General features: G+C 37.6%; 1 protein-coding gene across 1 annotated transcript; it reads left to right on the top strand.

Annotated features, from left to right (window-relative positions):
- Positions 1-12,301: 12,301 nt before the first annotated feature.
- KCTD8 (potassium channel tetramerization domain containing 8) lies at positions 12,302-105,221 on the top strand. Its single transcript, XM_082281292.1, has 2 exons — positions 12,302-13,187; positions 103,957-105,221. Exons 1-2 carry the CDS (start codon positions 12,344-12,346, stop codon positions 104,415-104,417), a joined length of 1,305 nt encoding a protein of 434 aa, XP_082137418.1. The 5' UTR covers positions 12,302-12,343; the 3' UTR covers positions 104,418-105,221.
- The last annotated feature ends 38,958 nt before the right edge of the window (positions 105,222-144,179 follow it).

Consider the following 144,179-nt stretch of genomic DNA (forward strand, 5'->3'; position numbering starts at 1 on the left):
GGAAAGCTAGGTTTTCACTCAATTTCTTTGCTTTTTAAGTTTCTAAGATATAAATTTCTGTTCTGTTGATCTAATTTGCTGCATCCTCCTTTTCTGTTTCCACACAGTTATTCGTATAGATCAGTGCAATACAAGGGTGCTTTCTTCCAAGGTGACTTCCATGCTATTGAAAGCAATCACTTTCTTCCCTAGAAATATGCCTCCAAATGATCAGGTAGTCTCAATCAACTATTTAGGAAGTTTTACTACCCATCAGTATGAAAATATATTGGTGTACTGCTCTGTTAGGAATATATCTGGTCCAACACATAATTTATTACCTCTCAACAGTAAGCTCTGGCTAATGTCCATTCAGTTGTATGTCCTGAGCCCATTATCATCACTGAACTAATATAGGTAACACTAAACATAACCATAAGAAAACTAAACTGGAAAGCTATCAAGGGGAAAAAAGGTATTTTGTTTCTATCTCTTTTCAAGTAAAACAGTTTAAAGATGTTTATCCTTTGGATATAATTGTTAAAATGTTGTGTTATGTGCTCCTAGGTAGGACACTCTCAACTACAGATAATATGAATTTAGCACTGTCATCAAATTTTCTTTTAATGCAGTAAAACTTCTTGGATGGCAGCCAGCCTCTTTACCTCATACAAAACCAGCCTTTATGATTACCTAAGTAGTAGAAATCTAATTATATGTTACAACATAGTTCCTAAAAGATGAGTAAACTGGCTGAGAATGCACCCTCCACACATGCAAAGTTTGGTCCCACTCATTGCTTGTTTGACATTACTGATGAAAATGTGCTTTTTCTCCCAGAGATAAACATGGTCCCAAATTCTACTATGATTTACATGCAATGCAGACTCTCTGGGCTAAATTGTTAGAATATGCTCCTTTACCATATTGTGCCTTAGAAAACTCCCTTTTTCTATCATACATCTTAGAAATAAGATATATTTCACTTTGGAAAGGTGACATTGCTCTTGTGCATGCCAGCAGAACCTGTCCTCAGCTAGGCAGATACAAATTAAACCAAGAAAAAGCATGTAAGTATTCATGTAGGTCACTATTCATGTAGGTCACAGTCTGAAAAAATAATACACAAAATTGTACTGAAATTTTTTCCTGCTTCCATCCCCAATTCAGTTACTGCAACAGAACTGAGGGCCTTACTCAATAATTTTTCATTATAAAAAGCTCTTTTTCATTATAAAAATAATATTTCATTATAAATTTTTTCTTATAAAAAGCTTTATAATTTTTCATTATAAAAGTAGGTGACTGTTGTGAGGAAGACAGGTCTTATATTCAGCTAAGGTGGTAGTTTCAAGCTTTTTTCATTAGCATAGGTCTTATATTTAGCTAAGATGGTGATTTCAACTTCTTTTGACTAGCATCACCTGCAAGGCGTTATGTCCTAATATTTAGTAAACTTCAACCTCAAAGCAGTAATTTTGCTGTGTTGACCCCAGGAGCTGACAGGCTGTCAATGACAGGTCTAAGATGCATTTGCAACATACAAAAAGAATAAAAAAAAAATAAATAAAGTATTAAAAAAAAAAAAAAAAGGCTTCAGAAATATTATCCTTCAAATCCCAGTTTCCAGCAGATGGAAAAATGAGCCACACCTATGTTTCATGATTTATAACACAAAGTGTGCTTCATAAAACTGGAATCAATGTTAAGACAACATTTATCAGTCAAATCCAAAATTAGTTGGCCATGTTCTTAATTCTGTGTTAATCCTTTATTAGTGCTTGTGTTTATATTACATTTATTACCTGCTTGAAGCACTAAGTACCTTTAGTATGTTCAATAATTGAAATATTTTTGTATTCCCTAGTACCTCAAGCCATTGGATTTTAATTATTAGTTCCTGAAACACATTGGTTTGATGCTTAATAGGACTCATCTCAGTTTCACCTCAGTTTTTTCTTTTAATTTCATGTTTATGCTTGACATCTTCCATGCTTCCTTTCTCCGTATCTGTGGGATTTGTCACTTTCAGCAGTACTTGTGCTAAAAGTATTTTGAAACTTATGATGTAGAAAAATAGTGGCTGTGTTTTATCTCCACATATATACTACCAGCTTCATTTCTTCCACTTGAGTCTCTCAAATCTATGACTAGGTTAAGAAAACCTCTCATTACTCCTACAGCTCTCTTGACCTTTCCATACGCCTTTTAATTTACTCAGTCATTTCACACTTGAGCTCTTGTTTTGGGAGAAGGCAAAACACAGCATATTGGTGTAACTAGTTTATTCTCTGAGACCAATTCAGAATCAACACTGAATGACACTGCAGCCTTAGGAATGACCAGGTCACAATTCTTTTTCACTCAAGTAACAAGCAAGTCAATGACAGTATGAAATCCAGCCATGGGAGAGCACGCATAAGGGAATGTTTTGACTCCTCTCTGCCTTTTCTCACAGTATGGATTGGACCAGCTGGAAAGAAACTCCAAACTTTTCCTTTCCACATTGAATTTTCTGGCTCATTTAAGTTGGTATTACAACTTTTTTTTACCCTTCTCCTTTGCCCCAAAATAAAAAGGGATGAAGTAGTCTCATTCCTGATGGCTGCTGCTCATAGGGAAGGCACAGGTTTCCCATTTCACAGACTTTTCATTTCACATTGCTGCTGGTTTCATCTAATCTGTGTCTATTATTTTTAATAGCCCACTTAATGTAATCTTCAAGCCAGATTTAAGTTGTGCCCATAATATTCTACTTCTCCTCATATGACTAGCTCTTTCACTCTCCTATCTACTTGGTTAAACATCTTTCCATTTTTATATATTCATTTTAACAACCTTTTATTACTGAGATTACATTATTGTGTATTAATGTCTATAACTTCCCCATTAATCTGTCATATAGCACATTTCCATCACAAAAAACCCACCCAAACCCTTGCCAACATTTACTCTTTCTGTTTTCATCCTCTCTATGTACGTATTTGTTAGAGAGTCCACATTCAGGTAAGACTTCAGTTTGCGTGAATAGGGTCAGCTGACTATAAGATGTTCTTTTAACATTACAATACCCAAAAAAATGAGTTACTGATGCACTCAGATAATTTCTAGAAGTCTTTCCTCCCCATTCAATATATAAAATCAAAGGGGTCAGCAGCTATTGAAAGAGTCTCATAAGAGACAGGGAAGTTGAATCATATAGAATTGCTTGGGCAGGAAGAGGCGTTAAAGATCATCTAGTTCCTCATAAATCTGTCAAGGTCCCTTCCCTCCAGCGTGTCAACTGCACCACTCATCTTGGTGCTGTCAGCGAACTTGCTGAGGGTGCACTCAGTCCCACTGTCCATGTGTCCAACAAAGATGTTAGGCAGTGCTAGTCCCAATGCTGACTCTGTAGGAACACCACACATCACTGGTTTCCACTTGGACTTTGAGCCTTTTATTGTAACTCCTTGAGCACAACCATCCAACCAATTCCTAATCAGTCAAGTGGTCCATCCATCAAATCCACATATCTCCAGTTTAAAGACAGGAATGTCGTGCAGGGCAGTGTCAAATGCTTTGCACAAGTCCAGGCAGACAATGCCAGTTGCTCTTTCCTTATCCACCAACACTGTTACCCTGTTGTAGGAGGCCATCAGCTTTGTCAGGAGCAATTTGCCTTTTTGCCCATGTTGGCTGTGACCAATCACCTCACTATTTTCCAAGTGCCTTAGCACAGTTTCCAGGAGGATATGCTCCATGATCTTGTGTGGCAAGAGGGAGTGTCACACTCTCTGTCAACAATGAGATGGAGTGCATGGAGCTCCACCTGGGAGTGCATGAGGAGCCAGACAAAAACTTATGGGTCAGGATGAAATAAAGGGCAGGGGCAGGTAACTTCATAGTGGGAATCTGCTACAGGCTGCCTGGGCCAAGATATCGACACAGGCAAAGTGTGTAAGCAAGGACAGGTAGCCTTGGAGGGATACAGAGAGACTGTCCTACCAGCCAGTGATGAGGTTAGGAAAGCTAATGCCCTGACAAAATTAACTGTGACCAGGGACATCAAGGCCAACAAGAAAAGTTTCTATATGTATGTCAGTGATAAAAGTAAGACTAGAGACCCATCACTACAATGATGCATCTTAGTCACTGTTCCAGCCCTGGCAGTTCTTCCCTATTCTTACATCCAGGACAGCATCACCCCAGGCTGGTCCTTCCAGCACCTCTGTCATTCCTGACACCCTTCAGAAAACTCCCCAATGCCCTTTCCTCCGCAGCAAGGGCCAGGAGAATCAGTGCCAGTGACCAGAAACTCGGCTGTGCCAGGAACGCTGTAGTTCTGTATTCACATATGGTGCTCTAGTTCAAACGGAGAAACCAGGAATATGAGACAGTACTAGCAGATCAAATATATTATTTCATTATTTCCTAGAAACATCTTGAAACAAATTAAGGCTGCTTGATAGAGGCTGTTGTTTGGTTCATGTTTTTCTCTTTTTTTGTCCTTTTGACTCTAGCAATAAAGCATGAGGGTCAGAAATCCCCTCTTCTGAAACTGACCTCCTTCCTGTCTCCAGCATAAATGTATCTGGGATCAGTTTCAACTTATTTGGCATTGGGCCAGCCTGGCCATTCAGGATTTCAAAACTCATACCGTAGTCATGTACAGTAATTGTACTCCTCTCAGCTTTCATTTTGTGAGACCAAGTATGCCAAGCTTCTGTGGGCTTGACTTTTTTCCTTTTAAGATGTATCTTTTAAAAAATCTGTCAATTACAACACAGAACAGTTACAAACTATCAACATGACAGTAAGGGAAAATAATGAGGTACAGTATTTGAACCAAAATGTCTTTAACTGTATTATGTGCTTGTTTTTTGTCTATTTTCCTAACTTTATTTTATTGTCTTCTAAAGTGAGGGAGACAGACTCCTCTAAATCCTTTTAGGCTGCCACCACTCTGAATTTTACTTTATTATTCTTTTCCTTATGGCTTAACATTATTTTGATAGTGATAACAATTTTGTTGGCTGCAAAATCAAATGCACATTGTTATTAGTACTACTGACTTTTTCATTCTCATGTGTTAATTTACTGTGCTATTCTTTGGAGCTTTGTCACTTCCATACCTTTTTCTTTTAAAGCTATCATTAATTTATCATTATAACACATTCTGCAGCTTTCTTTTGTGAATGCAGTCCCCTGCTTGACAAAGAAACTCTATCTTTGTATTCTGATTTGGTTTTACAAGGGAATATCAGGAAGAAAATATCAAGTACACAAAGAAAGAAGAAAAATATATGGAAATTACAAACAAATAATCATATTTCATTATGCTATTTTGTCTCTTGCAAATTACATGAGTAGATAGTAAGCTCTAAAGCATTATGAATTATTGTTTTATGCTTTATAGAAATATTATTTTATACTACAGAAACAGCAGTATAACTGACACAGAAGCAAAGACTTAGTATAATCTCTGATTCTGCATTGCATGTGAATACTTTTACATTAATCAGTACTCTCATCATAAGCAATAGGGCTCTTCAGATATTGCAAAAATGTTTATATGTCCAGTGCCAAAGTAATACCTCCTGTTTAGGCACTTCAGTCATATAAATTTTGTGAATCAGGATAGGTTTTTGAATATTCTGTTATAAATCTGGCCTTAAGTGTTTTGCAGAATCAGAGCCATGCCTGACATGTCTTCTTTTTTCACTTAGCCAACAGACATTGACATATAATAGGGCAAGTTAGGATATTACCAGAATATGACTTTTCTTGGTTCTGTGCATTTAGAAACTCAAGCATAATCTTAAGATGGAAGAGTATTGTGTATTGTATTTTCTTTGAAATTTTCTCCCTTAATGAAGAAGGAAAAGATTGTTATGATCATCTGTTCCAAACTTAGATAACCTAGAGCAAACAGGAAAAATCTATACTGAGTTTAGAGAAGCCATAATTTGCACTACTGTAGGGAGTTCCTGAAATAAACACTCTGCATTCATTTCTGTGTGCTAGACTGCAGATACATACCCACTCAGACACTAAGTGCCTACTTGTCAGAACTCCTGAGCACTGCAAACACAAGCTGAAACCAAAAGGAGCTGTGACTGTGTAGACCCTATCAAAATACAGGAAAATAAAAATCTTTATTCATATAACAGTTAGACTGTAGCTGCTCCTGCACAAGTGTGTACCACTGCACCTATGTCCTATCAGTACCTGAAGTTTCTGTATTTCATTCAACTTAGGTTCACAAAGAAGTGGCAGCGAGAGAATATGAGATTCTCTGTTCTGATGGCAGCAAAAAGGTGTGTAATTGCATAAAAACTGTTGCTATAGCAAGTGACTGTATTATATGTCTTCATACTGAGGAGCCAAGTATTTATGAAATATGGCCTGACTTCCCTATAAGGAAACCATATGATACCACATATATATATGTTTGTTCTGTCAAGCTGTTCATTTTAGCAGGCTCTGGTAAATTGCTGCTTGAGAATAAGAAAGAAATGAGCAGCTGAGCAGAACATCAATAAGCAGTACTTCTACGGAAATGACTTCACATTGATCAACATTTAAAAGATTTTTTTTTAAAAAGATAAATGAATGAAGAAGGAAAAAAATAGTACATTGAAATGCTAAATACAGCCTACACTGAGAAAAGTGAGAAAAATGTCATTGTCATACTTGGAATACACTTGCATAACTGTTCAGGCTATTAGGCCTAATTAATAGCAAGTGAACAGGTTCTTGCAATGGGGGTGTTTATAGGCAGAATATGTTAAATGTAGAGTTTGAGACAATGAAGTTAGAATTTAGTCAGATTTAGGCTAGTGTAAATTTACATAGAAGACACATTTCTGTTCTGAAAAGGAACTATGAACTAAGTACTTTTGCAATGCTAATTCTGAATGCTAATCTTAATGATGAAAAATAAATTGTGCACGTTTCATGGAATAAATCCAATAATATAAACAATCAAACTATTATCATGTATGTTTGGGTAAAAAAATACAATTGAAATATTCTAACAAAGCTGGACTGGTTTATATTTCCCAAGGTTGTTCTTTCTTTTGGCTTCACTTTGGTATTGTTAGCACAGTGTAGGGAATACTCCAAACTGCTACAGTATGAAAGCACATGCATCATTTTAACTTTCATAAGTGAAAAGTGACTCTGGACCCAAAGAACTTGTCAGGTAAAGCTAAAGCAGCTGTTGTCATGAATAATTCAAACAAATCACTTCAGCCACAGTATGACAGAGCTGACTTCACAGTGGTAATCTCTGTAAATACTGTCAGAAAACAGATACATTAACTATTAGTGACTGAAACTTCCAGTCCTTGGGAAGAAAAAGTTGCTAAATTCTTTCTTGATTAACCTGGCTATCAAAACTTCTCACCAGGCCTTTTTTTCCCTTGAGAATGCATCATTTTTAAAACCTTAAAAACTACCTGCTATGTTTCAAATGCAACTTAAATTAGCATGAATTACTATGGACTGTAAAGAAAGTTCCCAAATTCCCAGAATCAAGCCTGCAGGCTAGTTTCTTCAGATTTAAGTCCCAGTACTGCAACTAAATAACTTATAGTCCTAACCTTAATGTATACAATACTGTTTAGGTCCTGAATGTACAAACTCCCACAGCACATTTACACATCTGAGTGCTTCTGTTTAACTCTGAGAATTAACTGTATAAATACAAACATTTCTAAATTCTTGTAGGACAGAATTCCAATCATTTTGGAATAATGAAATGTTACATATAAATACATCTAAGGTTTAAAAAGGATGAATTTTAGGACTGGAAGGAAAATGTGGCAAATGAGCAAATAAGGAACCAATGTAACATATATTTTGAAGTGTTGACTGGTAGGTGGATGGAAAATGGACAAGCTCAAAGTCTTTAGAAAAATCAGTACTTTGGAATGATGCTTTGTTGCCAGGAGAGAATAAGATGTAAAGGAAACAGTAAGATCTAACAGGAAATTATTATTATTTATAATTACAGTAAGTTCTTAATAGGAAAATATTAATAACTGTGAAAATGACAGAAATGGCAACCAAAAGGAAAGAAGTAATTGTGGCCAAGACTTCTAGGCTTACTGAGCCAGAGTACAGCAGCGTTGGAAATATGCTTCTGCTGGCAGTTTGTCACACTCTTGTCTACAATTTTTTTATCATTTTTTGCACTGATGACTGTTTGAAAGACAACATAATGATCTTAAATGCTTACTAGGTGATTTCTGTAATTATTGCAGACCTGCTCATAGTAATCATCTGGAACTTCTTTTGCATCATGAACTACTCTTCCTGCCTGATCCTGCAATTCAGGACAAAGGACGAAGTCCCTTTGACTTCACTGGGAGCCTAACAGAAGAATGTTCTCCTTAGCAAAAAAGTTCACCTAATTTATTCCCTTGCTGGGACTACAAGATTTTTTATAATTCTCTCTCTAAGGGAGTTTTTCTTCTTTTACTACATGATATCCTCTATTTGGTTGTTCATTTTCATAGTTAAATAAGACTGTTTTTTACAATTTAATTTGAATAGTGGTTATGTATCCTTCATTTCATGTTATCCAATCACCTTGTATTGTATTAGTGAATGATTTTTCTTTTTTTTTTAAATCATACTCAAGTGTGTCTTTAAAACAAGTGTCTTTTGAAGAAAACTCTCACCTCTCTCCTTCTTAGAAATGCTGTTTTATTTAAGGACTTTACCAAATACAGTTTCACAAGATTAGTGTAGCATTTTTTATATGTAAAAAAGTTACCTTTAACTGTGTAAGTCAGTTCAAAACCTGACTGAGCAATAAGCCAAGTAAATGTATTAATTCCGGATATCCTAATTTCCATTTCAGAACTGTCTGAGCAGCAGTAAATGCATACTTTTATCTACATGAATGTTTCATTAGAATGACCTGGTTGATCTACATGATGTGGTCCAGATGATCTTCCTGACCCTCTGTTCTGTTGTTTCCCCCTCTCTCAGCATGATCCTCTCAGGTAAGTTGTGATTTGTCATGCAGACTGGTCAAACCAGCACACCAACTGACTCCAGGGCAGAAAGGACTACAGTGAAAAGAAGTTTTTCCTCTGAGGAACTTGTCCTGACTGTGCCCCTCCAGGCTACTTCCAAAAGGGTTGTTGTTGTTGCTGCCTGCTGCTTGCACCAGTATGCCTACCTGGGGGAACTCCAGCTGACATGAATTCTTCAGCCTTATCTCAAAACACTCCTAACAGAGCAGGAAACAGACCATGACAGATTTTCACCTGCATCTTTTCTTTTCTTTTCTTTTCTTTTCTTTTCTTTTCTTTTCTTTTCTTTTCTTTTCTTTTCTTTTCTTTTCTTTTCTTTTCTTTTCTTTTCTTTTCTCTTTAGAAACTATTACATATCTGAAGCTTAAGGATATTTACTTATGTACTTTAAGATTTACTTTTTTCCATTGTACTGCCCTTAGACTTCACTCAAATAGCACTGTAGGATGCTGCTGCAATACACAATGTAAACCTGGAAGATGGTTCCTACTCCACAGAGCACAAATAAGTTCTCTCTATCCATTCTCACAAAAAATTACCTTTGGAGTTTATATGGGCTGTTTTCATCAACTCAGACAAAGACATTGTTGGGCCTAGCATATTCACAGAGAAAACCATGAGGTGACCAAATAACAGGCACCATACAGGAGCTTAGCACGGAAGTGACTGTAAGCATTTGGTATAAGGATTTTTCAAGTGTCACAGTGGCTGCTGAGCCTAGGAAGAATGTAGCACATATTCTCCCTTCTTTCACTGATAATTCTGAGAAGAAACTTCTTACTTCCATAAGTAATACATTAATACTATTTTTATGCATGACTTCTATGCAAAGTGACAAACTCTGGTAACTCTGTGTGGCAAATGATCTCACCCTATCTTGTCAAACTATGTATCCTTAAATTACACATCCTTGCAAACACAAGTCATGGGAGAGAATGTTTAAGATACAGCTCTGCTCCAGCTGTGGGCTTCCGGAGGGGAGAAAGAAATGCAATTATCCTCTTTCTAATGGCGCCACACTGGCCATAGGAACAGCTCAGTGGTGCTCATCAGTGTGGTGCTGCAGTGTCATAGCCATGCAATGCTCTGACATGAGTTGTCTTAGACATGGGTAAAATATTATTCTATATTACACAGAAGAGAGTGGACATGAAATCTGTCCTCTTAGAAATCAGCAGAAACATTTCATCTGAGTTCTCAGGAGAAACAATATCCCCTACAGAAATGAATAAGACAATGACAACTGTCTCCTCTCATATCCCAATGAATTAAACTACAGAAACATACAGCAACATTGTCAATAAACAATGATGTCCTGCCTTCTTGCCCAGCAGTTTGAATGTTTTTTCTGGCCTTTAAGACCATTTCAAAGAAAATAAACAAGGAAAGAGACAAAATATTACTTGGTTTCTTACAGTTATCTCTTTTGTCAAAACTAATAACTGGTTTCAGTAAGTGGTTAAGTGGTCAAGGAGGGGCACTGCAGAAATCTTTCCTGAAATCTTTCCTGCACATTTGTTTGCATGACCCTTAACTTCCACAAAATTCTTACGTTTGAAGCACAACACATCTAGTTTTCTAGGAGTCTTTTCTCAGTCTGGCCAACACTCTCAACCCAGTGGGTGGGGGGTGGATGTGCCTCCCCTACCACTAGCCATGTAAGAGCTAAAGGACTTCTCTCTAAACACAGATTTAGGGTTAGTCTATAGCAAATGGAGTGAGGAAAGTAGCACCATGGACAGATCCCTTCTACCCTGAAAGAGTTACCACAGACAGGTCCGTTTAAGTGCTGTAGATATGTGTATGTTACTGCTTTAAACAGAGAAGTCTTCACTACTGGTTTAAAGACCTTGACCAAGCTTTGCATGACTGGTCATCTTGATCACAGCACACCAGTGAGGAAGTGACAGACTGCAGCTATCCACCTGCGAACTGATGACTTTTACCCCCAGGCCTGAAGTCACCCTTGCTTAAATGAAGAACAAGTTGGGCTCCTGCCTATGTGGCATAATTAATGGTTGTTAACATTTAAAGGATTATAAAAAAACAAAGCTAAAATGTTCCCATGTATGAACTACCCAGCTTAACAGTCACGCTTAGACCTGGCACTGGTAGTCAGAGAAATGCAGTCAGGTTTAGACCTTGGTTTTCACTGGCAAATGCAATTGTACATCTCTCAGCCAATGCATGATCACAAATCTGGGCTCTAATATATTCCAGCAGCACAGCCTGCAAATACATGCATCAGAAATCTGGATGCAGGTGAGCTGTGGCTCTCGCTAGAAACAAATAAATAAAAACTAAAAACTCTACTGCTTAAATAGAGTACAAATTGAGGTGCTTCACAGCCAAGAATCCAGACACTAATGTGTTCCAAATCAGTGTCTGTCATCTGGATCCTAAAGGCAGCTGACTTTTTTTCTGCTCTGAATCACCCCAATTCCATAGTCAAGATAGAGAACATGTTTAGCTTCTCTGAAAATCAAGATCCCAGTGTGCCCTGCCACTGTAAAGCCTCACAACATCAAATACAGCATTTGTGTCCCACCAGGACCCATTACATTTGTGCCACCAACACAGCTGAACGCTGGTTTCTTCTGTGCCCTCAATCAAAAGTCCTCTTCACTCATATTAAAGGCATGCTGATAGAAAGAAGGGGGGAAATGCTGTCATATGCATCCTGCTGGATGCTACTCTTGGAAGGACGACCATCATTCTAGCACTGCAAGTGTCGACCGGAGCGACAGTGTAAGAGAGGCAGAGGCATTTGGGGGAGGCTGGGAGATTTTCATGGGGGGGAAAAAAATAATTTCAAACCGAAGCCAGTCAGCCAAAGCGAGGGGAGGAGCCGGGCAGGGGCTTGGCTCTTCCCTGGGCCGAGCCTGGCAGCGCGGCAGCGCTTTGCCAAGTGGCAGCCGGCTCCGGCGGCCGCTCGGCCCCGAGGCCAGCGCGGCTGCGGGCCCCGCGCCCCGCCGGGCGGAGCAGGCAGGGCCGGGGGGCGCTCGGGTCGGGTCGCGCCGGGCCGGGCCAGCCCAGAGCCCAGCCCAGCCCAGCCCGTCCCGCCGCCGGGGCAGCGAGGGGCCGCCCGGGCCGGGGTCCTGCCGCCCGCTGCCGCGCCGGAGGGCGGCGGAGCAGCGGCTCCGTCCAGGCGCTTCCGGGCGCGCCGGGCGGCGGGGGAAGCAGGAGAAGGAGGAGAAGAAGGAGGAGGAGGAGGAGGGGGAGGAGGAGGAGGAGGAGGAGGAGGAGGAGGAGGGAGGGAGGGAGGGAAGGAGGGGTGGAGGGAGGCCGGCTTTTTTAGGAGGGAGACCCTCCTTCGCGGCCGCCCGCTCGCAGCCATGGCTTTGAAGGAGGCGGGCGGCAGCATCCTGCCCATCAGCGATATGGTATCGGGGCCGTCGGGCTCGCCGTTCCCCGAGGTGGTGGAGCTGAATGTGGGGGGCCAGGTGTACGTGACGAGGCACTCCACGCTGCTCAGCGTCCCGGACAGCACGCTGGCCACCATGTTCTCCCCGTGCCGGGGCGGCCCGGCAGCGGCCCGGCAGCTGCCCAGGGACAGCCGGGCTCGCTTCTTCATCGACCGCGACGGCTTCCTCTTCAGGTACGTGCTGGATTACCTGCGGGACAAGCAGCTGGCGCTGCCCGAGCACTTCCCCGAGAAGGAACGGCTCCTGCGGGAGGCCGAGTACTTCCAGCTGGGCGACCTGGTGAAGCTGCTGTCGCCCAAGGTCACCAAGCAGAGCTCGCTCAACGACGAGGGCTGCCAGAGCGACCTGGAGGATAGCAACTCGCAGGGCAGCAGCGACCGGCTTCAGCGGGCGGCGCTGGACAAGCGCTCGGGCTTCCTCACCGTGGGCTACCGCGGCTCCTACACCACGGTGCGGGACAACCAGGCGGACGCCAAGTTCCGCCGCGTCGCCCGCATCATGGTGTGCGGTAGGATCGCCCTGGCCAAGGAGGTCTTCGGAGAGACCCTCAACGAGAGCCGTGACCCCGACCGGCCCCCCGAGAAGTACACCTCCCGCTTTTACCTCAAATTCACCTATCTGGAACAAGCCTTCGACCGGCTCTCCGAGGCGGGCTTCCACATGGTGGCTTGCAACTCCACCGGCACCGCCGCCTTCATCAACCAGTACAGGGATGACAAGATCTGGAGCAGCTACACCGAATACATCTTCTACAGTAAGTGCTGCCCGCGCCCCGGTGTCGTCCCCCTCGTCCCCGTCCCCGGCGGGTGCATGGCGGTGTACCCTTAAGTACAGCCGCAACCCTCAGCCCTTGCTGTCCCAAAGCAACATGTAGCTGGAGAGAGTTGGGGGCTGCCCCCTTTCCCCTCACTCCGCTCTGGCACCGCCATAGTTCAAATTTCATTTTGCGCGTTGTGGGGGAGGGACAGGACTGCCTAAAATGCCCCGTCCGGAGCTCGGCGTGGGAGTATTTCTCCACACACACTCCGTGGGGCAGCCTGGGCTGCTCCCGCCTTTCAGTGCCGAGGGGAGAGCCAGCCCCCATGTGTCGGGGTGTCCCGGCGAAAGTGTCGCTGGTTACGGATCGGGGGGCTGCGGTCCCGGGGGGTGTCCCTGCCCCGCTGGGCGGGCGCGGTGCGCGGTGCGGGGCGGGCGCGGCTCCGGCTCCGGCGCGGAGGGTCGCGGTGCTCCCCGCTAGCGAGGCGGCGCAGAGATCCCCGAGCAAGGAAGGGCTTTAATATTTTATCGCTGCGTTTCCTTCAAGTGAGCGCACTGCGCCTGGGCACGGTCCCCGTGAGGGAAGGGGCAGCGAGGGCACAGCCAACTTCCCAAGGAGCAAGAAAGAGTCTGGCTCCAAGGCGGACGAAAATTGGAAAAGAGAAAATAAACCACTCCGTAGCCAGTACACAGCTCCTAAGCAACTTCACTGGTCGGCTGTGGGTAGCCTTAAAGGTTTCGGGTCACTCGCAGATAGGAAAACCGAGCGATGACGAATGAGTTTCAATCTGGCAAAGTATGTAGTGCTATGTAGGGCACTGGCTGAGCAGCGGGTTCGGGTCATGAAAACGCAGCTGGATGGAGAACACCATCCCCTGGCAGAGATTTGTCTTTGAAAGGCAGAGGCAGCCTTAAACATTACAGATGTGTTTGAGAGTCGAGCAAGCCGCTGGAAGAGAGAGGTGTTCTGTATTCACTTCTTTCTTCTCCTGCCTCTGTGCGGTCTCGAGCTCCCTGAGCAGAGAAGGGATGAACTGGCAGAGCATCTGCCTGCCTCTGTGGTGAGGTGGGAGATGCAGCCTCTAACTAACTTCACTAGTAAGGCAGCTCAACAGAAGCAACCTGTTTGCCCAGCAAAACTGAACTTAGGCACGGTGTTTAATAGAGGAGGGAAAGATGAATGGTTTTCTACTGGGAGGAGAAATTCATTAGTTTACGTTGATGTGTATTGTATAGGTGGTGACTGCCCTTTGCTGAGCAGACTTGAGTACTCAGATCAATCTTTGAAACTGGATTAAAACAGTTTTTGAAGATACATTGCATAACTTATCACTGGTCATATTTCAATAGGATATGTGGAAACTGATCTCTAGAGGAGCTTCACATTCTCCTGGATGGAATTCTATCAAGTATTTTACATAATTATGAAACCTTCTTTCTCAGAAAATTTGGCATACTTATTTTCTAAATAGTAAAAATTCCTTATTGAAATAGTATGTACTGTTTGCTTAGAAATAGATTTGAAAGTGCATAATTTTTTCTGTGCATTTGTGATGCTCATAATGTTTTGGTTATTTTTTTGTGTGTATGTTGTGATGAGGTTGCTGTATAGAACAGTCCTCTAATTCACATCAGTGTTGTGAATTAATCCCCAGTGTAATACCACTGATTTATGTGGAATAATGCCAGGGAGGAACTAGATGTTGTATGTCATGGTTTTTGTTTTGGTTTTTAGTCTTCAAGCTTCTGATGTTGTGAAAAGTAAAACAGTTAGCTAATTATTTAAATTGATACAGTTAACTAAAATTTATGATTTTGTTTAATTTTTTGGGTGAGGTTTTGTTTTGTTTTACTTCTGAATGCAAAAAAGTGGCTAAGATAAAAGTAGGCTGAAAACACGTAAAGCATATTTTCATTTTGGTTGCTTGTTATGCATTTAGAAACCTTTTCATATAATGACTTTATACATTGTTGTATGATCAGATACGTTTCTCTGAAATATAGCAAGATGGAAACAACACTTAAGAAATCACCGAAATGGGAACAGAAACATGTGAAACAGTGCCTGAAGTAAATGCTTTAGTTTTTTTGTTGTCTTTTTTTTAGTCTGACTAGATGTCCAATTGATGGAGACTGTTGATCAAATAACACTTTGTTATAATAATAATTATAATATGCCCTGGATGGATTGTGTGTGTGCTGTTGCCTTGCCTGACAGCTGCACAAGAATCCAGCAAAGGGAGAGCAAACCTTCAAAGCCTTAATGCTCTGCACCAGGAGTGGGAAGAGGGATCAGGGCTGGTGGTTGTAGGCTCTCCAACAGCATTAGCAAGGGCCGTGTTCCTTCCTTGCTCACAAGCAGAGCTTAATACACAAAGAAAAGAGCAGTTGCTTTTCAATTTATTCCTTGCCAAATGTCCCATGAACCCCAAAAAGGAAGCAGTTTTAGATGGGAAGTTGCTGATTTCAAGAGCTCATGTCCAACCCAGCGCTGTGTCTTACAGGCAAAAAAATATCAAGACAAAAGACTTTAGGGAGCCTATTCCAGTTTTGGACAGTGCCTGAGACTTAATTTGGTGCTATCAAAGAAGAAACCTAGTTTTATATCCCACTGGGAAAAGCTATACCTGCATTTGCATTTGTTATTCACAGCATGAGCATCTGCAACCAACAGCAACTGTATTAAAATCCATAGCAGTGACATAAACTTCTTTTTCACCGTTTCTCCTGAGGACTGTGGACAATTCTGTTTCCTAGTAATGGTAGATAGGAAAATGATTGGAAACATACATGAGGATATATTCATTCTGTCCATTTTCTTAGGTCATAAGTAGTTGAATGAGTTTCTCCCCAGGAGCTACTAAAGAAAGACAAAGGTTAATCTGTGGCTTGTGAAATATATTTCAGGTCTGTTTCTAGGATCTTTCAAAATCTGGTAGGTTTTTTGAGTTGAAATAATTATCACTTTTCTAAAAAAATGTAAATTACTTTATATTCTTAAACATTCTGGAAGATCAAATTCACCTGGAATACTGCATACGTATTTAACTCATTTGTGAGCTGCTTAATATCTAGGGATGGATGAGTTGTTGCAGACTAATTCTGATTGGAGAACCAGAGGTTGTTTGAAACTGCTTACCAGGAAATAATGCTTCAGCCTTTGGCAACGTGTCATGACAAATACAAAACCAGACTTTCCTTCTTAGTATGTATACATCCTATAAAAGAAATATTAAGTTCTCTGCCCCCAGTAGGGCTATTGAGCTATCATGTATGCAATGACAGATTAATTTGTCTACACATTTGTCTATTTGTCTACATGGCCAGAATTTAGCCTGTACCTTACACTGGTGGCTTAGACCTGAAAAGTGCTCATAGACTTGTTACACATGTCCATTAAAAATCCTGTCTCTGTCTCTTAATGGTCAGTTAAAGGAGTAAACTTCTATGTGGTAGTGAAAAGGCTCTATCAGAGAGTACCACAAACTTTTTTCTTTTTGTTTTTGTTTTTGGTGGTTTTTTTTTTTTTTTTGGCTCCATGCTATTAACACTCTCACCTTAGTACACGAGGATGACTTGGTTAGTGTAACATGAAATAAGTTTGCAATTTGGGAAGGATGCTCAAACTCCTCTGCTGCTTAGTTTCTCACTGCCATAGAGGATTAATTAATTACCTGTTGATATACAATAGGTTATGGCCTTCACAAAAGTTCCTTTTAACTGGAGACAGGAGACCTTGCTTCTTCCTGTGGCTGCAAGCATTGTAACATGTCTTCTGTTAGCTGACGTCTTGGAGAGAAAAGGGTGAAATTTACATGTTTAATGTTTTTTGGGGGATTTTTTTTTTGGTGGTTCATGGTATCTCTCAGTACTGTTGTGTAATGCAAGACTGCCTGTGCATGCTATCACTAGATTTTTTCTTCTGTAGAATCTAATTGGTCCTAATGGATTTTACATTTAACATCTGCTATGCAATGTGACTTAGGGGTGTTGAGAGTATTGTGCTCAACTGAAAGCTTACTGTGCTGAACTGACATCTTTATTATAAGAAGAATACAGTAATATTTCCTGAAAACTTTGACATGCTTTCTTATGTTGACACTCCTGTTTCACCTATGACAGTTTCTGTTTTCCTTTTCTCTTGTTTTTGTTTTGTCACAGGTGACATTAGCATGGATTTATGGTGCTTATTTTCCACTTGAAATCACAGCACTCTGGGATTATATTGGATGCTGTGGAAATTGTCATAATCAAGTGATAATAATTTTGTAATCAGATAGGGAATAAGCAGTTGGAAACAATGAAGTTTTAGGAGACAATATGGTATTTTGACAAAACAAAACCCCAAACTCAAACAAAATGATACCAGCAATCCCCCCAAAAAACCCCACCCAACAACAACAATGAAACCTAACCAACATTGTTTGTGTCACTGCATGTAAAATACTTTGAGGTGTTAGTTGCTCTGTAAGTGCCAAATCCAGTTCAGTACCCTACTGGGATAGTGAGGGGTTGGGGGGTCAGCAGATAACCCTAAACTGCTCTTTCGAGGGTAGAGTGGTGTGAGAGCCATCCTGCAAGTGGTTACTGTGACCGTGTCAAGCTGTTCTCCATGAATGGCTGCATCTTTCGTAGAGTTTTTAATATGTGGAGTGTATCTGTGCTATATTTTTTAATCTGGATTAAATATATGTAAGACATTGAGGAGAAAAAGGAGACCAAGATAAAAAAGAGAAGGGTATTACTTCTCCATGACACATGGAGATAAATTTGGACAATTTACTTTGAACCTGAACTAGTGCCTCAAAGAGTACAGGTGGGGCAGGATGATGTGAAGGATTAAATCAGTATCACAAGCACTGTGTAGAAAAGCTTCAGACTTCTAACAGTATCACAATCTAGAAATGTTGTTTCTGACAGGACTATTGAGCTAAGTCCTTTAAAGAGATATTTTGTTGGCAGTCCTTTGGCTTTGGAAAACTGATGCAGAAATTTAGGATATTCTTTCTTATGATTCCAGCTCAACTCTTAATGCAGCTTAAAAATAAATAAATAATAGACTGCTCCTTATCTTGTCATTCTTCCAAAATATATGTTCCTGAATGCAAAGGGACGAATCAAAGCGTGCAGTCATAATTACTAATATGAGAATATTATTCTTATGCTGCCACTTGATATAACCTGTGATAATCTAGTCTATTGAAACTGGTATTCTGATGTTAGTCATCATTTCAACCAATATACTTTATTTCAGGATTATTTTAAAATATGAGATTAAAAAGAACTTTGAAAAAATTTGACTTTTTAATAAATAATGAAAATAACCTGCATTCCTCTAAAGCTGGTATTAAGACACTGCTGCAGTGAAAAACTATGCCAGGAACCTCTTGATTTTTTTACACTTCAATCAAAATAAGCATAACTCAATACAATGATTTGTGATCACATTTTATCAATTGTCTCCAGTTTCTGGTCTTACTACAGTAAAATCATATTTTAAGAGCCTTTTTAATATTTAGAGCTGAGTGTTGAAAATTTTGTGTGGGATTTTAAAAATATAATCAGAGATTAACTAAGAAAATCAACTATCCTGGATATTATATACTAGGATCAATGCCAGATAAGGAATAAGAATTGATGGAAGCAGCTCTTATTTCTGATGTCAGGAAATGGAAACACATTGGTTTTGATACTATCCCAGACTGGTACTTCTTGTGGATTACTTGGGGAAAAAAGTGACAGTGTTAGAAAAGCTGACTTTGCTGGATCTGTAGTATTTTGCAGGAAAACCGCTCCTTGGTGTCAGATCATTTCATAGATTTTCAAGGATTTATGACAGTAGTTGCAGGGAGATGTTTATTTTTCCACAGTAAGATGAGCAAATCATATTTTATTTTTTCTTTAGTGTCAACATGAAATTCTAGTTATCCACTGTTCAAGCACAGAAGTTATGCATACAAAAGCTTTCCTTTGAATATTGTTCCAGGCAGATGATTTAAAATTAAAATATTACTGCTAATAAAACATATTTTGCAATATGTTTGCTCTCTCACTATGATATGGCTGGTATTTCACTATGGCTGGTCTTCTCCTTTGTTGCATATACCGCATTCATTATACTCTGGTGAGAATTTGTGTGGCAAACAAAAATTCACAAAGATTTGCACCAAGAGGGAGTTTATTGATTGTCACATTATCCCATTTCCTGCCATAGTTCCACATTTTAACACAGGTCTCCAGAAAAAACTCCTCAGGCAGTTCTCTTGGAGGTCAAAAACAAGATTCTGTGGGTGTGAGGAGAGAAGAGGCACAGGAGAGGCTCTTCCTCGTCCACCTGAACACCAGCATGGCCTGGACAACGCGGCCAGAAGCAATCAGTCATCTTCTGGTGTGTTCCCAGTTTAAGGGCAAGCTCCGAATACCCAGATGGGTCGAGAAGGAAAGTGCACAGGGTGGTGTGCATCCATCTCGCCCCACTGGGGTCCTGAGCAGCTCGAGGCTGCTGTGGTGCTTAGTGGAGCTTGCAGCCAGCTCAGCATTGCCCTACATTGTCTCAGCAGCTCGGCAGATCCTGGGTGTCACACACTGCAGGAGAGGCGAATGGCGCAGCTCTGCTCTGCATTTGCTCTCAGATTTTTCTTCAGATTTTCTGTCTGCAGTTTTGGAGTACTTTACTGCTAGGGTCATGTAAGAAGTCTGTAACAGAGTTAAGCTGGCCAGGGTCATGTTTGCATGGCTTTTTCACACTCCAGACTGGTTATTTGGTTGGCGGTTATTTGACTATGATTGAAGAAAGTTGGAGGCACAATACCAGCTAAGATCCTAACCCAACAAACTGATGTTATTTTCATACCTAAGGATGATTTTCTTTCATTTCTCCTTACAAGACCTTTATTTCTTAAAGCGTGTGGAGTACTAATGCCAGTCAAATCATAGCTCTTTTATAAAATGAGCCACTGGAAGTCCAGTGGAAAATTCTTAAAAAAAATTACTAGGCAAATTTCATTTTGCTTTAGCAAATCAAATGCTTCATGATGGATTTCCTGGGGAGGTTGTTCACTCCAGCTTGATCAAACTGCATGTTCTTTTTCAGAAGAAGTAATTTATACTCTACTTAAAATTCATAATTTTATAATATAAACGTTAGGAGAAAAAAGTGCTATGTGTAAAATATTATCAGCAGAGATGAAGTACTTTCATTTAAAATCAAATGTATTATTTTTATTTTTTATTTTTAAGCCAATAACGGCCATTGTAAATTTAGCTTTTACCTCACATAAATTCAAGAATATTCAGTGAATTAATTCCTTTTTCTTTTGTTTTCTTTGACCTAAATGGGACTAATCATGTATATAAGGACTAACAGTGTGTGAAACTCAGAATCAAGTTCCATTCAAAATTGCAACTTCAGTGGGACTGAAGCAACAAGTAGTCTTGTGCTAGTCCCTCACATAAAAGTGAAATTCAAACTACATGAGTGGTTATTTGGTTTCATAACTGTTTTTAATACACAAAATCCTGTCAAGAGTTAAGCAGTGATGAGTTGTAATTTTTATGGCAACTTTAGAAACTAATGCCATTCTATTTTGGTTGCATTTTATCAGATTGTAGTAGCTAAACTTGTCATGTTTGTTACATTTTGACAGTGTAGCTTCAGAAGACATACTTAAATTAAAGAGTGCATCTTGCTGCAAGGTGCAACTCCATTCATATCATCACATCTCTAAATATTTTGGGAACTTCACCAGTAAAAACCACAGTGGTGTTAATGAGCTTCACGTTTCTAGCAACAGGCATTGAATACAATGCTTTAAAAACTTTTGTTCAAATATTATTTCTTTGTGAAATTACTTATATCTTGTCTTTCCCAGAGTTGCACAAAAGAGGAGATATGGCTTCAAAGATATGGTACACAGTGTTTGCCCATTCTTTGTGCTATGAGGTCTGCCTGGCCTTAAGCAGTGTGAAGACTGCTCTCAGTTACCACTGGTGCAATGATTCCTTCATCAATATCTTGCAGCTGAGAGTAGCTAGGTCAAAATGTAGTTGTGCCCTTTCTCATTGCTCCCAATATGCCTGAACCCTGTAGCAGAGGCTCTGAGCAAAAGAGGTGCAGGGACAGGGGCTGCTGCCTCTGGGGACTGCCACTGCCTCTGGGTTGGCTTTGTACTGCTCCAGTCACATACCCTGTACCTGACCTGTTTGCTGTCCCAATGACATGCACTTAGCAAATAAAGAAAACTAGAACAGCTTGTAGAATAAAAAATAATAGTACCTCCTTTTGAAGGGAATGGTACAACACTTTTTAAAAAAAATGCTGTGAATAACTCAGTCGAGAGGCAACAATTCAATTACAAGTGCACTTACATGTGGCAACCAGTGCACTGAAATAGGTATTCTGTGCACCTCTTCAGGGGTAGAAGGTGTGGGCTGGGAAACTGAGGAGAAAAATCAACATCATCATTGACTTTTACAAATGAAAGTAAATATTCCAAGTTTTCCCCTAGCATACATTCAGTTGTATTGTATTTAATATTTACAGAGATGTTCTCTTTACATTAGCAGAAAGATATTATTCAGAAACTAAATCAGTCAGTATATTTTATTTTTTAGATAAGCAAACAACAATAACCTTCAGATGCATTTGTATCTTTTCTCTTTCATCCTTGCTGGGTTTTACTCTTTAGTATTAACAAATATTCCCAAAGAGAGAAGTGTTAGTGCTCAGGGACTCCTGTCACATTTTGTTGTAAACATTCTGCTGCAACTTAAGTTAATAGTGAAATTGTTCTATATTTTATTGAGTGTAGATGTATAGAGGTTTTTTTAAGTATTACAACTCTGTCACTGTATTCCACAGAAGTTATTAAAAGTGTACTATCATTCCAAAAGCTTTGTATCAGTGAATATTTTATATATGTCACAGGGATCTGTGAAACTCATTTTATTTAATGATAGGAGCAAAAAGGCCCAGAATTGCATATATTCATGATTACAAAAATAATTTTTCTGCAAAAGGGTTACCTTCATAACCTCTTACTAACAGTTTAATTAAATTAGATTCCCCCTCTTTTGTTACTCAAATCATCTTTAAAACCACCATACCTGCAAAACTATGACAGCAATGACAAATGTTCATTTTGTGTATACAGAAGTGTTATTCTTTAACTCTCTCGTTCTTATTCTAAGCTTTTTCATTCTCATTGAAACTCATGAATACAAAATAATATGAAAATCAACTACAGAAGGGCTGGAAGGCAGATAAAATATATCAGTAAAATTGAGTGCCAACAATTTAATCAGTGTAATGTGTAGATAATACAGTAGAGAAAGATTAAAACTAAACAACACTTTTTGCTAGTTTTTCTTAGTAAACACATTTTCTTTCCCTTTCTTCTCACAGCCACCCTTTTATAGGCAGTCACTTCTCAGTATTGTCCTTTTCAGACAGCTGTTACTATTTCTGTTGTTAATGCCTGCTGTGGCTTTTGAGCAGATCTGAAACAAAGCAGAGGCATGGCTACTCTTGCCTTTCCATCTATTTTTGTCTCTTTCTAGTGTTTGGTAATAAAAATATCACTCATTCTGTCCTTCTAAAAATACCATTACACAGCTTTATAGAAGTGTGATCAATATTGCTGAAGCCACATGGACTTCAGGGAGAAAAAAGCAAGAACAAAATAATTTAGCTATTTATGATGCAAGATAGAATGTGACTGTTGTTAAAGCAAGGTTGTTTTTGTCCTCTTTCGATTTCAGAATTTTGGCATCAAATCCCACACCTGCCTTTCTGCCTGACTTACCCATTTGAAGTACCCCTTCTTTGGAGCAGGAATTTGCAGAATCTGTATGTGTAGTTAAGCCTTATCATATTTAAAGTGTGAAACAAAACTCTTTAAGGAATGGAGCTAAGACCACTGTAATTAGCAATCCTGCTTGGAATTTTTACTTTCCCAGGACCCACAGACTTTAATTTTCTCTGTTACCAATCCCTCAGAAAGCTGTGCTTGTTCCCCTATCTTAATGTTGTCATAGCTTGCAAACATAAATTTCTCATCTTCACACTGTCAATTTGTTTCTGGGGATGCAGGAAATGAATATAACCTCTCCAAATCTTATAGACAGAGATAGACACAGTCTCTGTGGTTTTGTACCCCACAAAACATATGGAGCAGCAGATAATGATATCCTTTGGCTTCAAAATAACCCTGTAATTCTTTAGGATAGAAGGGACGAACTTTTCAGAAATGCTTGTTATTTAGATATTTGAAGATTATTGGAATTTTTGAAGTTTTACCTCATAACCTGCTAAGTTTATGTCTTCATATGACTTTTAGCTGTCTAGTAGTTCAGCCTCCAGTCATAACAACACTCACATTTTTATTCCTCTACTTTCAGTATTTATTTTTCCACCTGTAGCTGGAGTAGTTTGGTGTCTAAATTGGTGGAATTATGCCCCTAAGTAATTGCATCTGTGATCACATTTGATTACAGGAAGCAGAATGTGCTTGTGGCAGAGGAGATTAGGTTAAATGCTGTCTGTCTAATCAGATCCCCAGTGACTGTCTTCTGGCAGCATTTCCTTCCTAAATCCCATTTCTAGGGATGCCATGAATAAAAGCTGCATGGCCTGTGCAAGTCCATGTCTTCAGAAGATGGTTTTGCTTTTCTGATTTGAGGGGTCTGACATGGACTTAGGAGCAAGGCTGAACACTGGTCACCCTAGCCAAAAGCATGTGTGGGGCTCATGGTGCTTTTGGGTGGGCTTGGCAAGGTGGGTGTAAGGCCATGGGGAACTGGAAAGTGTCCGTGCCTAGGCGTCTGCCATCCCAAGTGGGACATCTGGAATGGCTTCTGGGCGGGTTGGGGAAACCCAGTGGGTCTGTCAGGGCTCATGCAGCCCTGGGGTGTCCCTGGGGGCCATGTCTGCACTCTGTGAATACCGGCAAATAAGCCAAGAGCTGCATCCTCCAAGGACCTCTGGCCAGGCACCATAATCACAGGTCTGCTTCAGTGCCAGAGCAGTGAGTCAGGGTGGGGTATTATACAATTTCAAAAACTTGTTACAGTGGAAAACACACAAGAAATAACTCCTTGAGTTATTTTTATGCAGGAAAACCAAAGGGATCTTGGTCAAAGGCACCAGTAAGACCAGTGTTGCATCTAACTAATATTTATGCAGTGGTATGGCACACTGTTTCTGTTCCTGCAACCATGCTGCTGAAGCAGCTTAAATTCTATAGTAACCTCAAACTTAATATAGTTAATCTAAATATTCTTTATTTTTCTGCAAAGTATGGAAGGACAAAAGCAGCTGTTATAAGAAATCGGTAATCTGGGATAAAAAAAAGGAAAAAATTATTTGCTTTTTAGACTATGGCAAAATGTTTCATTTGTAATTAATATTAATGATGTAGGCAAGACTTTTTCTATTGTCACATATGATGCATAAAGGTATGAAGGAACCTGGGGTGGTTGCTTAGCTGCATTTTCTGAACACAGTAAAAATATTCTGAACTTTGAGAAGATATCCTTTGTTTTTTGAAGATATTTTAATACATGATTTTGGAATCAGGATTATCCTTTGTCATCATAGTGAGATTACTAGCAAAAATAGTTAACCTTTTTAATGAACCATATAATGAATCACATTTGAGAATAATATGAGACAAATGACCTCCAAATCAACGCTTTCAATCTTGAATGTATTTTCAGAAAATCCAGTCAAGTTCACTGAAAATTTCCATCTGCACTTTGAGAACTAGGCAAGCAGCAGGGATAGACAAATTTGAATTTAGACTGCTGGTTTGGAAAATTTAGTTTTTCTTATCACCTCTGTGACTGGCAGTAAACATCACTTATTTCTTTCCTTCCTTATCCTGTGGTTATAGCGTAGGTATAGCAATCCAGAAATTGACATTTACCGAAGTTCACCTTGATTTCTAGCAATGGTTAGCTCTCATTCATTAATTTGCTTAATTAAGTCAGTTTGTAACAGTGAAAGCAATACTAGTAAAAGCTATTTACTCTATTATCAAGCAGTCATATAGCACGAGTGTTGCAAATTACGAGATCATTCCTGCTGGTCCAGAGCATGTTGCCATAATTTCTCTACAAAAAGGTATATGGTTTTAGACTGTGGATCAGGAAATTAGGAGTGTTAAATGTTACATGTGGTAGGCACATAACACTCAGTTTTCAAGCTTCTTAATAGACTTAAAAGTTCCTTGATAAATGGCAAAACATTTCCTCCATCATGGCAGTCAGGTGTTGGAACAGGCTGTGCAGTGATGCTGTGCATGTTGCATCCTTTGAGGCTTTCAGGACTTGTCTGGATCAAGCCCTGCTAACCTCATAAGTGACCGTGCTTTTGAGCAGGAGGTTGGACTACTCCTAAGTTATCCCGTGGTTCTCCTCTCTGATGTGATTTACATTGGCATTGGCTATTTGAAAACACTTCTCAGGAAAGGAGAAGTGAACTGCAGCAGGTCAATTAAGTAGATGCTAGAAAGCTATAAATTCTGATTATTCTCAAAGTCAAAAACTTCAAAGCTTTAGCTTTATGTTGTCTTTTCACTTACATCTGTGTGTCCTATCAGAATGGAAACAATTGCTTCAGGATAAAGTTTCTTATAGGATCTTCTGGCCCAAATTCAAAACCACAGAATGTTAATTAGGTCACAGTTAAGAAAGTACCTGAAAAAAATAATCAAACTGCATGTTGAATAGCGCTGTGGTTGTTGGTCACACATTGCTTGAAGAAAGGACTCTCACAAATTTAGCAAATCACCACTGTTTAAACCTTTAATCATTTTTATTGTCATTCTTCAGAGAGATTCTGGTGCTATCTCTCACAAAGGTGGCAGACTGCCTTGGATTTCTTTGGGTTTCTCTCCATTTTGATGGTTTTAATCAGTGTTGAGTCCCCTTATTGTGACATATTTTTTGCTGCTGTTTTTCAGCCTCTGTATTTGTCCCCTAGCATAGCTTGAATCAGTTTATGTAGCAACTGCAAAAATGCTGAAGAGGATTATTTTGTTAGCCTGGAAAACTTTAAAAAAAAAAAAAATAAAGGAAATATGAACAATACAGAGTTACTTGTTAGAAATGCATTGCTGAATGGATGCATAGCATGAATACAAGCTAGTAAATTATTAGAATATTTCAACAGTTTGAATTTTTTCCTTCTTGAAATTTTAATGTAAGAATAGAACATGAGGCACTAGTAACTAGGATTATAAAAAAAAATGTTGGATATTCCTCTTCCTTTTCCCCCATTACTGAAGAGATTGGTGAAGTGATGTAGCTGGAGGTTCTTTGTGCTGTTAAAAATTCCCTTATGTCAACAAACAAAAACAGAAGTATTGCTTGCTTTGACTGACACCTCGTAGATAAATATAGATACATGGTCATAGAGAAGCAGCATAATAAAAAGATCTTAAGTGAGTTCTTTTCTCAGTTGTAGGTTGTCAAACACTTTAATATGAATGAAATTGTGTCAGTTATGCCTAGTAATATGTTTCCTTCTCAAAAGTTATTCTTCTAGGTGGGACATATGTTGTTAAGGTATAGTGTATTGCCATCACTATTTATTTTGATGGAGGGATTGGGCAGATTGGTACAGATGCTCTTGTTACGAGCTCACCTACATCCACTTAGAGAACATTTGGATGTCTTGATGGCATCAGCTAGTCTGTCCCTCTATGTCCACATTAAATATAAGTCAAAACTTAGGTGACACGATATTTAAAGCTCTTTGGCTTGGCTGTGTTTTGCTTGGTGGAGATGGCTTCCCTAGAGAGGCGACGAAGGGATGCTGAGGAACAGCAGCCACAGGGTTTCAGTGTGTCTCTTCTCCTCTTCCTGACTGCTGCAGTGGCCTCTAAGCAGTGGCTTGTGGAGCTTGCTCCCTCAGGGATTTTCATGGGCAGCCTCATTACTTCAGGACTTCTCAGGTTCATCTTTCATCTTTTAATTAGTCTCTTACATTTGCTTACGTCTGCATGATGAGCTACAAACTTTTCATCACAATCTTGAGCACCAGATAACTGCTTTATATTTCTAAAGTTAAAGTCTGAAACTCATACATGATCATGTGAATCAGTAGCCTAGTGTGTACTGTGCTACGTTTCACTATCTTTTTAGTGCCCTCTTTCCACTCTTACTTGTAGACTAACATTGGAACTATGATAGTAATGCAGCAATAAAGTATTCCCAGATATTTTCTTAAATCTAAGATATCAATCTTAAATCTATGCATCACATATAAATCTCTCTGTATGTAACAGTTTAAATATTTAAAGAAAAGACCACTAGATTGTGATATCCTGGCTAAATATTGTAACTAAGTTATATTATGGGGGCTTAGGAGATATATAACTAAGTTCTTTGTGGAAAGTATAATGTTATATATGTTATTATATAATGTTATTGACAGGCTGAATAATTGGCAGGATACCTTATTTCTTTTTACAACCTGCATGAAATAGAAGGTGTTACCAGTATAACTCAGAATCACATTGGCATATGATATATAATTGTTGTCAATTTGTAGATTTTACAAAAGTTAAATTAATACCTCCTTGATCCGTGGTGAGTATTAGAATGTTTTTAGTGTTGCAATGTCTGTTTTGCTGTATGGCTTGCTATATGAAAGAATTCCTAAATTATTTTATACAAACTTGTGTTGTGTGAACTTTCAGTCATTGATAGAGCTTGTATTCTAAAGAGGGTTTTGTTCAGGATGATACAGAAGATCTGCACCAGCCAAACATAAAACCGTCTTGCTACAGTTCTGGAAAGAAGTAGACAATAGTGTTAACTCAAGTGTTTAAAATTCTTGATCATCACAGTGGTAATATAGAGATAACAACAAGTTGTAGAAATATTAAATAATACATAGGTGTATATAATCACTGGTCTTTATGAAGGCTCTGCAACTTTTGCAAATTTATCCTATCTATGCTCCATTGGCTCATGTCATGTGTACTTAACTTCATCTGTACAAAGCTGGTCCAAGTGAAACAGGTCAAATCCTTTGCATGTTCACTGAACAATTGTAGGTAATTTCACAGGACACAAAACAGAGGAAACTGGGGCTGCATGGACAGGAATGTTTGGAAGGCAAGAGAAAATCTTCAGCTAGTACACAAAGGGGCAAAATCCAGAAATTTCTGATTTTCTGGTCTTGCAGATTGCCATGTTGCAATGATTTCCATATAATGTGATTTAGAGGATCAAGTCTTGAAACTGTAAATTTGCAGTAAAATATGTGGCCATTAAGAAAAAGCTCTTTTTTACCAAGAGATTCCTACCACTAAATACTGTAGAATTTTAGTTTCACAGAGTTACACCAAATGAGGCTACTGGGACTAAGGGCTCTGCTGGGTTTGTCTGACATGACACAGAACCATCTAATGGAATCCATGGCAGCCTATCAGGTTTTCCTTAAAAGGGAGGGATTATGTGATTTTCTGTAAAGTGAAATGATGAATGTTGTGAATATCATGTGTGGGTATTCAAAATTGATGGAAGCCAATAGAATTTCATCTGCCTTTTTGTAAATGCTCTTTATCTGTTGTTGTTTTTTTTTTTTTTTCCTTTCTTTGTTATATTGATTTTCCACACTAGATGGCAGTGCCTTAGCACTAGTGCATGACAGGGGAATTGATTTAACTTATCCGGGGGGCGGGGGGGGGAAGGGAATCCTTCTGTTTCATGTTTCCTTCTACATACATTGCTTAAAGAATTGCAGGTGGGAGACTGGATTTTGATGAGCCACATATGGATGGGCAAAGAAAAATGCATTTTTTTCCCCTTTTTCTTTGTACAAATGGAAGTCTATTCAAGCTGATTGAACCAGGCTTGCATTGGCTGGATGTGAGATGAACTGGGGCTGTCTTTCAGTGCTGTCCCCAAGGAACTGCATTCATAGAAACTTCAAGTGAAAAGCTGTATTGAGTTAGAGCTGAGAGTGCAGCCAGACTTTGAGCAGATTGCCTCACAGTTTTGAGCCATATGTTGTCTATACTGAGAAGTCAGTGAGAGAAAACACAGCTTCCTTCTCTTTCCAAGAAAACCAAGTGCTGGAGAGCTGGGAGGTGCTGGGGTGCACTTAGATATTGCTGGTTTAGTGCTGGAATACAGCTGGGGCTCATACATCCACCTATGAGCTGGGAAGCAATCCTGGATTGCATGTGAGTTGAAAGACTGGAAGTTTGCTGACTTGAAGTATTTTAACTAAAAGGTCTGTGGAATGAGGACTGAGGGGAGACCATGATTAGAAACAAATGGGCTCTGGAGGAGTAAATGTGGCAGTAATAGGTGAAAGCTAAAAGCTGGAAGTTTGTAGTTCGAGTTCAACTTAAAATTAGGAAACAATGTTCAATATTTCTGGATGAGGTCCTTGTAAACAGAGGGTTATTAAAACAAGCAGGTGTCTCTGTTGTTCATATTTGCAACCTTCTTGAAAGAAAACCTTCAGTTAATCCTCTGAAAGGAGGAGACAGGAGTTTTTAAAACAATAAATACCAATTGATTCTGCAGTGAAGACGAAAGAAATAGACATGTCATTATTGGGAGAAATTAAATACCTTAAAGTACAAGTAATAGTAGGGAAAAAAAGAAAGAGACCTGACATAAGATTGATTGACTGTATGAGAAATAGCTGAAAGAAAGAAAGTATAAAAGCACCTGGAAAAAACCTCAAAAAATCAGAAAGTCGAGAGTCATCAAAGACATTTTCTCTTCGTAAAATTTATCAAGAGTATTCTCATTGTGTGGTTTGTTCAAAAATAAGATGGTTTCAAGTTTCAGTCCAACTTATACTTCACAAATGTAAATTTGATGCAATACCTTCACTTTTTCCATTGGAGTTCAACGTTTAAGAATCTGTAAGGCTCTGTCTTGAGGCTGGGAAGCATACTGCCATGAATACATTTTCTTAAAGAAAATTTAACTTAACTTGGTGTCTCCTGGGACCTCGCTGCATGCAGCTTCTGCCTTATTTATTCAGTTTTTTTTTTGCTACATCCCTCCTGAATGAGCTGGATAAAACCAAATTGAAATTCAGGAAAACAAATTTTCCCTTACTTTTTTACTGGATCTGCCATAGCAGCTGAAATTTCATTAATACTGCTGGAAGGAGGGCAGGCCAAATAAATGTTTATCTGTCTTCTACTGCAGCATTCACAGAAACGGAGTATTTTTTCAAAATATGCTGCAATTTGCTGTCATTTTTTACATGTCACAGCACGTGATAGTCCTTTATAATTTATTACATAACTCTGCCAGAGAAGAAGATGCAGATGGCTTACTATTAAAATGCAATTCAAATTATATTTGATAGTACTGCTTAGACAAGTCCTTACTAGTTAGGGGAAGCAACAAATGGTTCTAAGTTGGAATTCGGTGCTGGAAAAGGAGCATCAGTCTTGGGGCAGTTATGTGGGAGGTAGAAGTTGCCAGTTCTTTAAATCAGAGAGAACAAATAATTGAGTGCAGACTTCCCACCTCCGAGATGAGTTTTCTAATTGCCAGGTTAGATTGTCAAGGGATGTACCTATTCATTTTGCAACACTAATTTTTTTTCTTTCTGAACTTGAATATAAATATCTTCCCTTAGAGATTTTCGTAAAACGGAAACTTGCCTTCCAATTATGCTTCTTCACATCAATGGAAAGAATGACACAGAGTTATTTGAGAAAAAGTTATTTATATGGACAGTATTGCACAGCAATTTGAACTTGGGGATGTTACTTGTTGATTGTTTTTGTGTTCGGTTGTGGTTTGGTTCTCTTTCATCTGGTGGTGGATGGTAAAAACATCATTTTCCCTTGGTACAAGGAGTTTCAGTGTTGCAGAGCACGCAGTTTTCCAGACTGGATTATAGAGAGTATTCAGAGATAGGGAAGCCTACTGGATACCTGTAGCCATTCTGTAGCCATTTTCCCTTTTTTTTAATCAGCCATGCCCAGCACTTTGCAAAACTAGAGGAACCCCTTTTTTTTTTGTTCATGCAGCCTGAGAGAAGTTCACTATTAATAGAAGATTCTTATCTTGCTCATGTGTTCTGATTGAATCTGAAGAACAAATGAATGCCAGGGTACTTCAAACCACCCAAATGATTTTTCTTTACTCATATACATGATTTAATTGAGAGCAGGAGGTTTGTCTTCAAGAATTGGATTTTGTAAGCATAAGGATTACCCTTGTTTGTTAAATGTAAACACCTCTAATTCAAACTTCTATTCCCTAAAAAAAACCATTGTGCTCTTCTAGATTGTTTTCTTGGCTTTACTCTGGCTGTGTTCCTGAAAAACACACCCAAACAAAATGCCAAGTCTGTCCAGTTTTGATAATCTAGCGTTCATGAAGTAAACATTCAGGGTGTTACCTTTAGCTAGTGCTGCTTATGGGTTTGTACTGCTGCCTCCCCTCCCCACTATTTTGTTGGCCTCCTGATTCTAAAAATGTATCTTCACCACAGGGACAAGAGAGCTGCCGCTCTTGCCAAGTTAATGTTAGCACTCCTCATTGCAGCTTTTATGCCAACCTCTTGGTCAAGTTCTGTAGCTTGCACTTGAATTACTCCAACCATTGCCTGGAAGATATCCTTCTGACTCACTGTACTTTGGAAAAGCATCTTAATCATAAATTCAATCTTGAATGGCTTTTCTTGTCAGATATTCTTGCAAAATACTCATTAAGTACTCCACTGTCTTCCTGATTTTGCCTCCTCTCCCTTACTTGGATATATATGGCTTCTTTTCTTCTCTTGCCATCACAGAACAATTTGCATTGGAAGTGACCTTAATGGGCAGGGACACCTTTCACTAGACCAGATTGCTCTAAGTCCCATCCAGTCTGGTCTTGAACACCTCCAGTGGTGGGGCATCCACAGCTTCTCTGGGCAGCCTGTTCCAGTGCCTCACCATCCACACAGTGAAAAAATTCTTCTCAGTATCTCCCTCTTTTAGTTTAAAGCCATTCCCCCCAATCCTATCACTACATGTTCTTGTAGAAAGTCCCTCTCCAGCTTTCCTGCTTGAAGTGCTAGAAGGTTCTCCCTGGAGCCTTCTCTTCTCCAGGCTGAACAACCCCAACTTTCTCAGCTTGTCCTCCCAGGAGAGGTGCTCCAGCCCTGTGACCAACTTGGTTCTGGGATTGTTCCAACAGGCAGTAAGGCCACTAAAACCTCACTTGATGAGACACTTAAAAGGGCTTACTTTTCTTTAAGTACTCTTGAGTTAGACTCATGGGAGAAACACCAACAGGATATTCTCAAGAGGTCAAAACAACAACAAAAAATACCCTTTACTGGAAACTTAGAAAATCAGTCTTTTGACCAACATTCAATCAGCTTAAAGCATTCCACAGAGCATTAGATTAGCCCATTCAATTTAGCAAACTCCATGCCCATCTGACTTTAAATTTCTCAAAATGTTACTCAAAATACTGAGAATGTTCTCAAAACATTTCTCAAAATGTTACTCAAAATACTGAGAGGAACAATTTAGAAGAAGAAAGACAGAAAAGATACAAAAAAGAACAAACATTACTACTACTGCTGGTTCCAGTGGTGTTCAGCTGATAGAAATTCCAAGAGGAAGAAGGGTCAAGATGTACTTGCCTCATGTCCTGCATTAAATACCATTTGGCTTTCCTGTGCCCCACCCCCAGGTGGGACTTCTGGTCATCTGGCCACTTACAAGCTGGGTTAGGGGCTCCAGAGGTGGGGAGTCGAGCATTGCCTTGCTGGGCCAGTGATTGGCAGCCACTGCTGGGTGGGGATACAGGCTCTAGGGAAGGGGGGTGTAGAGTAGGGCTTTGCCTTAGCAAAGGCAAGGCCTAACCTGCTCCTTTCCCTCACACAGACACAGATATGGACACATGCACACACCTGAAATGTTTTGAGCCAATAATCTCCTCGAGTCTCTCACACAGGCCCACATCCTTCTCATGCTCAGAGGTTTATACATTAATTCATTATGCTTTCCATTGTGATGCTGTTTTTCTTTTACATTTGTGGGGTTTTTGTGTACATTTTGGTGGTTTTGTTAGTGTTAATTAAAAAATCTGTTTCCTCATACAATTTCTTCTAACTGGAATACATTGTTCTACCAGCAGTTGAAGACTGTGTACTCATGTGGGATTTTCGCATTGAGTCCACTCTATCACATTTTATTTCATTTATAGCAAAGTTAAAACCTTTAGAAGACATCAGCTTTGGTTGTTTCTTAATTGTCTTTTTTTTCTCATTTCCATCATGCCATGCATATGGAAAATAGCTAGTTCCCTTGTTGGCATTCTTTAACTGTTACTTCCTATTCCTTAACTGTTACTTCCTTAGTTACACGCTGTTGTAACTAAATGCAAGTTCTTTATTGTAACTAAATGCAAGAGATTGGTATTTTCTTTATAGAAGGCTATGCTTCCTTCTTTTTCTTTCAATTCATAGTTGGTTTTTTTTTAAATAGGGGCTGAATTATGTAATTTCACTGTTTATGCTTTCGTAATTTACTGATTTATGAGTAAAATTCTGCAGCATACTCAAAACCATTTACTACTCTTGTTGGCTGCTGTAGATACAAATCCTCAGTCCAGCTAAAAAAACTGAGTTGTTTGCTAGAGAGAAGGTTCAGATGCAAATGCAGAAGTGCAAAACTTCTGCTATAGTCTGCAGAGCTCTGTGACTGTTCTGCTAGGGGATCTACAACAATAGCCAGACTAGCAGTTTTCAAGCTGTCATTTCAACTGCCCTAGGTTGTTCTTAGTCAGTACACTTGGTTGGCAGCTTGTGCAGGTCCCTTGCTGATGGATAAGGACAGTTTCTCATTGGATGTAGCCACTTTTCTAAAAAATTTAAAAGGGAGTTTATGGGCAGCAAGATGCCTTGTGGTGTCCAAGTTCCCACTAACCCAGCTCTCTGGTGAATGTTTTCCTGCTGTACAGGCAGATGCCTGCATCAGCTACATCAAGGCAAGTATTTGGCCCTCCAGTTTCCCATAAGTGCTGTGGCTACTATTGAAATCTATGTGTAGGGGTCTTTTTTGGTTATTTAGCAAATGCCTGTTTACTTCAGATGTAGAGCAGTTGTGTCACTTTTTTAATTGAAGACCTGAGGATTGACATGACATACTACTCAAAGGTTGGTGCATGTGTTAAATTGTGGCTGCCCTTGCAGTGCACAAGTAATAAAGCTTTATGCATTTTTATTTTTTAAGACAGACACACATATGAAAAATAGGCAAATGATTAAATAACAGCTAATAAGATGTTGGAATCTCTATTTTGGTCCTTTTTTTTGTTGTTTTTTTGCAGTTTTTAAACTTTCTGCCTCATTTCAGAAATTCACCAGAATTTATGTAAGTGTAGTGTCTAATGATAAGAGCAAAGGTACTGAGGTAGATGTCCTTCCCACTGTTAGAGGCAATAACTTACAAAACAGAAATGTAATAATATCTGTGCTAATATTGCTACATCATTGTGTAGTGAGTTTTCTTATCTTTTAAAAAGTTTCTAAGAAATGAAAGGGAAGATGGCCAATTTTACTCAACTTGAAAGTTATTCTATTAAAAGAATTTTAAAAGCTATCCTAAAAATTAAATATCCATTGGCTATTTCTGTTACTCGTACTGTATCCTGTGGACTTGGTTTTCCAGTTTTAGGTGTGTAATTTTAGCATTGCCTCATTGTCATTTTAGCTTTGTGAAATTTTATATTGAAGTGAGTGTTTATGGAAAATACGCTTCTCTACAAAGATGACAAGAGAATCATGAAGCATTAAAATTCAAGAGGAGTTGTCTGAGGGGGAAGGGAACATCATATTCAATCATGCTATTTCTTAAGAAGTCAACAACAAAAGACACAGGATATTTAGCTAAAATTATCACAGCAGTGTATACAGACAGAAGGCAAAAACAGATCTGGCATTTTAATTTAAATATCCAAAATGGCTGGTCCTGTGGAATTTGGTTACCACTATTAAAATTATTCCTTTTCTTCCTTTGGAAGCTTGTTACAGTTTGGGATGGTGAATGTTGGCATTGGCTGTGCAGTTCCCCACTTCTCCATTTCTGTCATTTAGATACAGTGGGTAACCTGGGGTGGTGCTGTTTCTCCTGGCACTGGGATGGGCAAAGCAACCTGGTGTCCAAGGAGGGGATGTGAGATACTTCCTGGAGACAAAAAGTCAGGGCAGACATAGAAGGTGGAAAACAAGAGCAGGGCCAGGTGAGAGAAAGTGTGTTCATTTTCTAAATGGCTAAGAATTATTTCATTGATCAGCAGTTGATACAAAACCCAGAACACAGTGGAGTGACAAGTACATTCCTGTTGGACTTTGATGGACCTGCCTAATATTTATCATTTGGGGTCTTAGTGTACTCAGTTTCCTCTTTGACATTCAAAATATCAGTGGAATTAAATATTGTAAAATGAAATATCCACCCTAAAGCATTCTCTTCCATTAGCTCTAATCTATACCTTTTAGTACCAGTCACTATTTATTTACTGTATCAGAGAGAACAATTAAAAATCTTAAAAACAGTGAGAAGATTTGTTCGACACAATGAAGAGACAAAATCCCAATTTCTGCATGTTTTTGCCAAATCACATTATAGATTTCCCTTCATTCTTAAACCATATATCATGTATTTTTCCTCTTTTTCGTTTGCATTTTAAAAATCATTTAAGCTGGGGATGGTGTTAATTTTTATTTGAAGCATTTGCCAAAAATCCTTAGGCACGGGTTGCTGGATTTGTACTCTGAGTAAGTAAATCTCTTTTCCCTGTCTAGAGGGTGGAACTTCTTTCTCAGTATGATGGTTTTTAGGAAAATAAATAATGAATGTTACCTCACTCCTCCTTCCAGCTCACAAAAGATTTTGAATCTTCCTGGAAGACTTGCCTCAGTGGTGGATTTGGCAGTGTCAGGTTAACTTCATGATCTTAAAGGTCTTTTCCAACCTAAATAATCAAGTGTTTTTATGACATTGTTTGATTTTCTAGCAAATGAAAATGTGTGAAAAGAAAAAGGAAGAAAAAAAAAGAACTGCTTATTAAGTTTCCATAGTAACATGTATAGAATATTTGCAAAAGTTTGATTTTATTACATGCTTCTGTTGTCTGGTATGAATAGATCAGTCTGGCATAATGAATTTTGCTTCACATTTTACTGGGTTCTGACTCGTCATAGCAATATAGGCAGCAGTCAGTGTGACATGCAGATGAAGGCAATTTAACTTCTCTTTGTCACAGTTTTATTCATCTACTGTATTTATTTAATGGAAGAGCCTAGTGAAGAAAGCTGCAACCTTTAGCTTCATGTTGTTACAGTTCTCTTATGAAAAACATAGAATAATATGTAAGGTTTGAAAACCTATTTCTTTACCTTAACTATTGGTGTTTTATAGCTTTGTGTTTCAAAATTGCTAATATTTGTTGCCCATTTGGTGATGTAAGGATGCTCCTTATTCTGTTCTCTGAAAGTGCAATGGGGCTGGTCTCTGGAGCTGGTACAATTCCTGCAAATACATCAGTGAGCCACAAACCCACACATTCATGATTGCTTGAGTAGCTCTGCTGAGAAGGACTATGAATGATTAGCTCCAAATGAGGTCTGCCAGGGAATCAGTCTCAGTCTGATTGATTTTTTACTTTAAAGAGTATGTAAATTAATGGGATACCGTAATAATTTTATTTCTGTGAGCTAAAATAAAATTGATCATATCATTATAATGTGGTCTGCAAAGATCAGAGATTCTCAGGTCTTTCTAGTGCGGCTGTGTGGGAGTGGAGTGATAGATACTCTTATCACAGGATAGGTCTTCCTTTCTGCAGGTTAGCAGTGAATCTTACTTTTATATATAATACTGCATCTCCTTTTATAGGGAAACAATAAATTATCATACAGAATTGGATGACGTGGATTATTTCCTCTCTCAATCCTCATTTAGGAAAACATTCCGTATCTTAAGACGAAGATAAAATAACAGATGTCCTCTAGTAACCCATTGAGAGACCTTTAGCTTTGTCTTTTACTGTTCTCTCTGTGTAACTTCCAGCTTTACTAGGTGGCTTGTAGGGAAGTAGGATGCAAGTGTGGGAGCGATGTTCTAGATGCTAAAGAGCTAATATTTTGCATTAGTAAGTAAATGTACATCATCCTATATCAATTTAAATGTGTATCTGCATGAATTTAAGAACTACCACTTTGTTCCCTATCACTACTTTTGTTGGTTAGAAAAGACTTTAAAATGTCCAGCCTTTGCTTTAGTCAGAGTCAATTTATTCTTTTTAAGTGCTGCTACTGCTTCTGTTTACATAGGTCTTCTTCCACTAAAAGAACAATCAGATATTTTATGTGTTTTGTTTTGCTAGGATGCACAAGATACGATTTTGTCATGTGCTACTATTTGATTCCTCTGATCTGCAGTAGATTTATTTCTGCATCTGATTCTGTTTAACTGTTCATTTTCTGAAGACAGAATTGTTTAGATTACATTTAATGAGTTTTTATTGCTGCTATGGCTTTTACACGTTTTAGGATAATATTCATTATTTTCACAAAGCCAAGTCATTCAGACATTATTTAACCTGATTAAGATAGTCATATCTTTCACATGCCTTGTCTTCTTCAGATGAAAAATTTCTTGTCATTAGTGCAGCAATCAGTTTACTTGGTAGTAGCATTACATTTTACCCCATTACATTTCACACTACTTTGATTCTTTCATGATCTTCTGGTCCTACATTACTGACTTGTCTGAACCCTCTGTTGTTGGGAAGGTTTTTATTGATCTCTTCTGTTTCTGGGTGTTTTTTCTTGTTTATAAGCTACTGTGTCTTTTTACCATCATGTTGTAACCATGCTGCAGCCCTCACAACCTAGAGAATACAGGACAGTGTGGCCAGAATAAATACAAGGCTGCTCTCTATTTTTTTTTTTTTTTTAAATATAAAATTCACAGAATCACAGCATCATTTAAGTTGTAAAAGACCTCCAAGATCTTTGAATCTAACCTTTGACTGACCACTACTTTATTAACTAGACCATGACACTAAGTGCCACATCCAGTCATTTCTTGAACACCTGCAGGGATGGTAACTCCACCATGTCCATGGGCAGTCCATTCCAATCCAATTTTTGTGAAGAAATTTCTCCTGATGTCCAAACTGAACCTCCCCTGGCTCAGCTTGAGGCCATGTCGTCTCATTCTGTTGCTGTCTGCGTGGGAGACCAGTTGCCACCTGGCTACAACCTCCTTTCAGGCAGTTGTAGCGAGCAATAAAAAAAGCCTCCTTTTCTCCAGGCCAAAGAACCCCAGCTCCCTCAGCTCACAAGCCTTGTGCTCCTGACCATTCCCCAGCTCCACTGCCCTTCTCTGGACTCTCTGTAGCACCTCAGTGTCCTTCTTGTACTGAGGGGCCCAGAACTGGACACAGGATTTGAGGTGTGGACTCACCAATGCCAAGTATAGCAGGACAGTCACTGCCCTGGTCCTGCTGGCCACACTGTTGCTGACACAGGCCAGGTGCCATTGGCCTTCTTGGCCACCTGGGCACAGCTGGCTCATGTTGAGCTGCTGTCACCAGCATCCCCAGGTCCTTTCCTGGCAAGTAGCTTTCCAGCCACTCTGCCCCAGCCTGTAGCACTGCAGGGGGTTGCTATGACCCGTGTGCAGGACCCAGCACTTCCCTTCCTATAAACTATTTTTTTAACACATGGTTTCAGTGGCTACTTGACTGGGGTAGTCCAGATACTTTTTCATATTGCTTTAGATCCACTGTTGTTTGTCATACTGTGCAGATGTTTTGACAGTCAGTCTTCATTGGGGATTTTTTTCATTATTTTTATAAGAACGTGAACCTGTATTTGCTAAAAAAATATAGGTTTAGTGTTGGGGAACACATTTAAGAATAAATTTTGGACATCATATATGTACGTGTGTGCGTGTGTGCGCAGGTATACATATATATATATCTGATCTCAACACCTAAGATTACAAAAGAAATTTGGGAAGAAGGAGTCTGTGAAAGGCAACAGAAAGTCACTGACTGATGTTTTTTGGTTGTGCAGCAAAACATCAATATGTTATAACACATAGGCTCTACTTTTGGTGTTGTGTTTATTCTGTCAGCGTATAACACTGACAGGTGGGACAACTGACATTCTCATTAATCTCACTTTATTTTATGTAGAATTAAAAGGAAATGTAGATAAGAGCTGCTGACTGTGGGATTTCAGAAGATTCTTTTTGACTGTTCTGGTGCATAAACTGCTGAGCACTCTGTAGTTATAAAATCTCCTTGCTCTTTGAAATTGCCAAAGCTACTATAGGAACAATGTAAGACACTTAGAAAAAAATCAAAAAACCCCAAACAACTAAATACTATAAAAGAAAATTCCTTACAATGTGATTGTCATAAACATCAAACGCAAAACAAATATTTTTCAAATTTTGAGTGCAGTTTTGTTTTTCCGTGGGAAACATAGTTTTCTACTTTGTTTTTTTTTCATTAGACCAAACCCCTCAAGTGTTAACAGAAGGTACAAGAAACCATGATGAATGCCAGAATGAACTGTGGGTAAGATTAAGCTGAGAATAAGGAACAGCAGAACACTTACTGTCATTTATCACAACTTCCTAATTGGCAGTTATGTTAGTTATGGAAATCTTATGTTAAGTATAGTTTTGTGGGGGTTTTTTTCGAGATAATTCCTTGGTTGTACAATTTGGAATAATCTCTTAACTGAGCACAGTGTCCTACTATGCATCTGTGTTATATTTGATTTTTTGAGTCTGTTACCAAATAATGTGTTTTTTGTCAAAAAGAAAGCCTCTTGTCTTTGTGCATACCAAAAGGTGTCGAATGGTTATGTTGGGATTAGTGGTGCTCAAAGTGGAAGAGATAGCTGTGTCAGGCTTTTGCCCTTTTCTAGTCAAAACAGTGGTTTTTGTGTTCTAAGACTCTAGAAAGTGCTTAATAATGTCACTGATACTTTTTTTTTAATAGGCATCTCTTTTTTTTTTTTTTTTTAAAAAAAAAAAGGTTGGATTATAGAATCATAGAATAGTTTGGGTTGGAAAGGATCTTTTAAATGACATCTGCTCCAACCCACTTGCAATGAGCAGGGACATCTTCAACCAAATCAGGTTACTCAGAGCCTGTCCAACCAGACCTTGAGTGTTTCCAGGGAACTGAGCATCTACCACCTCTCTGGGCAACCTCTTCCAGTGTTTCACCACCCTCATTGTAAAAAAACCTCTTTCTTATATCTAATCTAATTTGACCCTTCTTCTGTGTAAAACAATTACACCCTGTCCTATCAAAACAGGCCCTCCTTAAAGTTTATCTACGACGCCATAATAAATCATGTAGTTTGACTTGAAATCTCAATATAACCTGAACACAGACGCAAGGGTTTCCCCAGGTATTTGGGTTTTTTCAATTTTTAGATGCTTATTTTTCTATTATTGGTAACTAAGAGTCTTTAATCATACCATTAAAATGTGGCTTGAATAATTTGTAATATTCATGCTTTTCATGATTTAATATTTGCTGCTCTGTGGATTATTTTGTCCCTTTGCTTAATATGAAATTACTTTAATTATATCTTGAACTCTACTTGTTCCTCTTACTTGGTGCTAAAGATATCCATTAGAAAGGGATGCTACAATTCTGACAAAAATTAAGCAACAAATTTGATACCTGCTGTGAGTGTTCAGAGAACTGCTCCCAGCTGTGATATTAATATTGCATTGTTTATCAGGAAGGTAACTTGCAGAGTTATTTCAAGTTAAAGGCCAGGGTTATCTCCCACTGAGATAACAGCAGCATATTTCTTTGTACAAAATTATTGGTCTAATTATGTTTTTAACTGTGCTTTTAACTATGGTAGCCATATAGCTACATGTATTAGGGTTAAAATGACCCTAAATTTTCCTGGATTGAAAATATATTTTTAAGTTTTTACATAGTAGCCTGTTGCCTTGGTTTTGGATATTGTTGTTACTGAAAGTACTGAATATTACTTTAATGTTGTGATTCAGGAAAATTAACTGCATAGAATTCTTGAACATTTGAATGCTTTAAAAGCAAAGTATGCTTTTTTGGTGGATTAAAGAATGGTACTAATTATATTATTTTTTAAACATTAGAAATTTTAAGGGGAAGTTATAAATTTAGCATGTGTTAGAGGGAAGTGAGCACTCTAGGTTGTAGTCTGTCAGAATTCTAAATTTCCCAGGAGTAAATAAAAACAACAGTAAAAGAATATTTAGTCAAATTGGCAGAAACTTCAGCAGCAGTCTTCAGTCATATTGTGTGTTTTCATAGTGGCTCCCAAAGTTTGTAGCAAAAATGTTTCGAGACCCTTTGACTGAAGCTAAACAGGTAGGCTGACAGCAGCATCTGTCACCAGAGGCAATGGTATGAGAAGGTAAAAGCCAGCAATGTCTTATTGCTCTTGGTGAGTATTAGTAATGATATTTTCAGACATGTTTAGTCTCTCACAGTTGAAGATTTTAATGCACTTTAAATATATAATTTAGTGCTCATGTCATCTCCAGAACGTGTGGGATTACCATTTCCTTTAAATAAAGTGTAATAATGCAATCAGAGAATAAAATACAAATCTGCAAGGCATTTTTAAGGGCTACACTAAGCATGTGAGAAACTGGAAACTGTACTGCTTTTCAGAATCAAAACACAGATGAGGAATTACATGAATAAATTTAAGTGTTTGAAATAGAAAGAAAAGGAAAGAAGAAAAATACTTTCAGTCTTTTCAGTGCAAATTAGTTCTCCATTCTGAGCTTATGTAAAAAATCAAAAACTAACAGTAGCGAGATGACAGGCTAAAGCAACATCCATAATACTGGGTAAAGTCATTATGAGAAGTGTTATCTCAGCTGAATAAGCAGCTAATGCACTGAAGATTTCGAGCATTTGAACCTCATTCAGTAAACAGCATATGGCAAGACATAACTTCCCTTTGCTTGCTGTAGCCACTGTTACAGGTGACGTGTTTAACAAATGGACTCAGCTCATCCAGATACAGTCAACTCTTGATTATCCAAGGATAAACCTTTCACACTCAGGGTTCAGTGTGCCGTTGATGCAGAGACACCAGAGCTGGCTCTGCATGAGCTGGTTTCATTTCAGGAGGAGTGCAGGCATGCCCAGGCTGAGTGCACAATGTGTTCTTGGCTGCTTGCCGGGTGCCAGCTGGGGGATTTCCCCGCTCCACACTCATCAGCAACACTGACCTCTCCCCACTGCACCGTTGCAGTGTGTTCTTATGACCAAGTTTTACATTTGTCTTGTGTCATATGTGAGCTTAAGTTATCCAGGTTATCCAGCCCCTTCAGAGTCTGAGAGTGTATAATGAGGACCTGATGGTTGCCTGCTGTTTTCTCTTTACATTTTTTATGTACCAATATTCCTACCAAAAGTAGGAATGAAATAAAAAATGCTAATTTCAAAGTTATAACTTACATGTGACTTCAAAATTAGGCTTGCTGCTGTGTTTTAGTAATAGAATTCATTTTCTCTTCTGGAGTCAAAAAGACATTCCTACTACTATTTACTTAGACCTTTTTTTGCCTTGGGCTTTTGGTACACAGTGAATTTAAAGCATTCCTGCAATGTAGTTCTTCTGCACAAAATTCATGACTGTCCACTTCAAAACTTTGAGCGGAATAGATGCACTCTGAAATAAATAGGAAGTAGTGTGAGATTTAAATTTCATATGGTTTTATTTCAGCTCTTTTTCACAACAAGTATTAAGTTCCATTTTATGGTATTTCCACATCTATATTCAGGATTTAAAAATTCTCATCAGTTGTTTTCAGTGCTTCACCATAACATGACATGCATTTTGGAGTGCCAATTGTACACCTACATTCAAATATGTAATTTTTGGCTGTGAACTATATTTATTTCTAACAGAAGGCGTCATTGGCACTGTCAGACCAATTGATTCTCAACCACAAGATCCAGTCTGTGTCTTGTGAGTTGGCTTTCTATTTATAGATTATAATAGAAACAATCATTTGGGAGCAGTCTAATGGAAATCTATTTATGAGAGGCACTTATGTTGCTATTAAATGAAATTGTATATTTTACCAATAGTATGTAGGTTTTGAACTACCTTTTTTCTAAGGCAAACACTTCAAATGCTTAGCATGAGCATTTATGTTTGAGTTATAGTACAGCATGTAAGATCTAACCAACTTTATCTAAAAAGCTTTTGATTACTTTCATGATGGAAAGTGTGTCAAAACAATGCACAGGATGACTTCACCTACCAGGTTAAAGCTTTGGAGTCATTGATACTCTTTCTGTGAAACATCTATAACAGAATTCTTGGTCAATCAAAGACATGATATCTCTAATCATACGATGCCATTTGTTTCATCAATACCATCAACTGCCTCATGGAGAAATATGAAAGTGTAGTATTACAATCAGTGAAATCATGTGAAGTACATATCTGAAAGGTTAAAATCTACATTTTCACTATTTCTTCCAGGGAGTAGCTGAGCAAGGAAAAAAAAAAAGACTGAGCATTTTGAAAAGTAATCTTTTCCTCTGGCCTTTCGTTCTTCACAATATGCTAAAATGATAGCTGCTTTTGAAATACCAAGCACATTTTTCTTTGAAAGATTTCCAACTTTTTCATCTAATATGTAATATCAAGCTCCTGTTGAAATGGAAATGAGCTGGTATCAGTATTTTTGCTTATTAGTCCACCTGTACTTCAACCCACCTGCATATGTCCCTCTGGAATTGGCTATAATATGCAAGCTGGTCATTTTGTTACAAGGCCAGGGCATTTTCTTATTAATTTATGTAACTGTGCTTGTGATATATTCCCAAAGGCTTTTAAAAGCCTTCCTCTGTGTCTTTGAGCCAAATGGAAAATGTAATACTTCCAGAAAAATTTCAAAAGCTTTGATGTTGCTAATAGCACCATAGGTAGGATTTGTTTTTGAAACATACAGCAATAAAGATAAGTAGGTGTTTCATATTTAAATCTTCAGTTTTCAAGATTCCTCATTAGCAGCACACAACCACCAATAAAGTTTCTGCCCTTATAATGAACTATTTGTCTTTGATTTCCTAGATATTTCAGTCACAATCTTTAGCAAATTACTATATATAAAAAAGAGAATTGAGTGAAGATACAGATACTTCTGTTGTGAGAGCACTTCCCTGGTAATTCTTACTCATACAACTGCTCAGATTTTAGTCTTCTGACTGCTTCACAGCAGAATGTGCTCTGCTCATTTTTCCCATGCTACTTTAGGCTGTTGCAGTTGTGACCTATTTTCACACTTGTTTCAAGCAACTTTGGCATAAATAATAAGTTCACTTTGGCTATGTGTTCACAAAGATTGTCTCTTGCTGAGTAGGACTGAGTTGTTGAATCATCATCCTTCCCAGGGACAACCAGCTGCCTTTTATCTATGCCCATTTATTTAGTCTGCCTTTTCTCTTCCAGCCCTATTTACAGTCTGTCAGCATTAGTGACTACTCTTCTAGCTTCAGCCTTTCCATTCCCATGTGTTGCTGGTAAAAATTATTTTGCTATGTTTTGCACCTTCCTGTGCTCTTCCCTCCTGTTGAGATCAATTTCCAAGCACTGTCCTCAACAGTACCCATCCAGCATGAGTATTTGCAACTTTTTGTTGTCTGTATACATCTCTATGTCGTAAGATGGAAAATGAGATGTCTAAGATGCAATTAAACGCCACACAAGCTAAGTGCTACATTTGATCATTATGCAGCTGCTTCAGACCAGGCCAGACAGGCTAATTTCACTGTACACAAGATGTACTTGAGAGACCAAGGCATCCATCTCGAGTAATACCTCATCCTTTAGGAGCACCAAAATGCAGAAGCCGCTACGAGCCTGTAAAGTGGGCACAAAACACATGGAAAGCAAGGGTGCAGCTCTCTGTCTCAGCAATTATGTAGTGAGGGTTGGGCTGTGTTCTCACTGATAAAGCTTCACCTTACAGACACTGCCCTAGCAGACTGGTGAGCTCCACGGCACGAAGATGTCACCAGAAGTGTACAAAACATGGCCAAGCTGATAGGAATAGGAGAAACAGAAAGAGGAGGACAGAGAAAGAGGAGGGACAAGGCAGGGTTGGAATAAGAGCTCTAAGGACCATGAACCATTTTCCCAGTCTTTAGAAGCAGCCCATATAGAATTAATGGAGATATAAATTTTACCAAAAGCTGCCAACAGTGGCAAACCTTCCAAACAATACTTTTGTTCCTTATTTCTTGTACTCACTCTCTGTACTCATATCTTCACCTTTAGTTGCAACTCCTCAAGCCTGCTACAGGGTTCTGCACAGATGACTTGATTTGTGATTGCTGTTTCCGTCTACTTAGGCGTGCAATAATCCTCTGTCTGCCAACAGCTGGTGAAGAGGCATGCATTCAACTCTGCTCATCCCTCCCGGCTCTGAAACTATATGGGGCTGAAAACTGTATTTCTCACCAGAGCATGTTTGGCAGAGGCCCCTTACTGAAAGAAAAGCATGTGGAACTAGGAAGAGACAACATTCTCTCCATCCTTGCTTCAAGTATTCCCACACTCGACACAAATACAGAAGAAGAAGGATACAAATCATCTGGACAGTGTTTCATTCCTCTAACTCAAATTATGTGCAGAAATAAAGTTTCCTAAAATTCTTGCCCTGTGCTCCCAGATTCTTTGAAACTTGCAGTGCGCATGCTGATTGGTTTCCTGCAGTAGTGAGAATAAAACCTCCCCATCTCTAGCCTGTCCCTCTTAGCCAGGACCTTGTCCATTGATGACAGAGTGTCTCCGCAGCAGATCCATAGAGCTGTTTTACTAGAGCAGCTTGATGGTTAACCCACATGCAGTGAAGCTCAAATATCTACACAGGGTAATTCCATGCTCTCCACCACTACTGCAATTACCAATTACTCACAGCATAAAAAAATATACATACCAGATATGTATAACTTCGCTTTTCCTGCCTCTACTGCCTGGTCTATCTATGAGGTTTTTATTACCTCCCTACAAGCTGTGTAAACTTTCATTTTATTCACCAAAATTGTAGTCTCTGTTGTAAATACACATTTTTTCTCTTTTTATGAAATACTCATCTCTTCAACATGCACATCTGCAATACATCTACCTCCCTCAGCTGGGCAAGTTTTCTGGGAGTCTGCAAGTCCCCCTGTACTGCAAGCACAGCAGCACTGTGTCTTTCTTGAGTAACAAGAATAAGGAGAGTTGGGCTGTGAATCAGGACTGCTTGGTGGTGGAATAAAATCCCACACATTCAAGAGACGTAGGTGCAGTCTGTGTTCTCGTACTGCTGCTCAGAGATTGTCTTTGCCCAGCTGTGGATGTGACCTGCTACTTGTCAGGGATCTGACAAGTCTCGTTGGCTGGTCTCCCTTGGCAGTTCTTTGTAAGGCACTTTTAACTGTCTGCATCATTTATTCAGCCTGATCATTTGATGGTGTTAGCTTAAATGAGTGAGATTCCTAGCAAAGTCCTCAGATTCATTAGAAATGACGGTCTGTTGCTGGATATGACAGGACCTGGTAACTCATTAGTCACACCAGACAAAGAGCAGAAATTGCTGCAGTAGTTGTTTGTGATCTTGACTCATTTCAAGTAAGAGTCTGCCACAGTCTGGGTGTTCTTTTTTGAAAAACACGGAAGCATCAATAAAGATTCGAAACAACAGTTTCTTGGATAGCATCTCACGTGTCACACAGAGTAATCAGTGAGTGATTCACTCATTTAATACTTTCCCCTGCATATGCCTTGAAATGCAGAATTTTTGGGGTATGCTGTAACATGGCTAATGTTGCTCAACAACCGTCTCTTCAAGAATATGGTGACATGATTTTTCTTCCAAATAATTTTTCAAACAGTTTTTTTCTCTTAATATTCAGGAAGAACCTGTTCTGGTGGTGGCTATGTGGTGGTCATTTCTAGGACTTGACTAGCCAAGGAGGGAAATGCATATCCAGACTTGCTACAGGGGGAATGGCAAAATCCTGCAGCATTTTGCAGTGACAAACACAAGGATGGTGATTGAAGCACTGCACAGAGGAAGTGCTGAACCACAACATGTGGTTGAAGGAATGGCCAATGTTGCAGCATTCAGAGATTCCTCGGACCTCAGCAGTGGAGACAGAAGTACCTTTATCAGCTTGCTGAATTTGTGGAACTGAAATATCCAGTCAATGACAGAGGATGTAGGCAGAAATGTCTCAACAGAAAACTGGCTATGATTTCATCTTATATCTTCTTCCATACATCAGGTTCAATAAGTGCCTATAATGGCAAACATGGCCAGTTGAAAGAACAGCATGTTTTGTTTTGGGAACAATCTCTCTTGTTTCAAAATTATTCTTGAATTCAGAGAATTCTGAAATCAAATTCCATGATGCATAAGCACTTACATTGAGTTGCTCAATGCATCTCAGGTGTGCTGATCCAATTTCCAAGCACTCTATTTCAGTTACTGGAGCAGCTCTTTATGCTATGAGTGCTTGCTGCATGTTCTCAGGACGACTGCTGTTTCCTTGTCCAAGGACCAGTGCCACACTCCTGCTGGTTCTGCTCATTCTTCTGCAGGATTACACACTTCCTATCAGAGCCCCAGAGCTGTCTGTGGAGTAGGACATGTCTTGGTGAAGAAGCAAGCAGCAAACAAGCGTGACTTCTGGTGGTTTGTAGTATGGACAAAGTTGCCTTCACAGGGAGGAGCTGTGTGTGATAGAGTGTCTTCATGGGCCAGAAACAATATTTTGCAGATGCAGTAATGGCGTCTTACCTGGATGTTTATACCCCATATAATTTATGCATACATAAATTTTTCTGCCTCCTGCTTTCATTTCCATGATTGTGTAGGAGTCTGGTGTCTTTTTCAGAGAGAAAATCAGCAAGTCCAACATGACCACTATTGCTGTTGCCTCTTTCTTTGCATTTGTCAATATCAAGATTTTTGTTAAGCTTGCTTTCTTTATTCATTGCATCTCTTTAGAAACCAAACTGACAGCCTGACATGGCAAGTGCTGACTTAGATTGTCATTTGCTCTTCAATTACCTTGTTGCCGGCTATCAGCCTGTCTGTTTTTATGACCATATGTAATTTCTTTGCAGTTTTGGCATTTCTGGCACTGAAGAGAGAGATTGTTTGCAATAGATAAATTGGCTGCTTACTAATTGCCTCTTGTAATTCTTGAAACTTTACAATATGTTTATAAATTAATGAAAAAACATTAATATTAATGTAACTGCTTTTTTTAGATGCTTAGCTAAAAACACCAGTAGGTCATTGCTATAGCTGGACACATGCTCTGCATGAAAAGTAACACTACAGAATTAAACAATGTACAAAATACACCTAAGGTAGTACGCGTCACCTTAAGTGTATCACAAACAGTGATCCTTATAATAAATTATGCAGATGTCAAGTTTTGCTGTTTGTGTTTCAAAACCATCACTGTTCCTAAACTTCCTATAAGATGAACTACTCTGTTCCTAAATAACAGTATTTTGGGAAGACATTGCACATGCTTTGTTGTATTGTTGCTACAGAAAGCTGATTATTCCACCTGGGGATCACGTATTTGTGAAATAAATTTATCACGTATTTGGAAATGCTCCGAAATAAACTCAGTGGCCTTTTCCTTTTAGAAGACTAAATTCAAGGTACTTGACTGATTTTACTCGTTTTTATATGAAATGACAGTCCTAGTTGGGAATAGCTAATGGTTTCTGTTTCCAAGAGGTCTATAATAAATAAAAACGTTCTTGTATGGAAAGTATGAGATACCTAGGGGAAATTTGAAAAACATCAGGGCTCAGATGACTCAAAAATTAATTTAACTGATGGTTTAGAAAACTTGAATACCAAGGCTGTTCAGTTCTATAGTAGCTTCAGGTTTGAGATGTAAGTTCTAGTGATAATAGTGTCACTAAAAACCAGTTTACTAAATTGTTTTAGCAAGAGTTTCTGTTGCCTTCATAAATGATGTTTATAAAGATTTACTTTTAATTCTATTTATTTCAATACTGTATTGTTTTAGTGCTGCTACAGCTCTCTTTTTCACTTGTGACCATTTTTGCTATATTTTTCAAAATGTAAGTGTGAACCAGCAGAATAGGGAGAGAGATAGAAAGTACAAAGGAAATCTAAAGTTCAAAGCTTTCACCGGATGCCTTAAGGTTCTTGAAGTCTTTCAAGTAGAAAAGTATGAGGAAAATTAATTACTTTCTCGTAACAAAACATAATTAAGAAATAATAATGCATAGTACAATATACAAAATATAAACAAAAGTCATAATATATTATTAATATCTAAAATATTTATCTAGAAGCAATTTTTCAACCACACCCCAATAGTTTATTTTTTAGGCACACAGATACAATTTTAGTGAATCAAAAAAAAGGTTTCCAAGTGAAAATTGATGTCTTTGGAGCTATGATATTGTTGCATTTAGATCACATTTCACATAAGACCTTCTTCACTTGTAATTTAAAGCCATCTCCAGGAGCGAATGGCTTCCTCAAGCATAATGGTAACTTGGGAAGACAAATGCTATCACTCCAAACATTCCCCTTCCTCCTCCTTCCCCCCACTTTATACAGTGAGCATGATGTCACGTGGTGTGGAATATCCCTTTGGTTGGTTCTGGTCACCTGTCCTGGCTGTGTCTCCTCCCAGCCTCCCACATACCCCCAGTTCCCTCACTGGTGTGGCTGTATGAAAAGCAGAAAAGGCCTTGGCTCTGTGTAAGCTCTGCTCAGCAGTAACAAAAACATCTCTGTGTTATCAACCCTGTGTTCAGCACAAATCCAAAACACAGGGCCCACACCAGTCACTGTGAGGAAAATTAACTCTACCCCAGCCAAAACCAGCCCAATCTATTTTAAGATAATGACATGACCTCCTTTAGTGTTAACTTGATTTCAGCTGGGGCTAAATTCATGCTCCCAAAATTAAAACTTCATCTGAATAAAGCTGTAATTTTTTAACAGGTCTAAAATTTTTTTTAAGAGGTGATACAAAGCTAATTATAATGTTGCAATACCAAATAAGATGTTTAACCATTCCTAAGAAACAGTTTGAAAGTATCAAAATTAAGATCTGCTGGCAGAAGGTGTCCTGTAGTAAAGTGAAGTATACATGGCCTTAAGGCTTATGCTACGAAAGAGAGAGTCATGAGGAATAGGTAAGACCAGTGTCAAATAGCAAATGCCCAGAAAGGTGTATGAATTCTGATGACCCCATAGTGGTACTTCCTCTACTTGTATATAAAGGTGTAAAAATATTTGGCTGTTAATATTTGAAATGTAAATGCTGGTGCACCAAAACATGAGACCTGAAAATAGATGTCTGGATACACTTTGGGAAATAATTTTGCTAACTATGTATTTTCCTTAGAACTTAATACATCTTGCGCAAAAGAAACTTGACCAGGAAAAGGTAGACAATTTTGTTGGCAAATGATAAAACTTTTCATTTTAAAGTCAACATTAAACTTTACCTATCTAAAATACTTTTGAAGTAACTATTATTCACAGATCCTTTGTAATATCTTTATGACTTGATCATTAAATTTTAAAATATGATAATGTTTTATGTCTAAAGCAGAGGAAACTTGGAGACACCAAAGAACGTCACTTGGTGTCCTGAAAAAGAGCTGAGAAAATAATTCATAATTTATCTGCAGGATTTCATTTTTTTTTTCTCTCCTTCATGAATACTTCACATAGAACACTTTCTGAGTATCAAAATTCAGGTGTTGGTAATTGGGTTAGGTTTAAGTTCATAATTTTGAGCCAGTATGCTTTTCTTTTGTTAACCATTTTTGAATTTACAAATGCTTGACATGTTTGGAGTGATAGGATATTTTTGGCCCTTAGTTGTGGCTCTCTACACCCCTCTTCTAGAAGAAATAAGAATAAATAACAATTTTTTTTGTGGATGTTAGTCTTCAGTTGTCTCTGTAATTTTCTGTCTGGAGTTCTAAGGACCCCTGATACTGAAATTCTTTCACTGGAGAATGCTCATGTAAAATAGAATATATTATTGTTTCCCTTAAAAATGAAATACTATAAGGTTTGTGACGATGAAAAGAAGTGTTAAGTGTACGTTTATAAACTTAGAATAAGTTTGTTTATTGGTGAATGACAACATGAAAAGTAGAAGAGAAAAAATAATACTCAAAGGATGGAGATAGAAATGCTTTTATAGAATGCAGGAGAGATGGAATTTTCCACCCTTAGGTTTTCTTCATCTTATGAAAGATAATCCATTGTCTAAGATATTTATTCTTAAAGAGCAATGGTGCTGATTAAAGTCTTGGTTGTAGGTAAGCATCTGACCCTGAAAATGAGAAATAGTCTCCAAGTTCTAAATAGTGTTGCTATGTAGTTCAGGTTTTAAATGGCACTAAGATGGTGAAGGACATTAACATAATTTTCAATTAAAAAAAATTATAACCCTTTCTGCATTTGATTGTAGAAATATTTGTCTAGTCTTATATATGTAGTTATGTAAATTTTATGTATCTCTTTTCAGACACCTACTTTTACTTAGAAATCTAGGCATAGTGTTTGCTCCTGTCCTGTGTTTCCACTAGCACCGAGTATCTCTTTCTTCACTTCACTCCCAATCAAAGATTGTTTTTTATTTGTTTGATTCTTTGATTTATTTGCTTGCTCCGGGGCAAAGTGGAAAATAATTTTATCTTGCTTCAGCTAGCTGAAAATCCCTGCCTTCAGGGAAAGCTCATCTGTGCTGGAAGGCTTGCCCAGACCAGTAGTTTGCACTTTATGCTTTAATGATGATTGCAGCAGCAGCTCTTGCAAGGACCATTGTAATGTAATCTAACCCTAGTGTTCTTCAACATGTTGACCTTAAAACATAAAATATGCTGTATTACTGGTGATATGAAATAATAGTAACATTGCAGGGCATTTCCTCCTTTGTGAAATACCCTTCACTGAAAACAAAATCTTTTTTAAAAAAGCCAGCTCTGGAAATAGAAGACAAAGTGACTTTTGCTGTATGAAGCAAATAAAGCAAGGTTTCCCCTCTCACAGTTTAAAAGACATTTGCCTGTGAAAAGTGTATACCTTGGCAACTGGATTCAAATGAGAAGATACTAAAATGCAGAATCATAGCATGTTAAGGTGTTGGAATGAGCCTTAAAGATCATCCACTCTCTTCCTCCCTTTGCAGATACAGGTAAATAAGTTACTTTTGGGTAGATAGCTGAAAAAGCTGAAGTAGCTCTTTCTGCTATTTATTCTTGCTATGGTTGTGCTTAAGAGAGTGTGATGAAGATGGTACCAGTGTTTTATCCCAGCTCTCTGGTTACCAGCAGTTCCTTTGGGATCTTGGAGTTCTCTTGTGCTACAGCCAGCTGTGGAGTGGTATCACGCAAACATTAGTATGAGGTGCTTCAACTGACTGTCAGAAACGTCTCTGAGCTCTCATTCAGTACTGAGCACAGTTAGTTTCACAGCTGGTTTAAATGAACAAAAGAAATAAAAACTAATGATTGAAGTTTACAGGTTTGAAATATGCCTGATATTACTATAGTAGAGTATTTACCAAGCTGCTGTGCATGCATATTTGCCCTGCTATTGAAAATTTGTTGTCTCTAAATACTTAGCTCATGAGATTGCATGCAAAAGCCCCATTTATGACTCTGATTCTTTTGTTCTTTGCACCACTGTAACTTTACATTTGTTTTGTTTATTTGTTTGCAAGAGGTGCTTAATATTGTCAGAACAATGCATTTTTTACCCAAATATTTTCTTTGATGTAGGTGACAGATTATTCCATCACTTATATACCTTCTGTTTTCAGCTGCCTGTTTTTGCTATGCCTGCTGTAACTAAAATCATAATGTTGTCAGCCTAATTATTCCATATACCTTTTTCCATTTGCTCTAATTTTTAAATTAAAGCACACGAAAACTTTGCTTTTCTAGGATTTCGCGACACCTCATTTCTTGTCCTGAGAGCCAAATTCTCACTGTGAATAAGCTTATCTGCCAATAATGAATTGCCTGTCTTTCTGTCTTGACTGTTCTCTGGCTTAATTGCTGTGAGTCAGCAGTAGGAAATTAGAAACATGCTCCATAGTGAATGGAAGCTGTTTATGAATATAGCCTTTTTCCAGTTCAGAGTCTTTGCAAGTATAAGCTAATTTTTATGCTTTATTTTATAGGACCATGCTTCCTTTCAATTTTTTTTTTTTCATTTTCGGAACTTAATGGCTTGTCATATGTGAGAGGTCAAAACTAGGCAAGAGTTGTAATCTTTAAATAATCAACCAAATGATCTTATATTTTGAAGTCTCTAAGATTTGTAAACATGAGCTGTAATTCTGAAAATTCTGATTATTTTCATGTCCAGCTTTTCCCAAGTGAAGTGTTCTTGTGCAGTTTTGGAAATGTTGCCTTGTTAGCCCATGTAGTCAGACTGAGCTTCCCAGGCAAAGTTCCTATTCCAAAAATAATGAGAGTGATACATTTCTTTATATGGTGACACACTGTTTTATATCACAAGGATTAAATGGATGACTCAGACGTGATCCTGAAGATTTATGCACACAGTAAACTTTAAGCATTGTAGTAAAATTAAGTTTGCACATAAGTCTTCCCAGGATTAAATCATAAAATTTAGGAGCTGATTGCCAAATATTTGCACTAAATAGTGACAAAAGTGTTCTACTTGGTAAACCATGTTTAATGATATACTACTCCTTGATTTTTTCCCATCGTTAGGGCAAAGACGGTGTTATTACCTTGAAATCATCCTTTCTTCTTTTCTCTGTTTATACTTTGCCTTTACTTAATTTTTTGGATGTCAGAGAGTCAAAGCAATTAGAATTTATTTGGTGTGTTTTCACTCTAATTGAAGACCTGGAAGCTTTACATATTCAGAAAGACAATATGAACAGGTATTTATATTTAGATCAGATCTGAAGCTTGCAGGAAATGGTTCTTATCATGTGGTTATGCTAAGCATAGAAACAAGATTTTTAGAAAAAAATGGATGAGAAAATTGCACAATACTACACAATAAGCTGCATTTTGTTCAGCTTGGACATTTTATTGTCTACGAGTAAAATGTGTAAATGTAGAAATGCCTCTTTTGGGATATTGTTGGGTAAGGATACTTCTGATTTTTCAGCTATAAGGTCAATACAAGGGGTTTGCTGGCGGCTCCCTTTGTCTGGTGGTTTCAGTCCTTTGTGTCACAGTTTTTCCATCTGTAAAGTAGCTGTTTCACCTGATAATTCAGAATTGAAGCTTTGTTTGTTGCTGTTGTTGTTATTACTATTATTACTATTATTTTTTTTTAAAGTGGTTACTGGCTTTTGTAAATTAGAAATAAATGATTGACAAGTGTACCTTAGTAGCATGAAATGAAGACAACAAATCCTTTTCCGCTCTTCCTTTCAAGACTTTAAAGCCAATGTCAAGATTGTGGGCTTATCTTTTGTATTTAAATGCTTGGGATGAGTATTATTTGTTTAAAAATTCTTTGTCTCCCTAGAATAGCCATTAATTACAGTTCACCCTTGTGGACTTATGTCCCCTTATGTTTCACAAATGAGACAGAGCCAGAAAGTTCAGCTGTTAAGTCCATCTGTTAAAATATATTAGAATAGCTAAATCATTTATGGAGACTGTATGGAGAATTGAAATATTCCATAATGTTTTCATAACCCACAATGGCCGAACCACCATGGAAGAACAGTAGTTATTAGGGAGTAGATACACCTTTAGGGAGAAACTCTTCCAGTTTACTAGAACAGATGAGGAGGCATGTGTTCAGTGATGTGTCTCATTCTGCAGAATTGGCAAACTCTGTCTTAAGTTGCAAGAAAAGTAGTAAAAATTCAGAGCTGTTTTTTGTTTCTGAAGAGTTATCAGGTTATTAACCTTTCTTAGTGCTACAGTTCTGTGGCTTTCAGTCTTCCCCCTGCTTTTTTGGCCTTGTAGTGAGCTGTGAGTGATACCAGCTACCTGTCACCCACTGAAAACCTTGGTGAAATTATGCTAAGTTGCTTGAAATCAACAAGAGGTAAAATTTAGCTGCAGGCATCCTTTTCTCTTTTATGTCTCTGTTGTCTCTTTTTGCTTCTGGCTCTCCCCACTAAGGGGGTGGAGAACCTACCTGTAGTTTAGTATTTATCCAAGACGCCAGCACTGGAAAGTTCAAGCAGCCTGCCCCAAGCTGAAACAGTAAAACCTGCTGTGAATTTTTAAAATTTTTATTGAACTGAAAAGTACTTGAAAAGCAACCATGTCCATATGGCTTCTGAAACATAGGGGTTTCAGGAAGGCCTGCATGCACGTGGAAACAGAATTGGATATAGAGAGAGAAGAGAATGGTATAAAGAAGAGTTCTTGGAAAGGAAATCTAAAAGTTAAAAAATGGCATTCCAGAAACCCTACTCAAAATCAAGGCCATTACACACAATCCTATAAAAGAGCACAGAGGAACTCAAGTTGTCACAAACTCCTGTGATGAGTGAAAAATGCAGAAAAACAAGCAGGTTCTGAAGTCAAAATAGGACTTTTCCAAATTAATTAAAATTTTTTTTAATGTTCTGTTAATGTCACAGGATCAGCTCATTTTATTCCAGAAACAGATGTGAAAATAAACCGAAATCTCCAACTGACACAGTGGTGATCCTCCCATTTTTACCAAGGTGAATGGAAGCCAGTCGCCTTCTCTTGGCAACTTTATTACCAGATTCAGAGCATTGTAAGGAGGTCTCATAATATGTATCCTCTTACTCCAGCTGAGCTTCAGATCAAAGCATTTACTCTTTCACTGTTTGTCCTTGCCTACGACAAAATGTGTCCATCTGGTTCTCCTGCTCTTAATTGGTTCCTTTAACCTTTGGTTGCCTGCAAGTTCCACAAATTCAGCTTTTTATGGTGAACATGCAGAAGACCGAGGCATTAAAAGAAAGAGCTGGTTTCATTTGCTAGCAAATAATATTAGGTTATTCATGCAGGTAATAAATTGCTCTTTTTTTCTTTTTCTGACTAATTATAAAGGTCTATTTTAGCTTCAAATCTAGAGCGTCTTCATAGTCACTGGGTTCCATCCTCACAGGCAGTGTTCAGCAGTGCTGAAGGAATGGTCTCAGGGCTTGCCTTGAATCTCTTGGAAGAGTAAATCTTTACTAGAAAGAGATTGTATATTCAGTTCCATTTCTGTGTAGGTATGTTTCTAACTTGAGAAGTAGTCAGCATATATCAGAGCTGAGTGATGAATACATGAATGAGAAATATATTAGTTTGGAAAGTTTTGCAGCCACTAAAAAGAATAAAGTTCCATCTGCTGTCTGCAGATAGCAGGCCTTTGGGAGTTATTTCAGAATAAAATACTAACATAATGGACAACAAAAATACAGCGTGTGTATCTAATGTATCGTAAAGAAGCATCATTCACTTCTTTAGAAAAATTATAGCAAAAGGAAATGGCTTTATTATAAAACTGTTAATAATAACAGTAAGTGTAGTAAGATTAAATGGGATATGAGATTTTTCATTTTTATTAATGAAATGTTTGGCTTGTGTTGAGGAGCTCTGCAGTAAGGTTGCTGTCATTGGGACATGATATAATAGGCATTACTGGCTGGTACTATTACATATAGTTTTTTTAATTTTGTTGTAATGTGCAAGTTTTCAGCCCGGTGGTTGCTGCTAAATTTTGCATCTTACAAATGGAACAGAAATCTGTTTCAATCGAATGATTCATTTATAGGAAAATGTATGTTCTTCTTACAGTCTTTCTCTGATGCATACTTGTAATTCAAGATCTGTGGAAATACTGCAAAGAACTTGTAACAACCCTTATTGAAAAGGGTGATTTTTGTAGCCATTTTAGATAGTCAAGGTATCCTACGTACTTATCTAAGGGTTCTCCTTAACAGAAATTCCCAATCTTATGGCAAGTTACAGTACAGGTAAAATTAAATTAAAAAATTGAATCTCAATTACAATAAAAAAGAGTTACCTGTAAAATCATGTACTTCATTCCTTGGTCATCACTTTTTTAGAATGCACTGCAAATTTTTTTTACAAGAGTCTGCAAACAATCCTGTGTGCACGTACTTTTATGTCTTTTTAATTCAGCAGGTGTTTCCGCATGGATGTGGAGATGAGGAGGAACCAAGAAAAAGCTGATTTTGCAGTTTACTTTTCAGCATGGCCCACAGTCATTTTATCTTTCTTCACATAGTGAATTCACTTGTTTTTTTTTAGGTTGTAGTGAATTTGTAGTGTCTTGTATTCAGAATACTTTACTGTACAATTTCAGGGGAACAGAAAAATTGTAGAAAATCACCATTTCTGGGAAGGGAAGAAGGGAAAAGGTGGGAAAAATCCTACAGGAATGCTCAAATACTGGGATACAGCAGATGATTGAGACACTGTTCACTGAAGGTTGCACACAGGGTGCAGACAATTATCATAGTATCTTCAGAGTCTTGTGTTACAGTACAAAGCTTGCACATTAATTGGGATCACTAAATCTGCAGCCCAGATCCATGGTTGGACATTATCTCCAGTAGATGATATGACACATAAGGCATTTGTTACCTGAGCACTCATGTCTAGCACTGACATGAGCACTTTCTTTTCTGCTATGGATGTCTAGATGTCTTGTTCGTGTCCTGAAATCCAGAAGATTGAACTGATTGAATTAAACGTGGATAGGTCAGTCAAAATATATGAATGATTATGCTTTTTAAACCACTTTTGGTAGGAAACCAAATAGTTTTATTTGAAATTAATTGGAACAATGGTATTTGCTTGTTATATAACACACTATAAAACACACTCATACCTACTCTGGAACCTTGTAAACAAAATCTACTGATAAATGAATTACTGGGAAGTTACAGGTGCTCAGTAGCAGTATAACTGAGGCCAGAAAGTGGTCATTTTTTAAAAGATTGGGTATAATAATCTGTTAGTTTATCAGAGTAATAGAGTGTTGTCTTTGTAGCAGGAACTATTTCCACTTCACTGTTTACAGGATTCTCAGAAGAGTATGGCCTGAACTCTGGGGTTCAGACCCATTACTCTTCAGTGCTGTAGTGGCATATAATCAGTTTAAGGCTGTTTTAGTGGCCATACAGGCATCATGCCTTCACAGCTGACAGAGTACCAGTCTAACACCACATCTGTCCTTCTAACCTCAGGAGTGCTGAGGGCTTTCCTATACCTCATTAGCTGTGAATAATTTAAAGTTGCTGACAACTATCATAATTTAGAGGGATGAACCCCATTCACACCAAAGCAAACACTGGGAGAGTTCATGGAAACCTTTGCAGATGCTCTGTAAAAGTTTAACTGAATTTCATGTATAGAATGAGAGACAAAATTTTATATTTGGTATTAGCTTCATGTCATTCTGTTGTAATTATGCAAAAGCTCTTTTGTATCAAAACATCGTTAAACTTTTAATCAGATGTAATAAGGTGTTCAAAACAAATCATGCTAGGAATGGAAGATGTTTCATCTGTATGGAAAAAAAGATCTGTAGAGAAAGCTTGATTGGATGGGAGAACATTGTACATAGTTACAAGTTGCTTGCGTGAATAATTTTTAAGTCAGACTATATTTTGTTCTGCATCTCTGTGAATTCTACATGAGAGCTCACGGGAGGCTTTTTGATTATAGAGTTTTCCTGTGGCAGAAGCAGCTCAGAAGCATTTTGTTTCAAGCAGTGCTGGCCTGTTGGGCAAGCACACTGATGATGTATCTGTGCACAGCCTCTCCTGAGACTTGGCAGTGTGCTTGTATCTGCTTCCCAGCATCTGTGGGCCCAGGGTGGATGATGAGTTTATTATGATTTAGTGAGATGGGAAAAAGGAAATACAGAAAGAATGTAATAAGAAGAAATATAAATACGTACGAGAACCTCCTTATCTTTTACTTTTTTGCCTTCGTAGCTTCGAGTCACAGTATTTGATAACCTGCTGTGACATACACCATGGATTGGAGAAATGTTGAGCTGCTACAGAAAAGGAGACATACGCCAAGGGACATGTAAACACCTAGGCAGAGAAGGAAGTATTCAGCTGAAGGAAGTATTCAGAAGGAAGTATTCATTGTCTGCTGCAATGATTGCTTTTAATGGAATGTAAAACTAGTATTTCTTTATCCTGAAAAACAAAAAATAAGCCTGACTTTTAGGGACAAAGTGCAAACAAAATATTTCATTTAAATGTCATTCGATTAAGTATGTTGATAGCAGAATTGCACATTAGCATCATAGTTTTAATTCCTCAGGTGCAATTAAGGGAAATTCATCTGCTCTGTATTTGATGGCAAGACAAATAAAACAACTTCACTTTTAATAATTGATTTGGTATTGTTAAGGAAACGTTTTTCGCCATGTTTTGATCTCCAATGTATTAGAAGATAAAGAGAATATAAATACAAAACAACTGTTCTTAACAGGCAGAAAGGGAAAGAGGAGCCAGTTGGGCAGTCCCGTTCACCACTGCATCACAATGGATTTAGTCCATGGAAGTAGGAGTTTTCCTGGTCATAGCCACATAGCAGTTACTCAGATTTGGAGATCCTTCACTAGAACTCTCTTTTAAGAATGCATTGCAGCTTTTCAGTTCGTTATCTTCTTCATTCAACAATGGTGCTATGTATTTTTAATGGTACAGTATCAACCCATGATATAACTGACAGTGGAAATCTGTCTGGCACTGCACTGTGAATGCAAACGCACCAAAGCAATGTGGCCAGGGACTCAGCTGAAGGAAATTACTAAAATCACTGCCTATTCTTGAAAAAGAAGTGCACAGAATATGAAAGGGCAGCATTAACCTTTTTTGTAGTTCTTAGTAAATGAGAAGTGATTAAAGGTGCTACATAGGTACCCTTGGGATGCATGAGGAATAGTTTTGTGGTTAGAGATATAAGTAAATTTTAAAACACCACCATAAATTAAAACTTTACTGTTGTGATTTTTGTGTCAAAATATTCTTTATCTATGATTACACTGAAGATTTTCAGTCACATGTGAAAATTCCTGGGACTTAAGAATATTTTTTAGAATATTTGTTTAAAATTCATATAAAAATCACATTACTTGTATCTGTTATTCACTATGCAAGGTCTATAGAGGGGAATATGCACATCTTAAACCTTAATTTCAGGGTGCATTTTGGTAGGTACTTCTTGAAAACCATTCTCTGCTTTCTGCTCCTTTATTTCATTATTGAAAAATAATTTCAAGAATTATGCCAAAAATAAGGAGTAAAAACAGTCCAGGCAGGCTATTCTTGATTTTTTCCAGCAGAAGTTTATCCAGCTAAACTGTCTGAATCATGAAAAAAATGAACACGTTTGGAAAACATGCACCTGCAAATGGTTCATTGTTTCCAAAGAGGCTTACCTGCATTTGTAATGCATGTCTTTTCTAATGAGTATTTAGCTCTGTGGTTTCAGCCACCCGAAGTGTCAGGCTGCTCTGCCCATGACAATAAAAGCACAATGTAGTATTTTTCCCTTGTCTCAGCCAGATGTGGATGTGTTCATTCCCAACACAGGGTGTATGAACACATTTAGTTTGTTCGTTGTATGATTCAACCTACTATTCTTCTGAGGGCCTAAAGGAGATAATTTTGTAATCAGCTTATTATGCATTATTTTTTTCTCCATAGTACAATCTTCATTTATTCTTCCTTAACATTTTTCCATAGCTGACAGATGCTATGTGATTGTGAGATTAATTAATAAAAACATTACCCTAAAATAGCATCCCAAAGTGCCTTGCTCTCCCTTTCCTGGCTGTATTACACTTCGCTTTATTTTCTCCTCCTCTTTAAATTCTTTCTATTCATATAATCAAATTATTTTTGACATATGAAGATGATACAAATGCAAGAGTCCATTCAAAAGTAAATGAACATACATTGTTGCTTTTCTTAGAAAGGTTTGAATATTTCTGGGTTTTCACTCTAGTACTGTATCAGGAGAAAAGCTGCCTATTACCAGCGTCAGTAAATTTTTGATGAATCTTTTGTGTAGGCAGTCCCAGAACCTCTGTCCTAAAAATGCCAAACCTGTTTTTACTGGTTGCTGTGGGAGGGTTTTTTTGTCAATCTGAGCTGTCTCATTTGCCTTGAGGGTAAATACTATGCTAATATTTAGAAGTGGTGAATTCCCCTTTATTTCAGTTAGTCAAAAACCAAACAATTGCCTCTTTCCTCATCTTCCAAATTTCCTTTCCCTGTTTTAGTGTACCTGGGAATTTATTTTTCTCTCTGATTCCTTTACAGAGAAACCAGCTAAAGGGGAAGGTCAGGCATATTTACACTTGACTGTTACAAGAAACAGTATTTTAACAAACCAAGCGTACCAGTTTACTTCCCTTTTTTCTTTAGATGCCTTCGGAAAAATCCATGTCCTTTCAGTGACCTCAGAAAGGCACAGTGTGCAGATAATATGCACCTTAAGGAACATCTGTTGAAAGAGATCAGAATATTCACTTCCTTCTGCCTTCCCAAGTATTTTCCGAGCAGTCCAGAAACTTCTCTCAGGGCAAAAATGAAGAAAGAACAGCTGTGTTATTCAGTGTCAGAGCTGCTGTTCTTCCCACGTGGGTGCCCAAGAGAAGCTAGGAGGATTTATTCCCTTCTGCATCTCTATGCAGCTAGGCACCATCTGACCCATAACTGCTTTTTGAAACATATATCTAATGCAAATTTCTAAGCTGCCACATTTTTATTTGAAATGTTCATGTGTGTCTCCTAAAAGATTTGAAAGCAACAGGCAATACAAGTCTGCACTAAATGAAAAGAAAAATCTAGGAGCATTAAAATGGTGTCATCATCAATGCATCTTTCCCCCACCAATTTTCTGATTACTTGTAATGACTAGCAAGTCAGTCAGGCAGACTTGGCCCCTGATTGTTCACAGTTCTTAGAAAAGGAGGAATCTTTCTTACCTATATATATAAAATTATTCACTTGATAAATAATTTCTTGAATGCACTTTCCATTTTATCTCACCACAGATAATAGTCATATTTTCTGCTTCAGAAGTAGGGAGAAGGTTGTAGAATTGAACAGAGGAGACCTTGCCAGATTAAAAATGTAGAATACACCCAATAGGTGGCTACAGTTTTAAAAATTATTGGAGTTACAGGTATTTATTATTTAAATAAATACTGTAAACAGCATGACAAAGCTGTTTCTTAAGTAGGCATCAGTACGGTAGCATCACTATAGCTGCAAATAATTTTATCCTGTCATCTTAACTTCCTGGCATTTCACATGCTCCCAACCTTCTCCAAATACCTATTTGTTAATCCATTCAAGAAGAACAGGGAAACTTTGTTACTTTACAGCATTTTAGAAGGGCTGACAAAACAGAAATTCATAAAAATTATAAAGATTGCTCTGAGGTGAGCTTTCCTAGGTGTTTGTGACAAATATTGGCTGGGACAAAACGTGACTATGAATAACTGTATAATTCACAGGTTCCAAAAATAGCTTTACGTGAAGAATTACTATAGCTTAAAGGTTTCTTTTTTGTCTCTACTTTATGAGTATTTCTACCCTTTTAGGAATTGTAGTTTGCATAAACAGAGTAATCATAGCTACTTTCTTCTATTATATCATTGGCATATTAAAAGTCCATGAACATCCAATCAATCTCAGACATTATGACATTGAAATCTAACTTTCCAAAATTTGGGATGTTACATAATTACACATCAATTTCTAGTGGGTATGAGGTATTTATTGGCAGTTTTATTTATGGAAAGAGAATAGTTTCAGAGATTCTTTTGACAGTACTTGTTTTGTAAAGAATTTTCTAAGTAGATAACAGAAAAGGATATGAGTAGATTTAAATCAAGCGAATTGTAGGCAAAAGCATCCCTTGCAGACTTGATGCGTGATCATGTTTCTGAAGATTTCCTTCCTGACTAATATTGTACCATACATTTTTGACTCTTCTCTTGAACAAAGATGTCTGTAAGAGCTACAGAAGAGATAATCCTTTGTTATTTAAATTCAAGTAGTTGTTCCTTGAATAGATTCTGAATTTTCTACAAGTTCAGGTCTCTGAAGTGGCATAAAATAGTAATTTTTGTAGCTCTGCTGTTTGGTTCCTTCCTGTCCCATAAGACTATGATATGACTTGAATGTTTCTTCCATTTTTATTTTTAAATCAATAGGACAGTCAGAACAGTGGTTTATAATTGATGCTTATGTCCTGAAGACTTCACTCTATCCAAAATCAGGACTGGTATTTTAATATTTAAAAAAACTCTCCAACAAACTGATTGACCAAAATGGCAGAACTAAGGTTTAAATATAACTACACCAGAAATACCAATACTGTAAACAAATACATTTAAATGCCTGTCATGGTAGTTTCGAAACCAAGTTCAAACTTAAAATGTAATTGAAGTTGCATCTTTTGGCTATATATTAATTTTTAAATTAGCTTTAAATGACTTTTCTTATAATTACAATGTTTATTCCTAAGAATTATTTTCATGAAAAAAAAAGTTTAAGCTTATATATTACTGTTTAAATCTTTTAATACTTTTCCTATATATATGAGATGAAAGAATTTTTTTTTTAATTCTCATTTATGTTGCTAGATATGTAATATGGTTCAGACATGACATTTTACTCATCTGATAGAACATAAGGTTTACATTTCATTAAAATGTTATTCATAAGCAAATTGACTGAATCCCTTATTGGCCTTCCCTTTAATTTTGAGATTTCAGAAGCTTTAAGAGTTGCAGCTCATTCTTATCTTTCAAGGTCATATATATCTGACCTTTATTCTGTTTCACATCACTTTTAATTCTTTGATTCAAAGAATACCTTATAGTGAAATACTGCTTTAACTTTTACATCCCATCAGTCAAAGGTAATATCTGCGAACTATATTGATAAGAAAGCAAGGTCATTCCACAAAATTAATTTGTTCATGTTCATATTGTTAATATGTTAAGATGCTCCAGTGCAGTGCTTCTATGTTCTGCTGATGCAGATTGAAGTGGGGTTTGAAATAACTGTGTCCTGAAATAACCTGAGATCTAAGAGTTGCTTTATCATACTTTATGTTGCTAAGACAGTCCAACATCAGATTACTGATGTTATTTTTTCAAATTACTACCCACAGTTAAATTCCTTGATTTTTTTCTAGAGGATGATGAGTTCTGACACAGTATTTTGATAAATCCTCATTTGAAAACTATGATTTACTGCATTACAGCAAAGCCCATTCCAAAGTCTTCCATTTCCTCTGTAGCTTTTGATGAGAACCAAGTCGTCCAATTTTGTGTAAGTATTTGCTCTTCTACCTTTCCTTGTTAACAGTAAAAAAGTGGGTAATACAGAGTGAATAAAAGGAATTGGGATGCATTAATTTCACTGCAGGTACCACTTCTGCTGTTGTCTGTTGCACTAACTTTGAGTGAATCTGCACTTGTACCTCTGATAAGCCTTTATTCTTAGCAACTCCTTATTCCTAGTGGTTAGCATTAGTTCAGTTCTCATTCTGCATTAGAATTTTTTTCCATGCACAGAGCAAAATTTTGGTTCCAGGTTAGAAAAAAAAGTATCTTTTCAAGCTCCTCTCCTCTGACTGTGTATCTCTAACCACTCATTCAAAGCATTCTAGCAGGACAATCACATCATTATTGTTATTGTCTTTTGATGAAATACAAAACCAGTACTCATTTCCCCATGGCTGCTTGCTCTTCCTCAGGCATCCTCAATCTGTCACAGCTATGTATACTGAGAAGGGGAAGAGGAAAACCAGTCTGCTGCAGGGCATTTAGCCTAAAATCCAGCAGATAAAGTCTTCTAGGGTGCTAAAATAAAACATAGTCCAATTCAGTATTTAGTTATTGTGACAGGTATTTAGTTCAGCCTCGTTCAGTTTTGTGTTGTAAGACAAGAGGCAGTCTTACTTGGGTCTTGAGTCTGAACTCAGAATAGTGACCTTAGGAATATTCAGTTGCCAGAGAGAATTTTTGGGATGAAGCTTTGGGTGGAAATACTTCTACTCTGCTCAAGTCCCATTCTAGATGTCCATTTTCATGGGATAGAAAAACTCCTGAAGCCAGTCCAGCTCAATCATTGTGCATGTATAAACACACATTAAAACATTCTATTTGCAAGTGAGAAACAAGTATAAACAATTGGCAGCTCACTGGAAACAGGGAAATAGCAAACAGCAGAACCAGGTGTATTAGGGATTTCTGAGAGTGGTCATTGGGATTGTCCTGCAAGCCTACACATCTGAATATATTTCTAGAATATAAAGCAGCAGTGTCATCAGGTTTGTTCCTGAACATCCTGAAAGTGTACCTTGGTATTGCTATTTCTGCAGGTGAGATTGGATCCCTCCTAACTTCTTGCAGAAGCTAACTTGCTGTGGTAGATGAAGTTTGTCTTGGTAGTGGCCATTTGTGATGGTAGCCCAAATGAATCTGATTATGGGCTGCCTTCTCAACATGCCCTTACCATACTGTCTGTTTCTAGAGATTGTTGATTCTAGTATCCATTTAGCTGCACATCAAATCAGGAGTGGGAAAGGATTAACTCTGGAAAGCCATTTCAGTTCACATGTAGCCTTATTTCAGCAGCGGCGCTTTTGGGACCTAGCCCTTGCAGACATAGGTTTAAAAATTACTCAAGGGAAAGCCTTGGAATTGTTTATAAAACAGATATCTGCAAATCATCTGCTTTGTTTTAGGAGCAGAGTTGCTGATTTTTTTTAATTCTTTGAAATTCAGCCTGATGGTTCCTGGAATTACTTGCAAATGAATTCCACTGTGGTTTAGTATCATCAGTAGGAAGAAGAGTGTGAAGCTGAGCAAATCTCTTGCCATCTGGAATGTAACCCAAGCACCTGATAGTTCCATTCTGAGTCCCCTCAGGAAGCTTACAATTATATAAAATGTTTAATCAAAGCTGTTATGCCAAGTATAACTGCAAAGCTGACATCAACATAGGAAAAGAAAAGTTAAATGGCTCCATATGAGCTGTTCTTTTCACTAGAATTTTTAAAAGACAGGAAGAAAAGATAATGCCAACTTAGCTTCCTTTATCTGTGAGTTACCAAAACCGCCCTTTTAGTAAATAGTATCCTTTGACTCTACAATGTTATTGTCACTTTTTTAAATTACAGAATTAATGACAGTAGATACACGGCTTTGTGTCATAAAAACTGAATGTTTTTTCAGTTGCTTAAGACATGCTAATTTCTCTATTCTAGCAGTTAATCAGGCAAAGGTGCCTTAAACCCAACTGGCTTAATGTGCATATTTTGATTTTTTATTTCAATTCTTTAACAGAAAAAATTGACTCATTAGAAGCAGTGATTAAAAAATGAACACATCTGATGAGCAATCTTCATGTAATCTGTATTTTAATAGAAAAATGATGCTCGGGTATTGGAAATATTGTATCAGATTTGGGAGATGAGAAAAAATCCGATTTGATAAAAAAGTTCTAGGTAAAACATACTTTAAAAGTATTTTGTAAATTTTTTTTTCAAATTTTTGTCCATGTAAGGTGAATTTGCATTTATAAAACTGTTGGAATGTAGGCCTTGGGAACATCATTTTTTTCATAACAACAAGTGATATTTTCAATAAACTTGGTTGGAAAATTGTTTGCATAAACAGCCTTTCAATAAAGCTCAGTTTAAAAATTACTCATTCAAAAGAATAAACTAAAAAATATTTTTGAACTTCACTTTTTTTTTCAAAAAAAAAGAAGTTATTGTAGATTTCCAAAGCAAAATATAAATTAGTGAAGAAAAATACCACCGTAAGAGATTTTGGGGCATATTGTTCTTTATGAAATGGAATTTTGTGAAACATTTAACTTCACAACATATTAGCTACTTCAGGATATTTAAAAAATACTACCACTTAAAATGCTTCAAGAAAAATCTGAATCTTTTAAATACTTGCTGAAATAATTGTAAAATATAGCATATGTTTTCTGCATTTTCCTTATTTTTGTGTTTGCAATGTATGTCACAAAATCTTATGGTGTTGAAGACTTGATCCACCAGAGCAAGACTGAAAGTGCTGAAAAGCTTTAATGTTCAGTAATATAGATAAATTTCAGCTAGTTTAGTCGAAGAACTTATTATTTATATAGCTGTTAATTGCCTTTATGCAAATTTAAAATAGTGATAAATATTCCGTCAAATGGTGGTGTTGTGTTATCAGCTGAGGCTTTGGCTGCTGTATTACCTCAAGTAATTGTTAAAATATGGATGTGAGAAATTCCAATTCAGGATAATGAAGCTTCTCTGGTACTTTTTTGCACTGTAACATTGGCATTGGCAATGGTTTTTAAAATGTGAGAATGGAGTATAGGTCTGATGTTCTCAAAGTCACTAAAGAAGCTACAGATTCCTTAAAGCTAAAGCTTTATTATGCTAACAAAGTTAATAGACCATTTTGACTGTTTGAAGAATATCAGGACATGCATAAAGGACCTAGTTAGAGATCAGTTCATCATCCCACAGGTCCCACAGATAAAGAGCAGATTCAAATACCTCTGTACCATCTGACAGTTCTACAGATACAGTTCTTGTTGCCTAAAGGCATCCAGCTTGGCCTTTATAAGTGTACAGTGCTCACTGAATGCTGTAAGGTTGGCAGGAACCTCCCAAGGTCATAGAGTTCAACCTGCTGCCTGAAGCAGGACAGTCGCTGACCTCACAGGAGGTCAGCCAGCTTTGTTTAGCTGTCTTGAACACTGTAAAGGAAATTGCTTCACAGCTTCTCTGAGCGGTGTGTGCGGTGTAAGTATTTCTCCCAATGTCCAGCCTGAATCTCCCAACGTGTTGCTGTGAGATTACATCATGTTATTATGTTATCTATCTCTATCAAGGAAGAGTTTAGTTCCATCACATGGATACCTAACCACCAACTCACTCTGGGGTTAATTAATCTCCTCTACAGGTGTTGGACGAGATGGCAGGTATTGCTAAAATCCTTTCTCTCCACTAACTAACAGTAAAGTCACAGCACCATGACTGACTTTTACAATTTCTCATAGGAAGGCAGGGAAAGAATCCATACAGAATGAGGAGGAGATGCAGTAGTGACTCAGTGACTCTGGTTTGTGCAATGTCCTTTTTTTTTTGTATCAGGAAAGCTTCACTTGTCCTGGGCAGCAAGGAAATCTTCACCTTTGTCGAGAGGCTCTTTGGTTCAAGGGGGAAGGAGCTTGGCTAGATCCCCACCATGTGGTGGGTGAGGTGTACCATCTCAGCTAATTTTGAACAGGAGGTTGACTTGAAATTTTCTAATCCTCTGCAGCTCTCTGGGTAATTACATTGGCCTAATTAGAGGTATACCAGATCTTCAGTTACCACTACGTCTTTTTACCTACCCCCATTTCTTTAATAAGGAGGCTGAAATTGCTGTTAAGCTAGTGTAATAGCAGGCTTATCCTGCTGCTTTAAAGGTTACTTGTATTTCAGTCAGTGTGAACTCTGAAGACAAATGAACAACTTTCAGAGCACCTGAAGAAAGTACATTAGGTACATCTGTGCTAAAAAGGAAAAGGGCTGCATTAACAGTCTTTCAAAGAAGCCTATACACACTGAAGGTATGTAAGCACTCACCTTCATGAAGCTATATTTGAGAGGTACCAGTATTAACAGAAGCTTTTAGCTGCTAAGAATTTGAAACATTAAACTAGTTAATCAGTAAAAACAGAACTAAACAAAAAATCCGTGTGAAAGCTTGTGCAGGAAAAGTGAAATATCTCAAAAAACTTGAGTGGTGCTCTCTGTTATTTTCTTAAATGTAAAGCACCTGATTGCCATGCCAGTAAACATCTATTAAATTATGCAGAGAGTAAATGCTATTATTTCTCCTTTTCAAGTCTCTATGCCCTTTCAAAAAGCCTCCAAAGACTTGTGAAGTGACCCATTCATCTTAATGAGATACTGCCAGGCAATGAGAGCATTTCAGGGATGTGGATACAGATAGAAACCATCCCTGGGATGTCTCATTGCTTCATTTCAGTGGGTCTTCTCATTTTCCCTACTTTAATTTCATCTCTTATGAAGCTTGCTGGTAATTAGAGTATAAAGCTTTATATTTAGATAAACAATTTTGCAATAACACATTATTTCTTCTGCTTTTTTAATCTTTTTTAAGACTTCTCTACATGCATGCATTGGAGACAGGAAAAAGAATTTTATTTATTTACCATTAAAAAATCAAAACACCTGAGACAATGTTCCTCAGTATTGCACAAAAAATCCTGAGAAGATTAGTGGGAAATTCAGACTTTGAGCTACTCCCTTCTCACTTGCATGGTATCTTTATACATCTTTTTGCTGATATTTACACAAGACTATGTGAGCTGTGTAAGATCATCTAAATGTTTTCATTAGAAAGAAAACTTCAATCACTAAAAGCACCTCAACTTACGACCGAAGTATGTTTGCAGGCTGCTCTATCTTATTTACTAAGTGTTATGGTTCTTCAAGTTTCTGTCTTTCCTTTCTCTTTTTTTTTTATGCTGTTAATAACTATTTAATTGCCTAATTGGCAATTATTTTTTATTTGTAAAGTACTAGAAATATGCAAGGCAATCACTAAAGTGATTTTACATCTGTCTCTAACTGCTTTCATTTCCAGTGCCCTTTCTTTTAACTATGATTTTAATCTTTCTCATTTAGCTCTACCACCTGCAATTGATTCCTTGAATTCTATTCAATTTACTTCATAGCCTTGTCATATTCATTGACAGTCCTTTGTATAAAACATGCTGTCATTTAAATTATGAATGCGTCTATTGCTTCTTTGTAGCACTTTTCTGAGTTTTACAGGGTACACCTTCAGGTAAAATAAGTTTGACCTTGTTTCATGTGATCAAAGAGCAAGCAAGACTTTAACTGGAATTAAGATCAGCTTCATCTCTAGTGCTGCCAACAGCAAGGTTACACTGTCTGGATTGTTCCTTACAAAATAAGGTCAAAGAAGTCAGCTTCTGAGCCCAACATTGAAACCTCCTATTTTCTAAAGAGCGGAGGTGATAGTAGCAATTATAAATAATTATTTGGTTTTTTATATATGTTTAAGGAAATAATATCAAACAAACTAAACATCTCTGCCAGGCATTCATTTTCACCTAATCCCACTGATTGATGGTGGCAGGAGTTGAATCAGCTTTTTTAGACATGTTGGATTCAGCCCTGCAAAGACCCATAACTGAGGTCATAGATCAGTTCAGGTTTTTAAGCACTTAAACCCTCTCATTATCTGAATTGGTCATGTACCTGTTTGATTCATGATTAGCACATCACAGCCATTTGTTTCAAGAGATGCAGGGACTTGATAGAGCAGTTCCTAGCTAAGCAAGAAGTTGTTAATTGCTATTCACTTTATTTGGTTAGTATAACAGGACTTGTAAATTTGGGTTTATTTGTGAGGATTTTGCTGTCATGAACTTCAGACCCTGATAAGAACTTGAATCCATCTAAAACTTCCTTGGAAGTTTTTGGAAATCCAGAGCCATATGGTATGGATTAAAAACCTTGAAAATCTTTAGACAATGATTTTCAAGCAATATATAGCTTTCTTTAAAAAAATTACAGTTCTATTCCATTATATTAAGGATCAATTACCTCTCCCAAGCTTGTTCCAATCTGGACATAGAAAACAGTGGTCCTGTTTTATCTTTTGTCTCCATCCATTGTGTACATTTGTCAGGGAAAATCCCAAATTTCTGAGAATGCATCATGAAATAGTTTGCAATTTTAATATGACATCACCAAATGGAAGAGGTTAAAAAGAAATTATATAGGAAATCTTACCAAAAAGGAAATGCAGTTTTAACAAAGGCTATCAGAGGTGGGGCTTTTTTAATACAATTAAGTATTGTCAGACCTCATATTGCAGAGAAAATATTTTAAGTATTCTCCCACTTTAGAATACAAATATTTGAAAATACATTACAGCCTACACTGAACACTGTGTAAAGAAAAACATCAGAAGTAGTTAACACGTTAAAAATATAACTGTTTTGTCCAAAAACTAAAGAAACTCTGGGGTTTTTTTCCATTTTAAGGATTTAGAGATTTTTAATTGCATGGAAGAATCTTATTTCAGGCCTTCTGCCACCTATTGCTTTTTTGGGTTTGATTTGGCATTAGACTAGTATTCTGCTCCTGTAATTAGGATTTGAAAATCTACTGGTTCCAGTAGATAAAGATAGAATTTTTCTGAAAATGACACTATTTTTTCAAGGGTGCTCATAAATCTTTTAAAATTAAGAGAAGAATATTAAGACTTTAGTGAAATAAAGCATATGAAGAATTTACAGTTAGCCTCTTGGTCTCCATCTATAGCTTTTGCTGCTGTTCAGCTGGACTTCTTCTTAACCTTCTATGAAGAAATACTCACATAACTGCTCTGACAGAAAAATCTTTGCCGCTGTGTATTTTGGTTTTGAAAATTGTACAGGTAGAGGTGCTGATTTTCAGAAGCTGTTCAAAGGCAGGTGGTGGTGACTGTGGGCTACTTGAGGTGAGTAGGAGCTTGAGGCCCCTGCAAGATGCATTAAAGCACCTCTAGTCTGCACATCCTATCGCAGATGGTCTCGCTACCAGGGTAATTCCTCTCTGAGGCCAGAGGTGGTAGATTTCAGGCTAATGCAGATGGAACCAGCCCAAGTTTTGAGCAAGCTCTGATCCAAACATTGCTCAGAGTTTGGCATTGCAACACGTGCTGAGCCTGGTTTGACAGGAATGCACACTCTCAGCAAAACTCATTGTCTGGGACATGTGTTCCTCTCATGTCACAGTTTCCCGCCTGGTTTTGTCTCAAAATTCAGGTGACAAGGGCTCTGTGTGCATGTGTGTGTATCAGTAGGAAAATTCCCAGTCTATCTTTAGTCGTTCTTGATCTCTTACAGGGAGGCTTCACATGAGAAAATTGGCAAACTCATACAGTGCATTGGAAATCAATATCTAATGGTGTATTTCTGTATTTGGTGAATTGAGAGTGCTTTGTCTTTGCTGGAGGCCTGCTTACTATACGTCGTTCAAGTTTAGCCAACAATTTAATGAGATAGTATTACTCCTTTAAAATGTTTTTGCATCTCATGCTACAGCAGAAGATGTGAAATATTTCTTATTCCACTTACAATAAAAATCGTTTTCAGACAGAATTTATAGACCCACCGGTTCTAACAAAATCATGCATTCTGTTAATCTTCCTCCTTAGAATGAAGTTCCTAAAAAATTAACAGAGTATTATTTGGTGAGAGATAAAAAGAGCTATTATTAATTGAGCTCTATGATTACAGTACCTGTAACCATCGGGGCTTTTAGCTGTATAAATAAAAAATGGCAAGCCTTTCTGAAGTTTGCCCCTTAATTCCTTTTTCTATACCTTCTTTAAAGAAAATTATGATAATAATAAAAATAATAATAATATAGAAAGAAATAAAATACACTTCTTGAGCTGGAAAATAACATAACTGCTTGATTATGTGAATATTCTGACTTAGAATTTAGATTATTTTTATATAATTTGAATATGTATTGACTGTATTCTTAAAGTGGAAGTGATAGCAGCAGTCATTCATGAAGACTGGCTTAGGAGAGAAAATGTGTTGGTGACCTGAAAGACTGTTCTGTGTTTGGGATTGAGGTACAGTGAAGATCAGGAAAATGAAGTTGAGAGAGACCCTGGAAACCCTGTTTCAGAGCTGTCTACCAAGTACTTGATCATTTGGTCTATAAATTATATGTAATAATTTCCTTATTTAGAATATTATGTAGAAAAAAATATTCAGTTTGTGATTTGCTCTTTAAAACCTGCCCATACAAACTGAAACTAATGAATTTTTTTTTTTTTTTCAAAAGAAAGTTGATTGTACTGCCTGATCTGAGAGGATGCTTCCTTATTGCTTGAATAATAACAGCCAATTTCATCAGTACTGGGTTGGAGTGGACAAATAACTATTCTTCCTGAATGAATTCTCAGGAGAAAGACGGCCTGAAGCATTAGTGAAAGTGAATTATTCAACTTTTATGGTTTTTATTTACTTATGATAATTTAAGCATTCTTTATCTATCAGTTTTCATCCCTAAAGTGTAAATCTGTTTTGAATTAGTGTGTTTTGATAAGAACATAAAACTTAATGTACCATCCTACCAAACACTGCTTCTTGAGAGTTAAATCTCTCTGACAGCTCTTTTGCTTCTGACTGCAATACAAGTTGGAATTTACTTCAGAAAGTATAATTTCTGAGACTTCAACCTAACTACTCCTTCATTTATCATCTCTCTTAAGTCAATGGCTGTCCATTCTGTCTCTTACACACCAAAAAGAGGAATAGGATGAAATTCGGGGTGAATTAATTTTTTTTTCCTGCCTCCCAAACTGAAGATGTTGAGATGATGCTGCAAGATTTATATCTCTCTTCGTTGCTCTAGTAAACTTAACACCTTCATTGCCTCCTTCCAGGAATAGGATTCATTTCTTTTGCAGTCTTTGCTGTTGCTTGCCCTGGCTGCAAGACAGGTTTGTAGCTGTGTTCACACAATTGTTCAAGGAACACTTTGGTGTGAGATTGGGCTCAGCTCTACTAATGTAATTAAATGTCTAGTGGAATAGGATCTTGGTAGCTTTAGGTTAACTAAGCTAAATTGTGCTTCTACACCACAGTGCAGTCATCACTGACTTTGGTATTGATCTCTAATAGTGGCTTTCCCATAACCCTGCAGTGTTTAGCATCAGCTGCTGTATGTTAGGTGAAGTTGCCTGGGTCAGCCTGACAGCTCAGTCTGTAGGTCACATTTGCTATTAGGTTACATCAGGTAGAAAGGTGGGGATTTTTTTGTTTGGTTGGTTTTTTTGTTCACATGGATGTATATTTGCAAATATAGCTAGAGAAGCATGTGTTCTTCTGTTCTGGAGAGATTGTTCCATTACTGGAGCCCATGGGATTCAAAGAACATGGAATTTAGAATCTGAAGCTACATGCAGAAAATTCAAACTCTCTTTTAGGTACTGCATTAGTAACCTGATTTTGAGGAAGGCAAAGTACCTTTTACTCTCACTTGCAGGAACTCTTCAGGAAGAGATTCAGTACTTGTTTTCCTATTTGTGTTCTTTTTTTTTTTTTTTGACAGCTTACTTGCTGGGAGTGGACTCTGGCAACTGGTAGAATAGTGGGGAGAAATGGAACTAAGCATTTCGGTGACTCCAAAAAGCATAAGATTATTGAGCTTAATTTCCCCATCACTGCAGTGGTCTAGAAAGTGACTGATGTTCTCTGACTCTTCCTTAATAAAACATGTTGTGTCCATGTGCTATCAAGGACAAGCATATGGACAATTGTATTTCTTTTTCTTGAGAGGTTGATAAAGCTTCACCTCTGTTGGGATGACATGGTTGTCAGGTGAGAAAAGGGTTGTATTTCACACAATCTCATCATATAGGCTGAAAATACTTCTGCATCTAAATGGAAACAGAAAAAATCTGATTGCTGCTGCTGATTACTGGCACAGTATAGTGGCAGGGATGAAATAGGTAAGTGTGTATAAGTGAGATCATTTGAAAAGAATTTTTAGTTGCTTTGTTTTATATAAAAGTGAAATAATTATTTCCAAAATATGCCTTTAGGATATGCTGGTGCTTCTCATGCTACTGAGTTCAGCTGTTACAATAAAGGACTTAGCATTTTTGCCCTTCAGTCCAATTAAATGTTATTATTTTGCTATTTTCAGCATCCAGAATATAACTGTAGTAACTGTAAAATTCATGAGAAGGAGGGCAAATTATTATTACTAGACACTAGATTTTTTTGTCATAGATAGTATCCACTGTAAAGTTCAGTAATTTAAGCTCACTAGGATTCATTCTATAAGTTTTATTATCAGATGGTTTATCAGCCCCTTACAGGAGATTTAGTTATTAAGTATTGTTTTTTCTTGGTCTGTGCTGTGGGGAATGGAGATTTCTTACTTCTTCCACTTAGCAGCTTTCTAAGCAAAGACTGTAGCAGAGATCTAAGGACTACCTCTGGGGTATGGCCCTACCCATCACAATTGGGAAGGACTTCATCTGGCTCAATAAACAATTATAATTAATTTTCTGGAAGTATCTATAAGCATTATTTGTGTAATACATTTTCAGTTTTCAAAAGTTAGGATGTTTAGGCAGAACATAGCCTATACAATTTTATTGATAGAGCAAATCTTTTAGCTGTTTGATTTTGAATAATCAAAAGAGGTTTATCCATAGCAGAGAAATTCCAGCTCACTTTCTTTCCACACAATTGAGTAAATAATGAACCAACTTGTCTATGGATAATTAGTAAAGTAGAAATAAACACCCATTTCACCAAAACTTTACTCATTTTGTGGTGTTTATCCTGCACTAGTTGTTGATAAAACTTGAATTGAAACGAGAAATCTAAATATTTTGCATGTGCAGTGAAGGCAAAGAATCTGGTGAAGGGTCTGGAGCACAAGTCTTAGGAGCTGGAGTTGTTAAGTCTGGAGAAAATGGAGGGTCAGGGGGAACCTTATTTGTCTCTACAACTACCTGAAAGGAAGTTGTAGCCAGGTGTGGGTTGGTCTCTTGTCCCAGGAACAAGTGATGAGACCAGAGAAAGTGATCTCCACTTGTGCCAGGGGAGGTTTAGATTGGATATTGGAAAAAATTTCTTCATCAAAAGGGTGAGCAAGCACTAAAATGGGCTACCCAGAGATGTATAAAAGATGTGTAGATGTGGCACTTAGGGATATGGTTTTGTGGTGGACTTGGCAGTGCTGGGTTTATGGGTGTACTTCATCAATTTAAAAGGTCTTTTGCAACCTAAGTGATTCTATGAAATTATTTTATCATTAACCTTGTTGCTCTTTTTTCCTGTAACTTTCTTGATAAAATTCAGTCTACTACATCTAGGAAAATATATCTTGATTGCATGTTTGTTCTTAAATGTTTTCTCATTTATTTAAAAGACATGAGAAATCAAGACTTTTGTATTTGATGAACAGATTAAATGAAAATAGCCCCAAATTATAATGATTTATCATCAAAGAATATAGCTATCAACTTTTTTTGCTCATATGTATTTGCGTGACTCAAAATGTTTAAAAGCTTGAAAGCAGAAAAGCGAATCTCAAGGATTTCAAAATATTACTCTGTATCTTTTTTATGACTTGATTAGTGAGAGTTGCCTCTGCCCAAATTAAGGTGCACATGAGACCATATGCTGAAGTCAGTAATACAGGTTTATTTAATGGTAACTGGGAGGTAGCAAGATGGAAGGAAATGTGGGTGGGGAGGGACAGAGGGCAGAAGATAGTCACCACCAGCAGACCCATTGGTCCTTCCTCACCCTGGGCTTGCCAGTGGTGGGGGTCCCAAAGTTGTTCTTCGGGGGGTACAGCCTTTATACAGTCCAAGTTCTGGGTGTCCATGCATGAGGCGGTTGCTGGTGTTTCCATAGCTTGGTGTGGCATGTGTGTAAGCAGTTGCTCTCTTTCCCACAGTTCTCCACTGTGGGAATTTTTTGACTGGATGCATTAACCAGGATGTGCTAACCAGACCTCACAACTGTTAGGCCTGGAATTAGCACCTTCCTGCTGAAAATTTCTCCCATCTGTGCTTATCTCAAGTTTCTGCTGTCATGGCTTATCTTATGGCAAATTCCTCTTGTGGCCTTGCCAGTGTTTTGAGACAGGCAACTGTGATTTTTAAGTACTTACAACTTTGTATAAAGAACTTTGAAGTCATGGTCCGCAGCCTGATTAATATCATCCAGCCTAAAAAAACTCCTTCAGGTTTCCTGTGCCCTACCATTTTTTAAAAACAATTTCTTTAAGCTTTAAAATCTTCTGAACTTCAGAAAGTACTAACCTTCACAATTCTTTAGCTTCTTGTAGAAGGATCACTGCTGGGAAATTGATGTCCCATATCTACAAAACTCACTTCAGTATTCAGTCACAAATCACAAACTTTATACCACACATGGTTAGTATCAATTTCTCATCATGGAATTTGTCTGGATGCTGATACTAGTTAGGTGGAACAAATGAATGAATATGCACCCCAAAGGAAAAGCATTTTCCTTCTGAACACTTACAGGTATTAAATTTAGCTTCATTAGAACATATTCATATTATCTGGCTGAATAGTCAGTAAATAAAAGAAATGAACTGCTATGTGTAACATTCAAAATATTTCCAATAGGCACTGAATTCAGAGCCACTTATTTTCCATTTTCTAAATAGATGTTTATTGCCCGCGTTCCTCTGTTAGTAAATAAACCACTTTTCTTCACAGTCTAGTAGTAATGTCATATAGGCAGTGATGCAGTGACGCATGGTATGATAGATAGCAAAAAAGATACCTAAACCAGGGATACTTTGAATTCTTTTCTGAAGCACAAATTTCTGATGAAACACAGAAATGTAGGGGTAGGAAAATACAGAATCTTCCTCATCTTTGTATTTATCAGGCATGGCTGTTACAAATGGTTTAATATTTTGATAGAAATGACAATTCGAAAGAAGTTTTCCTTCTTTATAACTATTAGTTATTAGAAGTATCAATGCATTTTACTTCTTTATCTGTAGGAAAGTTTAAGGAAAGGTGATGGGGAGTATACTAATAGAAGTACAGAAAACTTTGAAGTAGATGCAGCAACTCTGACCCAATATATGAAGTTGTAAAATTCTTGAGGTAAAAAATGTAATAACCTATTAGAACACTTCTATATCTTCTGCCCTTTCCCATGTTCTGTACTAGAAATGGAGACTAAAATAACCTGCTTCTCCCTGGTCTCTCCAAAAGTAACATACATTATTTGTAAACTTGGATAAATTTCCAGCCGCCCAGCAAATGGTAAGAAGCAGCTGTTTTGGTGGCCAACTATGTTGTGACTCTCCAGGAGAAAGTAGTCAGTAAAGCTCTTGTTTCTTTCCCCTGTCCAAGCTCTTACGCTGACGCCAGCTTTGGGTGCATCTTCTGCACTGGAAATGCAGAGGCTCTGTGTCTATGTGCCTGCTGTCTGTGAAGGGTGGCCCTGATCTGATGCTGACTGGAAGCCAGTATATGCCACTAGATTTCACTGCAAGCCTGTAGCAAGGCTAGAGCTGAGGCAGTAATCCTCACTGGTCCAGAAGGTGAGGCTAGACACAGGGGCACTGTGCACCCTCTGCTCACAGAGCTCTTTCTAAAAAGAAACTCAGTAAGTCACATTCTAACCCAGGAGGTGATTGGAAGGCATTAACTCTGATTATGTGACTCAGGTGTTACCTGGGTGGCTTTGACTGCTCTTCCTTGAGGAAGTGCTTTAGTACTGCCAGAAGGCTATGCTCTAATAAGTAAATTACATTCTAAAAGGTAATAATAATAAAAAAAATTCCAACAAATAAACTTACATTGAGATTTAAACCTTTCTCAAATATTTATCCAATAGGGAAACCCCAACAATTTTACCAGGAAATTTATTGAAAAATAGACGTTTAGGTGACCTTACTTATCAGAAAATGGCAGGGAAAGGCTCGAGTCTTCCAAAACCCACACAATACCAAAGAAATCATTCAGCAAATTTCTTTTTGCTGTGTGGACTCATTGGATGTTGTCATACTAATAGTGCATTTAAACATGGGAAATGTGCAGAAGTCACATGGGTATGCTACCATTTCTGAAAATTGAAAATAAAGAGGACATCTCCAAATTAATAAAAACAAAATTAAGAAGAATGAGCTCCTGAAGGCATACTGGAGCTTGGATGCTCTTTACCTCCCACAGGACAGGTCTACACAGAGCAGTAGAGCACATCTCCAGCAAGTGCTGATGAAGCTTGTCTGATGCCAGAAGTGATACACTTGAAGCATGTTAGTACTGCCCTGGTGCTCAGGTGTAGCGTTGAAAATATGCCATGGATAATTCTTGATGTAATGTGTTATCTGTCAGTAACTTAGTCTCAAACTGAAGAGTAGCACACAGCCAGTGAGTGTTTTGTACCTAAATTAAGAAAATAAATCCCTACTCCTGGCTACCTACCTCCCTACCACTGAGCTTATTTCATAGAATATTAATATACAGTTAAAAATGGCAATCACAAAGTAATGGTTAAATCTAGAAACGCTTGGAGAATTTTGCCTCTCTCTTCCTTTCCACTGTGAAATTTCACAAGGGCAGATTAGGAGCAGAAGTTTAAAAAAATATGGAATTTTTTTCCTGAAATCCAAAATTCATAGAAACTTGGTCTTCAACGTTCCCTTCTCATGACGCTCATTCTATTTGTCATATGCAAACTAAATGCCTGTCTCAGGACATAATGCAAACTGTCATAGCATCACTTTTGAATAAAAGAAGACTATTTATTGGTCTTTACACATGACTAGAGAAAGCCTGTCCTGTGGGAAATGACACTTTGTGTCAGTTCTATCCAAGTTTCTTCAGATCCATTTAAAATAAGCTGAATTGACAACTATTGTGATTAGGTTGCAAAAACCAAAACAAAACAATTTAAAAAATCACTTTTTATTTTCTGAGAAAATCTGAAAATATGTTTTCTTGTATCCTCTTACTCCTATTGCACCTTGGCGTCCACCAAAAAGTAACCTTTCTTTTGCTTCATGTGCTCTGTATTTCACGTGCTTTTAAAGTTTTTTAAAATGTCACATACTCTTTGCAGACATCTTTTTAATGAAGAACTGAGAAGAGCCATGGAAAAAAATAAAATTCTATTGTTGATCTCAGCAAAAAACCATAGTTTTAATTCTGGCAGATGCATTAAATTCTGTTGTATTTTTGCTCTTCAGTGCTGCAAGAACTACTGCTTGTATTTTCTCATCATCATCTCCCCTTTTTCTGTTTGGTTTTGTGTGCTCAGCCAGCATGTGTTGGACTTGCTGCTCTTCTGCTCAGATTCTGCAAATGTGACCACCAATTCATTTGCATTTCGTTTTCCATGCACACCCTGTGAACTGTAGGTTTTGATCCAGTTGATAAAATGTAGAGGCAGCTCCATGGTGCCCTGCTGTGAATACAGGGTGAAGCTGCAGTGTCCACCTGCTGCACAATAATCATCACCAGTTTTCAGAATAGGGCTCTGTGTAAGCGGCCCAGTTTTCCGGTCTAGTGCTTCCCTTCATTTGAGTCTTTCTTAATACTTTTTTATGATATCAATAAATGAGATCATAATTAAAACTTGAGTAGATCAACAGTGCCTTTGTGTGATCTCTTAATCCTGTACTAATATTAGACATTGCTCTTTTTTTCGAATCTTCTGTTTAATGTGTCTGGGCTAGTTATTAATTTACTCTAAAGATTAGCCTTGGTACACCAACCTATGAGTGTTTCCCAGCAGTCAGTTGACTTTCTCAATTCGTCTTTTACATGATTTATTGCTTGCTGAGAGAGCCTAATTAAATCTAATGGACTGCTGGTGTACATCTATTGGAATATTGACATTTTACCACCAATTAGGCTGTATTCCTTATCTTACTGTGCTCTTAGCTGGCTTTATATCACTTTATAGGATTAGGAAATTCTTCTTCCTCTGTTTTTCAACATATTTGTTTTCAATTAAGGTGTTGAGGTGTTTTATTTGGAAAATAGAAGCTTTACATGTCAGAAGATAAGTACAGGGCATAAAGATGTATGTAATTGGAAGGCATAATCATCTTAAATATGCTTCTCCTTTGCTTCGTTTGTATTCTCTCTTTTTCCAAAATACATCCCACAGTTTGATAAATTAAGCTCCTGTATGCAAATCTGCTTTCAAACTAGAATTGCTTTCTTTGTTCCAAACCATTTTTCAACAAGCAACTCCTAATCATTTCAACTGTAATATCTTGCTAAACTTTAATGCATATGTGTTTCATCTGGAGATACCGCTGGAGAAATGACTGTCCCCTCACTTCATGTCCTGAGTGTCTTGTACCAGTGGGTATCTTTAGACTTCAGAAAAATGACTCTGCAGCACACTGCAGCACTGAAGGTGTGGGGGGCTGTTGTGGAAAGCTTAACCCAGTGTCAGAGCTACTGTGGGCTTACATAATGCCTGTTAGCTCTCCATCTCTGCAGCTGGTCATTAGAGAAGAACAGAGGCAAAGCAGATACAAGCAGACGTGCTTGTACAACATCAGTTAGATTATTGTATGTTTTGGATCCCTCATGAACTGTTTCTTAGGCTTCTCAGCAAAGGAATAGAAGAAAGCTAAGCAGAAGTGAGTGCTAAGTCAATTTTGGCCATCTGTACTGTGTTCTTTGTACCAACTTAAAAAAACCCAAACTGTTTCTGAGACAAAAGGTCCCCATTTGTACACTAAACATTTCTTCACCCAAAACAGTGTGGCCGTGTGCAACTGACCTTGTGAGAATAGACCCTGACCCACACTCTTTAAAGCTGTGCCCAAACACTGTCTAAAAAAGAGCTTGTTGGTGTTGTATATCACTGTTCAGGGAAGACTGCCAAAAGATACACTATCTGGCCAATCCTTGACCAGTAGAATTTTCCATGAGTTTTCTTATATTTATTAATATGTATTTCTCTGTAGAGGTTTTCTTTGCACAGGTCAGCCTTATGCTACAATTCAATGATTTCACTGTATTCCATTAATTTAGGTTGTAGGGTGAAGAAAATCACCACTGGAATGTCTATGCAGAGTAGTGAAAGTGGGACGGGGCTGCATAAAATTCTGAAAAAGAAAAATAAGTTCAAATTGATATTTTCAACAGTTATAACTTTACTGATATCAGTAAAATCAATGAAAACTGTTTTACATGGGCACCATCTTGTATACTATATCTAGTGTCCTTATACAAGTCATCATGGATAATCTTCACAATAGCTTTCCATAGTATATGGTATGCTGCATTTACACAGTGTTTTTTTACACACACTGTCATGCTAATTAATTAGGTGCTATACCTATCTACGTTTTCTCTTAATTTTCAGTAAGTGTTAATGATGAAATTATAAAGAATATAAAGTCATAATAGTAAATATATTCTGTTATGGGTAGAGTATTTGCTACACATCAGAAAACCTGCTCACCAAGAATATTATCTATGGACTACAGGATTATTGAGCAAACCAGCTTCTAAAATATAAATTAAAAGGCTGCACTGTTGTTTACATTAGAAGTACATGGTATCTCAGTGATAAAAGGAACATCCCTGATCTACAATGTCAGAACCAAACAAAAGTGATATTTTTTAATGCAACACTGAAATATTATTTTATTAATTTTTTTATTATTTTATTTTTTTATTAATAGATTTGGTTGTCTGGCTGTCAATTGAGGCACCAGAGGTGCAAGCATATTATTTTCTTTACTGTTTCAGGGGGCAATAACCTCTTCCAAAGGTGCAAAGAGAACAAGAGAGAAAGAGAGTTTAAACTTTAGATCTCTTGTCCCCCTTCAGCAAAATCCATGAGAGGATGTCTGCCCTTGCTGCTTATATATGTCCCTTAATTTCTACTTCTGTTGACAACCACTTGATTGGTGTATGCCAGGTATCTGCCTTATAAGTATATTACAAAAAAGATAAATTTCTTTGGCTTCCAAAGGGATTTTAAGTCTTAAGTTTCCCCCCTGGAATCATAGCACAGGTGTATAAATATAAATGTAGGTTTTTCAAGATGAATATGGAAGAAACCTTAAAGGTTCCTCTTCCATGGACTGATATTTAGGGTCCAGTGGCAGCTAATATTCTATTCAGTTGCTGCTGAGACCTTCAAAGGAGAAAAGTATGTTACATGTTGTCCCAAAAGTAAATATAGTATTCTATTTTTTCTAAACACAGTAATTGATCCTTAATGCAGATAAACTAAGGAAACAGGTTATTAACATAACCTCAAAAGACCTACCTTTCTGAAACAAGAAAGGTTTTCATATGTGTATGAATTTACTTCATAACCTATAGCACTAATGACTCCAGATTACAATTATTTGTTTTTGTTCAAGACTTATAGGCAGCTCTATGCAAATTGTAGTGATGATGGAAATTAAATATACATTAAAAATACCATTACTGAATAATTCTAGCATAATAAGTAGCCTGCTTCATAATACATTATTATTCTCATAATGGTTGAGCAACTTGTATCACAGATGCATTCAACGAAGTAGCAACAGCAGTGGAGATAGCAGCATAAACATCATGCTCCACTGCCTGCCCTGTGCTAAAGAAATTACAGTGTGGGAGGAAGGAACATAACACTGCAATTGCTGAGACTGACAGCCAAGGAAGTGGTGAAGTCTTATGAAATCAACAGCATGTTGGGTATATACTCTCCAATTATGATGACAGGGTTTCACTAAAAGGTGGACCTGCTATCATTACACACAAACAGAGTTGTTAAGACAGTTTCCAAAATATCAAGAGCAGCATATATAGTTTTAAATAGATAGTAAAAGTTGTTTGAATCCAGCAGATCTTCTAACACAGTCTCATCCTGTCTCCTACCAGTATAAAGTTTGTGAAATATCCTTTTTAGTTTGGATTATTATTCTCATCTGCCTTCAAAATATTTTGCAGCCCTTTCCTGTCAGAATGGCATGCTGTCTTGATTCCACATGCTCTACTGAGAGCTTGGCTGTTAACCACTATGTTCATAGCACCGTGTGTACAATGCATGTGCTACTTCCAACTGTAGAGCAAATTCCTGGGAACACGTGTTGGGTAGGGGTTTCTTGTTTGTTTTTCTGGGCAGAATGCAGGATTTATAAAATTTTGGGGTTTGTATGACTGACCAGCTTCATTGTGAGGCATGACAGAAAACAGGTTGCATTTATTTTTCTGTAAGCTGGTGTGCTGTACTGCTATGCAGGCTGGGCAAAGGGAGGAAAGACTGCTTCTGCTGGGTGCCCTCACTGGGTGTACTGAGAGTGGACATGAGCTGCAAAGCTGCTAAGTGTGCAACTCCCAGAAAAATTTTTGTTGGCCTACAGCACAAGCAATTCAAGGAAAACATGTTTTTTATTTTGTTGTTCATTTTCACCTTAATTTATCAAAAACCATTGAGAAGTACCTATAAGGAAATTGTCTATGCAGATCCAACCCAAAGGTGTAGCTAATTTGGGGATCTCATCATAGATGTGGTTGGAAGGCAGTTCCCAGTTTACTGAATTTATACTTTCACAAGCAACCACATGTGTATAAACTTATCAAACTGAAAAACCTTCTTGTTCTGGCTTCTTAGAAAGCTTCTGAATTCATAAGTGGTTAAAATCAACCTATTTTGTACCAACAGTCTGTTTGCATTGCTTTTTCTTCTTTTGGGCTTTCAAATAAAAAAAATATATTAAAAGAAGAATGAGGAAAAAAGCTAGAAGCACTTTCTTTAATTTGAATTGTCTTTCACAAGCGTGGGAAGGCATAATTAAACACAGTATTCTGGGTCAGGTTATACCTGTACCTTGCAGAGTGGTCCAGTATTTCCTTCTGGGTATTCCTCACTTGTTATATTCTGGAATTGCATATGACTTCTTCTTTAATGACTGCATTACTTTGTTCAGAGGAGCTATGATCAATTAGCACAACCAATTCTTTGCTCTCCTTTTGTTTCCACTCAGATGCTTAAAGAAGAAATTTTTGTTGATAATGTCCAGGATGCATTTTTGTACCATTATGTTTCATCCTGTTTCTGGTATTTAGGTCTTCAGCATCACCTCATTTTTCCAGTATGATTTTTCCTTGGTAATATCTTAGAATTTTTTGTTGCCACATTTTTGCAGCATGCTTCTTTGAGAAGGTCATTACTACAAATATTAAATGAGACTCATCTCAAGTATGATTCTGAACAAAAGAACCCACGTTTCTCTAGTTCAATGATTCAATTTTCAGTGCATCTTCACCTCCCATGTAGTCAAGTCTGTGGCCACCTTTGTATTCCTGTATCAGTCCTCTTCTTGTCTGGCTTTTTGCAGGTCATTACTGCACAAGTTTCACAATACTTTTCAAATGAGTGACAAATTGTACTGATATGCTAGAAAAATATTTATTGCTCAAAATTCATCTTTTCATGCAGCTGCAGATTCTATTCCTATCAAAGTATTTATAGCACATCCATCACCAAAGTCCAAGAAACTGATGGCAAGCAGAAAAATACACATTTACATATAAACCCCTTTAGAGGACTACTGCATTTAAACACTGAATGTTTTTCCTTCATGTATGTAGTTTTGCAAAGCAGTTACGGATTCTTCATACAAAAATGCCCAGAAATGTAAGTGATTATTTATATTAAGCCTTGCATAAAACAGAAAGAAAATGCAATTAAATAATGGAATATCTCAAGTAGTTTTGTTTAATGCTTGTTTATGCCAAGCCACACATAGGGTAGTATTCATTTTATGACCAGAGTTGAAATAAGTTCTTTAGAAGAACATTTCAATAATAACATAAAAGCAAAATGAAGAGCGTTTAAATTTTTTGGTCTATCTAGAATTTTTAGGCTCCATGACAAAATCTGCTGTACCCTTTTACAACATAGAGAATAACTCTGCACTGTACACTGTTTTCTGTACAGTCCCAACTGAGAAGCAGCTTTTTTCTCCTTTACATGGTGACATCTTCTTTTTGATTATTAAAAATAGAAAAGGACAGCTGCATACTTAGATGTGCATTAACTTCATAAATTGTTAATCCTGAAAAGACATGCTGCTCACAGAGGGGGTAAATTTAATGCTGCAGACATCTCTTCAGTGACTATCACTGTTTCTCACAGTTGAAGTCATGCACATCAGAAAATACTTGCGTTTCTGTAAGTTGAGCTCATTCTCAGGGTGCCCCTTAATACAAGCAAGAATTTCATTTATTTCTGAAAAAATGCTCAAGTAAAAACAGTAAGCTTAACTGACATGGTTGTCTAGCTTGTGTCCCTGAGCAGAAGGGAGTGGGAAGCAGGTTTGCAGCATGTCTTGAAGTTCAGCATGGATGCTTCTTTGTAGAGAGCGTTAGCTCCCATCTTTTCCCTGAGGGCTGTTGCTGTGAGTGACGCTGTCCTGACACATCCAGCCGTGTGTCGAACATGAGCAGCATGTCTGGCCCCACCACCCTCGTGGTCAGCACTGCAGCTGATCTTTTTGCAGGAAGCAGGTGTGCATTCTCCTACATGGATGCTCATCAAGGCAGGGTTGGACAGGCACCCCCCAGTGGCATTAGGAACCTGCAGTGGCAGGCAGGGCAGAAAAGGATCTTGGCACATTCTTGTGGATACTTATGTCCCAGTTAAAGAAGGATCTTTCTGTGGATTTCATCCAGTGTTATTTTTGTTAGCTTTGTCTCTGATCAGCTACTGCATATACCGTTTCCAAACCTCTTTAACTTCCCAGCCATAAGCTTTTGCTCATACTTTATCATTAAACTGAAATGTTTGATGTGCTTAGTAAAGCCTTTATCAAAGAAACATGAGGAGGATAAACCTTGAAATTTTCATTGCTTACATGACAGGAGAGTGGCAAATATCTCTAAGCTGTATTCCAGCTAAGGTAAAACTGAAATCCACATCAGGAAGAGAAGATTTAGGTATATGTGGTTGAACTTAGATAGCTAAGTGCAGCGTGTCATCCAAAGAAACTCAGCTCGGCTATCACTTCACTCTGGAAACACTTGAAATCACTAGCAGAGTTTCCCAGTTTCCAGGCTTTTAGCTGTCCATATGTGTGTGCCTGGACCACCTACTGAGGTTGTTCCACAAGGCAGAAAATAATTCATCATCTAAAAATGATGAATCCTTTTCTAACAGCTATGTTTTCAAAACCCATATCTAAATAAAGAAACTATAAAAAATTAACTGCAAAGGCAACACAATAGTTAGAATACAGCATATAATCCTAATAGAATTTTTCAATGATGACCGTGAAAACATTTCCAAGTTTTTGGAAAGCAGGAGGTTTTAGCAGATGCTAAGAGGGAGCTGAAAACCTGCAGGTCCAGCTGTAACACTGCTGAAAAAAGGAGCATGTCTGTCTTGCACATATTCAGGTTAATGTATAGGAATAGAAGAGACAACAGAACCTGACTTCTGTCCTTATGTGAGCACCGTGAAAGACCAGAGCTCCTTCATCTGAACCACTGGTGTGAAGCTGGATTCACAGCAGTGTAACTGTGTTCAGAATCTGAGCCATGATATAAGAAGTGTAACCATATGAATACCAGAATTGAAATTCTCATTACTGAGTGCAACAATAGCAGTAGGAAGCAAAGGAGGTGATGACTGTGAAATAATTGCCTGCCTCTACCTGCTGAGGAAATAAGTGTCATTTTTTGTTATATGGATGTATTATATAATGTTTTGCCATTAGTAGAAATGTATTTCTGTATCTGTACTTCTAGTACTGCATCTGTATTAACCATAGGTGCTGCATAATCTGGAGATTTCCTTATTCTAACTACCTTACCATACACATTAAAATTACTCCAATTTTTTGTCCCTTTCTGCCTTCCCTTCTTTCATATAAAGACATTAAAATATCATAAAAGGGATCTGTGTAATTACTGGTTCAGTTGTGTCACAGTGTACTGTAAAGTGATGTAAGATGTGGAAAATATATTTAAAGCACTGGCCATGTTCACAAAAAAATGCTGAAATATTTTTTCAGTGAAAAACATGTTTCATCAAAAGTTAAATATTTTAAGTACATAGATTTAATTTTTTTTCTTAAAAAGAAAGGTAGTTTTAAGAAAAACAGGTGATTTCCGAAAGTGTTGAAAGTTATTACATAACTGATTCTTGTTTTTTCTTTTAACTTATGTGGATTTCCCCACTTATTTTACATTATTTTATAAAAATACAAGCATCTCACTACTATAATTAGGAAGAACACACACAGGTAGAGCAACAGAATAGCAACATAGTGCAGGCACCATTCCCACTTAGTGGATCCCTTCAGCTTGGTTTTGGGAAATAAAAGGATATATCAAAGTTTTTCTTCTGTCACTAAAAGTCCCTGCCATTGTGAATCTCCCGCCTGTGACCTTTCCTGGAATACAGGCGGCTCTAGAGCTCTGCCATTTGTGCACACTAAGCATGACACAAAAGCTAGGTCTGAAACGTGCAAGTTACAGTATCTTGTGAGAAGAATGTAGGACTTTATATCAGCTTTTTTTTTTTTCCTTTTATCGACATTTGTTTACACATTTTACGGCTAATTTAAAAAAAATAGGACGGGACAATTTAATAAACTTTTGGCTGTAGAGTGAAAATCAGAAAAAGTCAGTCAGAAACATCCTGAAGAACTGAACGTGTAACCCTGGGTTTTCATTCATCTTTTCCACTAGAGGCTTTGATTTCCTTTGTTCTCCTGAATTTGTCAATCCATATGTGACATACCACACACATTAGCAGACCAGAAATAGTAGTAAGAATATAAAAGAGGGATGTCTTCTACAGTCACATGAGATAAAACTGTTACCTAGTTTATGATTTGGATTTTAATTTCTCTTGGCCCAGCTGTACTTTAATCTGTAACCTCAAAATAAATTTGGAATTTATTTTGTAAGAAATCAGCGCAATTTAATCTAATAAATTATTAGTATCCAGTTGTTATATAGTATTTTCAGCAGCAGGTCTTGAAGCTTCTTACAGAAGGGACAACTTACATTTTACAGATGGACAAACTCGGGCACTGAGACGGAAGAACCCTGACTTTAATATTGACATTGAAAAGCAAAAGAAAATTACATTTTCAGGCAAAAAACCAATTTGTTCAGCGTAACTGCCTTGAATTTGAAAACTCAATGTACAGCTGAATAGGAAAGATACACTATCATTGGCAAAGCTTGGTTAAATTAATTTAGCTTATAAGGGAATCAAAATAGAGGGAAAAAAAGTATGTAGGAAGCAAAATATTACACTACAGGAAACCTGAGGACAGTGTAGCAAGAGAGGAGTATTTTGATCCTGGGTTCCTTTCTGGGGAATACTAAAAATGAGAAGGGCTCAGATAGCCCTCTCCCTGATTAATCACTGTACAGATTGCACTTGGAAATCTGAGTCACTGAAGTTACATTGTTCGCCCCTGCCAATCCTAATGCACATACAGTGGTCTTTTTGGTCACCTCTGGATGGTGACAGAAAAGAAGCACCACCTCAATTGTTATCACAAACAGATTTCAGTTTGGTTGGCTGTGTTGTTTCACTGTTTTTCAAGGAGAATTCATTTAATTAATTCAGCCACTAGAATTTTTATCTGTTCCTGGGTTTATGTCATATAGTCACAATACTATATGTATGCATATATAATATTTCACCATACAAATGATTTAGAATCTATTTTGCTTTTTGCAGAGGAAAAATGAGGTGTTTTGTGCAGAGTGAATTCGTTACCCCTTACATATTGAGTAATTTTTTAAAATTTAAATATATACCATATAAATAATTTTTGTTGTTTGCATGTATGTTCATATTTTCTGTAGCTATTTACTTTGAGTGAATGCTTTGAATTATTCTATTAGGGTGATCTAGGAATTTGAATCTAAAAAAAGTGAGTTGTTATTATTGGCATGTGTTTACATGGTTTAGAATGGAATGCCCCATACATTTAATTTTGCATTACTTTATTTTTCATGTACCACACCTTAATGATAAAATAGGTGAATGGCACTGCTATAGTTGAAATGTAAGTCTGAAATATGCTTCATGCTGCACACACTGAAGTGAGAAAGATCTCACTGATAACCAGCATTGTTACTTATAAGTAAGAAAGGTTTCAGCGAACGTTTCTGGTCTTTTCACAGAATTCTTGCAGATTGAGAACTTTCTGTTATCCCAGGGACCAGCAAGGAAATGCATAAACTATACAAATATGATCTTGAGTATATTCTGAATTGCTTTGCTTTTAGTGCTTGAACCCTTAGGGTAGTTGACTTTGGACTCTTGCCCAGTTCATATATTCACTGCTAGTTCTTGGTAACCGAAGCTTACTGAGTATGCATTTGCCATTGTTTTGCACTTGCTTATTGCCTGTTATCATTCAGTATCAGGTAAGCCTTCCAAGGTGGCTGATGTCTGAAATATTTCTTTAATATGAGACTTTCTCTAAGGCCAAAGCCAGTGCATGGTATTTTGACAACTTTCTACAAGCATGTCGTATACACATTATGTAAAGTCACATTAACATTAATTTATTTTGTATGCCAGTAGGAAAGAAATTTGAAAGAGCTGGAAGGAAGAAATGAAAATTTCCTATTTTCTTTAAAGCAACTGGGAGACTTTTTAATTGACAAAGAAAAGGCATCTGAGATGATACTAGACAAAAGCAAAGAAAAATTATTGAGGACAAATGTTAGTGTAGTATTTGAAATTGAATGGGGAAGCAAGCCACAAAGGTGATGGTTGATCCTGTCTTTTTTTATTGTTTGGTTTTTTTCCTCTTGCTCATGCTGTTAGAACACAGCAACTGAGCCCACTGACAATCCCCAAAGAGGAGAGTTTTTACCAATAATTTATGAATAAACTGTCCTTCAAAGAAACTATCAAAGCAAATATTGCTGAAGCTCCATGTTAGTCACTCTCCCTCTGCTTTAACTCATGCTGGAGCTTGTAAGAGAGAAGCAGTGATTTTGGAAGTGACTGAATTCCTGAAGTTCCACTGAAATATGTTTCTGACTGGCAGACCTTATTTGAGATGGCAATTTTTACATTCCATGTATCCTTTTATTGAAAGTAAACTGTATTTGATGAGGGCATTATTAAGTCGATATATTTAATGTGTGTGTGTGTCAGAAGAAGGCAAGTAAGTGCTTCATGCATGTTTCAAATTGCCGTAAGCCATCACTGAGAAGTGCACTCCTTTCCCTTGAATACGCTTTCCCATCCCTCACTCCAATGTCTGTTGTTCTGGCATAAACATTTATGTGGCCACATAGGGAGCCACATCTGACAGCTGAGAATTTAAAATGGATTTAGGAAAAAAGAAATGTGAGTGTTTCAAAGAAGGGTGTTGCTTATCTGAGTGGAAAGTGATTCAGCTTCACGTTGCCTAGAAGTCTGATAAGGGCTTTGCCAAACAGACCTGGTGGCTAAAAGACTATTTCACACTTGAGCAGATGCCCAACCAATATTAATATTTACAAAGCAGAATGCAGCAGCCAGTAATGTGGTTGACTGCAGACTGAAATGCCTGATTGACTAACAGATAAATATGTTCTTAGAAGAAAGGGGAAGGTGAGAAAGGGGAATGATAATAACAGGCAACCTCAGAGGGACCCCCAGGGAATGGGGGGCTGTATCAGGGATAAACAGGGATATAGAAGTCGGTATCCTTCCCCAGCCCAACAGCTACTTTCTCTGAATGTTATCTGAGGATACCAAATAGAATAGGAAATAGAACTGAGACTTAACCCACAGGTTAAGCATTTATAGTCTGTCCTGTGAATCATGGTAGGGAGATGCATTTGGGATGTGTTTCTGTAATGTGAAGATGGAGTGATTGTCTTTCTTTTTTGTCACTTCTGCCCTTATAGAGCTTTTGCAAGTATGCTATTAGCTTTTAATCTTTTTTTTTTTTTTTCATTTTTATAACACAAGCCTGCATTTGAGGTGATTTCAAGAAAATGTTTAAGAAAGAACAGCTTAAAAACACTGAACATTCTGGATATTTTAATTATCTGGTACTGCCCAGTATCCTGGGTGTTGAAAGACTATGAAGGCACCTCTGCTTTTAGCTACAAGGGCTAGAGTAGAAGCTGGAAGATGGATCTGTGATAAGGAACTCTCTTCCAGTGTTCAGCATTAATGAAGTAAACTTTCTGCCAGCACTAGTTAGGGGAAAGAAGCACCATAGTCTTGAGGGAGTTTCCAAGGGCAATATGATCAAATATCCTGCCTTTGATCATTCCCCTAACTCCTTTTTGGGATATATTGAGAGTATCACTAGGTAAGTCTTACTGACTTTCAAAGGCCAAATTTATAATTTGGTGGAGTTTAATATCAATTAACTATTTCTTTTAGGGAAAATACTGCATCTAATAGGTAACTAATAAGCATTTTTCATGGTCAGAACAAAATATTTTAGCTCTTAACTGAGAACCACTCAAAAATAATGAGTCAAAAAAAGACAAGATCAGGGCTGAGCATGAACCGACTCTACAGTTTATAAATGAATGACAAGCACATCTGCCAGATGTTGCCAAGATGTTACTGAAATAAAGCAATTGGGGCTATTCACTGTAACAAGTAAAGTTATGAAAGAAGCATGCTTTTTATAAAAGCTGTACTCATTTGTCATGTATACAAATGCATTCAGTTCTGAGATTCCCCTTCAAGCATCAAAATTATTTTAAGTACCTACATTTTCAGATTTTGAGCAAGGTAAAAATATTTCTATAGGTGGAGAGAGAAAAAAAGCAACCATTCTACATGTAAAATATTTTTAGATCAAATTACTTTCTTTTTAAAATGACAAAATCACTCAGTCATACGGCTACAAGTATAATGTTTTTATTTTATTGCTATAACTCTGCTGTTAGAGGAGAATGATATAGCACATGACTACCACTGAAGAATGTGATGATTTACCGAGAACTTAACATGGAGAGTGTGAAGCATCTGGTTGATTCTGGAAGTTTGTGTTGCCTGCTAGGAAATTGTCAGGTGACTTTACAGTATTCCTTTAGCTGGGATAGACTTTTAAATGTTGCTTCTAGGATTTTGCAGAAGACTGTGCAATCTGATTGTTAAACAGTGCTCTCTTCAGGGGTAAACAGGAGCTTTGACATCTTTGGCTGCAAAATATTGACCTAGTGATATAACCCAGAAATGGATAAATCTGTCATGCATAATACTTGGTGTGGGTGGATATTGGCAGTATTGGTGGTTTTCTGACTGAATCTTTTGCTACAGATTCAGCTTGTATCTTATCTATTCCAAACTTTTCTATTCCAAACTTTTCATTTTCTTCTATGTCCAGCAGTGCATTAATGTCATAGCCATCTCTAACTTCACAAAGAAAAATACCATCTTCAGTATTGGACTCTGCAGTTGGATATGAAAAGTAGTGGTCCTTCCTGTCATCTTTAGCTTATCTGCCTAGAGAAGACCAGAATTTTCAGATTAATATATTTAATAAAAAGCTGTGGTCACTTCATTGGTTTTACTGGAATCCAATTGCCTATGTCAGAATTTCCCTGTCTGTCTCCTATTTAAGTACTGTTTGGCCTAGCACAAAACTCAGCTGGAAAAGTAACATATGAAGGAGTGTGGGTTGGTAATTTGTTCAAAACAAGATTCAGGTGAAATATCAAATGAATTCAAGCTGGGCACAGATGATTTATTATTCACAGATGATTATATGTCATTCCATATAACAAAAATAGTTCCCTATTTATATATTAATTAGTCTTTTAATGTCATGAATAATGCTAGTATTTAAAATACAGTTTGACTGGATAAGAGCAATGAAATTTTCCTCATTGATTTATTTCACTCATTCTACTGCACCCTTTCTAGAAGTTAGTTTAACATCAGGTGGAAGTAAATGTGACAGTAAAATATTTTTATGTTGTTGTGTTCTTTTTTGAGACAAAGCACTTCTCACTTACAGGCATGTGGCCCTAATCTGAAAGATGAATTGGTTCATTCACTTCAAGTACCACATAACCATTCACACACCATCAAGCTTAACACCATTAAAGGGTAATTTCCCCTGTGGGAGCTATGCCCAATACAGATGCCATCACTACACAGTGTCTTTTTATCTTTCCATGGCAGGTAAGGAGATTTAAATAAGTCTTCATCAAGAGTGCAATCACAGACATATTCTTCCTATTGAAATATCCATTAAATAGAAAATAAACACTCCTAATAATCTTAGTACTCCAAAACATTACCAAGAAGACTTCAATGTACAGTTCACACTTTGAAATTTTGTGTTGAAATCAAAGCATGTGAGATGCCTCATGGGCTTGGCAGTAGAGGGCAGGAAATATTGTGGGATAATTTGCATGTCCTATTAAATTCTGAATGTAGTAAAACAGTTCCAAGTAATCAAGGAGTATATTTTGCCTTCATCTCTTATAATCATCATTTCTTTTTCATTTTCTCATAATTTCTTTAGTTTATTATAATGGGTTCTATATTCTATCAAACTTGATAATTAAGTCTGTGGTGAGATTTTCTTTAGAACATAATATTCAAGTGTTTTTCCTCAAATATTTGGGGACTAAAGTTTTATCTGCAGTAATTTTGCCTCGTTTCATCTAAAGATGAATTGTCTAGGGATGCCAATAAAAATATGCTTTCTGGGTAAAGTACTGAAAAGTTATCAAAATCTTTTTTTTTATTTTTTCTTTAAGAACAGATGGTATTTTTTAACCTTATTTTCACCATTAAATTGCTTTTCCTCTTAGGTCTTTTTTTCATTCTGACTAGAATGAACAGGATTTATTTTTTAATTAATTTTGTGTAACTTAAGGTCACAGACCATGTTGTCTTTGACTTAAATGGGGTCAACATTTATGTCTAAAACTTTTAAAAAAATTTTTTTCAGGTTTGGATTCACAGCTCAGAATCATCTTATTAGTGAAGCCAAACCAATTTACATGCCCTGTAGATATGAAGTTTTTCCAGAGCATAGGGCACGTTTACAAAAGTGTTTTGATAAAATATGAGTAACCTAAGTGCCATTCATGTCAGGGAAGCCCTGCTGAGATTTGCAAGCCCCTCTGTGGTAGTCATGTTTGCAAGCCAACATGCTTGGCTTTCTTAAATCACATAAAATTCAGGTTCTGCTCAAAGTATGGAAGTTGACATGTCAACAATGCTGGCCTTTTACCCCAGAGTTCAGGACAGCACACTAATAAGTCAAAGCCTCACAGATACTAATTCTCCCTTATGCCTGCAGGAAGTTAGCTTACTTCTTCCAAATGAATATTTTACCCTGAAGTAATTGAAAGTGAAAGGGACATTTTTTGGGGGGTTTTTGAAGCTATTCTAATTTGCATTGACTATGGTCAAGGCTCAGCTGGGTCAAAAAACATGAAAGTGTGAGCATTTGGCTATCCATAGCAATGCATTACTCATCCCAAAGGAGGAAGAAAATAGGAAAGGCTGAATTTCAGTCCTCCTTTCTCAAAAATACTCTGCTATTATATACTAAGCATTCTTTGGATCAAGACTTTAATTCAAGAAGTGGTTTGAAATTTTGTACCAGATGAAACCCAAATTGGAAACTGAATGGCTTTTTTTTTTTTTTTACTTGAAGCAATTTGAAGCCACATAGCACAAGGACTCCTACACAAAATTTTATTCCACAGAAATTTCTGTGCTGAACTCTTCAGTTTTTCCCATAAGTGCAAGCTGTCTAGAGCAGAGCTTGTCAAGAGCACTTAGATATTTCTCACGTTATATACTCAGTTATTAGTGTTGTTTGTTTGGTATGTTCATAATGGAAGAAATTCATCCATGGCCAGAGGGACAGCCATGGACTTAACTCCACTTAATTCATGTGTAGGCCTGCATATTAGCCTTAAAATTGACATTTAATGGGACATGACCTTCCTTCTCCCCTCCTCTTCCATCCCCCAGAACTAATTTAGATGTAAATTTTGATAACTAAAATTAGTAGTAAAGTTTCCGTGACAAACTGTATGGAGTTAAATCCGCATAAACTCTCACTGCTAGGTCCAAGCAATTGATTTTGTACTGCATTAAATAGGACAGAGTGCAGCAGTCAGGAAGCACCTTGTGAGTTTGCCAGCCATAAAGGTACAGTTTTAAGCCACAGCTCTAGTGGTAAGAGTCAAGCTGAATCCTGTGCAGGTATTGAAGCGAATTCATGTGTCGAGCTGAGCTCTTAAGAACAGGATTTTCTTCTAAAACTGGAAATACCATTAATATGCCACTGAAAATGTCAGGGGTTTAGAGCTATCCTTTCAGATCTCTTAAAAGTAATCTTTTTTATAAATAAAGTGAAATTAGACATAAAAGGTAATCATTTACCGTTGAAGTGTGATATTAAGTACTCAAACTTATGGTAATGAAAGTGTTCCCACAGTAGCCATAATCTGTCATCAGATTTCACAGGTGACTTTTCTCTAAGATTTCAGTTTAGTGTAATACTTCCAGTCTTGGTGAAAGGTAATAAAAAACCTAGATATATTAGATGAGTAAGTCATCAGTGTGAGATTTGATGAGTACTTTTTTCCGTGATTGTATATTAATTATAGTTAATTTTTACTTAGATTCTAAAGATTAAATCATACAATATGTTTCATCTTACTTTCACTCTGTCTTTGAGGTAATTTTGAGATAGCAGGTGGAGGAGAAGTTCATTCAGGATTTTAGCGTATCTGTGTTCCAGACTAAAGGTCCTGTGTAGCCCCTAAAAATAAGGACTTTTCACTATGTGAAAGACTGTGGAAAAAATTGCTTTTAAGTAAAGTCAAGGACAAATCACAAATTGCAAAAATTATAAATCAAACTGCAAATAATATTGTTGAATTAGATGTAATTCTTTGTGCAGACACAAATAAAAATAACTTTTGTTCTCATTGCTGTTATGTTCCTGAGCCATCCAATATAATATCAGTTTAAAACCCTCCTGTTTTCATTTTATATTAAATCAACTAGAAAAATGAAATTTATTTCATTTCAGCATTTGACATCATAATTTTGTTAACAAATTTGCTTCAATTTTTTGAAGATGTTTTTGAAAGAAAAAATGTTTTTAAAGATGTTTGTTGAAGTTCTCAATAAATATAAAGTATTTACAAAAAGTTTTTTGTTTATGCAAGAGTTAGTTTTGTTGATGGCTATATAATTTCAAAGGAACTGATTTAATTAATTGCGTTATTTCATTAATTCAATAGACTGTATCAAGAAGAGCGGAGTTTAAGTACATTTGAAGAAATAGGAAAGTATGAAGATAAAATACCCTGAAGAACTTTGTTTTCACTAAAATTACATCACCGAAAGACTCAAGATTTTGGGTTTGTTGGCTTGATATTTTAATTGGTTTAGGTTTTTACTTAAATCAGCAAACAGGCTTTATTTTATAGTGCTAGCAAGGGAATTGATAAAACTCAAATCAGTTCACTTCTTTTATGCATATGTTATGAAACAACAGTAAACGATAGCACCTTTTCAGCAGATTTCATCTTTCTTGATTGAGATGGTACATACTGAACACATATAAAGTGTTGGTTATAGTTTTTTTCCCAAATGCCTGTTTTTATATCAGCTTCAGCTCTTATCTACATGTGTTGCATCCAGCTATAGCTGTTGTACTCCAGAGCTAAGATTTTCCATTATTCATTTCAACACAGTAGTTACTAAAATAGCTAACTGCAGCAATGTATGCATATGTTCACAACTTCTTTTACATTCTGCAGTAAAAATAAACTGAATTATAAACAAAAAAAATTATCTTTGAAATGCTGTAGGAAAAAAGTAGCTGAGTGAGGAAGTTAATTCATGCATCTCACATGTGCATACAGGAAACCAGGTATTTGACCGAAGAAAGAGGAGAATCATAAAGAATGATTTGGGTTGAAAGGGACCTTTAAAGGCCATCTAGTCCAAGCCCACCCTGCAATGAGCAGTGACATCTTCAACTACATAAAATTGCTGAGAGTCCCATCCAGCCTGACCTTGAATGTTTCCAGGGATGGGGCATCCACCACCTCTCTGGGCAACCTGTTCCAGTGCTTTATCACCCTCATTGCAAAAAACTTTCTTCCTTATATCTAGTCTAAATTTACCCTCTTTTAGTTTAAAATAGTTATTCCTTGTCCTATTGCAACAGGCCCTGCTAAAAAGCCTCTCCTCATCTTTCTTGTAGTTCCTTTTGGACTGGAAGGCTGCAGAACCTTCAGTTCTCTAGGCTGAACTAACTCCCTCAGCCTGACTTCCTAGGAGAGGTGCTCTATCCCTCTGATCATCCTTGAGCCCTCCTCTGGACTTGCTCTAACAGGTCCATGTCCTTCCTGTGCTGGGACCCCAGAGCTGGGTGCAGCACTGCAGGTGGGGTCTCACCAGAGCAGAGCAGAGGGGCAGAATCCCCTCCCTGGCCTTGCTGCCCACGGTGCTCTGGAAGCAGCCCAGGATACGACTGACTTTCTGAGCTACAAGCATGTTAAGATCCAATGAGAGATGCCTCTGCCTGAATTAAGATGCACATGAGTCCATATGCCAAAGTCAATAATACAGATTTTATTTAACAGTAAATGTGAGGTAGAGAGATAGAAATAAATAGAAAAGAGACGGGGAGGAGAGAGAGAGATCAAGCAGAAGATAGTCACCACCCATGGATCCAGCATCATCCTGTTGGTCCTTCTTCAACCTGGACTTCTTGGTGGTCAGGGTCCCAAGGTGGTTAAAAACTTTTTAGTGTCACAGCAGCAGGAACAGTAACACAAGTAATCATACAGCATCCAGTAGCTATCCCAACCCGTAAAATGTAAATCCAATTGCAATCAGAGCGCACATTGCCAGGTCATGTCCAGCCTCTCATCCACCAGCATCCCCAGGTCCTTCTCAGCAGAGCTGGTTGTGATCTGTTCATCCTCCATCCTGTGTTGGTACTGGAGGTTGCCCAGACCCAGGTGGAGCACCTTGCACTTGACCTTGTTAAACTTCATAGGATTTCCATGGGCCCTCCTCTAGGACTTGTCCAGGTCCCTCAGGATGGTGTCCCATCCCTCAGGCATGTCAGCTGCAGCACTCAGCTTGGTGCCATCTGCAAATTTGCTGAGAGTGCACTCGATTAATCTATGAATCTTCTATTTCATCTTCATCTGTGTCATTGATGAAGACATTAAACAGGTCTGGTCCCAGTAGACCCTAGAGGGACACCACTTGTCACTGATGCCCATCTGAATATTGAACAATTGACCCCCACCTCTTCACCCTCTGGATGGAACCATCAAACCAATGCCTTATCCATCAAACAGTCCACCCATCAAATCCATCTCTCTCCAATTTAGAGGGAAGGATGTTGTGAAAAACCATATCAGAGGCCTAAGAGAACTCCAGATAGGTGACATCCATGGCTCTTACCATGTCCACTGATATAGTCACTACACCATAAAAGGCCCCTAGGTTTGTGAGGCAGGATTTGCTCTTGGTGCAGCCAAGTTATGGAGCACTCAGGTTAATTGGATTTGAATATGATTTCTTTTGCTTTAAGGCTGTTGTACTAATATTTAAGAAAATAAGTGTATACAAAAATTCAAATATAGACAAGCAGAATATCATTATTTTTTGCTTTTAATGTTTCCAGTGTAGTATTTTTCTCTGATGCAGGAGGTAGAGCTAAAAGAATCTTCAAATAGTTATTCAGACTGCGCTTTATGAATATCTGCAGCAATTTATGTAAATACATGGTTACAATTTTCAGCCAACAGTTTGTGGTCACTAGATGGTTTGCTGTGGTGTTTGGCATGTTCTTTCGCTGACTGGAGCTCTGTTGCTTTGCTATTGTTTGATCAGGAATTCAGAGAGGATTTGTTCTGGTTTCTGTTTTGGTTGTCATGACTGATAAAAGCAATTTTCACTTCAGAGAATTAAGTTTATAAGTTTCTAGATAATTTTCCATGCATATTTTCTACTGATTGAAAGGGATTCTTTTAGTTGTCGGTTCTCTCTTGTTGGGTAAAATCTGTGCCAAGAGCAACACAGATGAGGAATAAGTACAGTCAAAGTAAATGTAATATGCCTTCCTGATTAGAGAAATATCTTTGACATATTCTTTCGAGTCTACTAGACTTGGGAGTCTAGTAGCCACCTGTGCTGGTTTTGGCTGGGGTAGAGCTAATTTTTCTCTCAGTGGCTTGAACTGTGTTTTGGATTTGTGCTTTGTTATCAACAGGGTTGATAACACAGAGATGTTTTTGTTATTGCTGAGCAGGGCTTACACAGAGCCAAGGCCTTTTCTGCTTTTCATGCAGCCAGGCTGCTGAGGAACTTGGGGTGCATAGGAGACTAGGAGGAGACACAGCCAAGACAGGTGACCCCAACTGACCAAATAGATATTCCAGACCATGTGACATCATGCTCTGTATATAAAGTGGGTGGAAGAAGGAGGAAGAGGGGGGACATTGGGAGTGATGGTGTTTGTCTTCCCAAGTCACTGTTACATGCAATGGGGTCCTGCTTTCCTGGAGATTCTTGAACACCTGCCTGCCCATAGGGAACAGGGAATTAATTCCTTGTTTTGCTTCACTTGTGTGTGCAGCTTTTGCTTTCCCTGTTAAACTGCCTTTATCTCAACCCATGAGTTCTCTGGCTTTTACCTTTCTGATTCTCTCCCGGATCCTGCTTGTGGGGGAGTGAGCAAGTGGCTACATGGTACTTGATTGCTGGCTGGGGTTAAACCATGACACCACCATACTAAAGGTGATGAGTAAGCCCAGGTAAAGGGCTAGCTCACTTTCTATATTTCTATGAGAGTTGCAGCCACATAAGAGCATTAAAGGAAAAAGAAGTTGGAAGTTCAATGTCTACTGGAACTGCCTGGAGGAGAAGTGCTACCTGGGAGCTATTTGGAGAGCTGGGCAGTGGAGAAGGCAACTGGCCATATCTTTGCAGAGGAAAATAATTTGGATAGGACCAAAATGCAGTGACTCACTTCAGCCTCTCTGAGCTGGGGAATCAGCAGGTGGTGGAGGTCCTGGAACAGGCAGGAGCATGAGAGACCGGTTGTAAGTCAGTGATGTTTTTTAGTGTTACATGTGGACTTGGCAGTGTCAGGTTAACAATTAGACTTGATGATCTTAAAGGTTTTTTTCCAACCTAAATGATCCTATGATTCTATGTGCACAGTGGAGCAAATATACTTTCTCTGAGTTTTTAAGAACTATTCTGCACTCCTGGAAAATAAGTAGTTTCATGTAGACTAAGCTACTTAAATGTCTTTAAGGTTATTCTGGAATGGCTGAGGAGGTACAGTGGAGAGTGTGGCAGCACAAAGGGCAATAAGGAGATGTTTTCTGAATTAGAAATTTAGCTAAATTTGTCTGATAATCCCTAATGTTGAAAATTAAACAAATATTTTGTAGATCCTTTTCTATATATTTTAAAATTCTACTGGGTTTCAGCAGGCAGAAAATACTGTAAGGAAAACCTCTCCTGTAGCAGAACTGTTGCATCTGTTAATAACATACTACTCAGAAAGCAGTGCAGAGGCATATAAAGAATTCTTTGTGAGGGGGGATTTGTTAATTTGTAAAAGGAAAGGTGTGGGAGAAACTTGGGGGGATTTGTTAATTTGTAAAAGGAAAGGTGTGGGAGAAACTTGTGTTTCGATTAAAGTCATTGTGAATTTAGGCAATTCAGTGGAGCATACAGAACTCAGTGCTGTAAAGTACTGAACCTCAGGGCTGTAATCCAAAAAAGCATTTAAATATCTGCCTATTGTCATGTTCCTGAATAATCTTATAGCAGGAAATGGATCTTTTTATATTCTTGAAGGTGTATTTCAGTGGGATTTTTTGAAATAGATCCTTAGTACATTGTGGGTTTGAGCCCATGAGAAGCAAGGAGCACCAATAAAGAGCTAAGTACAAAGTAACCAACAAGAAATAACATCTTGATATATGAAGTTGCAGCAAAAAAAATGGGCAGGAAAGAGACTTGAAGACTACTGAGTATTGCTAACAAAAAGCTTTAGTTTCTTAGTCTTAGAGTGAGTTGTTATATTTGAAGAAGCCAAGATTGTAAACTAGATTAGATATTGATGTTAATCATGTTACTGAAAATCAGAGTAACAATACTGAAATCACTGTCTGATTAACTACTCAGTTTTCTAATTGCATGCTGCAAGGCCAGAGTAGTTCCATAATGCCAGCTGACTCTCAATTTAGCATATTCATATAATCATTTGAGGTATGAAATGAAACGCCAGATACAACAATAGAAGGAAGGCATGTAAATTTATTTAAGAAGGTGATCATATTTCTGAAAGAGAAAGAGGAGGGAAATCGCTGCAGCCATGTGTTAAATATTTGGGTTGAATATAATGAAGTAGAAAATTGCTTGTGTTTTTCACTCTGCATAATGTAAGTACAAGCCTGTAGGATTGTTGTCTCTCTTTGGCTCTTGATTATTCATGGGTTTCTCTAGATGGACTATAGAAATAGGACACAGCACCCTGGGATGCTGGCTAAAACAAAAGAAAAGCATTGTTGAATGCTGCTTTTGTTAGACTAATCTTTATTTTCCTCTGTGTATTGCTTTGGCCTCCCCCCCCCCCCCCCCCCCCCCCCATCTCATAAAATATTGCAGTCTTCTTAGGTTCCTTTGAGTCAAAGAACTGCACTGTCAAAAAGACCACTGGAGTGTTCATATTCCTTCTGCATTCTTTGTAATTGTAATTGCATTTCTAATTTGTAATTCTGAACAACAAAATGCTAAGTGAATCAAAAATCTTACAACTCTGTCCCAGTGACTCAAGGTAGAGCTGTCATACCCTGAGTTTTGTTACTGGCAAAGGCTGTTAACTGATGCTGGTGGTGTCTGGATAAACTGTAAGGATAATCTAGTTTTCATAAGATATTTAGATACCTAACCTGTTTGAACACTTTCAGGATTTGTAGCAAACACACAACTGCCACTGAATCCCCACTCTACATTTTCATTGAGATCCTTAAATATCGTTGAAATTTTTCTCTTTGGTCCAATCCAACATCCCTTGAGCTCCGTACATATTTCTGTCATCTTTAGATAGTGTCCTAAATTAAGATTGTGATGTTTGTATGATGTCAGCATAGTATCATTTCACTTCACAGCTGGAGTTTTGAAATAAGGCTTCAAAACTGAAAATGTTTGTACAGATTTAGTGGCTACCACTTAATTTTCACATTCATATTCTGCTTAAGACTTCAAAGCAAAAATGATATATGGAGGGAATAAGAGCCCAGATCTGATTTTCAGGCATGTGAATTGCTGAGCAGTGCCTGCCAAGAGGCTGGTGGGCCTCTCCCCCTGCAATGGCAGAATGCCTCTTTACCCATAACTTCATAACCTCCTTTTCCCTGCCAGCCTGTGTGGTAGGAGGTGTACAGCTGAATTCTGAGCCTGCATCAAGGCAAGTCTGGGGTAACAACTGACAGTAAGAAGGGCGGTGAAATCACTACAGGATAAAAAAACGCCAAAACTGTAAAGACTCTGTAGTGAGAAATCTCTCTGTTATCCTAGGTTTAATACTCCTTTTTCTGCCCAGGGCTTCTGCAGAATTGACATCTGCAGATGCCAATATCAGTAGATTGTTCAGGGAAGGTGAATTAAGAGCTTCCAAAAAAATTAAAATCTAAGCCCTGAAATATTTTTATTCAAGTGGAGAGCTTTCAAATTGTACAGTAGTATTTCCTTTATACAACAAAATCTTATTTATCATAATAAACTTCTTGCAGTGTAATAGCAAGCTAGCTCATTTAAACTTGCGTGCAAGGATTTGCAGTGCAGCTAATCTGTGAGCATTATGCTTGTTTCCTTACCTGGATTCTCAGGCAGGCAGTGAAGTTACTCTTGCTGTAAACATATTTAGAAGTGGGAATTCTGGAAACCAGACCTTCAATTTGTGTACCAGTTGTGTATAGCTTTTTTGCCTACAAGGAAATGACACCAACTTTTGTCAGCTGAGACTATGAATCGCATTTTTCTAATGGTGTCTGATCAGTTTTCTGTGTAAAGCAGTGCTTGCTTAATACTTTTTCTCTCCTGCCTTATATTAGGGCCCCCCCAGCGAACCGTTTCCCCCAAACAAGACCATGAAGAAAGGAAGCACGACAAAGTCTTGGACAAGGGCAGTGAAAGTGGGACTTCCTGTAACGAGTTGTCCACCTCAAGCTGTGACAGCCACTCGGAAGCGAGCACCCCTCAAGAAAATGCCACCAGCACTCAGCCATCCACAGCCCACCAGCCAAATACTCTGACTTTGGATCGTCCATCTAAGAAGGCCCCAGTGCAGTGGATGCCACCACCAGACAAACGCAGGAACAGTGAACTCTTTCAAACTCTCATTAGCAAGTCCAGAGAAACAAATCTTTCCAAAAAGAAGGTGTGTGAGAAGCTGAGTGTTGAGGAAGAAATGAGAAAATGTATTCAAGATTTTAAAAAAATCCACATTCCAGATTACTTTCCAGAGCGCAAACGTCCCTGGCAGTCTGAACTGTTACAGAAATATGGGTTATAGTAATCAACTCTTTCCTGACATATCTCTGGAGCATTTGATGTTTATTACATTGCCGCTAACTTACTGATGTCCTCCTCCTGGCCGACTCTGCCACCAGAGCTATTCCTGCTGCTTATTTCTTTCTGTGAACAGTGGATGTTGGATAGTACATGTTTTTCTTTAAAAAATATATATAAAAAGATAGAAACTTTAAAAATGCAAAAAGTGTCTCATCTAAACCACTTCATAATAGCAAAGAAAATAAGTGCATGGTCAAGAAAGATGGTTTTCAAACCATAGTCAGTTGAGCTTCATTATTGTTTTGGAACTTAACAGATAAAAATCTCAATCATCAGTTAACACCTCATTTTATGTCACCATTAAAAATGACTCAGACTTGCTAAGGACAAAGAGAAACAGGGTTTAAAATTCAACTGAACTGGTTTTGGAACTAATTCCCAACGTTCTCTCAATGTTAATGCAATAAAGCAAATACCTATTTTGCATGAGCACAATGTTACAAATAAATCACACAAGAACAAGAGGTTGTCTGTTGCTTGGAGAATTACTTGTTTGATACCGAGCCTATAAACGTAAAATGTCTAAGGGATTGAATTTACTTTGTTCTGGATCTGTGATTTTTTTGTGTGTACAGTGTTCTGTATGTAAGGATGGTGTAAATATGCCTTATATAGTTTTATTATTGCACCAACAACGTTCATCTATTAGTGCTTGTCAGGATTATTTCTGTGAAATGCAAATTTATGGCAGATTGTGAAAACTGGTTTGATGGTCTGAAAGTTTTTGTTATGTTAGTAGCTAAAAATGGAGAAAAATAAAAGAGACTTTAATGTATTTATTAAAAGAACCATCTGGTAGATTTTCTTGGCTGTTGTTATCTCCTCTCCTTTTTAAATAGAATCAAGCAAGTTTTTACTTTTTGTTCAATATTTTCATAACTACTCTGCTGGAAAACAAAACAAAACAAAACAAAACAAAAACATATTTGAAGAGTGGGAAGAAATATGCAGCGTAGTGCCATTTAATTGGAACTGCCATACAGACTCTAAGAGAAAGAGACTTACACTAAGAAGCAGCAGGGGATGAACTAAAAAATTGAGTGGTTTTACAAAGAGAGCAGAAAGCAGTTCCAATTTGACAAGTTCACAAAAATCAGCTTAGAAATAGAAGATTTAAAATACCACAGCAGAGTGTGCTACATTTACAAATGAAAAGTTTCTGTGAATAGTCAGCTCTGTATGGCAAACCTTTTATCTCAGCCCAGATACGGGAAAATAAATTCCTTTCTCATAACAGGAACACCAAGAAGACAACTGTGGTTCAGAGAGCTATAGCTGAAATGGGTAAGGCCTGCTGGCATTCACAAAAGAGCTGCTGAGTTCTTACAGACTTGAAATTATTGCTGTGAGCACACAAATGCACACGTACACATTTAGAAGGGTTAATCTCCATACATGTTCTGTAGCACTAACTGCACAGTTGTGTCACACGAGATGTTTTACATTTTATGGTAGTTTTAACTGGTTTAGCTAAAGAGGACTTCTTGCATTATAATTTCCAGGGTGATTCCTGATACCTGTATTACTTTTTAGTCCTCTAAAAAGCCACTTTAAAAAACTTGTAATAGTAGCTCAGCAACTTCATTCACCAATTTTTTTCTTAACCTATCTAGAACTGGTTGTTCTCCTATTCAGTTAATCACCTGGCTTCAACATTTTTTCACAACATTTTAATAACCTGAAAGAGTGTTCCCTGGATAAGTCTAGTCTGAAGAGATGCAGACCAGTATGAAATCACTTGGCTTCTCAAGTTTGCCTTTATGTTCCTTGCTTGCTTTTTCCTGGTCCAAAAGATCTGTTCTTTCTTTTGAAAGTTTAATGCTTCTTAGACGAGTTTAGTATTTACTTTCTATCTTTTCTAATCTTTGGCTTCCTAGTCTTTACCTGATGAAATTCCAACTGTTTAACCATTAACCCTCCGGTGGGTACAATTCTAGTTTTACTTAGTCCAAAGTTAGACTAATACCGAGAGCTTTGTTTCCGTCTGGGATTATACATTTTAGATGCAGATAGCATCTTGAGCGTTCCCAGTAAACCTTTCTGTTGAGCTTGGAGGTTTGTTTTGCCTTCCTAGTTATTCTCAGTACTCCAGGAAGTAACTGCCTGAGGTATGCTTAGGTGATTTTTTGACCTGTCTATTGGTTTTAATTTGTCAGTATATAAATATTTTTATGAGCTTTTTTAATCTTTTATTATACTGCCTAAAATTCCTCAAAACATATTGATTCATTCTTGAGGAGACCAGAGTATTGTGATAATGTGTAACATAAGATTTTTGATAACCTTAACCACTTTCCATGTGTTCATGAGGCATGTGAGTGATGTGGCAGATGAATGACATTACTGTTACTTGGTAACCACAGTGGCATCTGAAGACAAAGTGTTTTGGTTTTGGAATTACACTCTCCTTCTTTCAGAGTGAAAAATTCCAGTGTGTTGTAGTCAGAGAGAGAGGGGACCAGCCACAGGTGACGTGAATCCCTCAGTCATATTCTAATTCCATCACACTTTGCTTCCAGTTCACCCAGTTAGAGCTCCAACCCTATCTGTACAGTTATTATCTTACAGTTTTCAGACAGCTAGGGAGAACACAAGCTGAGACATTCAGTGGAACAGGGAAGCTTGTGGGTGTTTAGGTGGCTACGGTTGGTTGGAAGCTCCCAGGTGTTACAAGAGAATTGTATATCAGAAGTCCTTATCTTACTCATAACTAGTCTGAATCTGCCCTCTTACTTTAAAACCATTAACACTTTCCCTTTCACAACAGGTCCTACTAAATGTTTGTTTGCATCTTTCTTATAATCTTATATTTTCTTATTATCGTATCTGTGTCTCTCCAGTTCAGAGGGGAGGATGTTGTGGGGACTGTGTCAAAGGCCTTACGTAAGTACAGACAGATCTGTAGCTTGTCCCTTGTCCACTGATGCAGTCACTCCATCATAGAAGGCCACTGGATTGTTCAGGCAGGACTTTCCCTTGGTGAAGCTGTGCTGCCTGTCTGCCATAGCACAGCTTCTAAGAGGACCTGTTCCATGACCTTCCCAGACACAGAGGTGAGGCTGACAGGTTGGTAGTTCCCAGGGTCCTCCTTCCCTCCTTTTCAAAGATGGGTGCAAATTCCGTTTAATGTAATTAAAGACTAGGTAGGTTTTAGTCATCATTATTATAATAAAACATAAGTGATGATTTCTTTGATAAAATTTATTTTAAAAATTAAATGAGGAAAAAATACAAAGATAATTTAACGTGTAAATTATGTCTATTTCTGGAAGGAAAGCAATTCTTAAAATATGGAATTCTTGCTTTTGCAGATTTTCTTTCTAAATCAACACAATTCCTTACATTATGGTCTTATTGGGAATTCAACATGAAATACATATCCCATTATGTTTTTCCAATGAGTTTAATTCTTAATATTAACATGTTCAGAAATATAGAATGGCATAGTCTAGATTAAAGATTTGAAACTGATAAGAATAAAATCTTCCTTTTTAAGTAATCTCCCAGTTAAGCTAATATTTCATGAGAGTAATTAATTAGAATCCGTTGCCAAAGTAATGTTATTATTGCCCATGTTTATTCACTAGAGAAGTGAATTTTAAGCCCTCATCATAAATGTTACATGCACTAGTTTTTATGGTTCTAACTGAATGTTGGGGAACGGAGTTTTGCCATACAGTGATGTTTACACTTTAAAATGTATTAACAAAGATCAGAATGACATGTTGGAGAAGTCTGTTACTGAAGGATTATTTCATTAACAAAAAATTTTAAGTCTTAGAATAATTGAATTCTAAAATAGAATTTTAGAATTCACTTTGATTTCCTTTGAATGAATAAAAAAATGATAAATTGCATAAAATGAATAATTTTATGGCCTCCTGTAAAAAAAATAGTGCTTATGCAAAATCGTTTGACTTGCTAATGCTGTCTTTGTTCAAGTAATGGTATTTAAAAATACACTTCCTGCTGGAGGTGGAAAACCCAAATTAGTAACAAGAGGGCAATGTTGGGTTCCTTTTACAAGTGACTCATGTCCTGAACCAGGCTCTTTGTAATGCCCAGAAATTATCAAGAAATCTTTAGGTTTTTGCAGGATTGCACCACTTGTGTGGCTCATCATAAAAATAGCATTCACACATTATTTCAGCTTATATATTACAGGCCAGCAAGTAGTTTCTTCTTTTCCAGGATCTGTTATCTAGAAGAGGTTTTCAGCCTGCTTCATAATTTCCGCTCTGCCCCTCTCTTTTTCATTATTATTATGGACATCCATACAGTAACTTTTATTTAAGAGCTTATCCTTTCCTTTTCTGAGGACATATATTTAAATTCAGAAGAGAATAAACTACACTGGAAAGCAATGGGAGAAGCTGGACACACTGTCAGTGTTACTGGTTTGAATAACTTCAGCACTGCTGGCACGAAGACGCCATAAAGCACAAGCTGGAAGGCAAAGTCATTGCCCTACAGCTTGTGCTCTGTTTCAGACTGTCAGGTGTTACATCCCTTTAGCAAAGACTAGTCCTCCAGTGAAACAAGCCACAAAGACATTATTTGCTGATAAATGAACCACTGATGCTGTCAGCACCCTGTTGGCCACCTACAGCTGCTGTGTGTTGGAACTGCAGCTAAATCAACACCCCAGTTCAGAGATGATGGTGCTGGGCTGCACGAGGCTGATTCAGGTAAGAGCTGTGAGAGCTCCTCCTCACACCCTACACCCTTTTTTGGGGATACACAAGTTGTTGCAGGCTGCTGCAGTGGGTACTTGCCTTCATACCAGAACACCTCGCATCACTATCTGAACTGGGGTTCTTGTTTTATTCTGCTGGATCATTACTGTTTGCACAGAAAACAGCCCTTCAGTGGGACCAAATCCCAGCATTCTTATGTGTAGAACCATAGCAGAAGATGGCAATCTCTCCTGCTTTAACACACTCTTCCTTCTTTGAAATGGGGCTTGTGACAGCATGAAATGGGGTGCTGAGGAAACAGAGTAAAAATGGTGCCCAGAAGAGAAACTCAGCAGCGACTGTGTTCCCATCTGTTTGGAGCCTGGCACCCTGGCAATCCTCAGCTGCAGGTATTAAATTGTGTAAGGGACATTGGGGAAAAGCACAAATGGGCTCAATACAGTTAGTGATGAATATAACAGAAGTATTTGAGAATTTTCTCCTCCCCTAAGGATTCTTCCTCTTCTTACTGGGCCATCTCTTCTCCTCAGATAATAAGGAAAAGGAATTGTGAAAAACAATAACAGACCAGATGGATATAGTGGGAATATCCATGTCTCTATGTCGTATTGCCTTTTAAAATTTCTCTGTTTTTTCACAATGTTAATGTTGTTTTATGTTCCTTCATATACTTTATATTTCCTTTATAAAAAGGAAATGTAGAAATAGCTTGATGGAATTAGTTCTAAGACCCTAGTTCATATAATCCTTCATAGACATATTAGATGAAGTTCTATCACTGAGCATGTTAAGTATTTCAATTACAGTGCAGGGTAATTTTTAGCAAGCAGTCACCCCAGAACAGATGAGTACCAGGAACAAGAAGTTAATTAAATTTACGTAAAAGGAATGGAAATCATAAATAGGCAATAAATAATCTTTACAGATTCCAAAGCAACATTTAATTCTGAAATACTATCACTTTTCCTGTTATCTGCTTAACATGCATGCAATTCATTAATTTAATACCAATCAATTGATAATGTGCTCCAAACTTGGATTCCTCTGGATACATTGCTGAAAAATTATTTTCTTCATAAATATATACTGTACATAGTAAGTGTAAAGTTTTGACTGCAGGCAACACCTAATAGAATATTTTTCATCCCTACTGGATTGCTAGTTTGGCCTAGGAGGAATAGTGAAAACTATCAATCAGTGACCCTTAAAAACTTTTTTCCCTGTTTCTCTTCCTATTTAGGTGAATTGTGTGTTTCATATGGTGTCATTTTTCGGTTGAAGGTAGCCTTTGATTCAATGCAGCACAAAATAGTCACTGGAACTGTGGCCCTGAATTGTTCTGATTTATACCTACCCCTGATTTAAATTACATTAGTAAGCTTCTGACATGAGCAGTTTAGGTGACTGCTGAGTGATTGAACACCTGCCATACAGTCAAGAAATGAGCTTAAACAAGACAGGGATAAAAGTAGTCCTCCATGCCACTGTGGGTTCGGAGGCATCCCAAAGGATTGAAAGCCCCAGCCCCTCCAGGACATCATGTGATGCTTCCATCTCTGGACAGGGAGGGACGAGGAGCCCTTGTGTATCCTTTGCCAAGGGCAAGCTTGCTTTCACCATCTTGCAGAACTAAGACCAGTCTTCGGGAAAAAAGTTGCTCTTTCACAGGTTTTATGATGCCAGTCCTGAATGTCCTCATTGAAAAATTAAAGAGCACCTTCTTGGTCTCTGATGAAAAAGTAGGCTTGACTTCTATTTTCGTTACTGCAGTCACTAAATTTATGTGAACAATTACCTGAAGCTTCCCTGGCAATTTAAGGACTGTCATTTCAAATACATCTCATGACTCTTCTTGAACTTCTTCCAGCTGTTGAATGGTGTTTTGGGAAAGAAGATGCACATATTCTAGTTTTGGTCAGTAACAGAAGGACAGAGATATGAAAAAAAGATTTCCTTCCTGCACTGTGATGGGATATTTCCATTTGTAGAATTAATTATTAATTGTTTTTATATTGCAAATTATGTCAATTTTTTCTTTTTTTTTTCCCCCCCCAATACTTTTTCCTGTGAATATATAGCCCAGATTTTCAATTATTTCTAACCAGGCCGCTTTCTTCAAATGTTCGTAAAATATTTTACTTTTCTCTATATTTCTAATTACTTTTGAATCTACCTTTGTTTCGTTGGGGTTTTTTTTAAATTGAATTTCTTGAACATTCCACTTACTTTAACTTTGAGAAGATGCCAAACAAAATATACAAAAGAGACCTTCACAAGCACACAGAGGTTCCAAATTCCCTGTGGCATTTACTGAGACTTGGGCATGTAACTCTTTTTTTCTTTACTGTTTCTGGAAAATTCATGTTATCTCTGCAGTGATCCCTATGCCCTTCCCCTCATCTCAGTAAGACCTATCATCACGTTTAACAACAGATTCCTACTTCCACTCCAAATCAATTTGAATTAATTTTACAAGTAAGGTTTCTTGACATTGAAATCAGGAATTATTATGCTGTCCCATTCCTTTCATCCACTAATTCTGTAGTGCGTTTGAAAGGAATAATCAATCAAGTTTGTCTGACAAGAGCTGTTTTTTAGTACTTGTCGTGAGTCTGTCTTATTCCCACACAGTGGTAAACAGCAATTGTCTGAGCCAATCTGTGATAGGCATCTCAGCAGGAGGCAAGTAATGACGCTGCTCTGTCGGATACAGAAATGAGAAGAACTATTACACATACAAGCTTTCAATAAATTAGCTCTGCATCAGTGTTTCTGAAAAGCTGCAGAAGTTTTCCAAAGTCTTCTGTGTCCTGCTGTAAGTCTTCACACACAGTGAAACTGTCATGGGGGAGAGGGAAAATAAGAAAGAACAGGACAAAAAAAGTTCTCCATGGCTTTGATGAAAGTGATTTGAGTGGTTTCCTCCCATCTTCAAGTGCCTGGGGAGCAGTGCAATCTTTATGTGCTTTAAAGGCATCATCCCCACATGACTACCTTGATGATCTGCCGATGGACATCCTGTGGACTGAGGCTCCCAGATCACTGAATAGTTCCCAGCTGGTGCTCAGGAGCTGACATCCTGCTTGCATTCATAGCAGGCATCAAGGGCCTCATCTCCTGAATGCTCCACCATGTCAATGCCCCACCTTAGAAAGCATAGATGTAAGTTCCTAGATTATGCCTTAACAATGGTGCAAGTGCAATATATTATTTCCACAAATATGTTTTTTGGGTATGTGCTACATCCCATCATGGTCTTGACTGCAGAAAATTTCAGCAAAATTGCAATATTATGCAGGACCAGTGTCCAGAATTATCAGATCTTTTATTTACTGTAACCATTAAATGGTGAAAGGATTCTTTTCAGCTGGTAAGATACAAGGGTCTTGAGCTGTCACATGCTTACACGATTATCTGGTTGATGCTTTCTCACAGGTTTGAAGATGTGTCATTTTCTTCAGGTTCCCCCATCACCCACAGATATTCAATGACTATTTATGCAGTAGGTGTGTGCTGATTTACTTAATATCCCAGAATGCCTGTCATGCTTCACTTCTATATTTATTTTGCATGAGCTGCATGTTTAATGCTGTACAGTTAAGCATAAAGACTTGTCTCCTGCCCCAAGAAAATTGAAAATGGCAAAACAAGAACTGAGACCATTGAAATGAATGTAACTTAAATGCAAAGAGATTGTAATTCCTGTTAGTATTCCTTAAAATGGTTCTTTTTAAATTTTATTAGAGTGTGGGGTATAATCACAATCTCTTCATATTCTTTTGTTTTTACATCAATGAAACCCCCTGTGAATTAAATCAAGTCATGTCTAGAGCATGCTTCTTCTTCACAAATCCTCCTAGTTACCCATCTTCCTTTTTGACACCTTCATATTTGTAAGACTTATCAAACTACTAGGCTCTATTGCTTGCTCATCAACTGTGTGATCAACTAACTTAGAAATCATATCATGAGAATGCAAAATAGAAAAAAAATGTCCTCATGTATGACTTATTCCCCTACTGAAGATTCTGGTTGGTGGGTGATAGCTGAGAAGCTTTATCACGTGCCACTAAGCAGGAAAGCTCCTGAATGGCTGAGGGTGTTTCCGCATAGGCCTTGGCCCTGTGGCCTAATGTTTAAGTAAGACCCTCTGCTTTGTCAAATGTCTGTTCATATGAATGGGGTTCTTGTCCATGGGTATCCAGTTACAGGATTAATGCCTTAAAACTGACTCCTTACATTTACCATCTGTTCAAGTGCTAGCAGTGCAGAGCAATATTCTGATGCAGCTGGTAGCCAGTGAATCTTACCTCATGGAAGAAGGGTAGATGGAAGAGCACCATGTTCCTCAGAAAGACTGGTTAAACAATTTTAAAAAGGAGCACAAAAGCTCAGCTACCTGTAATAATGGAGATCCAGACCTTTCCAGAGGTTCAAGGCAGAGTCTCTCTATCTCAATACCACATAGCTGAGTTTTCCAAGTCCATCCACCAGGCAGAAGTACTGGGGTGGGTGTCTGGAGGTGCACTTTTCTGCTCTTTGCAGCAGATGTTCCACCCAAAATTTCTCAAAGGAAAACCTGAAAAGGGGCTGCCCAGACTCTGTAGAAGGCATTTGTCTGAAACAATTTGTTGACCCATCACTGCCCTGAATTGTTTCAACACTTAACATTGCAAGTCCACTTAACATTACCCAAGGGCAATGCTGCACGGTAGAAAAGGTGCATTCTCCTCTTTGGAGAATAACCCTATCTGTACCTTCTGTGCTGTGCTGTTCAGTATGCAATTCAGGTGGGAAAACAAGCTAGGTTTTTTGAAAGTTTTTTGAAAGAAAGAACCATTTCTGGCAGTAGGGATATTTTCTGTCAGTGGCAAAGTGTATTTTCTCTAAGCCATCACAGCAAATTCCTATTTTCTTTCTCCTTTGCCAGGCTCTAACTCCTGCAATGCACAGCATTGCTAAAGGCATTGCTCCCACCTGGGATTCTCAGTGTATTGGCCACTACTGGAGGAGAGAGAGCACTACTGCTGCTCTCCCCATCATAGGAGAAAGTACTTACAGCCTTTACCTCCTCTCAGTCTCCAATGTCTTACAAGGCTGAATGAAGCCAACTGCATAGTCTGCAGATTCAGCACAGAATTTGGGTTATTTGTTTACTGGTTTGTGGTTTTTTTCCCTCTGTAAGCTTTCTTCTAGAGACACCAGCTGCAAATCTGGGCTAGAAGCCAACTTTGTCTCTCCTCGAATAAAAATAAGACAGAGCTAGTGGTAAGTGTGGAGAGGGAAGCGGAAGATCACACAGGAACTTATGTCAACCATGCGGTGAACCCCTGAGATGCAGCAAGCTGCGAGGTGCTGCCCCAGAGGAGGAGCCTGAAACAACATCCATGCAGTCACATGCATCTGCAGATGTGCTAGCCCTTGCCAAGCAGAGCCCAGGTGGTGATGGCAGTAAACTGATCTTGGCTTTTCCTGAACTTGCAGGGAACAGAGCTGCAGGACGAGAGGGCTTACAGCCCCTACCCCAGCTGGGTCTGGGCTCTCCCTGCCTGCCACAGTGCCTGCATGACACAGTGGCTGAGGAGGATCCTGGAGGGAGCAGAAACAGGCACAATGTGCTCAGACACCATGATTTTTCTAGGCTGAGGTGGCGATCATCAGTATATTCACCATGGAGAAGCCGGAAGCACCTCTGAGCCATTTGTGAGAGGTTATGAAAAGGAGCTTGAGACTGGAGTCAAGGCCATGAAAATAAGCAGTGACTGCTCAGTAAGGCAATGATAAGAGTGGAATGGGAAACAGTGATTTCTTCTCTTACATGCTGTGGAGGATAGAAATATGCCTTCCAAGTGAAATAATACTGAATAGTAGGGAAAGGAAGAGAGGCATTTCTGAGTTCTGCCAGCCTTGTCTGGTCCAGAAAACTTCCTCCCTTATTAATCCACCCTTTCACAGAACTGATAGCTGCTTCCCAGCACAGACCTTGCCTTTCCCCTCCTTTCCCAGATGCTCATGATGCTTTCTTCACCAGCTGCCTTTTGGCCAATTGCATTGTAATTGGACACAGATTCATGATGGGGAATGGCTGCTCAGCTCTAGCATCACTAACTGAGCCATCCCTGGCAGCAAGATAGCTCTGTCACTCACCTAATTAAAAAGAAAAATAGAAAAATTAGGCTTTCAGGGAAATCCAGAGCAGCAAAATAGTTCCAGGACATGACAGATGTGACTTTCCAGATGTTCTGCTGGATGAGCTGAGGACTGTTCCTGTCTACAGGACCTGGGATGTAGCTTTGGTGTGTACTTAGGTTGCAACATTTGGGTAGGTAGGTGATGATGGATGGACCTGAAGGTTTAGGCAGCAGGTGAGTTACAGTTTAACAGAAGTTTAGGATGCCTGGATTGTAAGCAAAGCTGACAGTCTGCCCCTTTATAAATCCCCCTCCATGGGCTGATGTCCTGGCCTATGTCCATCTTCATCCCCAGGGAGGTGCTCACTCCTCAGGGCTGGGGCCCTGTGCCCTGGTTGCTCTGCTCTCTGGCTGGGATTCTGGGACAAGTCCTGGCTGCCCATTCCTGCACTGCTGTTCCCCAGGGAGCCACCATGGTTCCTGACAGTGGATATGCACAGAGCAGCTGTTCAACTAGATATATTCTTAGGAAGGAAAATAAGATTGGAATACTAAGACAGTAAAAAATTATAAAGGAGTATTCACAAAAATGCAGGGAGCAGCAATGATGTCTCTCATTACAGTTGTGGCTGATTTAAAGTAATCCCTTTCCTGTAAGTTTTCTATATTTTCCAGGTGAAGGAACAGAAACTGTGCAAATGCCTGCCTTGGACAGTTCTGCTTTCTGCTCATTTCTACTTCCTTGCATTTGAAACAGCTCATAATAATTTCATTTGGGACAAAAAGGTTAAACTAATACAGGACAGCAATGAAGCTCTAACTCTGGGTATTGGAAGCAATCACCCACAAAATATAGCCCTTCTTCAAGAATACAATTGTCCAGAGGATGATGAAATGTCAGCATGCTTCTGGAAATACCTGTTTGTCAGAGAAGCAAAAAAAAACCCCACTTCTCTGCCCCCTCCCCTTCAATTTGTGTAACTGCTAAGACTGACTTTTAAAAGCAATGGAGCTGGTAGAAGAAAAAATACAGGCCTTAAAAAGTCTTATCAACAGGGAGAGCATTAGGCATGTCCCTAGGGTTATGGAGAGAAAACTTATTCTTATTGTAATAAATGAACAGTTTAGCAAACAAAAAATAGTGTATATGTATATGTGACGAGTTCTAAATCCTAGAACTAGCATTTGTCTTTCATTGCCCATTTGCTTTTCTAGTGACAAAATCTTAGATCTTTGCTCATTTAGACACTGCCAGAACAGCTGTCCATTCTATCAGTAGAGACAGGTTTTTAAAACTGGAGACAAAGCATCTTACACACCTATTAGGCATCTTTTACTGTCATTCCTTCTGAAGAGCTTTAGTGCAAATGAGAATCTGGCACCTTTCTCTTCATAAACACTGACATTTATTAGCAGGTTAAGATAGGAGAAGAGGAGTCCTTTTGATGAGTAGCATAGAAGATAATTAATTAGAGTTGTAATTCAGCAGAAAAGTGTTAAATTTAAACTTCAGAAGAATTATAAAACTTAATGAATTGACCTGGAATGTGCTGAAATTTCTAGCAACTTCCTAATTGCTCTAAATTAAATGACCTAAAATCATGATCAGACATTAAAAAACTTGAATTTGTTGACCTGACCTGTGAGCAGGCAGTAAATAACAAACTGTGGAAGGATTGATAATAGATGTGTATTCTGAGTGAAAGAATATGCCTATATGTGGAAAATATAAATAACTTATTTAATAATTCCTAGCTAATGAAGATTAACGTTTTAAATCTATTTCCATTCATTTGTAGGAAGACCCAGAGGCTTCAACAGGGGATCATCAAATAACATTTTGAATGAAGGAGTTCCCAATATAAGCTTATAAATCAGGAGATGCCAAATGGGCAGCTTTCTTTCTGCTGCTCTACTTTCCTGCCTCACTTAACTCCTGTCTCCTTTGTGCTGCGTGTGCTGGCCTAGCAAGCAGTCAGTCAGCTGTCACAGGTTTTTAAAGACATGGACTGATGGACATGCTCCATGTAGAGTGTTTCTGATCCTCAGATTTTAATACATTTTCTAGATATTCAGCAGAGTTCCCTAACCTTACACCACATCTATAAAAGCAGGGACATTCAGCATAATGGACTATGAAGCTGATATAGCTGAACTTGAGAGCACACACAGAAGTCTTATGCAAGGTTCTTAAAACCAAAGAAATTCCCTAAATTAAAAAAAGCTTATTAAAACAGAACCACAAAAAGAAAGAAAAAGATGTTCTGCAGCTCAGCTTTGAGCCCAACTTCACTCCCCATTTACAGCTATAAACTCTGACAGATACCACCGGGCAGCAGAAGGGAATTTGGAACAGAGTGTTAAGTGCTGTGGAAGGCTTAACCATTCCATATGTTTGCTCATTTTAACAATTCCTCACCCACATATGGCTAAAGCGCAATATTCAGGCTTTACAGGAGGCAAAAAGAGCTGCATCCACAGCATCCCTGTAGCTGCCATTCACACTGGATATAATGCAAGATGTTGATTTAAACACCGTCCCCAATACCCACACAAGGTGTCCTGTAGCCAGTCATGAACTATTCTGGGAAGGTTCTCAACCTTTTCTACCTGAAACTTTAGAAGATACGCTGAAATAATTTTCATTAGTGTCTAAAACATCGTGTTTCCTCACACTGATTGAAAGTAAGTGGGCTGCTCCCAAAATGCCAGCATTTTTCTTTTTCATTGCCATTCTCACTCTGCTGAAATCATGACATGTTCACCACAGCAGTGAGTGCTGCCAAATGGCATAAGATCACGGACACTACAGGAATAAAACTGTACACAAATCTAAGGGATTGAAAAAGATGCTCAGAGGCTCAAGTGGCTTTATTCAATAAAAGCTAAAGCAAACAGATCCTGCAATACTGCTTGGTAGGGACCTGGGCATCCTAGGGCAGAAATGCTGCAGACACTCTGAGTCAGTGCTGAAGTTCTGGGCAAGTATCAGTATTTGTCAGAATCAGAAAGTCATCTGCCTAATTAAGAATTGATTCTAAACTTTTACTTCCCCTTCATTATTATGCACTGCCAGAGCATACTACAAACATTAGCATCCCGTTATTGGTTCCTAATGTGGTGCCATTACTTGTCCCAGCTGAAATTACCACTGAAATGGCTGTTGGCTTCCCATAACCTACCCCAATGTGAGATTCCACAAGGGAGACACAGTTTATGTGAGGTACCACTAAAAATGTCCCGTAATATGCATAAAAGACCAAATTGCGCATAAAAGATTGAACACCATCTGAATTCAGAGCCTTTGCGCTCTCTGCAACAGATGTTTTCTTTCATGCTGCCCAGAAAGGATATGTCATGGGGATTGTTTTAACACAAATATATATAATTTTCTCTATAAACATTTGTTGGTGCCACGTGTGGTCTCTACTTCCACACTGACTTCTCTTTAGTTTAGTCTGGGATCTGAATACATGGAAAAATACAGGTCTCACCCTTTAGAATGCAAAGACATGTAGATATCGTCTGTGGAGCTGCTTCCAACTCTCCTGTCACATGCTATTGATCAGTGTGATCTCAGTTACCTGTATGCAATTAAATTCAGTACCTGTTGCCTGCAGTGTCTTCTCAGTCTGACACCAACATATTGGAGTTCCCTCCTGTCCAGTGGTCACATCAGTCCTTACAACAGATATGCTCTGCTAAATAAACACCACACACACTCAATTTCCCATCCAGCTCCTCTAAGGCTATCATTATTTATTTGGAACTTGGCCTTTTTTTGAAGTGTTTTAATTATAATTTTCTGTTCCTATTTTTCTCTCTTTGCAGTTGTCATCATGCTTTAACTAAACTTTGATTGAATAATCCTAAAATATATCCTGAGGAGTAAGCTGCATTTTAAAGCAAAAGATAACATATCACTCTAACAGGGACATGCAATTCAGACTAACACTTCTTTTCACATACTATTTATTTATTCATATGTAGAATATAGGCAAGCAGCCAATCTATCAGGGGAAAATCTCAATTTATTTTTTCTTTTATCCCTCTCCCTCAGTGATCTGCATCTCACAGTCAATAACTCTTTTACTCCTGCCTCATATGGCCTGTCAGCTTTCTTTCCTATGATTTTTAATGAAAAGGCTGACTTCTTTTTTAAATCCATGCATGATTTTTCATATTTGTTGATGCAAAAACCTACAGCATTTTTTATTTTGCTTTTCAGAAAACTACTTCCCTCTCATGAAAAATCCACTTCTTTGCCATTCGTCATATTAAAAAACTTGCATACTTCGTAGCATTAAGTAATACCTTTTCCATTAACAGCAGTAACCTGCAGGCAGAAGTTCTCTGCTTTTTGTTGCTCATTCCTATATGAGGAAAGATTGAAAATTATGCTACCAAAAAGCTCTGATAATGATTGGGGATCCTTCCACTAATACCCTGATGATAAAGTTCTAACCTTGGACTAAAAGTTAGGCTGTGGACACACAAATGAAGGAGTATAAAGAGCCTACCAATGCAAATTGTGTTCTCCCTTTCTTAAAGGAGTATTAAGAATTTCCTATGAGTGCATTCTGACACACTGACATTAGCAAGTACTTTAACAATTACTCTTCTTGAGTTTTAATTACCATGGAGACTCTAGCAGATAGACATATCTAAGATATTTGTGTGGAAGTTATTGGTTTTGCCTTCTTTAGCAATAATATCTGAATTTGGTGATGGTCTTACTTGCCAGTTTTAACATTATCAAAATTACATGTCCTTATTTCTTTGGCAGATTTCTAATAATGTGATATGAAAAATTGCTATGAAGTAAAGATTTTTTGTTATTGCTTTCAGGAAGTGCTGGGGAAAGGAAGATGCCTATTTCCACAAAGTATTTAAAAGGTTTTAATTTTTTCATACATAGGGCAAGTGGGCTCTCTGACTGGAATAGTGATTTGTGTTTCAGTGAACAATCAGCTAGCTTGTGCCATAGTAAAATCAGAAGAAAATAAATGGAATATGAATGTAGCAGAATCACAAGCCATTTACCGTAGCAAAATCATGTCATTGTTTTACAGGAACTTTGATCTCAAATCATATTAAGTTAGAATTAAATTATATTTCTTATGAGCTTGAACAGATTTATGTTAGAAATTACTTAACTTTCAAAGGGTCTCTGGAAGAAAGAAAAATGGTTGAGGAAATATATTTCTTTTTTCTTGCTTTGTGATTAACAGTTATTAATAACATAGAATCAATCTGATTAATGAGGCATTGTCTTTGCAAATTTGTTTTTTGTCCTATAAGGAAAAGACTGAGGAAGAAAGGTTATTAAGACAGCACAAGCTTCAATAATGAAACTAAGCAAACTCTATATAACTTCTGATACAACAAATGAACAAGAGGCATAACAACTCTTTGTAAAGACAATTTACGAAAAAAAAGGCTGTAGACTAAAATTTCAAACTAAGACCTTTAGGAATGAAGTCTCACCTTAAGGTATCATATGTGACTCAGAGATCCCAAGATTAATGATCTGTACCTTTCAAATTACAAGTTTAGCCAAATGGTTTCTAAGTTAAATTTTTTTTGCAGCCGATTGAAATTAGTGGGGAAAAGCACAGTAACCTTAGTACGTTTTATATCAGATCTTTGCCTTCTAATAAGACTTGGCTGATTTAGATAACAAGTACTGGTGAAACAACAATAGCTTTAGATGGGAACAACCTATCTTCTACTTTGAAAATAACTTGCAACACAAAGCTAGCTGAGCTTCTCTCTTTATTAATTCGTACTAAGGCCAATAGAAACTAGCATCCTGATTTGATACAACAGTATTTGAGCTCTCATTTTCTCTGCAGGACTCAGAATACTCTGAAATCAAAATAAAGGAATCATTAGTACAGAGGATCTGCATGGTACTGGTAGCTCCAATTAGCTGGGAAATTAGCTGGGTCTTCACAGCTAAGACTGTGACCAGGGCCCCGTTAACTCATCCGATTTCCATTTACTTAAGGTTTGAAAAGTCAGTTACTGAAGCTGGGCATCTTCAAGAATGGAGTCTGTTTTCAGCTTTTTGAAATTCTTTATCTTCTGCCCAATCCCTCCTTTTCTGTCCTAGGACCAATTTTATTTCATAAGAAGCATTTTATTATAATCTGTTATTTCTGAGAGATGCATAAGAATATATATTTCACCTCAGCTGGCCCTACTGAATTTTATCTAAAATTATTCACCTGCCATGATATAAGAAAAACTTGACTTCAAGTGTTCTACTGCACATGATGAACATCTCTGTTGTCAGCCATTTCCTATATTAGATACTCAAATACATTTAAATTCAAGATAGTAATTTTTTTGATTGTTAATACTGGCAAAAGCTATGAAGTGCTGGGGTTTTTTAAACATTGGAAAAGAATTAAACTGCAAGTAAAAAATATAATGATTTTAAGACACATTAAATTCTACTGACTAAACAATGCAGGAACTAAACAATAGGAAAACTAGCACAAACAAGCAGGAATTCTGTAGACGAAAGCAATTATAGACCTGGCTGTCTTGTGTTTTGCCACAAGAGATTCTTCCCCAACCTTCCATAAACCATTTGCCTAGGATGTCAGAAAGTTGCTTAGATTGCATCACTGAGCATTCAAAACTCAAGTATTTCTGCAAGACTTGAAAACCCCATGTGTTCTTTCTATTCTTTTTATTTTTTCCTATCTTATAAAAGATTACAATAAAATCCTTACTTACCTAGGGAGCCTACAGTGCATTAGGAAAATTCATCTGCAGGTAAAAGCCTCTCTTTTCTTAACCTGAATGAGAGTTAAGAGAGCATTACTAAAAAAAAGGGGGAGGGGGGAAGAAATAAACACATTAGATGTGTCATTCTTAATGCTTTGAACTTTTTCTGATGTAAACTCGCATCTTTTGAGCCAAAACTAGAAACTGCTTATGTTCCTGGTTTTATGAGGTCAACCTATAATGGTTTCAGCATGGATATGTGAGCAAAATGAGCTGATCATAAGCCAACAGCAAAAAAGTTTCAGTTTCATGATCTGTCAGTGGAAGAAAAACTTCACCTATTCAAGTTTAAAGCCAGAGAAAATAATTCAAAATAGCACATTTTAGGTCATGCTGTTAAGGTAAAGAAAAATAGCATGAAGCCACTAAAATTAAAGTATATAAAACCAGATGCAACTTTTTTGCTTAAAGGTATAAGGCTGATCTTATTCTAGATTAGTTTGCCTATAATACTCTGTTGTATTATTTTATTATTATTCTTTAATTTACAGTAGAGAGCTCTCAGTTTGAACAGCTGGTGAATTCTACAATATAAATATTTTTCAATTACAATTTTTCTAATACGGATATTTTATCTTAGCATAAAAGGATTTATTTGTGAAATACCTTTTTTGAAGCATTTAGTTGCATATTTTGTTAGTTTTAATTCTTTGGTGTATCTAATACTATACTTAACTCTCACCCAAAGAAGAGGAAAGAAAGTGAGAAATGCAACAATAATATTGGAAGAAAATTGAGATGGTGGTTTGTGTAAAAACTTGTCTTTCTTATGCAATCAATTCACTCAACAACTCTGGGTGTAGACTTTAGTGTTGGCGTCCCTCCCCCTGCCATGGAGCCTGAGAGAGGGGCCCTGGGCGGGAGGCACGGGGTTTCCCTGCCCCTGCTCAGATTCATTCCCCATTGGTTGGTTTGTGTTCCCTGCGCGGGCAGAAGGACCCTTGAGTTCCTGAGCTGAGCCCCGCCCATGCGGCTGGAGAAATAAACATCTCTGAAACATCTACCACGAATCTGTCCATATCTACTTCGCTTTCCACGGGACTCCTGGTTTGAAATATGCTTGTTGCAGTAATCCCCGCTGCAACACTTTAGTAAAAGCAATTATAAGGGAAATAAATAATATCAAAATAAAATAAACTAAAAAATAAACCCAAAATATTATAAAAATGTAAGCTTAAAATTCTGTTCCAGAAGCCTATTGAGAACATACCACAGAACTCACCTATTACATTATCTATCAAAGTGGTTACATTGGAAGAAAGTTATTGAAAGTTTCAAAGTCAGTCAGTGCAAAGCTAGCAATTTTCAGTTACACCTGGCATTTAAAAAATATATAAACACCTTTGATAGTCTTATCTGTATGCTTACTGGTTTTTCTTGGGATTGGTGTCACATCCAGGTCATTAAATAAATTCTTTTAAACTTGCATTTTTTTAGTAAATATTCATTATGGCTGAAGTTTTGAAATTTTGAACAGAAAATCTTTTTTTAGATAGGAGCTTTCTTGCTTTTGAGCTGAGAATGTGGGTCCCAGAAATATCTGTCTTTTCCCCATCTTCCCAACTCCCTCTTCATCATGCACACAGACATGCACTAGTTCTCTCACAAAACAGCAGTAGAACTACACCCGACATTAGACTTTCTTTTTACACCTCCTGAAAAAACATTTGAAATGTACTATATATAAATTTCTGAATGCTTTTCATTGTCACTTGAATTCACCCTGATAGCTATGTTTTTAATTATTATTATTTATGTCTTCAGAAGTAATAACAGAAGCTAAATCACTTCCAAGAGCTCTGAGTTCCCTGGTGCAGAATGTAATGTACTGCTTAAATACTGTTTTAAAGCAAATGCTTTGACCACATAACATTTAGGAAAACAGGCTGAAACCATCAAAACTAAGATTGATGAAGAGCTTGAGGACATGAAACGGTGGTCTAAACAAAGGAAAGGGTTTCCAAGGTCTCAAGGTGATGACCACAGGCAAAGTCATCCACATCTGTGCTGACACACCTGAAGTTGCTCTCAGTCCCCAAGAAGCAAGGCATTTTTTGTGGGAGATGCTTTAGGAGCCCGTGGAAGGACTGGATACCATTAATTTGCAGGTACCCATTTGAGTGCACTCACTATTCATACTGAGATGCTGGCCTGTTTGAATCAGGAATGCTTCCAGCTGGAAGGAATGCTCAAGACATGGGGTGCAGTCCACAAATGATATTGTGGTAGGGATGCAGAACAACCAGGAAACTGCCACCAGCCTTTGTGCTCCACCCAAGTGAGCAACAGAGAGCAAGCCTTGCTCCCTCAGAAGTGTCAAAACAGAGGAAGGGGCAAGACGATGCATTCTCCCCTGTGGCATTTTCTGAATGCTCATCACCTCTGAACTGAGAGAAAAACCTTTCTGATTATACTTGTAGAAACTGACATGCAGAGTTAATTTGCTGTTATTCTTTTGCTCCTCTGCATCTAACTGAGAAAGCAACACTGATGCAGATGCTGGCGGATGTACAAGGGTCAGCAGGTTTTCAGCAGAGGAATGTTCTGGTTGAAGTTGAAGTACCTTTATTACCTCAGGTCTTTCCTAGGAAATGAAGGAGCAGATATAGTGATCTGCTTGAGTCGAGAGCTCCTGGAAGCAACTGCATGCTTTTTTGAACCCACAAAACCTAAGGTGGGGTATAAGACATTCTGAGGAATAAATAATCTTGTTATAATTGGCCAGCCCTTTCTATGGGTAAGATAGAGGCTTTCCAGAAAGAGTTCTGTTGAAACCTTCTTTGAAGGACAGTTTTGGGCTTTGGCTGCTCGTGACATCAGTGGATCTCTTCAGGACAGTGCCTTGTCATTTGGGGACACCTTTGCACACCCCTGCAGAGATTAGAAAGCCTCTCTACTGAAAATCCTGGTTTAGAGCTATTCCAAGAAAGACACAAGAGAATAAATTTGAATTTTATATATATATCTGTTGTTTATTTATTTATATTAAAACATATACGTCAGTTTTGTGTCAGCCATATGCCTCAGTCATTCACAGTGCTACTCTTTGATATCAGGACCCCCAAAATATCCCTCTTTTTGTGCCATTCTCCTCTAGGATGACCACCATGTGCCAACCCATGCATTTAGACCTCCTCCTTGCCATGCCCTCACCTGCTTGCTGAAAAGGGAAAGGGAAATATCTATTTGGGAGCTGGAAGAGAGGTGCTCTCAGCCGGGCAGTGAAGGCTTCCTTAACCATATGTAACCTTTTGTTTTAGACAGTTAATGTGTTACTAGAGGTCTCTTAAATTCTGTGTGTCTGTGTCTGCCCTGCCAAAAGTGGTTTTTTGGAAATCTTCCTGGGGAGGACTCTCCTCCACTACATAGATTTTTGAAAGATTAAACACATCTTTGTGAATCTGTGGATTTTTTTCCCCATTTCTGTTACTAGTTTTAACAAATCTTGTATTCTGGGACTCAAGAGGTCAACCAGAACAAGAACACTCCCTGATCACTATTGCTGCAACATATTTATTTTAAAAACAGCAGCCTAGCATTTGCGAGAAATGAGATACACGGCTACTGGGAATGCCCTCATTTTTGGAATGGCTCTGACATTATAACAACAATAATATGGTGTGAACCAGAACCATTAAGATGTCAAGAAACTAACTGTCTTTGGAGGGCTGTGAGGGTAGATTTATTTTATAGGTTTTCCACACAACAGATCAGAGGAAACAAAAATCCACCAGCTCTAGGAAGATTCATGGGACAAACACGGCTCAGAGTACTTGCAGAATTCCTAGTATTGTCAAAAAAATTTAAAGCCTTTAAATTTTTTGGGGGGGGCGTAAATATTTAAAACCTTAATATCCACAGTTCATGGCTTAATATTTGTAGTTAAAATGTGCAGAAATACACACACGTACACATATATGTTAAACATGCATATGTTTAACTTTAGTGACCATTATTGTAGATTTCTGATATAACTAATCTAAGCTTTTTAATGTACAGTTCACTGAGATAGAAAAGATTATATTAAGTCCTAAAAAAATCTGTTAAATAAAAAATTTGTTATCTAAAAAATAGCTGTTAATTGTGCCCTTTGCTCCAGGATAGTATTTATGACAAAAATATAATATCCTCAGTGCTGACAATTTTCCTTTTAGATATATATTATTATAACTTCTTTTTAACATATTCTGGCATCTTGAGTATCTTAAATCAAGAGGTGTCTTAGTCTAAACCATATATGAAGAGCTCAGCAGGATCACAACTAAAGCTATCCAGCCTGATGCCCAGTGCTGGAAAGTGGTTAGAAATTGGTGCCTCAGGAAACAATGTAGGAAACAGAGCATCCTCATCCTCACACCTCTTGGCCACTCTGGGATTCCCTGGCCTAAGTGAGGGATCATTATAGGCGCTCATACATCTATTCTCCAAGACAGCCCATTAACCAGTTCAGATATATGTAGTTCTGCAGCATCCTATAGCAACACACTTCCAAACATTGAAAAATTAATTTGTCATCTAGAAGCTGGATCCATGGCCCTGATTTAGGCACCTTGGCTCCCTTTTGCAAAATGAAAAAAAGTTTAAGGGATAGGCCCTCTTTTGCATGCAGGATTTCTATGCACTTCTTTGCCTTCTATCAAATGGGAAGGTTGCAGTTCCTCTCCCGAGCCCTGAGGACTTAGGACAACAGGAAGGGAGAAGCATCTAAACACCTTAGGCTAGTAGGTGGCTAAGATCCTTTCAGATTTACGAGATTATGAGGGGTCTCGTGACAGTTTTGTTACAATAAACAACTCTCTGAGGCCCTAACACCAAACCACTAGCATCTGGAATAAACAGAGGCAGAAAGAAGATGCCTGTAAAAAAAGGGAGCATGCTGTGACCATAAAAAACCAAGAAGACCATGCTGTGTGGAAAGGGCCAAGCCATGGAGCAAGTCCAGAGAAGTGCCACCAAGATGATTAGAGGGATGGAGCTCCTCTCCTACCAGGAAAGGCCGAGAGAATTGGGATTGTTCATCCTGGAGAAGAGAAGGCTCCAGGGTGACTTAATGGCAGCCTTGCCTACAAGGAAGATGGAGAGGGACTATTTACAAAAATATGTAGTGACAGGACAAGGGGGAATGGATTCAAACTGAAAGACAGTAGGTTTAGATTAGGTATTAGGAAAAAATTCTTTATTGTGAGTGTAGTAAGGCACCAGAACAGGTTGCCCATAGAAGCTGTGAATGCCTCATCCCTGGAAATGTTCAAGACCAGGTTGGAAGGAACTCTGAGCAACCTGGCCTAGTGCAAGGTGTCCCTGCTCACCACAGGTGGGTTGGATATTTAAAGTCCTTCCAGGACAAACCATTCTATGATTCTGTGTAACAGATTCGACTATTGGAAACAGCATGCAGTTGGAGAACATTATCAGCACTAAGAGGATGAAGGCGTTTATCTAGTCAAGTCAGGGCAGAAAAGAGGCTTCTTGAATCTGGGGCAACAGTAACATGCACTAGAGCAGCTTGAATTCTTTGACAGCAAAAGTGAGGTCTATGCACAGGTCTTTCTCTTTCTAAAAGCTGAGAAAGATTGGTTCACTGTCCCTTATTTCTTATAAATTCAAAGAATTGGTTAAATGAGGAATATGACCATATATTCTGGTGGACCACTTGCACAGCTGATACAGTATTGTACTCAAAATGGCTGTGTGCAAACTGGTTTATGTAATCTGAACAAGAGACAGATAAAGGCACAATTAGGTAGGTGATATAAAGTATGAATGAAAGTGGGCAAAACTAAGAGTTAGATGTGTAGCATTGTGTTAGTAAAGAAAGAAAACAAATCTATGCAAGTCATGAAAAGGTATAATTATTTTGCAAATTCATTAGACTGCACTGGGGGAAGGGATTGTTCCAGTAATGGGGGGGGTTGGCTGCTTTTTTCTTGTCTTTTTTTTTCAGAAGTTGATACATTTGTTTTAGTTCATGACTTGCTTTGAAATTTGTATTTATAGTAAGCCTTTTCCATTCAGTTTTTTGGGGTTTTCTTCTGCTTTTTTTAGTCTATAATTTTAATTGGACATGCAATAGTATAAAATACAACATAAATTATTGCAAAAGGTGTGAAGAGCTAAAGTAGAACCAGCTAAAATACGCAGTAGCTTCAATACTTCCCTAAAAGCAGTGGGGTGTATTCTCTATATATAATGAGTCTTCCAGTATCAGTGACAAGTCTGCATCTCAACTAGAAAGTAAAAATAGATCACTTAGTGTTCATCTTTCTTCTCATCAAGTTTCACATAAACAAACAAAACAACAGTTGAATCCACTGTAAATCTTATATAGAATCTGAACCTTTTTTAAGCATGCTGCAAAGGAAAATAATTAAATTTAAGATAAGTTTAAGGAAAGTAATTAATTTGAAGATGCAGCTTCTAATTAGGATGTATAGTACATTAGTGACTTAATTTCTCAGGTTATTAATTGCTATAAAATAAATGTCTATATGACTCAACCTTTCAAGCTTCTGGTTTTAATGGCAATTCAAAGCCCTTGACATTTCTATAATGTGCTCAAAGCTACGAAGGATCAAGTTCCTAAAAGAAAAGGAAGCATTTTTTCCATTTTACTTAAGGTCAAAGTAATAAACATCCAACTTCTCAGAGACATGTCAAATGTACATATGGATGCATAAAACCATAATATGATCTTCCACTACAATTAAACCAATGATGGCGAAAAAAATCCCTGTAGATTCCTATTGCTTTGGATTCAGTTTTGTGTCCATTAGTCTATGTAAGTAATCCTGCAGAAATTAGAATGTTTGTTTTGAAGACCAAGAAGTACTGAATCAGGTAATGCTCCATGTGAGTGTTTTATATCTTAGTTTTAATCTAATTTTAGTGGACCCAATCTGGTTTTATATATCAATGTAATTGGGAGCAGCTCCAATGATGTTGACACTTACACCTTTAAAAATTTGGCATAAAAGATACTGGAATCTGGACTACGTATCTTTATGCTGTATGACTTTCTCTGTGAATTTCTTGTGGCTAAAACTTGCCTCTGAAAATTAATGTACACTTTCAAATTACTTCAGCTGGAGCAGGATTGGACCATTGAAAAACTGTGTTAGTACACTCCCCAATGATGTTCATACTCCAGTAAACTCTGTTAGTAAAACTAATTTTATTCTAAACACTTATAACACAGCATTTAGGTAGGAAAAAACACAATCAATCACTTGGTGTTATCCCACAGACAACACTACACACATCAGTGATGTGCTCAGAAGGCAAGAAGACCCAGATGAATTGGTAGTTTGTCAGGTTTTTTCACTTTATAAACTAAAGTGTTGCAGAATTATAAAACGCTGTGTAGCTATCATTTCTACTGTTAAACTCAGGCATATAAAATGACCTTTAATGAAAACAGCAAGATTAAACAACAAAGGAAAAATTTCAATAATTGTACAGGAAAATGTATGAAACCAGCCTTATAAGAATAAAAGTTTAGTGTGATAGATTTATGATTAACAGCCAGGCATTAAACCTGAATTTATGTGTTCTGTCTATAGACTGATGTTGGTAATGAATTTTTTCTTGTATAAAATAGAAAGAACTCTATTTACCTCATCACGATTTGGGTTTTTGGTAACAGAAATGGAGTGACTGAAGGTTCTAAAAGAAACATGCTAAAGGGAATGTAATTGATACTACCTCTTAATATATTGACTCTCCTGAGAAGGGTGAGTAGCCTTGGCTACCTAATTTTCTGAATTCATAAGACATATCTAACAATCAAGAACCACCTTTAAAATATCTGAAAATTATCAGAAAACAGTTATTTTCTGAATTATTCTCAGCAAACAGAATGGCCATTGGCCATTCAGATACTATCTGTCAAGTAATACAGATTATGAGAAGTTCTGAAGAAATGGCTGAAAATGGAAATCATGCAAGATAGTGTATAATAATAAACATAACAAAATTTACTGAATGAAAACCGCATTTTAGAAGTTAAAAATCACAGCAAAAGGTTCAGTTTAGTATGTTAATTGTTTTCTTCCTAGCTTCTGAAATAATTAAAATTATATTTATTCTCTTTCACATTATTTATCTTGACATAGTAGGCTGACTGAACTGTTTATTAATATAATGTCCTGAGAGGTAATATTAGATACTAAAGCTAGAAGAGATGGGTACATCTTTTTTTGTAACCAATGCCATAGAATTTTAACAAGCAGTTCTTGCATCCAGCTCAAGAAGTTATTATTATCTACAGAAAGACTTAACACCAGTTTAGGAACTCAAAGTAATGATAAAGCCATGTTATTCCTTGCAACAATGTTATTAGTTAGGGTAGGAGAAAGCTTTTTTTTTTTAATGAAAGAGAAAAAATTCTTATTAATATGTATGTAGCTGAGAGCTATTTAAGCCATTCTTATAAGCAGAGACATTTAAAGACTAGAGATGATCATTATTGTTGAACTTGTTGAACAGAATGTAGTAATTTTCATTTTCTCTTATAATAGCATCAAGTCTAAATAGGTCTGCTGTCTATATTACATCGCATTACTCTGGAAATTATTCTCATTTGTGTCCAGTGAACTTGATAAGGTAATATGGACAGAATTTCATTCTGTTCAGTTGGCATTCATGTCATAAAAGAGAATCAATCCACCAGAATCAGTTCACCTACATTTTTTCCTTCAGAGCAGTAAGCCTTGATGAGGCAGGTGTAGGTAAAAGGAAATTAAGGTCTTCTTTCACTTCAGTCTTTTAAAATACTTTTTCCAACATGTTTTTGTTACGTTCAGCCACAGCCAATGAGAATTTTCTTCAGCAGCTCTGAAGAAAACAACAGAAATTCCTTTATGACTCCAGCAAAATTATTCTTTTTATGCAATAAAATAGCACCCCACTTCCTTTCTTCTCTTCAGGCCTTGTTTATTTACAATTTAATGTCAGTAACTGCAATAACTTAACCTTTGGCGGGGCTCTAATGGACTTGAAATTAAACAGCAAGGTTTTAATTGGCCTCTGAGAGGAGTAGTGCTGGGTGCTGCCCAGCTGAGCTGCTGGGCAGCGTGTGTAGGAGAAAGGCATGCCATTTGGATGTTCGCAACAACGCACTGCGGGCTGCGCGTCTGCAATGCATTATTGATCAAACAGTTGTCATAAATAGGAGCATCGAGTTGTGCTACCAGCACCAGCTCTCAGATCTCTGAAAGCTAAGATGCCATTAATGTATTCATATAGAAAACATAAACTAAGAGTAGGAAACTGCCCAGAAAAAACAGTGTAAGAAAAAAATAAAAATCACCAAGATAAAACTCATTAAGAATTATAGTATGTATTAGATTAGATAGCTTTCATGACCTGTGTGCTTCTCCTCAGCTTGCCCTTCTTCTGTCAGCATTCAAAACCACATTACAATTTTGCCAAAACAAGTCAGTTCTCAGTTTGATTAGAGAAAGAAAATCATATGATTCCACTAAATCTTCTGACAGTTCTGCTGTCACGGCCATCAGGCTGGGTTACATACTTTACAGTAAATGAAGCAGAATATAGTAGTATAGAACGGCCTGTAAGGGTGTCTTCACAACAATTATTTATTTTTTTTATGCTTTAAGTATGCATTTGAGCTGTCAGATGATGCAAGGTTATTGCTGTTTCTTATTATTTGTTCCTGGTAGTATTACCATCATGCCTTGAAGTAGCCATGGACTATGATCTAATTGTTCTTGCTGCCACACACACTATTCTGCCAAGGAACCTATAACTGAGACTATGTTTAGAGAGCTATCAAAGGCAGGGCTGCAGCAAGCTTTACTCACTCTCGTGTGGGTGCCAGGAGCAGTGAAATCACCATAGCCAGCACTGTGGCTGCCTCAGTCCATTCCCCATAGGATCTTAGGATCTTATTCCTTTTCAGTCTTATGCTGCTCCCACTGCAGTCCGTGCTACAATAGTGAAGGGGGTGTTGGCCAAGACAGGCAGTTTGATGATTGCACAGCAACGTGACAGAGATGCTACAGGACAAAGTGAAGGTGAGATAGGCAGGCAGGCAGGCAGGAGGGAGCAGTGAGGCCCGGTATGACCCGCACAGTGGTCAAAGGACACCAGCTGCCCATCTGGTAATGCTTTCATTTGCGGTGTCATGGGAAAAGGAGGAGATTTTACAAAGAAATAGTTATGCTTTCAGAGTTCTGCAAATGGAGAAAATCAAACTGTACTCACTAAACGAAGGCATCAAATTGGGTCAGCAAGAGGGAAAAGCTTTTGAAAAGAACAGAAGACCAAGCCAGAGATGTGAAAAACTAAGGATGATCTATCCAAAGAAATGGGCCAGCACTATGAGCTTTTCAAAAACTGCAGTAACTTTACATAAGAAAGAAGAGAGCAATGACAAAAGTTACCATTGGAACCCAGCCTATTTCCAATATTTTTTTTCTACTGAACATCTTAGGTGGATAATGCGTGCATTTTCTAGAAAACTAAATCGCAGCCTCTGTTTTATGGTTATGAAGGACAAGAAAGAGGATAGACTAATTTTTATCCATGAAAGAGCTAAACTTCTTTGCCTCTATTATTCTGCACATTTGCAGAGACACTGACTTTTGGGCAAGACAAAAGTCTCTCAGACCCTTGCTGCAGAACAGTAAGATACACAGGCATATCAAATATAAGCAAGTGAAAAGGAAATATTAGACTTGCAATACTTTTACCTTAGTATTGGAAAAATTATTTCTGCCTTAGGAAGTATTTATACTTAGTATACAAATACCTACATAGGCCTATTATAGTTACTGGTAATTTTTCCTTCCAAGCAGTCATTATAATATCAAAAGTAAAGCTTTTTTTTTAGGTGACCTTCCTTGATGAGGGCTAAATTGCTATTAATATACAGAAGACTGAATTAAAAAGAAACAAAAGATCTAGTTCTAAAATGGCTGTTTGAAAGAAATTGAGCATTTTGTCCATGTATCCATGGATATCCACTTCGAAAAATTAAATTAACGAAATCTGGCAAATACAGAAGAAAAACAAGCAGGAAAGGGGAAAAGATCTTTAGATAAAGTAGTAAGATATGTTTTGTTACTATATTATACTACATATTAGTGAATCTGTTTAACAACTTGAAAAGTCATTTTCTTCAATAGGGAAACTTCAGGACCAGCTGAAAAGATGTGCAAGATAGAGCGATTGGAAAACCTCCTGTGTTCTGCATATTGTAATGATATGTGGAAAGTAAAGGAGATAGGAATACCTGGGCACGAGGACATCTGTCTTGTGAGGATAAACTGCTAATGTAAAAGAAAAAAAATCATGTGAAAATAATAATACATATTAACACAGAACACATTAATGCATAGAAATAATTAATAATAATAATAATAAATACCCAGGTACACTAGTGATCCAGAGATAACACATGATAACAAAATATGTATCCCTCAAGTCAGTGACTGACAGGGCCTTGGAGGAACCTCTAAAGTACAGCTTGGAAGATTTTTGGCCAGACTTTGTAAGTGATAAGAAAAGGGAAAACTATTGTGGGTCTTATGGGAATGAGACACTAAAATCCCTCTAAGGAAGTCTCTCCCATCTTTATTTATTTTTGGACAAGTTTCAAAGTATACTATACTACACTAAGAGAAATTCTGACTTCAAAGAAACATTATTTGGTTTGTTTCTTTGGTAAGGCAGAAGGTCTGTATAACACAGCATTTATAACAAGTAAACCCAATAGGCTGAAACTAGAAACAATTTCACTGATCCAACAGAGGTTGTCTTTTCTGAGAACACTATTGTTTCATTATAAATCATAATATGTAAGGCTTTTTGTAATTAAAGAACATTCTTATTTTCCTAGATTGGTGACTTGATGGAAAAGTTGTACTCTCTTAAGGGAATTATCTGCTTTAGGGAACGCCTTTAAATATATCAAAATGGAGGGATCATTACCTTGTCTGGGGCTCATTTGCAATATAATCTCATTTTGGCTCCAACCATCACTGAATGGTAATGGATATTGATCAGTTGTTTTAGCAGTGGAATAACAGCTTCAATTTAATGACTATGTAATAACATTATAGTGGCTGAGACTGTGAGCAGAAAATGTTCATTATTTCACAAGCCATACAAGGCAGCATTAGAGCTTTTAATGGTCTCTTGTATGATTTAATTGTGCACCAGGTTGTACTTTCATACATGCAACAACAATAGTACACAGAGGATTACAGGGAGTTTTTTAATGTAAAATATGTACAACTTATGCAAATAGAGCTGATGACATTTCTATTTTTACTTCTAGAAACCTGCCTACTTTTAAATAAACTTAAAGCATTTAATTTTCTTTCAATGGTACAAGGTATTATAAATGTAATCTCAGCAAAAGCAAATGTAAGTGGCTGTGTCCTTTCAATTGGCATGCCTGCTGCCAGCCAAAGCAGGGCTAACCACTGGATTAGAAAAAAGTAAAGAGAACTATCAGACATGTTAAAAATCAGTCTCCAAATTTACCAGATCAGACAAGCTGGCATAAAGTGGAAGTCTTTTTTTAGTGCACTAATGTACCAAGCTTCATTAATCACAATTTGCAGCTGTGCTACAAAACACCTTCTCATGCTTCTTTTTCCTTTTTTCCCTTATATTTTTCACAAGATTTCTTTAATTGCATTCTTTCCTAGTTGCGCTTCTTGGAATTATATCCCATCTACCTTTCACCTCTGAAAAATGCCAGCATTTTCGAAGAGGTTTTAAATTCAGTTATTACCTTGACACCATGTAAATTACTACTTGAGTGAAATAATTTTCTGGTTTTTTTGAGTGTAACGCCACACTTTTAAAAAAAATTCCATTCAACTTTGGAACAGAAATATTGAATTGTTGTCTATTCAACTAGAATAGTGACAAATAAACAATTTTGAATTTATACCCAATATTAATTTCCATTATTCATATATTTGGAGAAAAATATTTTGCTTCATTTAGAAAGAGCAAAAGTAAATCTTATCTTCAAAAAAGTCAAAATACTACCATGTAATATTATTTGGAAAAAAATTTGCTGAAATGGAGCTGTGGAAATTATTTGAGTCTCATGTAATCTTTAAAACATTACCCTGAAAAAGTATGAAAAAGCTAACAAATTTTTATAGTTGAATAAGCAAATGTAGTTTATTCTTAGAGTTACTCAAATATTTGAGGAAATCTGCACCTTTTTGAGAATGAAAAATGTTTGGAACTCATGATGAGGTGAAGTGAGATTCCTCAGTCTAACCTGAGAAATAACTGCTTTATTTTTCTGTTAGATGATTTAATCACAAATCTGTCTTGTTTTAGTGAGGTAATAACTGCTCTGACCTACAAAACTGCAGGGTAGTATTTCTGTTCGGTAGTTCTAAACCTCTGAAATGGTTTTCATCAGTTTCAGAAGGTACTGAGCTTGAGTGTGTCTCCCAGCTCCCTGGCAGATTTTATGGAGGCACATAGCTCCACCTTCATACATCTAATTGTAGGCTTAGGACCACGGTTTTAATCTTATGAGACCATTTTAAAATTATTTATGGTTTTAAATTTATCATAATTTTAAATTTATCATAATTTTAAAGAAAAATAATTTTCTAGGAAAATATCTACATCTAAATTTTTGCTTTTCTCACAACTTTATTCCTTAACATGTTCTGCTTGTCAAACACTCATGGAACAGCTCAGAAGAGAAAGCAAGAGCACATTTTAGAAGAATTTTGAGGATGAAAAGACCAAGCTTATTTGTTTCATTAGCATGTGCACATAATGCTTTCTAGCCAGTGCTATAAAATATGCTATCAAAGCCCACCACCTCTCTGTTCTGAAAGTGGAGTAGATCTACTATCAATCACATCAGACATTAGTATGCTAATATCCCATCTCCTGCAAAATTGGTTTGACATACACAATTATCTGTCTAGATGCATTGAGTGTGCCAGAACCTTCCATTATCAGAAATAAGGCTACTTTCCATTTGCTTTCCTACAAGTGCCCTGTATATGGATTAAATTTTTCTTGGTTGCTTTGAGTTTCCAGAGAATTGCAGGTCTAACAGAGAATTTATCTTTAGTATTCTTCCATGCTATTATTATTCTTCATTTGATTTTACTCCTAACTCTATGTGTTGCTCTGTTGCTCTGTTGCAGTTTGGGCTCTCTTTGAGCCCAAACTGCAAGAAATTGATCCAGTTTATTTTGGAGCATGAGACTAATTTAACAGGTTATATCAACTTTTTACATATTCCAGAATAGCTTGTTTTGAACAGCTAAAGCACTTGCATTCTTAGCACATAGGCATCAGAAAGTACACATGGAACTTTTCAGTTCAATAACTTAAGCAGAAAAATACTGTTTATTTGTAAACCATATCTATAGCTTGAAATATTAGCTTTAAATTGTGTATCTTTAACACTAAAAATGGAGTTTTTGCAATTCTGCTTTTCATGCTTAAAGATATGATTTTATACTATTCATCCCAGCTAAGCACCATTAACTGTCTGTATTTAGTAACTTGCTGATATTTGCCCCACCTCACTAAATTCCAGCCAGTGTTTGCTTGCAGCCATTCTGATTTCAGATGTCAGTGTAGTAGTAACAGCTCATTTTAGCAGGTGGCACAGCGCTCCTTAAATGTATTCAGGATCCCTGGAATAATTTATTCATAAATTAACTCTATGAACCTTGCTTTCACATACTGATCAGTTCATATTTTAATTTCACACATTGATGAGCGCTGCATGAGTAAGTGTGAAACACTTCTAAAAATAGGTAGGAAGGATATAATAGGACAGGAAGGCATCCTGTTAACTTCAAGTAAAGACCAAACTCACCACAGCTGGGAATCTGGTGTCTGTCTGGTAAAAACAACGTATTAGATGCAGCCAATAGCACTTCAGTACTTCTGTAATTTCTGGTTTTGATCAGTCTGATGTACTGTGAATGATCACACCGTTGTGATAATGAATCAGTGAAGATGTCTTTGAACAGATGGAGTATATTTTCTGATCTCTATTGTTATTATTTAATATTATATGCTCTCATTGTTTGAGGTCTTTGATTTGCTCTCAACTATGGCTGTATTGCTTAGTAACCTTATATATAGCTGTGTAGTAATTGGTTGTGCTATTAATATATTTAGGCGCCAATGATCAGCACTATGACTAGTCAATAGCATTTAATATATCTATTTTTGCCAAAATATAATAAACACAGGCTATTGCTGTAAGTTAAAAACAGGACTACAGCCTTTGCCTCCCTGGGCAGCTGAGCAGGTCACTTTTTCCGTGGACAGCTGCATCATCTAAACTCAGAATAATCAGTCAGTGCTGAGCTGTGTGAGCAGTAAAAGCCTAACCCTCACAGAATAGCGGCAATTTGTCTTACAAACAAAGCAAGCAAAAGAAACCCAAATACCCAAATAGAACAACACAATGGAAGAAAAATTTCAGGTAGAAAATAAACTGGTGGTCCAAGTATGTTGCTGGCTTTTAGAGAGAATAGTTAAATAAATCCAGCCTTTGCAGGTATAGCCTTCATCATGATGCTATTATTTTATATTATGTTATGTAGTAAATAACTTTTAGACATATATGAAAACAGTAATGAAGAAAAGGGGGGAAACTTGTCACTAGGTAAGTGATAACCTTATATTTACCATTTTAAACTTCCTTTTCTTAGTGTAAAGAATTTTCTATTTGGCTTTCTCATGGGAACAAATAGACAAAATATATTCAGAATTGTGCCTCTTTTTTTTTTTTGACTTTAAGTCTAACCTGTACTCTCTGTTCACTCCAGTTCCTGGGTTTAATTTCTGGAGGAAAATTATTCACCACTGTGTCAGGTTCTCATTTTGCTCAAAAAACATGGTTTCAACACACTGGTTTTTAAAAGCTGTATTAAAAACAAAGCTCAGCTTTTAAATTGAGCATTTACATGTGAATCTAGAAAGTTTCATTCTCTGAATTTATTTATCATTCTGCATAATAGGACCAGCATTAAACAGAAAAGCAACTTCATGTGGAGCTTTCCACTGTAGCATGTTGATGCCAAGCCTGGGACGTGCTGGGAGCCACAGAAGAGGAAGTTATCTTTAATTGGTTTTGCTTCATATAATTCACCTTAATTTCCACTAAAGCTAATGGAAAATCTTTCATATTGTAAGGGAACATAAGATCCTTGATCACTTTGGCAGTTTTGAAAATGTTAGAAATTGTCTCTGGTTATTTTTGTTATTTTTCTCCTAGTCTTGCTAGCAGCTAGAGTTAATGGCTATCTAATGTTTTGTCTTGAGATTTTGAGCAGGGTTTTACTTTCAAATATAAATGTGAAAATTGTAGTTACCCTTTCTTACAAAGTAGACCTTCATGTTTAATCTTATTTTCTTTTTTCCACATAAAATTAAAGTTATCTTCTTAATTTGGTTCCAGAAATGCTTATGTTTTCTCCCTTCTCCAAGCAGCTGTAATCCAATTTTCCTTTCCCTTTGGAAAAACAAAGAAAAGTCTTAAAAATCAGAAGGTGATCACCAAATTCGTAATTTTTTTGTATAGGTTATTAGGACATAGAGTTAGCTGTTGGACTGAGGCCAGAAGAGGCCAGCAAGATGACCAGAGGGCTGGTGCACCTCTCCTGAGAGGAAAGGTTGGGAGATTTGGAACTGTTCAGCCCGGAAAAGAGAAGGCTCTGGGGAAACCTCATTGCAGCCCTTCAATGCTAAAATGGGGTTTACAAGAAAGATGGGAACAGACTTTTTAGCAGGGCCTCTTGCAATACAAGGGGCAATGGTTTTAAACTGAGGGAGGGTCAATTTAGATTAGACACAAGAAAAAGTTTTTTGCATGTTTCACAAACATGAGGTTTCTAGGAACAGTTAGCTTGGAGAGGTGGAAACATTCCATCCCTGGAAACATCCAAGGTTATGTTGGAGGGGGCTCTGAGCAATCCAATTTAGCTGAAGATGTCCCAGCCCATGGCAGGGGACTAGGACCAGATGACCTTTAAAGGTCTCTTCCAATTTAAACTATTCTATGAAGATTATATTATAATTATAAAGTTATTATAAAGTATATTGCATTATAAAGTTATAATTATTGCTTCAGGATTCACAATCCTATTCTGCCATTTTGATGGTCTCTCCAGCCTGACTCTTTCTCATGTTACTCATCTGTTTATCTCCTCTCAATGAAGATGGGGGACATGTTGTGTGATTTACGAGCTACAATTGAATTAGAAAGTACAACACACAGCAGAAAATATAAATATTTGAGTTGAATTTTTTTGGGCTTTCGAATAAAATATTTCATATTCTCATAAAAAATTTCAAATGTTTCATTTCTCAGTTACTTGATTTTCTAACATAATATCAAAACATCTTTTTTTTTTTTTTTTTGGCCAGAAAATGTGGTTTTGTATTGGAAAAGAAATTTAACAGGATTCTATTGACCAGCCTGGATTATTAACTATTATAAATGCATGTCTTATGTATAATAAGACTGAAGGGAAGTGATATCCTTTTCTTCTGCTTCAAATTGTCTATCTTTTTGTTTTGTTCTTGTTTTTTAAGAATCAAAATTCTCAGAGAAATCTATGAAATTTTACACGCTAAACTGGAGAAAAAAGCAGCTCCAAATATCTGCTTAAATAGTTCTCTGCTTCACACAGCAGAGGGAAGTTCAATTTATTAATGTCAAACTACTGTGCCTGTTTAAAGCACTGGTTTAAACATTCTTCATGGATTCCAAAATGTACTATAAAATAGCTCAGCTTTCCTTTCAGTGATGGAGCTCAGCTCCTGGTGCTTGGGTATGTTTATCCCCTCCCCTTTTCGACTTTCATGCTTCTACTCTTCAGCAGTTCTCTATCTGACCAGCTGCTGTAAAGCCACTGTCACTTATCTTCTGCTTTCTCAGGTGAACAAGGAGAACAGAAAGTTGAGTGGTGCCTTTAATTGCGACACTTAGTCAATGCCTCTGGTTGCAGTAAAAAAAAGCAATGCAATGAAACCTCCCTTGATGCAAAAGAAAATAATGCACTGTGCCTCCTTGGTACTGTCTTTATCCCAAGTGAAGCCACAGTGGATGAATGTTTTGTTCAGGAACCAGAGGGACTCTAATAGGCACTTGCTTAGGAAAACAGGTGATCATCTTGAAAAAGAACTGAAAACTAAAGTGCTAAAGCTGCTCCCTTTGTTCCCGTGAGGTACATGTACCTGTATTGAAAACAAGTACTTATATCAAACAAATAGGACGTATTTTGATTTAACAGTGTTTGTTTTTCTCTAATGCAAAATTTTAGTCAGCAGTCTAATTATTGTGCTTCTCAGTCTTTTAGAAATTTTTTAGACACTGTATAATTTGCTTGTTTTACAAAAAGACAAGTGTTACAGCAAAATAAGAAAAAAAATACAGTTGTGTATATAGGAGCATGTGAGGGGCTCCCACAGTAGCTGTTACATATAGGCTGTCTTTTATAGCCTTAATTATATCGTCACTGGAAAATCAGTTGCTGTGTATCTAAATTCATTTGCACACATTATGTTTTTCACCCCTGAGGAGTAATATGGCATATAACTACATGTGAAAACTAAACTAGTGAAATTTATGTTATGCCGGTGTTTATTTTGTTGTAAAATTGACTTTCAACAAGCAATCCAATATCCAGTAAAGGGCTCTGATCAGGCAGGCTTATAATGTCATTAAACACTGCATTTGTTAATGGCTGCAAATATTTTCTTTCCTTCTACTTAAGGGTGTCAAAAAGCTTCTTCATGGCCGTAGAAATGAGCTACAAATGAGTGCATACATATGGTAGTGAAGTAATTCAGCCATTGCACTTCCTCTTTAAACTGAAAGAAAAATGTCAGCAAGGACAAAAATGACAGAGAGATCACAGACACCCCCCAGCCTGGTGGGCATCAGTCTCTGGAATAATTTTCTGAAGGAACTGATGGAAGCTGAATTTTCGAACCATTGGAAACATAATATGTTGAAGTAGTGAAGAACAAAGTAGTCTTGACTTCCCATGGACAGTGATTCTGAGGCTTAGATCTAAGTTCCAGAAGGCATTCCTCAGACACTGCTGACCTTCCCCATATTGATCAGGTGTTAACTAAGTGCTGGTAACTTCCCACGCAGAAACAACCCAGTGTTAAATTTCTGTATTAAACCACTGTGTTAAACCCAGAGTTAAACTACTGTGGGACTGTGTCCGTTCCCTCTTGACCGACTGCAATTCTCTGTCATGGTAAGAAAGGAGATGGTTTTCAGCTTGTTCAGGTGTGCTGCTCTTTGTTTTCTGTTTTCCTGTCTGGAACTAGTTCAACACTGTTCTTCAGCTGCAGCACAAAGGAGGTGATTCCTTATGGAAAGAAATCTGTTTCCAGCAACCCCCACTGAGAGAGAAGGTGAAGATGCTTTGTTACAACAGTACCTCTTGGGACCAAAGGTGCAGAAATCAACCAAATGAGCTTCAGACTGTGATTCAAATAGCAGCATTTGAATATTCCCTATGATATAACAGGATCAGCACCTTGTTTCAATATCTTTATACTTTAAGCCATAGCATTGCTCAAGAAAAGTGGAAAAAAGCCACATAGCCTTTTGAAGGAAAAAGCTTATGGAGGATGTGTGAGTGAAACAATGGTCAGGATTTGTTAGCTGTGCAGTTGCAAAAGGAGTCCAGCTGTCATTTTGCCTGCCAGGAGGCCACCCTGACTAACATTAACTGCTGCTGGGAACTTCTATTGTAGGTTTAGAGAGTTTTGCACCACTGTAAAGCCAATGAAGCCCATAATCTTCCTTTGCACATTTTTCTTTAATATGGGAATATATTCTGAGGTAAATTAGAAGTAAAATCTATCTCCATCTTCTGAGATACTACCTGCAAAATCAATGCTAAAAGCAACACTGGAAGGATACAAATTTCGTTGTAGAGTCCAAATTTTTTTCGTACTTTTTGATCCTTTGACAACAATTTGCTTATTGCTCCTGGATCTGAACAATGAGATGTAAATTTCTGCTCTTTATAGTATGTTTTCCCAAATTCTATCATGACCTATGGCTAATTTATGCATAGACCAGATGAGCGATAACTAAGACCAACTGAGTTGAAAAAAATATGCAGAAGACAAGGGAATTAATTTCAAATCTGTGAAAGTACAAACTCTGTCAGATACCCAAGTAGTCACAAACAGCTTGCTGTCAAAAGCAAAGGAGTCTCTAACGTGAAGTGCCGAACTCCAGTATGGATTAATATTGTAATTAGTGTTATCGTGAAAATAAATTAATCTTACAGAGACCAGAATCTGTCCATTCGAAAAGATACCAAAATTACTGTAAGAGAAAGTTAATGAAATGATAAAAATTTGGATAGGAGTTAATTTGATGTTTCTTGAATCAAATACTTGGGGCTAGTCTTATCTCAACCATAGAAAATTACAAGTATATTTCTTCAATTGCTCTGGGTTTGATGGTTTTTGAAGGGACTTAAGCCCTTCCCATAGCCTAAATCTTTCTGACTCTGTAGCCATATAAGAGTCAGTACTGGCTGCAGAGACCCAAAAAGGGATGAACTGGGGTGGTCCTGCTCAGCTTCTATACCTATTTGCTGTGGATTTTTGCAGTACTTATTTTTCTTGCAAGGAGCAGTCAGATTACACAACCATTTTAAGCAAACTGGAGCAGAGGCTGATCTGGATGAATGTCATGGGGCAGGTAGGGAAAATACAAAAAGAGCATAGCCACTAATAACAAAGCTGTTTGGGGTGTGGAAAGTGGATTTCTGGGCATTTAGGTTTTGGGTATTTTGTTTTTATTTTCTTTGTGGCTTGGTTTGGTTTTCTTGTTAGTTTTGTTTGTTTGTTTGTTTTTAATTATTGAATTGTTTGCCTCAGGCATCAGACACCTATCTATCAGATAAGGCATAGAAAAGATAAGAACATATGAGGAAAAATATTAGTGAAAAAAATGTGGCACAAACAGGTGAAAGAGAAAAGTATGAGGGTGGAAGTAGGGCAGAGACAGTTTTATTTCTTGACAATTAGATATGAAAATCCTAGGTATAAACGTAACAAAAATTAAAATGATCTTGAAGCCCACACTAGAAGGAATTAAATTAGGAAAGGGCTAGTTTTTTCTTGTCAAAGTGCAGAAGTCTCTACACAGCACTATTTATCCTCTTATTATAAAAGGAAACATCCTTAATGGATTTCTGTCTTCTCAGAGCATGAACTTGAGCAGTGATTTATTTATGCTTGGATGGTTACCTAAAAATAAGAAATGAAAATGCAGATGTTTGCATTTGTAAATGTTAATATGACAAGTTAGAGAAGTCACTGTCTCATCCTGATGTGTGCAGTCAAATGGAGAGGACAAAATAGACTGGGCTTTCACACACAGAGGGGGAGCAAGTAGCAAAAGTGTAAAAAGACCATGAAGAGTTTAGAAGTAGAGAAGGTGATTTTGAATTCTGTCCTTGATAGAACAGAAATAAAGCAAGGGAAAAGGAGGTGAGATAATTACAGGTTCCTGCAACTTACTTGGTAAAAAGCTTAGTAGGTCTGAGAATTATTACAAGGTTACTAACAGTGGCTCTCTTTACTTTGTAATATTTATAACGATTATCTTACCATTAGACTGACACTACGGATATTTAATCTGCAATCAAATGACAAAATCTACCATGAAATGTGGTAAAGAGAAGAAATATGGCAACAGTGATTTTCAACTTTATTCATTACCAAAACAATAATTACGACGTAACTTAGGGCATTTCTGACTCAAGAATGGTTTTCAGAATGGTCTATGTGCAAATAACAGACCAAAATAAAGTTATTTCTTCCAATGAGATATTTACTCTGATGTTATTTTTGGATACGTTCCATCAAGCTTGGACAAGCTCCCACTTCTATAAGGAGCCTGGGATAATTCCACTGCAGTAAAGCACTGAGGAGACAGGATTATTGTCTCCTCAGACCTCCTCCCTTAATAGGAAGACAGAGGAAGAGGCATATCTAAAGGAAAACTGTGAAGTCTGATGAGCTAAAATGTAGTCTAGAGGTATTTAT

Source organism: Coloeus monedula, assembly GCF_965178545.1.
Source record: "Coloeus monedula genome assembly, chromosome: 5".
Lineage (NCBI taxonomy): Eukaryota > Metazoa > Chordata > Aves > Passeriformes > Corvidae > Coloeus > Coloeus monedula.

Bases quoted from the DNA above. Each gene is read 5' to 3' on its own strand.
- KCTD8 (XM_082281292.1), top strand. From the start codon at position 12,344: ATGGCTTTGAAGGAGGCGGGCGGCAGCATCCTGCCCATCAGCGATATG. The intron at 13,188-103,956 runs GTAAGTGCTGCC...GCCTTATATTAG, and splicing joins CACCGAATACATCTTCTACA to GGCCCCCCCAGCGAACCGTT.